Source organism: Lepisosteus platostomus, chromosome 22 (genome assembly GCF_059453375.1).
Source record: "Lepisosteus platostomus isolate fLepPlt1 chromosome 22, fLepPlt1.hap1, whole genome shotgun sequence".
Taxonomy (NCBI): domain Eukaryota; kingdom Metazoa; phylum Chordata; class Actinopteri; order Semionotiformes; family Lepisosteidae; genus Lepisosteus; species Lepisosteus platostomus.
In genome coordinates, this window is record NC_142632.1 from 18,048,695 (window position 1) to 18,168,656 (window position 119,962).

General features: G+C 43.4%; 6 protein-coding genes across 16 annotated transcripts; 2 read left to right on the plus strand and 4 right to left on the minus strand.

Moving 5' to 3' along the window:
• Nucleotides 1–704: 704 nt before the first annotated feature.
• Nucleotides 705–43,312, minus strand: fkbp6 (FKBP prolyl isomerase 6). 3 transcript variants are annotated; one of them, XR_015929117.1, is made up of 11 exons: nt 42,110–43,312; nt 41,195–41,312; nt 39,862–39,951; nt 39,075–39,277; nt 38,672–38,791; nt 37,514–37,711; nt 36,847–36,956; nt 36,671–36,754; nt 33,797–33,932; nt 7,637–7,771; nt 705–6,586 (listed from the first exon to the last, which is right to left on the minus strand). XR_015929117.1 is itself a non-coding variant. In XM_088616571.1 (9 exons), exons 1-8 carry the CDS (start codon nt 42,191–42,193, stop codon nt 36,673–36,675), a joined length of 1,005 nt encoding a protein of 334 aa, XP_088472697.1. In that variant the 5' UTR covers nt 42,194–43,312; the 3' UTR covers nt 31,996–33,932; nt 36,671–36,672. The 3 variants fall into 3 exon arrangements, 1 of the variants encoding a protein (XP_088472697.1); XR_015929118.1 differs by lacking the exons at nt 705–6,586; nt 7,637–7,771 and adding an exon at nt 31,996–33,700; XM_088616571.1 differs by lacking the exons at nt 705–6,586; nt 7,637–7,771 and having other exon boundaries at nt 31,996–33,932.
• Nucleotides 43,313–43,936: 624 nt separating this feature from the next.
• On the plus strand, nt 43,937–50,596 carry LOC148643719 (E3 ubiquitin-protein ligase TRIM50-like). 2 transcript variants are annotated; one of them, XR_015929116.1, is made up of 7 exons: nt 43,937–44,681; nt 45,575–45,670; nt 46,191–46,421; nt 46,818–46,840; nt 47,457–47,587; nt 47,710–50,138; nt 50,196–50,596. XR_015929116.1 is itself a non-coding variant. In XM_088616570.1 (6 exons), the coding sequence occupies exons 1-6, from the start codon at nt 44,277–44,279 to the stop codon at nt 48,267–48,269; spliced, it is 1,446 nt and encodes a 481-aa protein (XP_088472696.1). In that variant the 5' UTR covers nt 43,937–44,276; the 3' UTR covers nt 48,270–50,596. The 2 variants fall into 2 exon arrangements, 1 of the variants encoding a protein (XP_088472696.1); XM_088616570.1 differs by having other exon boundaries at nt 47,710–50,596.
• Nucleotides 50,597–52,654: 2,058 nt separating this feature from the next.
• Nucleotides 52,655–70,829, minus strand: LOC148643720 (E3 ubiquitin-protein ligase rififylin-like). Of its 3 annotated transcripts, none has more exons than XM_088616309.1 (6): nt 70,639–70,829; nt 61,995–62,176; nt 59,480–59,842; nt 59,146–59,223; nt 57,173–57,383; nt 52,655–56,837 (listed from the first exon to the last, which is right to left on the minus strand). In XM_088616309.1, the coding sequence occupies exons 2-6, from the start codon at nt 62,166–62,168 to the stop codon at nt 56,656–56,658; spliced, it is 1,008 nt and encodes a 335-aa protein (XP_088472435.1). In that variant the 5' UTR covers nt 62,169–62,176; nt 70,639–70,829; the 3' UTR covers nt 52,655–56,655. The 3 variants fall into 3 exon arrangements, with proteins under 3 accessions (XP_088472435.1, XP_088472436.1, XP_088472437.1); XM_088616310.1 differs by lacking the exon at nt 70,639–70,829 and adding an exon at nt 70,228–70,551; XM_088616311.1 differs by lacking the exon at nt 70,639–70,829 and adding an exon at nt 69,969–70,171.
• Nucleotides 70,830–71,504: 675 nt separating this feature from the next.
• rfc2 (replication factor C (activator 1) 2) lies at nt 71,505–78,851 on the plus strand. Its single transcript, XM_088616308.1, has 11 exons — nt 71,505–71,695; nt 72,200–72,269; nt 73,117–73,158; nt 73,759–73,865; nt 74,644–74,745; nt 75,133–75,233; nt 75,904–76,061; nt 76,619–76,684; nt 76,943–77,023; nt 77,587–77,700; nt 78,383–78,851. Exons 1-11 carry the CDS (start codon nt 71,583–71,585, stop codon nt 78,491–78,493), a joined length of 1,065 nt encoding a protein of 354 aa, XP_088472434.1. The 5' UTR covers nt 71,505–71,582; the 3' UTR covers nt 78,494–78,851.
• On the minus strand, nt 77,962–101,382 carry LOC148643722 (linker for activation of T-cells family member 2). 3 transcript variants are annotated; one of them, XM_088616318.1, is made up of 14 exons: nt 100,981–101,382; nt 92,905–92,963; nt 91,522–91,580; nt 91,313–91,417; nt 90,020–90,062; nt 89,442–89,479; nt 89,096–89,144; nt 88,483–88,517; nt 87,702–87,743; nt 87,314–87,344; nt 85,910–85,965; nt 83,382–83,447; nt 81,914–82,000; nt 77,962–81,703 (listed from the first exon to the last, which is right to left on the minus strand). In XM_088616318.1, exons 1-14 carry the CDS (start codon nt 101,050–101,052, stop codon nt 81,663–81,665), a joined length of 783 nt encoding a protein of 260 aa, XP_088472444.1. In that variant the 5' UTR covers nt 101,053–101,382; the 3' UTR covers nt 77,962–81,662. The 3 variants fall into 3 exon arrangements, with proteins under 3 accessions (XP_088472444.1, XP_088472443.1, XP_088472445.1); XM_088616317.1 differs by having other exon boundaries at nt 87,702–87,746; XM_088616319.1 differs by lacking the exon at nt 87,702–87,743.
• Nucleotides 101,383–102,926: 1,544 nt separating this feature from the next.
• On the minus strand, nt 102,927–117,451 carry eif4h (eukaryotic translation initiation factor 4h). 4 transcript variants are annotated; one of them, XM_088616315.1, is made up of 8 exons: nt 117,301–117,451; nt 111,395–111,582; nt 110,358–110,422; nt 109,003–109,099; nt 108,009–108,089; nt 107,420–107,566; nt 106,834–106,949; nt 102,927–105,834 (listed from the first exon to the last, which is right to left on the minus strand). In XM_088616315.1, exons 1-8 carry the CDS (start codon nt 117,363–117,365, stop codon nt 105,829–105,831), a joined length of 765 nt encoding a protein of 254 aa, XP_088472441.1. In that variant the 5' UTR covers nt 117,366–117,451; the 3' UTR covers nt 102,927–105,828. The 4 variants fall into 4 exon arrangements, with proteins under 4 accessions (XP_088472441.1, XP_088472440.1, XP_088472442.1 ...); XM_088616314.1 differs by having other exon boundaries at nt 111,395–111,585; XM_088616316.1 differs by lacking the exon at nt 108,009–108,089 and having other exon boundaries at nt 111,395–111,585.
• Nucleotides 117,452–119,962: the final 2,511 nt, after the last annotated feature.

The window sequence follows — 119,962 nt, forward strand, 5'->3', positions numbered from 1 at the left end:
CGGGATAACTCACTACTCTTTTGTATGTTCTGGCTATGTGGTCCAGACACTCTGCTGCAAGAGACACCCACAGCTCTTTGAGTAAAGAAGAGCTTGTCTTGCAAGCAAATTGTGCATCAACACCTGGAGAACTTCATACACAGATTATGACACAGCTCAGCCTTGAACCAGCAGTAATTGGGCTGTTAACTGGTTCAGTCTTGATTGAACTGCAAATAATTGGGCTGTTAATTGGCTTCTTTGCTGGCTGAGCAGCTCAGGAAGAGCAAGAAAGATGTTGTATAGTAAAATGCTTCCAACCAGTGTGGCAGATAAGAAGGTGAGATATAGCCAAGAGTCAGGTAAGGATGGAGTCACCATCTTAAAACAAGAATTAATTTGTACTTTTTAGGAAAGTAATTTTGAATACTTTTACACTATAGTACTACAGACCAAGAGGTCACTCACTTGTTTTTGACTTAATATCAAACCTGGGATTAAATGTGTTGCCTTGTGTGACTGGACAAGGTATGGAAGACCAACAGGTGTCCGAGACTAGTCCTCCACCCTGCTCCTCTCACACACTCCGGCTGCTTTGAGCTGGACTGGCAGATACATGGAAAGGTCACTGCTCACTGAACAGATAACACTCGCACTCTGCGAAGTCACTCCAGTATCACAGCGCCAAGTACAAGCTGATGAAAAAATTAGCGAGAAGCCGGAGATTAAGAGAGACGTGTTTTATTCACGTCCTCACAGATAGTTCTCTCTCACTCTTGCCTCACCAGGTGGGGGCTCACAGGACGGGAGTCTGGCAGCTGGCTTTTTCTTGAGGATCCTCAAACAGAGAGCCAATCCCCCACTCTGTGGAGCAGGGATTAGAGAGTTTTGGAGGGGGGTGGTGGAATTGAGGCTCTCCAGCTCCAGGTCTCGGCAAAAAACTGAATTGTAAAGAGTGGAGCTTTGAGTGAACCACTCGCCCCACATTCCAATAGCAGGAACACAAGAACCCCCTGTACACTCAGTCCAAAACAAACCCGGAACAAAGCCAGTAAGGGGGTGGAGGGATTAAGCCCCCTCCTCTCCTGTGCGAGAGAGAGACTGGACCCCTCGGGGGGGCCACAGACATGAGATCGTTCTGCCTTTTGTTTTCGTCACACCCCTCGCCCGCAGTGCCTTCTCCTTTCAGAACAGCGCTCCTCTCCTCCGGCCCCGTGCTTCCCATCTGAAACGGAGACCGGCGAGAAAGAAAACAAACCCCTGCAAGAGCTCTTCTGCGTGCCCCCCACCCCTCGGGCTGAGCCCCCGTGTCCGGGCGGTCTGGCGTGATTGGCGTGGAAGCGCGGTCACGCCTGCCCTTCGCTGCTCGCACCTCGCACTGCGTTGCCAAGGAAACGCTCCACTCAGGGGAAAACGCTCCAGGCTCCTGCCCGGAGTCCTGCTGTTGAGGGCCTTGACCTGCTCCCCCTAAAAAGAAGCCAAAGAGTCAATTTCCTGGTTAAAGAAGCAACAGGAGTCTTTCTGGCATGTTTTGTGCCCAACCCTGGCAGTCAGCTAGTGCAGAGCACAGCCGCGATGACAACGAATCAAGCTGCCATCACAGAGCCTGGGAATGGTAAAGCTACACGTGGACAGATCTCTGTTAACCATGAGCATCTACAAAGAGCTGACACTGTCCAGGCGGAAAGCTGTGTCCTGCACCAATACTATACTACTAATAATAATTCCTTACACTTATATAGCACTTCGCTGGACACTCCACTCAAAGCGCTTTACAGGTAATGGGGACTCCCCTTCACCACCACCACCAATATGCAGCCTACCTGGATGATGTGACAGCTGCCATAGTGTGCCAGAACGCTCACCACACATCAGCTATCAGCCAATAACTGGCCAATACTATCCATCCATCTTCCAACAACTTCTCCCAGTTCAAAGTCACAGCGGCCCACAGCCTGTCCCAGCAAGCGATGGGGTTGTGGGATGGGATGCTCCTTGAGCAGGACGCCAGTCCACCACAGGGCACAAACACAGACCCACTCACTCATAACAGGGCCAGTTATCCCAGAACAATTCTGAAGAGTCTTCAAATTTGACAAGAAAAGTAGGATGACAGAAAAATTAAGTGTAGATGTTTTTAGTTCAGAACTTTAACAGAAAAACTGGGCCTCTAGGTGACCTCTGAGGAAGAGACCGGTTTGCTGTGAGTGGCTGGTGGAGCAGTAGGTGGCGCTCTTACTTCCATCCCTCAGTTCCTGAAGATGCCATCTCTCAGATCACACATTAAATGTAGGTCCTCACCACCTTGTCATTAAAAGGCACAATTTCAGGTGTGCTTGGGTGCTTCAGTGGTGATGAAGGGAGTCCCCCTCCTGCAGTACATGTGAAGTTCTTTGGGAAACTTTCAGAGGAAAATATGCATACAACAATGAATATTTTTGTTAATTTATATAAAGAACTGGTAGTTTGGAACAGTCAAATATTATCTATGTGAGACATTGCACTGTTCCTTACAAAAGCACCTCTCAAAATCCTTGGACAGATAAATTACCAACAGGACAAGCAAGACAGGCAAAGCTGTGTCTTCCATTCCTCTGTATGCGAACCCCCCCTCCAGCACCAACCCTTTCCCAAGCACCTTTCAGAGCTTCCCCTGGGGCCTGCTGGAATATTGTCTGGGAGACCCTCAGCGGCCTCATGTCAGGCCCCCTAATCTGTGCTCTGATGTTGGGGCTGTGGGGTTTGTCAGTAGGCAGAGCTGGCTTGGCGTTTGAATGGCTTTGAATCTTTAATCCACTCTCACTCCAGCTCCTAATCCTCTTATCCCGCTTGTCAATGATCCTGCGCTCCACAATACAGCACTAGAGCCTGAGAGACACGGTGGTTTGTCACTGTGTGTGAGAGGCAGGACTGTGGCCCCTCCGCCTGACAGCACTTCAACGTTTGCCTGCTGAATTGATCCACCTGGACCTGCTCCTTGGGGATCTAGGATCTTGGCGGCGGCCTGCAGGAAGCGTTCAGACCAGTGTAGCTGACGAACTATGCACAAATGCTAAAATATGAGCAGTTAAAAACTCGACAGCTGAGTCCCAGGAGGCCAGTCCCCAGTGTGTTTTTACTCACATCATTATTTAGATCTTTATGTTACTATTGCAGCAGGAGGCACAGTGATAGACCACTATTATTGCACACAGATAGGGGGCCACTCAACTAATCGTGTGGCTCTTTTCGGTAATTTTGTGCACCTAATTATGTTTTTGCGGCAAATGATTTGGATACTTAAGAAATTATGAATGTGTAATTTTTCTTCCATCATGTTGAATCAATATTATATAATACAGCAATATAAACTGATTTGTAATGAATCAGGAATAATCATGTAGTCATGCAAAGTTAGGAAAACCCGTGTGAAATGCACTAAAGTAACAATATTAATAGTTATGATGATATAAGGGACCTTTCAAACTCGGAGGGAAATAACTATTTTTTTACAGTAGAAAAGACAATGACTTCAGCTTGGTGCAGTGTGGGATGACGTCACCATGCAGAACTTACATCTAATTTGCGCAGAGCTGGAGCCGAGTCGCCACTCGCACTGGGAGGTTACACGTGCTGCAGGGGGAGACCGGCAGAGCCGAGCCGCCGACTCCCCTGCCTCTGCAGGCTCGGCCCAGCCGGTGTTCACTCGGGCTTAGCTGTGCGGTGGAGGGGAAGAGAGCAGCGCATTGTGGGGCCTCCGGTTACGTCATCCAGGACCACTTCAGCGCTCTTTGCACCCTTTGTGTTTTCAACGGCCTGGCTCTGCCTCTCCAGCCCCATTGAAATGTTGTTAACTGGAGCAGGGAGAGGGCTGGCGACTGCAGATCTGCCCAGGTAACCCGAGCTTTTAATTGTCAAGAGCGCACAAAAATACAAAGTCTTCCAGGGCTGTTTAACTGATTCCACGCCTTTTGTCATCATGCCTAAAAGGGAACATTTACTAATACACTCCTCTTGCAGTTTCAGGAATATGGGATCAGGACAGAAATCCAGACCTGTTCTTTTGTACCAAATACCACAAAATCAGAAATGGATTCCTGAGCAGGTGAGCCGGTCTACACTCTGAGCACAGATGAGGGCCTGTAGGCCAGAGATTGCTTTTTCCAGTCCAGGTCTCATTGCTCTGCCATACAACAGCGCCCCTCAGTGGCTGTTTGGGTAGCTGTTAGCTCACAGTGTTATTAGAGAGAACTGCACCAGTCCTCTGTCCTGCTCCTTGAGCTCTGTCTTCTGCCCTGTGGGCTTGCAGTGTGAACAGGAAGCAGAGAATGATGCATGGAAACCATGTGTCTTCCCATGCCTGACAGGAGGAGTTATACACATTGTTGACAGACGTTGGTGCCACTATATCACAGCCTGATTTCTGGCAACTAACCCCCTGCCCCATCAGGTATAGCCTCCACTGCCAGACCCTTGTGCATGAGAACATTTCATGCAACAAAAGCTGTTCTCTTATAAAAAGCTTAAAGGTATAATTAACAGAGGAGAAGGCTGTTTTTTTCTTTGTGAATGAAAGGGGTATGCTTTTGGGGGGGTGACCTACAAAAACACTAATTTCTGAAAGCACTCCAAAGTTGTGCTGAAACCATGTGCGGTTTCGCTGATAGCACTGAAAAGGGTTAGAGAAGGTTCACATTTCTGTGGCTTTGTGTTTGAATTAGTACACTGCACTCTGCCATGCAACAGTGTCTTGTTATCTCTTTCAAAATCAACCACCAGAATGTTTCGTCTTTGTCACAGTCCCCCTTTCTTGAGAAGCTCCAGCACAGCCATCGCTGTATTTTCTTTACATTTCGAGAATCTCCTGTAATTGCAGTTTGAAATGCTTTGTTAGCCAGGCTGACTGTGACCTGGATTCCCAAGGCTCTGAGCCCTGTCAATGGTGAGGCAGATATTAGTGCTTCTTTTTGGTCTTAGCAAAACAGTGACCTCTGAGACTTCATGTGCACCAGTAGCCTTGCAGTTCCATCAGTGTCTTCGGTGCCATCAGTGTTTTCAGTGATATCAGGGACTTCAGTGACGTCAGTTACATCAATGTCTTAAGCATCTTCGGCGAAGTCGGTGAGAATCAGCAGCAGATGCGCCACTCCTCTGGTCAGCGCTTGCAGTGTGTGAAAGGCCAGGTGACTGGAGGAGAGGACGGCCTGGACAAACCTGTCTGCACTTACTGGTTCTCTCTCCCCGTGGCGTCCAGGAGGACGTCCCTGTGCAGATCCCTCCTACCCTTGCAGCAGCTCCCTAGCTCATTCCTCACAGCAGTGAGGGGGGTTTCAGCAGCTCCAACCTCACAGCTGGGCTGCTGTTCCCTCAGCCAGGGGAGTCACGCCAGATACTCTTCACGTGCATCATCCCTCTGTCGCACTCATTCGGACCTAACCGAAGTACTGAAAATAAGAATAGCACTAACAGTACCTTGGATGTTTATAGAGTTTATTACCTAGTATTTTTATAGTTTATATTGCCAAGAACCACAGTGCAGATAAAAGGGGACTCACTTCATTCCATACTAAATTGAAGCCATCATTGGAGCTGGTCACACAGCAAACAGAGGAATTACTGAGCCAGTCAAACTAAACAGTTCACTGGCTCTGACTGTCTGAAAACAGGAAAGCCAGGAATCCAAATTATTTCATCAGGTCAGCATCAGTGAATAAACAAATTTTAGAAAGTTAATTGTTTTTCTAGACTTCAGCAATTCATTAACTTTTCAAAACCCAGTCCTGTCCTCCTGGCTCTTTGGGCAGGAGGAAATCTACTCTGTGAAAGCCATGGTGAGGAAGATACAGGGGTGTAGAAGTGGCTGGTACAGAAAAATACACCAAACCCTGCCTGAAGTTAACATGTACTGTTAACTTCAGAGAGGAGATGTACTGTAGCTCGCTAACTTCTCTTTGCTGCAGGCTTTTGAAGTTGTGCTGACATAACAGCAGTCTCCTGGAGGACACACAGTGACACAGAACGACACTTTACACACACTGACACCCTCTGACACACTGGCTGCAGAGCTCCTGCTTTTGCAGGCCGGGGGGAAGTGGACTCAATGAATAAGAGTTTCATTTGTGAAATGTGTTGAGGCTCAGCCCTGGGTAGCAGACGCACCACTAAGCTATTTAAGAAGCTGCTAATCTCTAGGGAAATTCCCCCCCAACACAACCACAGTCATTTCCATGGCAAAACGGTTAGAGCAGGAGAGTCAGCCCAGCCATGCTGTCGAAACTAATGCTCTCACTTCATTCAGAAACGGCTGGTGAGATTCTCAGATCAATTGTTTTCTAGCAGCCAAATAAGCTGGATAGGCTCCTCTCGTTTGCAGACTTTCTCATGTCTCTAAGAAAGCAAAGAACAAGTAGCAGAACTGTGAAAACCCTGGCATTGTACTTCCATGTGTGCTGCTACAGCTGCTAAAATAACATACTGGTGATCTTTACTTTCATAGTTGGCATGCAGACAGTGATTTACCAGTAGAGGTTTGAAGTCTATCGCCTTCCATTTTCATAGCGTGCCTCTCGCAGTGGGTCTTTGGAATGTGGGTGTGGAAGGCAGCTCAGGCGTGTAGACTGATCGATTTCTTAAAATAGGATTTGAAACAAAACAGAAGAAACTTGTACACTGCCTCCTGGACCCTGGACCCTGTTCACACAGACAGATTGCTCACAATTAATATCTTTTTCAGAGTTATGGTGTGTTTTAAGGGCAGTCACAACAGATTATGGCGATGATCCTTTAACAATCATTTTCACAATCCATATACATATTGTTCATTGCTCTTCGACTGTAATCTGCAAACTGTACCTATTCCTATACCTATCAAAGCTCTGGAGTCTTTCATTTTCTCTTTGGAAATGCTCCATTTGAACTGTATCTGGCAGCAGCTATATCTCAGGATGCTTGTAAATTGTGAGAGGTAGGTTCTGCCAGAGGAAAGTTGTGCCTACTGGATCAGTTGTACTTTAAGTAGTGTGGCTGAAGGGTCCATTGGTGAAAGATTTTATCAAAGTTTAAAAGTGAAATTGAAAGTGCCTGTTTGGGCTGTGAGGCAGGTAGTCTGATCAAACCCACACATGAGGCACACAGATGAGTACACTTTGTCTGCTGGGCTCATTCCAGCTGGGCACTTAATCACCCGGGCTAATTGGTACCTGACTGAGAATGATCTGCTTGCTGGTTTGGACTTTCTCTGCACTCAGTCCTTTGCTTCAGAAATACCCCAGCTAAAGTGCATTATTTCAAACAACATAGAACACATAGAACATTATGCTAATTAAGAATACGCTGCCCTATTTCTGGGTAAACAGCTCTTAACAGTTGATCTAGTGACCAAGATTGGTCACATGTGGTAATTACACTGTATCAGAAAATTCCTGCAGTCAGTGTTTGTCCTTCTGTTAAAGTCCAGTTGGTATTATTTCAACTCACACATGAAATTCACTAATTAGTACGGGGTCATCCATCCATTTTCTAACCACTTCTCCCAGTACGTGGTGGGGGGGAGCTGGAGCCTATCCCAGCAAGCAATGGGCACAAGACAGAATACAAATGGGACGCCAGCCCATCGCAGAGCAGACAGATACAAGCACAGCCCATTTACTTGCACTTTCCCAGAAGCCTTTTCACCTACCTGTAGATCTTTGGACTGTGGGAGGAAATCCAGAGGAAACCCGCACAGACTTGGGGGAACATGCAGACTCCACTCAGACAGCACCCCAGGTGTGGTATCCAACCCAGGTCTCAAGCACTGCGCCACTGTGTCACCCTGCAAGATTCACACACATTACAAATCTCATTCAGTTTTTTCAGAGTGGAGAGTAAATTAAAAAGCGTTAATTACAAAATTGAAAGAAATTCTCCTGAGATTAAGAACTAAACTGGAGTAAAAACTGGAAGATATAGGTTTACCCAGGACTGAGTACCACTGTACTAGGGTAATTTTGAATCCAAGGTCTGACAAAAAGCCTAAACAAGCAAGCAGCAGGAGCAAGCTCCTGACAGCAGCGAGCGCTGGCGATGGAGGGCGCAGCCAGAGGAAAACCCAGCAGACACTGGGGCACTCCAGGGCCAGCACAGAGACGCACTGCAGCCGCCTGGCCAGGGAGAACAATCCTGGCAGCTCTTCTGAAATATGCACCAAATGTGAGAGGCCAAGGAAAGCAAACTCTCTTTTTATTTTAGGAATTTGAAAAATAAATGGAAAATGGTTTCAGTTCTGAGCGCAGGTTCTTCTGAATTCCCCTTCTGTTAAGGTATCAGACTTAAGACCGAGAAAAAAATCTGAACGATGCTGCAGTTTCTGAGTTCTGTACAAACAGTACAATTAATCCCCCATCCTCCTTCCTGCCCCCCCGCTCCCCTCCCATAGCAGTAATAAGCTGACAGTGTTATTACAGCTCAATTTGCAGCGAGTTAGCTTTCCTCCTGTTTATGAAAAGTGAACCTTCTGGGCCAACGTGCACTCACGTTCATCTCCTATGGGACCTAAGTGATGGAAAGCAATACTACTGTACTCAATGGCAGCAGTGTGTGAGCAGGGGGAGGGGTTTGAACGAATGTGGAGTACACACCACATAGCCAAGATGCTTTCCAGTCTTTGGAGACCTCGTATTCTGATCCATTTTTATAGAAAAGAGGGCTCCCACTTACAGCACCCTTTGAACTTGAGAAGAGAAATTCCCAGATTGTATATTCTTGGTAGGGATCCTGTGTTAGCCGACATCAGGCCTACCGTTGCACTGCACTCCCACACGAAAACGATCCCCGAGGATTTTTTCAAAAAGAGTCCTGCAGAACTGTGGATTCCTGCAAATATCCTGGAGTTTTTTTGGTCAGGAATTCCATGTGGTAGATCTGTGCAGAGATTCCTCCACAGGGAAAACAAAAGATATTAGAGGACTTCTGTGACAACAATCTGTGAGATAAGTTTGAGCAATAAATCTTGGATTTTGGCAGCTAGAGGTCAAACAGCAACCGAAAGGCTCTGCGTGTCTCTTGTGTGGAGCGACAGAGAAGAAGCCATGGGAAACATGGCGCTGAATTAAGAACTCCCTTTTTGTCGACAGTAGGGCTAAATAAAGACTGCACCTGTCACATCTCACATAGATACCAGGTTGTCATCAGTTTGTCATCAGTGGCATTTTGTACTAATTTACAAATTAAAAACATTGTTGCCCAAGAAAAAAATAAAAAAAGAGCAACGAGTTGTACGAGGACTCTCATCCAGTAATAGCATAAAGGACCTGAAGCTCTGCAGTCACAAACAGAGCAGATTACAGAAGAATGTGACACAAACGTTGATACATGTGAAAGATACTGGCAGTGTCAACCCAATGGATTACTTTATGCTTGGCAATGAAACAGGAACCCAAGAGCACAAGTCAAATTATGAAGAAGTATATTTAGAACAGAGGACAGGAGGCAGGTCTTCAACCAGACAAAGAGCAACAGAAGAAACACAATGGGCCGTACATTTCGTGTGGTGTGAAGGGGCTCAGGTATGGTCCTGGAGATGGTCTGGGCTGTGAATAACTTAATTAGATCAATAAGTTGCTTAATTAAGAAGATAGAACATACCTTTTAGATATCTGTTCATTAATTATTTTAAGGCTACTTCTAGCCCTGGTCCTGGAGAGCCGCAATCCAGGTATGCTTGTAGGACACTGTTATTATTAATACAAGGAAACTCGTCACATTTATTGACATGTTATGCAAGAAATGTCTGTTTCAAAGTAGGGAACACTGGTCCTAGAGGCTTGAAGGATATTCTCATTTTGTTTCAAATCATCTCCAAATGACTTAATTAATTAAAGCACCTACCTGTTTAATTGATTGTACTCAAATTGTACCAGGGGGTTTCAAGGCTGCCTGCAAACCCTGCAGGAGCAGGGCTGGAGACACTGTGCTGTGAACGGTTACCAGCAGCACGGCACCACCTTTCTTTTTAACTAACAACCCATGCCCAGCTCCCTGGGCAAGCTTTGCTCTGTGATGTGGTTATGAATGTGTCTACTGTTATCTTGCACTATGTGACACTTTTACTGAATTTCCTTTTATTTCAATACTGGACATGACATTTTTTTCTTTAAGCCTGTTGTATGTCTTTGATCTCTGAATTTCTCTGGGTATATTTGTACTTTTTCAGTGAATTTCTGAAAAATGTTATTTAATAAATGTGCTCTGTGTTTGTATAGTAATACTGAGCCAGGAAAGGAAGGAGATTTGAATCTTGTTTTTAAAGACCAGGAATGTGTTTTTTTTCTACCTCAAACGTTTAAACGTTTCCTTTAATTATTTTATCTTTTTATTAAGTGATACCAGTGCACCAGACTAGACATGACCTTGAAGAATGCAAAAAGGGCAAGGATATTCCCATGCCTATTTGATCTTGTGTGACCTTCGACAGTGAAGGGAGAGAAGACTTGATTTGGGCACTATGCCATGTTCTGACAGAGCTCACACACAACCAGAAGATCTTATACCAAGAGCTAACATACAACCAACACAGAATTCCTGTGAAGAATCAATACATTTCATGTAATCTTTCTATATGATGAAACCCATATTTACTTCTGGAAAGCCCCAGTCGACAGGATTTCTAGTTGACCACTAAATCATCAATTTCCCTACGGGATCAATAAAGTCTTATCTATCTAAATTGTAAACAGCTTAAACTGGTGATGCAATAAATTGAACAAACTGCAGATAATTGGAAACAAACACAAACACACTGCTACTGTATGATAAAGTATGTGATCACAGGCTCCAGCTCCCCTGCAACTCTGCACTGCAGAAAGCAGTTAGAAAATAAAGGATGAATCCACTTTGTGTCCGTGAGGAAAACTGCACACAGTCATAGGGCCCAGCCATGTTTTTCGTGACACTTCTTAATCACTCCCAGCTGCTGGCCATAGCTCTGGCAAGTGCATTTAAACAAAGGTCTTCTTTTTATTGAGTAGGAAACCCAGCTAATAGGCTTTGGACTACGCCACACAGGAATATTCACCCGAGCAGCAAGAGTCCATATTTTGTAAGAAATGTTACAGATGACAGGGGTCCATTTGGCATATGTAACTTGTTTGGCTGTTAAGAGTAAATTGATCTGATCTGACTGACATGGCTGGATAGCTAATTCCAGACTCCCACAACCCTTTGAGTAAAAGGTTTACATACACTGCTGTTTAGTTCCCACTTGTGTCCTCTCTCCATCTTTAACTGTGGATTCTCTCAAGATTTCCACTCTGTGTCTGTACCTATGAAGAGTTTGAATATTTGCACCTGGTTGTCTCTAAGGCATCATAAAGAGTTATGATGTTCATCAATCTAGAAAAGGTTACAAAACCATTTTTAAGGATCTGGGGCTCCACCAATCCACTCTCAGAGAGACAGTCTATAAATGGAGAATGTTTATAGAACCAAAATCTCTCCAAGAACAAACCGGAAAACCATGAAGGAGGTTTCAAAAAACCCCCAGAGAAACATCCAAGGAGCTGCAGACCACTCTCGCCCTGGCTAATGTGACTGTTCATGACCCAGCCGTCACAACATGACTGAAGAACAGTGTTCACAGAAGGACAGCAAGAAGACATTCCCTGCCCTCTGACATTCACACAGATGATCCACACTTCTGGAACAATGTTCTCTGGACTAACGAGTCAAAGGCAGAACTTTTTGGAAAAACCAAACACTTCTGTCAAACACAAGAACCTAATCTCAGCTGTCAAACTCTGGTGGGAGAGAGATGGTTTGGGGCTGCTTTGCTGCTTCAGGACCTGGGCAGCCCGCCATTGTCACAAACATGAATCCTGCTTTATACCATGAGCTTCTTGAGGAGAATTTCAGGCCACCTGTCTGACACCTGAAGCTGAACCACACATGCAGCAAGAAAATGATCCTAAACATATAAGCAGAACTACAAAAGAGTATCTGCATATTTCCACTGGCCTAGTCAATGTCCAGAGATGACTTCCATCAAAATGTCATAACGGAACCTGGAGGAAGCTGTCCACACAACACAGCCTTCAAATGTCACAGAGGTGAAACAGTTCTGTAAGGAGGAATCAGTCAAAATTCCTGAACTTCAATGTGAAAGAGTGATCAGTGGTTACAGGAAAAGTGTATAGTCATTGCTGCTCAACAGGAACCTTCCAGTTACTGAATTTTATTTTCCCTACATTAACAAATGAAAATAAAATGTGGTGTCAACTCAAACAGGAGAAGTTTTCTCATATATAGCTTCTTCAAGCTCAGTGCTGGTTGTTTTACACAGAGACTACCCAACTTGTAATGCAAAAATTCAGCCCCATAAAAAGTTGTGGGAGATCCCAGTCTTATTCTGTGGGGTCTCGTGGGCGTAGCGGCCCGTTCATGTGCGTTGTTAGGAATAATGTGTTAGCAGTGTTACCCTTCAGTCATGACTGAGAAGCAAGCCAACACTGGGAATTAAGGTATGTGAAGTTCTGTGTTGCAGTTCTCTTTGCTTGAATTACAGACTTATTGTTAAAGTACTGTAGAGGTCGTCCCTGCTTTCCTTCAGAACTGTATCGGTGAATGGAGAAGCAGAAGCAGGAAAGTGGAACTGCAAGTTCACAGGGTTTTATGTCCTCAATAATTAACAGGTGCAAGCTAATTACTGAAAGAGCGCAAAGCATCTGCAAGGTCCTCCTATGAGAAAGACACGGACCGGCCTTCCGTACGGAGCTGTGTCCCCAGTAACGGGCAGACCGGCTTCCTACCGACCTCAAGCACGTCGGCTCGCGTTCACACCCTGCGACACCTCGAAACAGGTCCACCGGGAGAGCGAGGGAACACGACTCGCCTGCTGTGTCGATTTTAACACAGAATGCGATTCAGCTCGCCACGAACGACTGCTTTACAGACTTCTTCAGAGTGGTGTAGGGGCTAAACTTTTAGGAAGCAAATAAATCAGTGTACTCGGGGAGCAGGTGCGCAGTGAAAATGAGAAACAACGGAAGAGAATTCTTGACTCGGGGTCGTGGGGCGAGACCGGGCTGCAGCCTGAGCCCAACACTGCTGAACACCCACAGAGAAAAGACCAAGTGAAAAGTATTTCAGAGAGAAGGGCAGAACGCTACAGTACTGTACAGTATACTCAAAGACCAATATCCAGATAGTGTAATCGTGTATTATTACAGCAATGTAGGAGCAATGAGAACAGTATCAGCTGTAAGTGTGAATGCATCTCAAGAGGTACCCATATTTATAGTTTTTTGTTCTTGCAACCCTGCACTTGTTTACATCAGCCAGGTGTTTGATGAGTTGTGAGCTTTGTCTGTCTTGTTGAATGTAGCTTTGTCTACAGTTTGATAATCTTTATAATTTTGGTATAATCTCTGAATTTGACTGCACCACTGCTTGCTAGAGTTTGGACTCTGTTAGTAAACAGTTTTAAAATTTATTTCAATGCAGATCACAGCATGATCATGGTTATGATAACTGCAAACTTTGCAAATTACCGTGGTAAAATGTGTGAAATAAATCAATAATGCTGTAAGTTACCTTTAAGATACTGTGACTGTTAATGCCCCAGGTGTACAGTACTATTAGACAGGGCTTTATGGGTGAGTGGTGTGCTGTTGTCTGGAATGGCTGGGCAGTGTACAACAGAGCTGTCTGACTCGGGGCCAGGAACAGTGGGCTCGGAGCCGCTGAGACAACAGGAGCACACGGAGCTGCCGAGTGAGGAGGCCGGCCTGACAGGAGCTATCTTTTACTGGAAGATTAAAATAAATTGTTCCCTGGCTTGAGTTCCTAGCACTTCCAGAGAGCCAAACAAGTCCTATTAATAAAGTGCGGATGGATGGAAGACTCGGGTGGCATGTTTCTGGCCCGCGTTCACAACGTGTTCGCAGCGAGCGAGTGGCGGGAAGCAGGCAGGTGCGTTTCGCTGACGTGGTGCGAAGGGGAGCCTTATCTCACACTCTTAGCCTGAAGCTTGCATCTGTTTGGATCTACAGGTACATCACAGGAATCTGGGAGGCAGGTTTCCCATCGTGTCAAATGAAGTCCCAGATTCAAGCCCTAACTATCCACCTATCAAGTCCCTGCTTCTCTCCTATTTCAAGCCCTCACTGCCTCAGTTCCTCTCCTTCAAGAAACTGAGCTATAGAAATTAGTCTGTTGGGTTTTCCAGAGCAACTGAGCAGATAATCTGATTAACGTGATCTTTTAGCTTACTCAAAAGATGATGATTTCAAGATAAATTGTGTATTCTCACAGTTGTATATGTTCATTGAAATCACCATATGTTTAGAAGCTAAAACAATTTTGGAAAGAATAATTTAGACAATTATTGCTTAACGTGCATTAAGCATGGAATGGATGAAGTGATTACAAAACTGAGAACAGAGCTGAACGCAGGGATGTCCCGACTCATTTTCCTAACCAGACAAGAATCCTAAATCAGCTCATTACTGGTTCAGGTGGACCAAACTGAAACCTCTTCATGTGCAGATTCTTCACAGAGACGTGGAGACACTCCAGCACTCAGGACTTGGATTAGAAAATGTACATATGAGATATGGTACTGAACTACAAGAAAGTAGCATGTAAACTGTTAAATTCACTGCCGCAGTTCAGAATGACAATTGCATTTCATAGTTGCACATATGTATTTTGTGTTTAATTCACTCTCTGGCCATTAAAATAGAGTACTCTGCTGTAATTTGCACAAAATCGGCTAACTTGGTACCCAAGTCATGTAAGCACTACTAATCATTGCTCCTGCAAAAAGGGCGATTCTCTGACCTGGGAGGACCTATGCCGATCAGGCTAATACAGTAATTAACCTTCTAATAAATAAAATACTTGAAAGGAATTTAAATGTCCTCATCTGTTCGATATTCTAGGTAACGTGGTGGTTGGAGATTAGAGTAACTGTTTTACAGCTTTTGGTTCCTTTTGGGGGGGAATTTGCATTTTCTACCTGTGGTCATGTGGGCTTTCTCTGGGTGCTCTGGTTTACAGTAATTAGGTTTATTGGCATCTTTAAATTGTTCCCCATATGGCATCTCAACCATTCTGTATCCTGTCCTGTAAGTATTTTCTGTTGGAGTAGGTTGTATTAGAAAAAGTAGATATTGGAAAATTAACAGGTTATGATGTCTGTTTGCAATTTAGAAAACAAACTTGAAACCAACCTTAAACATTCATGACACTGTAAAGCATAAAAGTTTCATTATAAAGCAATACAAAATTTAGATTACTATACCTTTAAAACTCTGCTCCGTCACAGTCTTGTTAAGGAGTTATGCGGCTTGGAACGGTCAGCGCTAATCAACAGGCCACTTCTCCAGCTGTGCTCCCGAGTCTGTCTCGTCACCCAGCCTCCTTCCCTCTGAGCCCTTGTCCACACCATTCCCCATCAGCTCAGGCCGCGCGGCCAAGCTTTCCTGGCTGGCTTTAGCTGGCCTACCTGAGCTGCAGCTCCAGCGAAACATTTGCTTGAAAGCGTTTGTTTTATTTTCATTATTAATTCTAGGAACCAGAGAAAGGCAGCCGTCAGGACGGCAGAGAATTTATTTAGTGTCTCCTTTCACAAGAACCCTTTCTGTAGAGAAGAAAGGGGCCAGTGTGCCGCTAAACCTCCACTTTACCAGGACCATATGGAGGGATCTGAGGGATCTGGGGCGACGACAGGATTAATGGAGCAGCTTTGAGCACACCGCGTCGGCAGCCCTGGTGCAGGCAGGCTCAGGAGGACACAAACACGCACGAGGAAGCCCCTAGACACACAACTACTAGAAGCGCAGCTCTCTGGGCCGTCTTCCTGGAGCACAGCCGTGCCTAACGCCCTCGGAGAGCCCGCCAAGCACAGTCAGGGACCAGTGACAAACACAGGTGTTTCCAGGCAGCTGGTGGACAGGGGGTACAACTAGAGTCCATACTCACGACAGATCTCGTTTCTGTAGTTATACAGACTGAGAAGACTTGACTCCTCTCGTGGGAGGGTACCAACCCATTACAGAGTTACCTATTAATGTGCTGGGCGGACAGGAGCATTCAGGGAACAGCAGCAGTATCTGGGGATCCTCTGGTTAGAAGCCCAAAGCCTTGACCACTCCTCTGCCCTGGAGGACAGATGGACCACGACGCACTAGCAACGGTAGGTGGAGATATTCCTGCCAGCAGTAGCCACAGCACGTGGCTCTGTGGGCGGTACAAGTGCTCCTAGCAATCCAGTGTAACTGCTGTGTGCACACATCACAGGTGACTGCAAACTCATGACGCCAGCGCACACTGCTAGTGTCGCACTTTGACAGGGGGTGAGAAAAGGAGATGCGAGTTCCATCATCCTCATACACACGCCACAATTGCAACCCCAATTACATCAGTTCAACTGCCTAACATTATAGTTTTTATTATTAGGATGGAAAAATACATTTCTACAGTGTTTTACTATATATAGAGGACACAATCGGGAACTACAAGGAAGTGCATTTCTAACTGAAAATGAGATGGAACAAACCATGCTGCTGCAGCCGATACTCCGGCGTCTTGCAAGAAACATCTAGGTGAAGCTCCCCAGTAACTCGACACTCGTGTGTAGCCTCTCATACATATACGCACGAGCAGAAATACTTTTCACAAGGTCAGACCTGGACTATCGGACTATCGGAGTGCAGATGAACAGCGAACTCCAAGCCCATAGCGCTGCTGTACCCAGCATCCTTTCCCGGGAGGCGAGAGACGGGCCAGCTCCACTTCCCACCCCACAGGCCCTGCTGAAAGACCCCTTTGATTTCTCCCCGGCGCCGCTCTCCTGCTCTCCATGTGTTTTCCTTGGAGCAGGAAGTGCATAAGCAGCTCCAGGTTCTGGACGGACTGTCACTCAAAGAGCCCTTTCTCTGCCCCCCTTCTCCGGCTCAACACTGCCCCGCGCCTCTCCTCCGCTCTCCTTCTCCCTCCGCCGGTGCCGTAACACAAACACAGGGGCCTTCCCCTCGGATAAAGCAGCAATTCTTCTTCTCCGTGTTAAAAAAAAAAGGAAAAGAAAAACATATATGGTAATTTTTGGCAAAGAATGTCAGGGGCAGACAATGTTGTCCCTTGTTCCTTGAAATTGCTAGTTTGCCTTTCTGAGAATATTTTTTTGTGTGAAATAAGGCCCACATTGCCCGCTGTTTCCTTATGAGCTGGAGCGGAATATTATGTTACAGCTCCTCTTTTGTTCACCAAATTGCGCGCCTTTCGAAAAAAGCCCATCCATCATGTGGCGCTCTGCGCGGAAGGCCAGGGCTGGGAAACCCACCTTCAGGCCACCTTGTATTCCTGCAGACGAGTTCACGCTGGGGGCACGCTGCTCAGTTTCAAGGTGGAGGCAGCTACGAGGGTGAGGAAATGCTCACAAGGTACAATACTGCGAAGCCCAGGAACCCAGGAGCATTCGCTTGAATGAATTTAGTTAATTCCGGCAGTGGGATTAGGTTTCATTTTGGAGCATCCTGGAGTGACATCGGGGACAGACCTAGGTTCAGCAAGACAGAAGTGACGGGTTATGTCCATAGAGAGCAGAAAAAGAGTTGACCCAGCAGCACTGAGGGTTAGTGTGGCCACTCACCTGTACATACGGGCCACTGTGGACACTGCTCGCACGGAAGATTAACTCACAACCACGCCAGCGAGCTAAGGACTTGACGGGATGTTGTCACAGTACTATGTGGATGCTGAGTACTGAAGGATGTTATTGTGATGCAACCATACTGCCAGTTACATTGCGTTCAAATATAAAAATTAGTTTTGCTACAAATGAGAAAAGCTTGGTACAATGAGCAGTGTTGCACCAGACCACAGCACTATGCCACTCAGTGGAAGAGGTTTGTTTGCAGCTAATGCGGACGAAAGGTGGGAAGCGATGTGTGACGCAAGCAAAGAAACGATGACCCTCCTCTCACAGCTACTGTGAACAAGAGTTCTGCAGCCACAGATTCCCAAAATCGACCTGCTTTGATTCCTCCCTGAAAACTAACAAGTCTCTGAACACATACTTAGATCTTGAAAGAACTCAGAAAAACGTGTTGTACCATTTACAGTAGACCAGGGGTTTCAAGGTCTTTCAAAGCTGCAGCACCTGAAGATCTGGGAGGAGCAGCTAAATAACAGCACAGGAGCCCACACTCCCGCAGGACCACCTTGGAAACCCACCAGGAATCTTGATCCAGCAGAAAAAGATACGTGTCCACTGGACTGAAGTCTCTCATGATGCTATCTACACCAGTCTAAAGTTGCATGGGTCTGGCTGTCATGGATAAAGCAATCTACTGTCATCGAGCTACCAGATTTGCAGCAAAGAGCCCATTCTTCAAAAAAGTCTGTATTATGAGCCCCTGGAGGGGCCTGATTTTGCAGTTTTCCCAGCTGTCATATTTGTGTTCAATCACCAGTTACCAGGGCATAAGATGATCATCTTGAACATTAATAACTGTGCAAATCAACATTTCCCCATACATAATGAGCTTACCTTGCACTCATTCTTTTGTAGCCTGTGTCCTGGGGCTATATAGCCTGCTTTACTTCACGGCCATGTGACAATGCAAGAGCTACTCTGATCACGTTTTGGCATCTGTAATATTTGTCACCCAGCATGAAGGAAAGACACAAATCACCATGACTTCTTTCAACACACAATTGCTTCCTACTTTCACTAAGCTGTCATCTGGCTGTTTCATCTTGAAATCAGATACTCCCCACTTTTTGTGGGCAGAATAGCAGAATGGATCTTCAAGCCTGTTCTGCCCTTGTACTGCCACCTTTGCATGGCAGCTAACCCATGCAGAGAGGTCTTTCAGCAAGGCGTTTCCTACACAGTCACTCAGTGAAGTGGGAATCGGCGCCAGCCTTTATACTGTATGTCATTTCAAATGCTCGATCTTCCAGCTATAATGACGGTAGCTTTGCCTGGAAACATATGTTCAGCTGCCGCCACCCAGCAAAATAATGAAATCTCACTGTGGCTGGAACAGGTAGGACTGTGGGCCAGACACATGCAGGATGACGCTGGAGATCAGAGTTCAGCGAGTGAAGCGCTCTGCTTTGGCGCCATGAGACAGAACACTTACTGAACACTTGCTGGACAGGTGCTCTTAAGACACTAGAGTAAAACAGCACAAGCAGCTTATAAAAGGCAGTCTAGAAATGAAGCTGTAGCACCAGCCAATTAATTCCAAATGTCAGCATGGACAGAGGTTATAAAATAAATCATGGAAACACGGTTATAAGAGAATATAAGCATTTTGTTTATATTTTCTGCAGAAACAAATAGATCTACCAAATGTCACAGACACACCCTGCAAGACGGCTCTAAGTCAACACAATCCACTTCAGAATCCATAATGACATGAACTAGAGGGCTGAATCTAAGGGGGGTGGGGGTGCACTGAAAACTAAGAACAGGAGACACTTCTTTACATGAAAAATAGTGGGAGCATGAAACTAGCTATCCAGTCATGTTGTCGAGGGTTCTTTCAAGAAATGAGATCATTGGATTAATTAGTCACTAGCAACAATATGAGCCAGATGAGCAAACTGATTCCATCTTGTTTCCAGCCTTTCTTCTACCACGTTCTAATGTTATGCTGTTGTGAACTGCCAGCTTACAGGGCGTTCAATAGAAGAGTGACGTAGTGCTCTACTTGTTCTCAGCTCAGACTCCTGGGAAATCCTGTGGAAGTGAAGGCAGAAGGGGGAGAGTCTTCACCAAAGCTACCAACTGGCCCCAGTTATCTCAAGTCGGTGATGCGAGTCAGTCAAATTTGGTTCTTTGTTAACTAAAGATGGGAGGGCAACTTAAACTGAGACTCAGTGAAAAAGATTAACAACTGACTTAATGGATTGAAGATCAGTTACGTTCTTATCATATCTGCCAACAGGGAGGTCTTGGAGTCAGGGAAGAGTCCGGAGTGAAAAGCTTGAACACAGATGTTGAACACTGTGATCCCTCTCATGAGGGCTGTCTGCCCAGTGTCTGCGCGGATAAGGCTTGTGATTGTGTTCTTCCGTCTAACTGTAACTCTAAGCCTAACCTAAACTGATTAATTGATTGATTTGTCATCATAATACATCACGGATGAGTGGATAGGACGTGTCGACAGTCTTATCTACAGAGTGGGTGGGAGAACAGCCTCTCGATTGCATGCATCAGCTCAAGAAGCTCATGCTAGTGTTTATTACACAGTACAATCACATCTGTCAGCATTCAACTAGCAAAAAAAAAGTGAACTTCTCAGCCTTATACATTTAAGTAACATAATAAGGTAACTGCCTTTTACACCAAAGAGCTTCTGTTGTTTATTTAAAACTATCATTACATTTGAATGCTTGCCAATTTATAAACCTTTTTCCACTTGATGAATGCTAGTAGGACACATTGATTAAGATCCATCTAAAATAAATATATTAAGATGATCAAAGTGCTAGATAATTACCTTTCTTTTGTATAAATGTAGCAGATAAACTACCAAGGCACACCTCTTTCCCAATTAGTTCAGGATTAAAACTAATGCACCGTAGGAAAAATACTGCTGATGAATCCCACCAACCACTTATGGAATATCTTTTAAGCTGCAGGATGCACGCAGCTGTGGGGAGACAACCATTACTATGTTTTCTTACTGTATTTTTCATTCTACCAAAGAATACTTTTTTTCCAGAGAAATATATAAAAGACACTTCAGAATATGGGAGAAAGGCTGCCCATGGCACTGTCCAGAATAAAGGTGATCTCTCAGAATGAAGGAGACTTTCAGTTTGGCCTCGGATAGCACTGGCTAACGAACGCGAGTCTCCTGCTTCCTCACTTTGGACAGCTCAGATGGTGAGCAGGCAGAGCAGACTGCTCTGTCAGTACATGCCCAAGATGTCACCGATAGCTCCTTGCTATCTGATTGCAAAGGAGGGAGCTGCTGTCACACAGATCGCCTTACTGCCTGGTTGGCGCCAGCATCGCAGTGCCACTAAAACCTCTGGAGAGCTTAGAAAGCGAGAAGCAGCAGTCTTGTCAAAAGCCCTGCAGGTAGGAGCAGTAATACGGCACACAGGGTAGACAGGCAGGCTCTACACAGGCATGAAATGGGTGGATGTTTTAATTAAGGGGATTCCAGGCATCTTGTTGAGCCAAATGAAATCAGTGAACAGGTTTCCACTTGATGCTTGAACAAGTTCTTCTGTTTTATTCATATCTTAATATAGTTTGATTAACTGGGCTCAAATTAGCACTGATGCTTAGAAATGTAAAATAGCTGTGCATCACTTACACTCTTGTGTTTCATTACAATGCTAGGACCCTTCCACTTGGCACAGATGCCCAAGTTAATTAACAGAGCCATTCATTATATATGCCAGAAGACAAAGGACGCATTCATAGGCAGCTAACTCAGACAGCGCTCCTGCAATGTTAGTTGAAATGTGTAAAACTGGTGCGTGCCTTTTCTTGTTTTCGCTGTCCCAGACTTCAGACTGAACACAGCACTGCCATGTGGAAGGCTGACAAGAGAGATCATTTTCATTGCAGCTTTGATTAACTCAGCTAAGAATCTTTTAGACTGGAGCTGTAAATAGTTTTCTGTTCTTAACAAAACTAGAGGTTACATGTTAACTTTTAACTAAATTATATGGTTGAAAAATGCAGATGGCACAAGGGGTGTGCATTAGGATGTTCCTAACAATTCTAGGAAACTATACCTGACAAAACGGCATCTCCCAGGAAGTGTACCTGTGAGCTGCTCCCAGCTCTTCCTGAGCCTTTGACACAGGACAGACCTTTGCATTTTCCAAGCTCTAAACTGAAACGAACATTTAAAATGTCAGTCCGCTTCAATTTAAAATAAATGGTTCATTTTCTTTCACCCACCTCCTTGTATATCTGAAAACTAGGTGTCTAATGCTGCAGGAATTAATGCAGTTTCGTACACAAGCACATTCATGAAAAAGGTAAATAAATTAAGACTACAATTTCCAAACCACAAGACTAAAGAAAACCTGTTGAACAGTTCAATTAAGGCAGCACTGGACTGATGTAACATTCTCCACTGCCATTCAGCCATTGATTAAAAAACATCTAGACAACCTACACTTGAGTCAGACTACCGTCCTGGCCAACCATTGAGAACATTTGATTTTGTTGACATCAAGCACTGAATTCCTAAACAGGCATAACTGACTAGACTATAATGATTTTTTAAACACTCAGGCCCTTGATTTGAAGAAAGATAAGGTTCTAAACCATCCATCCATTTTGTAATCTGCTCATAAAGCACAGGGTTGCAGGGGAGCTGGAGCCTAACCTGTCACAAGGTGGGCTACATCCTGGACAGGATGCCATCGCAGGGCACGCAGATAGACACACGCAGACCAGGGCCAATTTACCTCCAACTGTGTCTTTGGACACTGAGAGGAAACCGGACGCCCCAGAGGAAACCCACACAAACTCCGTGCATGTAGCACTGCAGGTCTGGAGTTGAAACCACTGTGCAGCCATATTTTAACCCAACATTTGTAAACAAAACAATAGTATGTTCAATTGAACAGTGAGCGTAAACTGGGACATACAACCAGAATCCCACTGAACCTTTAAAGTACCGAGTGTGAAACTACTGCTTCAGCTAATGATCAGCTAATAATCTAATGAACTGCTCTAGTGTGAATAATTTGCTCAGTGTTTTCAGAAGTCATCGATGGCAGCGTGGCTCTCCAGCGGCCCCATCGACGAAGAGCACACTGGGTTCGGCCGATTCAAACTGGGGTGACGGCGTTGGTCAATCATCACTGGGACCTCATGGGCGGGGGGCATGAATCTGGTCAAGTGAGGGTTGTTTTGCAAGGAGGCAAGATAACAACAAACCAGAGATCCCAAAACTAGAGTAAATAAAGAAGAGACAACAACAGAAAACAGGTCGAAACGTAGGATGTCAAATTTGAAACAAAACGACAATGTAAACAGACCAGGAAGACGGCAGGAAGACACGGGATGGGAAAGATGGTTTCGAGATCGAGCCGCTTGCTCTTGCGTGGCATTTCCTGCTTCTCCCCCCCTTCTCCTTCACCTTCCCTCGCTCCTTTCCACAACAACCTCGGGTGCCAGGACAGTCGCCTGGCACTGAGCACCCAACCACCTCCTTCCAAAATGCCAGTGTTAACAAATCGCAAGAGAAGGGGCGGCATCACTTCTGTCAACAAAGAAAGCTCTGTGCCCTGTGAGGTACCCCCTCCGAACTGCTCTGTTCAGAAACCTGAAAAATTAACAGTCCAAAAAATTAAGAAGTGTCTTGTTTTGGGCAAAACTGCCTAGAAATATTTTAAAAAGAACCTTGGAAAGCCCGTGCTGTTAAATCTGTTAGCAATTATACAGTGGCTCAAAGAACGGGCTTTATGCTTTATATGCAGAGGAAAAAAAAGAAACAAAAACATGCCTGTTTCAACCCCCCCTCCACGCTTCCTTCCCCCAGACGAAAGAGACCCCATCCACTCTCAGAAGCGCGAGGAACTGGATCTCCCAGATAAGGTGATAAGCAATCAACCCTGACAAAGCAGCGGTTGTATTTGGGCATAAATGTCCATCTAGTGCTTCACTTTTTTACAGTCTCTGCTCTATATTTAGATGACTGTTTGAATAAGTGCATTTTAACCAGGTTGTGACAACAGAAATAACAAGAGAGAAAAATGAAAAACCTCTCAAAACAGGAAATCTAATTGGAATCCCAAAGAACCCAGACCCTGCTGAACCGCCGTGAACAGGATATCGATCAATATAGGATATTTGCCACAACCAGAAATGGGGGGGGGCTCTTATTTTCAGGACTGTTCTACTGAATCACAGCAGATGCCATACAGCAGATTTTTTTTATAAACAAGGCCTAATTTTTTCCTTCTCTCCTCTGAGATTTATGATCCATCTTAAATACCAAAAAGTTTCAATTTGTAAAGTGTTGTTTCTCAAGCTTTCTGCCAAACTGATCACATTGGCTTGGAGAGGAGGCAGACTTGCATCTCTCTTCATGCATTAGAGCCTAAATAATTTGATCACAACCTTGGAGCAACTGTGTGCACACACATCAATCAGCAGTATCAGGTGAGTCTGCTAACTAAGCATTTTTTTCTTCTTTCTCTTGACCTAAGCCTATTTTTTCTATAGTTTTCATGCTTAACGAAGCACCAAACTGTTGCAAAAATGACTGTGAAAGTCTCTTTCATTGTCATCAATGGCAAGAAGAGAAATTTGGTCAAAGCAGCTGAAGGCAATCTTCTGGATGGCATTGTCTTCCTGTGACAGATGCGTCTCTAGTTCTGCCCACTCCTCTGCAAACCATGCGATATGTACAGAAGGTACTCAGATCTATGTATCAACTCGGCTAAAGTGTTATTTCATATAGCAAAGGAATGTAGGTTGTGATATGATCAGAAATGCTAAGGTGTGTGAATCCAAAGCTCACCTTTGCATTGCCTATCTGTAGGTTCCATCACTGATTTAATGAACCTGCCCCCCTAGAGTCTCCATCAGACACCATTGTGTTTTTCTTTAGGGCTGGCTTCACGTGCGGGAAAACAGCGGTGTCTGTTCACCCAGCAGAGGAGACCCATTGAAATTGCTATTTTCACATTGAAAGTGCTACAACTGCTATTTAGTTCTGCCTCACATGAACGGGTTGATATACAATCACCCACGCTGCCACCTTCACTGTGTGGACATGAGTGAGTGACGTCAGCAGTTGTTGTTTGCCATGAGCTTTTCCTGTCAAACTTTTCCAGTTTAAAAAAAATCTAAGAGCCAATGTGAACAGAATGTCTAACTTAATTTTATATTTTTTTTACATGTAGTTAGCTTGTTACTTGGGTGTTTTAAACCCTGATGAAGTTAAAAGATCTCTGTTCCACTTTGTACAGCCTGTGTTGATGTGTCCAATCATTTCAATTTAAGGGTTGTGGCTTTTTATAGTGATTAAGTTTGGGGCTATACGTCAGGCAGCAAATAACTAAAACATGAAATTAAAACCTCTAAATTCAACTGAGACAAATTAGTTCAAACCTGATTGTTTTACAGCCTAAAGTCACGAAGATGACACTCTGGTTTTGACAGTTTTTACTCCACAGTTCCTTCAGTATCACACTAAGGACTTCTCTGCAGGAATATGAAAAATAAGCTTCAGGACATGACCATGTAATTAGAAATTGTATTGAAAACTTTTGTTTACTTACAGAAACACCCATGTTTGTTCTGAAGGTACAGCAGGGTCTAGAGGGAGAGCAGAACCAGCCAACCCAGCGTGACTCACTCATCGCCTCTAAACTAGGGCAGAGGTCTTCCAGCCAGGTCCTGGATGGGTGTCAAATGTAATTTTCCAGTAAAGGTCAATTACACTGGGTTATGTAGTACTGCTACTGAGCCATCTCATCTGTCCTGTTGGGGCGGCCCTGTGCTCTTCACTACTGACGGCTCAGACAGCCTGTGCTGCACATCAGCAGCAATCACTGCATGGAGCAGTAATGAAACTCTGTGTCAGCTTAAGCTTTGAACTCTGGGGTTTATTTTTAAAAGGACTGCCTTGTGCAGCTTTCAGTGATGATCTTTCAAAGGCTGGATGAAGTCCTCTGATCAAAGCTTTATTATTAGTCCCAAATGACCTAGACGGACAGACTGGCCTTTTAGTGCTTGTAACCTTATTTTTTCCCAATCTACAATTAATAAGAAGTTACAAAATGCATTTAAACCAGTCCACACTGTCTTTCTGATTAAATCTTTTGTACATGCAATATCTGACATCAGATATCTGGAATGAAAATAAACCTGATGTAGATGTGGTTTAATAGGCTAATAAGTTAAGTTCAGGTTAAAAAGCCTGAAATTTCTCTGATGTACATCCTCTTAGTATGGGTATTTAGCACTCAGCAGGCAATCAAAGGCACAAGGAAGTGTAGAGAAAGCTGATTTACAGCACAATATCCGTTTCACCAGCTATAGGATTTCTTTAGGCCACAGACTAGTAGTTGCAGCCAATAAGAGATCAGTCTGGACCAAACTCTCTGGGAAACACAGGTCCTGTGGGGGAGACCCTGATCCCAATAAATGTCTGCCACATGTGAAAAGCCTGAAATCAAGTTCCTGAAAGGGACTTTAAATCTGTCGTGGCTCATCCACACCGCTGTAAAAAAGGTCTGTTGCTTAATATCCGGAAGCACACAAATTGGGTTTATAGGGGCTTTGTGGCTGGAAAGTGTATCCACTGCAAGCCTCAATCTGTACTCCGCAATTGTGGATATGAGCATGTGCTAAACAGCCAGAATTACACAGCCTCATTTCACATGAATTTGTGAAGATTTAGCTTCCAGTGAAGGCTGCAGACCTGACAGTGGGAAGGAGGTAGGATCACAGAGCAGCCTGCTGAGGCTTCACCAGTCAAGTCTGACTGTGCTGTAGTTTCTGCCCTGGTTTTTTTACCCACTGTGGACAAGCCAGTTTCGATTGGGGTCCCTGAAACAGGCCATTCTGGGAAATACAGTGCTGTCAACAGCTTCCATGTAACATTCACAGACATCACCTAGTTTCAAGACAAGACAACCTGGTATCCACAGGGGGCAAACTGGGCATGCGACGTCATCCTCCTGGGTCACATGGCATTACTGCGAGACCCAGACCTCTCTGCGCCATGATGCAGGCCAACAACCACACAGCCTCAGCACCATGGGGTTTGGCCTGTTTTACTGTAGCTTTAAGTTTTGTGACCAAGGTCTTTTAAATGTTAACTTAGGGAACACAAAATCAGAAAAAAGGTAGATAACACTGTCACCCCCCCCCATCTTCAGTGGTGCTCCTGTCTGACAGCTACAGCAGACTCACTATGTAGTAAGGCCATGACTGTTAAAAGTACTAGAGGAGCCAAGTGGTCTTTAGCAATGAAAGGTTTTGTAGACCTACTGACAATAAACTGGTGGATGTAAAAGAATGTGGTACAGACATGCCATTTGATGCTTTAATTGTCAATAGAACGCAACAGTTATGTTAATCTCCTGAGAAAGCAGTTGTTGCACGAGCTACATGGAGACATGCACTTTTGTCACATCAGGAAGAATTGGGAGTTTCTAGGAAAGCATCAATACAGTACTGTGGAGTGAAGAGTGCCATCCATTACTGCATATGGATGCAGCATCTCCAGGAAGAGCCACATGTGATGGCCTGAGCAGCATGTCTAGTTGCTGTAGAACAAACCAAGATCTCATGCCCAAATGATAACTTTGGAAATGTGATGCTGTTGTAAGTAGGACTACTTTACGATACTCAGTACAGTTCACTACACAGCGAGTGTATTGTAAGATTGTGATGTTGTTATCCCAAACGTGGAATGGGAGCCCTAATCACTACATCAAAACATAACTCAACCTTCTCCAACACCTTCAGCTAAAATCAAGGCTCTGATCTGAGCTGCCAATTTCTTCCTCCAACAAAAGGCCTTTATCATCTGAGCTCATCAGAAGCCCAAACAACACAAGAGCTCCAGGTTGCACGCAAAAATACCCTCTGGAAAATGAAAGCTTTTACCGGTTTGCTGGAAAGAAAATTACAACAGTAATAAAAATGCAAACACAGTCAGCATTTTATCAGATGTAATTATTGCGAAAGACATTTGCTAAAACTAATTTCCAGACTGAAACTAGACAAGCCCTTCCTTCATGTAGCCACAGAAAAACTCTCAGCAGTTGGAAAAGTTAAAGAAAACCTTGTTTCAGTTTCTCCATGTTTTAGGGGTGCTACACACAGCTAATAAAGCCAACATTATACAGCACAGGGCCGTGGCCTTTCAGTGAGAATGCCTACTCAGGCGCCTGCAAACAATCCAAGTATTCTATACACACAAACGCTTGAAAACACCTACTCTGATTTCAAATAATTTGTAAATTCCCAGTTCGACAAACAGATGCAAATATTTTGCCAGAAGGAGAACTTGCTCAGCAGTCAAAACCTAGGCCAAATCCCTTATAATCGCCCAAGTTTCAAGGACAAAACCCACCCTTTTCTGTAACTATTTCAGACTGCAACAGCCCCCTCTGACAGGCTTATACAAAGGCCATGAGTCTGCCAAGCATTGCAAGAACTTGTTGCTCAAAATGTTGAAAAGCTCAAGGGCTAAAATGATTAGAATTTTGCTATCAAACATTAAAAATCCGATAAGCCAAAACGCGTCTTAGGAGGGCAGCCAAAAAAACAAACAGGGAGTTTTTCAGTTTCAGTGTGCATCTTTTGCCTGTCAATGGGCTGTGAAAGTGTAATCAGCCATCATGGATTTCAGAGAGCTATTCACCGGGAATGGATCAGCATTATTGTACCACAGAATGTGAAATACTTGACTCTGTCTGAAGCCTATTTGCTACATTGCGAAAAATGATGTGGAGATCCCAGATGGCGGTTCCAAAAATTACAACAAGGGAGGAAGCCTCACCTGTGGCTTCACACTTCTCATACCCTGAACGCAATGCTTTTTCCTGTTCATCTTTGATCTCATTTTACCAATGTATTAAGAGCAATTACTAGCTGTATCCCATGTTTTGATGATAACTTCATCAACAATGTTAAACGTGTAGCAAGGCAGGTAGACCGTACTGAAATGGAACAGAGTGAAGCATGGGAACTTGCCACATCCCACCCCCAGTCCCAAGGAGAAGCCGAGCTCACAGCTCTGCAAGCTTCAGTCCATCTGGACCCGTCTCCAGCTTGCAGGCTCCTCCCTGTGAGTGCAGAAGGCTTGAAAATAAACCTCTTCCAAGAGCTCAGGGGAGCCTGCATGCAGCCCAGTGCTGCTAGCGTGTGGTTGTGCACCATGCTCGTTTCTCCAGCACCCAGCCAGGAGCAGCTCCATGCTGTCTGTGCGGCGAGGAATGAAATGCAAATCGGACATGCTTCAGGACAAATCCTGCACTGGCTTTCTCTGACCCGCGGAAAACAAGACCCTGACCTGCAAACTTCAGGGTGAAGCTCAAAAGCTGCTACTTGATAAATGTGTTGAGATCTTTAAGGATGACATATTTTAGATTGGAGCATCTCAGGCTTTAATGCGTTAAGGGGCCTCCTTCACAGGAGCTGTGAACCCCCACGCCGACTCCAAAAGCTCTCCTGAAAAACTGGGCATGAAGTGAAGTTTCAAGAACGTAGTTCAAAAACACAATGAGATGCTCAGCTCAATTCCACTGTAAAACACCTCAGAGATCTAGAGTGCTTATTAGTCACTGTATTTACCACACGGTTATAACCACAGGAACCCCAAACATGAAAAGAACATGTTCAGATACCCGTGTGCTGTATAAAAGTAGGCTACCAGTCTTTAATTTTTCATATCACTTACTTTCTCCGCTTGGATAATTTCATTCAATTTATTTCTACTTTTGTTTCTATAAAAAGAAACATTTTATCTGGGTGTCACGTTTACAATTTAAAACTCTTAAATAATAATACTGATGAAAGAGACAAAGGCTATATTAGGAAATGCAGAAAAATAATATTGAAACAAATACGTCACATTACTGTGATGCTGTTGTATTAATCAATCTATGGGGCTAAATACACCTGTATATTTTCATGTGACATTTTACACCTGTAAAGGTTCATGACACAACAGACAGCCTGACCTGAAATGGCAATGGAGAAAAATGCATATACTACTATAAATATTCATTTAACTGATAAACATTAAATGATATTCAATTAGAATGCTATTTATGAATGGAAAAAGGTTCAAGTTGCTCAACAAGGAAAAGTACATACTGGTTTCCAATTTGACAAAAAAAAAAGGTTCCTGAAAAGGGTTAGGAAGAGTGAAGCAGTATTGCAATTTCTTTAAACGCACATTTCCACAAGAACTTTTTCAGTTATCAGTTTGTTTCCACTTTCAAGCTTACTGCTTCTCAGACTTCTGCTTCAGTTCATTCACAGCACCGCACATCAAATCCTTTGACTTTTAAGTTTCAAAGAAACAGCCATACTGGTGGTAGCTTACTATTGTGCAGAACATGATTCATTTTCCCTCCGCTAACCTTCACCACACGACTGTGCAGTCAGTTTAAATATCCCTCTGGAGTGCCAGCGGTGCCAGTGACAGACTGCACATGGGTGCTCTCAGCCTGTACACCAGCAGGAAAGGGCTGCTCGTGCCAAACCAGAAGAGAACTCCTCGTAACCACACAGCTATGGATCACTGGAGGCCACTAACCAAGTACAAAGTTACTTGGCATGAAAAGAACATGAGAAACATTTACGAGAATAGACTCAGGACTCATAATTTTCCCATTCATTTTAAGAGAATTGTTTACATCTCCTACTCTTAAGCAAACACTCTGTAAAGACTTGATCAAAGTTTAGAAAATGCATAATGACTAAGTCAACCAAAACAGTTACTTTAGGCTCAAAACAGAGACAACGGGTTTGTTACACAGGCACAAAAACTTCTTTAAAACGAAAGAATCTCGTCCTCATGAAAAAGCCTTATACTTTTCTAGATTCCGCCATTAATAGAAATAATTGGACAGATGGGCCAGTCTGCTCACATTTGTAACTTATGTTCTTATCACACTCAGCTGCACACAGTTTTGAAAATAGATCACATTTTGAGTTTCCCCTAGCAAGCTGGGAACCATAACTAAAGATCTTGAAATAATTCCTACATCAGACACTGCAGGACCAGAAGAAGAATCCAGAGCAAAAAAAGAGGAAAAAGGAATGGCTGAGTGCTTCTGGCTTACTCTCTGCCAATCACAGAATAAGAATCAAATGAGTCGTTTACCAGTCCTGGGGACTAACTCAGGCTGTTATTAAGATTGTCAAACTGCTACGCTCTGAAATGCATAACCAAAAAAAGCACGTGGATGCCGGTCAAAGACAAAGCCACCTTGTCTGCAGGGAGCTAATTATCTGCCCGCTGGCTGCCAGACACAACAGGTGAAAGCAGTTTGACTCTGTGAGGCTCCATTAATCTTTCAGTGCTGGGCACCAGGGGCCTGGAACTGGCTGGGAGAGGGAAGGCACTGCCAACGCAAACTGCTAGGGGAGGAAGAGACTGCAGTCAAAGGGCTTCTTGTAGAGGTGTCAGATCTGGGGGCTGCGGGATGGAACAGGGGGCACCACTGCAAATCTTAACCACCTTCCCTTCCTCACATTTCACTCCCCGCCTGCCTCGGAGCGGCTCAGCCAGGCCCTGTGGCAGGCAGGCTCCTTCTCTCTATTGTGAAAATCCGTCTGGGGTTTTAGCCGGAGTCTCCAAACGATCATTAAAAAGCTGCTGAAAGCAAACGGTCTGGACCTGCTGAGGTACTCGCCACCGGTTCTGGCTGCTTCCCCCATAAGCAGTGCCTCCCCCTTTCTCCCCAGACTGGGGTTCGTCTCTGCGCTGGGGAGCGGCAGACTGCTGCACTGTGCTCAGCAGACCTCAAAACATCTCTGCATCTCAAAGCGATTAAGCCCAAAAAGGCTGGAGCAGCCTGCAGGCACAGCGCCGGCACACTGTGATGCGTTGTCTATTGTTGCTCTCAGAAGCCTCAGCAAAACTTGTGTACATCTTGCTTAGATCCACACATACTGAAAAACCGCAGATGAACAAGCCAAGATTAATTCCACACTGAAAAACAGAATGAATGTCTTCTTCATGTCTGAGGGAGAGGGAAGTTGACCAGAATATAAAGCACAAGAGAACGAGGCAGAGAATGGGCACACAGGTGAGAAAGTGTCCACAGGAGGGGGGGATTAGTGGAGAGGTGTGAAAAGCTAAAATCTGTAAATGAAATCTAAATTTCTTAATGCACCCAACATTCGTGAACCCAACAGTGAACAGCTGAGACCTCTGTCGTACAGTCTTATCATCCGAGTTTGGTTATGGCGAGCTCTACAACTTTATCAACAGTTTATACTGTGTTTCTGACTACACATTACAGGCACTCATGAAGTAAATGTTTAAATTATATACGCTGCTGTGCAAAAATCAGACTGGAGCCAGTCAGGAGTTGTCAAATATGTATGTTATGAACTTCATTTACTCAAAGCCTCCACTAATGTTTTCTATTATAACTTGAACTTTTACTACTCATACAACTTAGATTGCACGAAAAGAAACCAAACTTAAAATATATCAATACAGAATTAATATTCATTTGAAACTTCACATTCTTTTTAATCAGAGCTCCTGAAAGTAAAATACAGATGAAAAGACAAAGGGAATCACTGTAACAGTTACTCCACAGCATCTTCCCAATAATTCTCACAGAGGGAAAGCTGCATATTCTGCATTGTTCCTGCTCCATATTTTATTGCACAGCAGTACTGTATACACATCTCCGCTCTGCCTTGTACCCTGTGCTATTAAGCTCTGGCTTCAGATAATGCCATCATGGTTTACCGATAAACAGATGCACAGCTGGGCAGTGTGCTGCAGCTCTGGGTGCCCCTGAAACTCTTTGTTTGCAGTTCCAGCAGCCTTTACACCTACTACAAGGCAGCAGTTACACTAGACATTCAGGATCGTTTATGTCAAGAACCACACATCATGGACTATAGCAATATAGGCTCGGAGGAACATTTTGCAGAGGCATATAAGAAATTCTGTTATTTAAAAATCTGCCTAATATTACTTTGAACAAAAACCCTATTATCAATATTCTTTACTAGTCCCGATAAGAATTTTAACTAGCCTCACAAGAGAAGCCTGAAATGACACCAAAAAAAAGAGAAAAGCTTTTTTAAATTATCTGTACAGAAGCAAGAGCAGTCTGTTTTCAGAGGAACATAACATCACTTGAATTCTCAGATATAAAGTACCTTATTGATGACTAGCAAAGACACATTGCAACCAAAAACATTTCATATCCAAACAGATTTAAGGTTTATTCCGAGTAGACTGGGGTAGCCCAATATTTTCCAACTAGAAAAAACAAACACTCCACTAGGGAGCAAGTCCCAGGTCAAACCCCCTTATGCTCCGACTCCAAAAATGTTAACCATTTCCAGAGACGCTCCCCAGCTAGCAGATTCTAGAATACCTCTGTACTGTTGGAGACTAGTTCTACAGAATACAAAATACAATCAATCAATCTGAAGAGCAGTTTATTGGCAGCAACCGAAAAATCTAGAAAAAAAATGAACTAACCCACCAGCTCAAGCTCTGGGATAGTTTTGGAACTGCTGTTCCAAAAGACCTCACTTGGTGCTAGAACAGATTCAAAACCTAATGGAGCAAACATAATCAAAACTAAACCGTAAATCAATAACTCACTCATGGAAAACCATGTCATTCCTGGGGCCCTGGAAAAACCCAGGTTTTGCAGCTTCTATTAAAGACATCTCTCTTTTTACAAATAAATTCTAACTTGCTGCCTAGAGATTTTTTCTTTGACTCCGTGCTTCTGGTAGGGATGAATAGGTTTTTGTGGAAGAGGTCAAAAAACACATTGAGATCAATGTGGCTGGTGTTTTGTTAGCACTAATTGCTAAAACACAGCAATTTGCAGAGACACAGATAGATCCAATTTCCATCCCTCCGCTTGTAGATCTGCAAGAGGAGGCCCATCCCAATGGCCTGGACACGCCCATGGGCTCCGCACACTTGGTTTTCCACTGCAGGCCAAACCCCTGTGCTCATCCAGCAAAACTATCCTGGCGGTTTACCCCAGAGCTGGGAGAACACCTTCATTCTCAACAGAAGCATTCTAACGACTAAGAGAAAAAACGGAACATTTCAATTTAAACAACATATATCCTGTCTAAAAATACTTGGTTAACAAGCAGACCTGTTTATCAATAACATCTTACCGAATCTAGTCAGCTATGTTAACATCTGTATTTTCAAAAAGAGTCCAAATCAAAGAGTCGACTGGAGGTGTTGTCTCTTTTCCGTAACTTTCCAAGTCCCTTGCTCAGAGGCCACAGACTCCACACGCCGCTGAAGCTGTAAAAAAAAAAACAAGAGGCGGCCATTCCGCTCACTATCTTGTTCGTGAATAGCGAAGACGTTCCTTGAAAGGCTCCAGGGTATCAGCTTTGACAACATGGTGTAACAGCTTGTTCCAGACTCCCACACAAGCAGCCCGGACAGAGTGGAGGAACTGGGAAACTGCACAGTTCAGAGCAGCTTGCGGATCCAGCTCTACAACTTCGCTATTGTAGTCCTTCAGTCTGACGGAATAACTGCTAATAGCACTGGATATCATTTTAGAACCAGCCATAAAAATGCAGCCAAATTTAAAATGAAAACAATAATCTGGCTAAAGCAAAAACAAATCCTGGAGCCTCTGTGCCAAAAGAAACTCAGAGCGGGGATGTGCTGGTTGAGCAACAGAGTCAGAGAAGTGTTAAACATCACCAGAGGACTGGTTGTATAAAAACTCCCTCATTATCAAGCGTGTTCAGCCTCTCAGAGGGTTCTCACTGAGAGGTGTTCCGATTCCCAAAGATGGCAGCTTCGCACCATTGGCTCCCCAGCCAAGCACAGACGCCAAGTGTCAGAACCTTTCCTCTTGAACCGAGCTGGGGTTCTACTACAACAACAACACGCCAGCAGGAGGGAAACTAGCCCATGTCACGACGGTCTAAGCCCAGCTCGCATTCCCTGCGAGTCGGTGAACAATCCATCTCTTGGTGAATTCTACTTCACAATGATGAGAAGAGCTGACATTTAACATTTGCGCAGCCTTGAAATCCCTAAAAAACGAACGGGATATTTTAAGATGCTTCTCCTTCGCGATCAGGTCCCGAAGGCCGTGTGGCCTTTGAGCACAAGGGTTGGAAGGCCGCAGGGAGCTGGGAAGAGGCATGCGGAGCTGAGGAACTAACAGGCAGTGTGGCTTGGAGACAGTCTGAGAAGCAGAGGGACTTAGTTTACTGAACTGAGAAGCAGGGTGGTTTGGGTTTAAGGGCTGTTTAACTACCAGTAGATCCCTTTAAATCACACATTTTGGCCCTGCTGACAAAGGAGATTAAAGCAATAAGCTAAAAAGCCCTAACACTAATCCAGTGCCACAGTCAACAGAAGCTGGTGTTTAATAAAAAAAAGCTTCTTTCAACACCACACTCCCCTGCAACCCTGTAGCCATCTCCATACTTTCACAGATAGTCTCTGCCTCCATCGTTTGTCACTCTTATGGTTTTCAAACCTCCTACATAAAATAAACTCCCGTTGATTCTGAAAAGGGAAAAAAAGAAGATGCTTCTGCTGTGCTGGAGTGTGCCAGAGCCCTTTGAAGTGCAGCCAGAGCGTGTCATTAATACGATTCCTAAATTACTTTCTGCAGGCTTTGATCTGCAAACCGCTGTCACTTAAAGGTACCAGAGTGCAGGGGGCATGTGGCAGCGGCAGGGGCTCTGCAGAGCAGCCCCTGGGATGATCAACAAGGAACTGCATTCACAAACCGCAGGGGAGACATGTTGCAGCAAATCGCACTCGACCCCTTCTGTCATCGCGTCCGTTATTGGCGACTCCCTTATCGCGCTACACTGGCTGCACGATGACTATCATGTTGCGTCTTACATTTACACACGAGCACCCTCCCGGCTCATAACAAATTATTGCGAACATTAAGTCTTAAGCCGCATTAAGCTCTTTCACAGCAGTTTAATCACCGGGAACGGGCTCAGTTTCACCTGAGAGCAAGAGAGACAGACCTCTGCATACCCACCTGCACTAGGGGGTGAAGGAAGTTTCAAAATGCTGCCTGTAACTGCGCCAGCACGTCACCCCGGCTCTCTGACACACTACAGCCTCTGCTTACAAGAGCTACAACCGCCCCCTAACTAGCACCTTGTGCAGGAGGAGGTGTTCTTAGCTCATCAAGCTTGCCTTTCAGATTTTCTTAATACTGTGAATAAAAGAAAATTAATGTCTTTCATGTTTTTGTTTGAAAATTTTACCTCTTTTAAAAATAGCAGCCCATTGAATTTCCGATCAGAACTTCAGTGTATGTCAGTCAACGGCACATTCAGAACGAACCCTTTGATCTTCTGAGTACATCATGTTAAATTCCACACGATCTCATTTGGAAATCGCTGCACATGTCTTGGCAAGGTGTTGGAAGCTGGGCCTTGTACTGCTTTCAGTTACCATGATGCACAAATTATGGTGCGTGTAATGCTTTTACAGTCTTTTTAAGTCTTAATTTTCACATAGAAAAGAGTATGCAGAGAAATGAAAATTATTTTTCTCTTCTGCACAGATAGTTTCACTGACATGGCCTTTAAGCTTAAAATGTAAATTACAGAGAACTGTGCATAGATTAAATATTTAAAAATTACCAACTGAAGAAAAAGGTCATTAGAGTATCCGTCATGGCACTGGGAGCTGTACTGAAAGGAACAGCAGGCTACCACTGCAGACAGATCAAGGAACTAAAGTACTGACCAAATACCATTGTGTTATTCTGCAACTTACAACCACAGCACTCAGTAAGATTTCAGAGGTTTTGATTAATGAAATGTTCAAGGATTAATAATACTAACGCTAAAAGAATTACACATTGTCCTGATCTCCAGCCCGATATTTAGTTACGCACTGCCCTCCTGTGGGCTCTTCTGGAAGGACATCCTACAGATCAATACACCTTGCAGAACAACGCGTCACAAGTACACATTAAAAACTGAAATGTGAATGTTCTAGATTACCAATAAGATTAAGCAATAAGAAAAAAAACTCACCTTTATTTCTTTGATGCAGCATTTAAGCTTGCAAACATCCTGGCACACATCTCCTTGCACTCTGCCACATAACCCTTGTGGCAACTACAAAAGAGTTTACAGATATATGAACATCAATCTCTTCTTGATGCGTGTCCATACAAACAAACCCTGAGATAGAAAAAGCAAAAGCCAACCTTTCCAGCTTCTTCAAGAGGTCTTTGATGTCTGTGTCCAAGGGTTTTTTCTCCTGTGCCATCATGAGGCAGTTTCTGGCCTTTCTGTATTCTCCCATCTCCATGTAGGCCTAGATAAACACACACACACAAAAAAAAGATTTGCCACACAAGCCACAACTATCTCAATCTACCACAGCATAATTCCGATGGTTGTGGGATTATCATCAAATATCACCGGAGCCACCGCACCGCCCGGATGGGAGACATATAGGGAAAACCAGGCTGCTGGTGTAAGAATTACTGGTAACCTAATAAATGGTGCTCTTCCCTCTGGACCAGAGTTTTTAAACCAATAGCCCACTTATGGTGAACATAATTCTGACAGATGTTCTGTTTTCTGTTTTGACAGCATTGCTTGCGATATTCGGCCTGATTTTACATTTGGCCAGATGTATTTGCCCCCCCCCACCACCGACACCAACTGGCTGGGGAGCAAGGTTGCTGGTGCAAAAAAGACTATTGCACTTTGCACAATGGGTCAACTGTGCAAAGGATTCTGGTACTCTTAGTGGCGAAGGATGTATCCGGAGGGAGGGGAGGAAAGGGGCTTGTGTGGGCGCAGTACCAGCACCCCCCTGGGGTGGCAGCACTGCTCAGGCAGAGGGGGGTCGGGACGGAGCCTCACCTGCCCGCAGCGGAAGAGAGCCTTGGCGTTGTGGGGGCTGATCTCCAAGGCTTTCTGCCCGTAATCCAGGGCCTTGGCTGGGCGCTCCAGGCGCAGCTGCGTGAGGGACAGGTTGAGGAGGATGGGCAGCTGCAGGGCTTCCATGCTGCGCTTCTCTTCATCGCCCATCGGCTGGCGGTCCCCCAGCACAGCGATCCCCTGGAGGGCACAGGCAGGGCCAGAGAATAAGATCAATGGGCAGCCACACAATCTCATGCAATCAGCTAGAGCTGCATGGCCTGATTTACACTCTCTGGATTTCTGGGAGTTGGAAATTAAAGCAGAAGAACAGCAACTATAAGACATTTATCACACACATCAACCTGTGTTTTAGGGGGGTTCCATATCAAAATGCTAAATGTTTAAAAAAACTAAATTATCACATAACTCTCTGCCTTTCACTGTATATGCTCAACAGCACTGCCCACTCCAGAGGAGCAGACTGAGATTGTTGGACACTGACTGAAGCCTGTGCTCGGTTTCACAAATGTGTCTGGTCTGCCTTCAACAGACCTGTAGACACTTATGGGATGGGGTCAGTTTTTCCAAAATGACATTTTTATTTTAAGGAGCTTCTGAAATTGGAAACGAAACCTTGTAGAAAAAGTCCTGTGTAGCTGAATGAGAAACAGTTACCAAAACGATCGCCGAGGGTGGGAGTTTCCCCAGATAGCATTAAAAATCATATATCCTAATTGCAATCATTCCACAATACATTGGTCACTAATTGAAAAACCAATTGGCTATTTAGCTCACATAATGCATGCATTTTTTATCTTTTCTTCTGAAGTAATCAACTGCGCACACGGGCATGTGTATAAAGTATTGTGTGAAGCTCTTGATTAACACCCAGTAACTACTACTCCCTTCTTCAATTAGGCTTTGAGAGCCTCTCCCTCTGCATCACCATCATGCTGGTCTCACTGTACTTTTGTGAATGCGACTTTCATTTAATCTTATCGAGGGTTTCCTTCATACTTGCACCGCAATGCAACTCGCCCTGGATAAAGGCAGCTGCGATGCAATTAATATAAAGAATCACTAATAAGAGTTTATCAGAAAGCTGGCCTGCCACAAAGATCTCGAGAACTTGCAGACGGCCGCCGAGACGCTCCTTGCCTTTTTGTAGTGCTCCTTGGCCTCCTCGTAGCGGCCTTGCCCGAAGCAGCGGTTGCCGAAGGTGCGCTCCGTGTCAACCACGCCGAGCGCCGTGGACAGCGGGACTGTGCGCTGCTGCTCCTGGGAAGACAAGCAGAACAGCATGATGGGGAAGAGGAAAACTGCTTTGCAGCCAAATCTCACTCCCCGTCAACAGCTCTGCTGCCTCTGGTAATAATAATAAACTATTTTTCATAGCGCTTTTCAAAAGGCAGCATCTCCTCTTAACAAGACCTTTCACTTCAGACATACAGGATCTGACCCAAGTGCGTTATGTTTTCACCCAGTACAAACATGACCACGGTGCCCCCAGGCCACACCCAAGGCAGCGGGAAAACGCACAGCCCTTCTCACAGGCCGTTACCAGAGTCAGGTCGAAAAAGCTGTCGACTTCAGCCGTGTCCAGGAAGTCGAGGAGGTGCACCTCGAACAGGACGGTGGCAGCGGGAGGGATGAGCGGAGGGCAGCCCATCGCCCCGTACGCGTAGTCGGGCAGGAACAGGAAACGCGCAAACTCGCCCTTGCGCATGGTCAGCAAGCCCACCTCCAGGCCCACCAGCGTCACCTCTGGGGAACAGGGAGAAGAAGCCTTAAAGAGCAAGGCAGGGGGAGAGAGAGGCGGTGGTGCAGTTGCTTTTACCAAAATGTATTCAGAGGGCTTGTTGTTGCATTGCCAACTAAATAATTTAAAATCATGTGCAACTTTAACTTGCTGTGGAACTAGACAGAAAGTGATGATGATGATGAATGACCGAAGGGGTGTGCCCTTTACTAACTACTTACTCCTGGGGAGTGGTAACAGGCTGAGCAGGACAGACCACACTTCCCTTTCGAATCCTAATCTCTGCAACAGTCCCCTAGCTCCCCCAGGCCAGCGTGGAGGTATAATCCCCCAGCATGCCCTGGTTCTGCCCCAGGTCTCCTCCAGTGGGCCGTGCCCAGTACACCCCATACACCTCCAGCAGGGGGCACCTCACCAGGTGCCTGAACCACCTCAACCTGGCAACAACTGGACTCCAAGCTCCTCCCAGAGCCAGTACTGTGCAAAAAGATCTACTGCACCCCGTAACCCCATTCTCCTTCATCAATAGTCGCACAAGCCTGTAAGGCCTTCATGACGATGTGTTCCCGACACCTGGCGCAGAACCCACCTCTTCCCAGCCTCATCAGGCGAGGGTGCTTCAAATAGGAGTTGCTTTCAAACGGAGAGTCGGAGTATTCCAGAAAGCCTGCGTAACGAACTGGAAAAATACATCGTCTCAGAAGTGCATACAGTTATCTGCTGTGCAAAATCAAGCCGCTGAATTAAGTGTTTATTCTCAAAAAAAGAATAAAACAAAGCTACATAGAGAGTGTGTCATTCAGGGGGAGATCACCAGAACCCCCGCCTGGCTTCAGTGTCAAGTCAAAGCTCAGTGGCACTGACCACCACACTTGTGTGTGAAACATTGTTATGAAAATATAAAAATTATAAAATGTCTTCAATATATTGTAATGGAAGCAATACATGTTTTTTTTTCTTTACAGATTAATGTAAGGTATGATGTAAAATTGGACACTAAAAACAGACTAAGTTTTTTTTTTACTTTGTCCAACTGCAAAAACACGCTAATTATTTCTTGGTTCTGTAAAGCAGAAAAGCATCCGCTTGCCATTTCACAGGGCCCACCTTCCCTGCACAGCACAGGACGTGGCACTGAGCCGAGATGCAAAGAAACGGCCGGCTGTTCTAGACCGGGCCGTCATAAATAGGCAAATAAAACTTCTGTTTTATCTTGGAGGAGTACCAAGCTAAGCTCGCCACAGCTAATCAGCTCTGAATTCCTCAGAAGGCAGCGGAACCACAAGCTCACTACTTTAAAAAAGGGGACTGGCAGACTGACATTTCTTGGAAATACACTAAAAAAGCCTGAGGTAAATAAAAAGTCATCCCAGACCGTTAAGATAAAGATGTTTGCTAGTGAGACCAAGGAGAACGCGACTGGCTGTGCAAGCTGGGAGTCTGTTGCTGATATTCCACGTGAGGATTTCCATGCTGCCGTTTCTAACCACCAGCACTGGGCTGTAGCCTTCATGCAGCTTTCTCCAATCTGATCTGTGATTTCTCCTTTGTTAAAGGCAATCAAGAAATCAGTATTAAGAATACCCACCCTAAGAAGCAGTCTGTTCTTTATCAAAACAACTGAGGAAGTGCTGTTCAGGATGCTTCTACACTGGATTTTTATTCCCCACCCCACTATCCAATCCTAATGGGACACAACCTTTCCTCACATGAACCGGACCCGAGCGCAGCAGTATTCCCATCAAGCGTCTGATCCTCATGACTCCCAAATACAGTCCGACGCCCACACTGGAGCGCCGGGGAATCAAGCCCGCATCGCTAGTAACACCCCAGCGTCAGGGATCCCCACAGTCCAGCCAGAGCTCCATTTAAAAGCATCAAGACTGGTGCACTCTTGCCCACTCTTTGCTCTCTTCACTTACACGAGACGGACGCGTTCTCTGGGACCAGCTGGCCAACTCCAGGGTGGATCACTTCCTTCAGGATCCCTCCATCACCCACCAGGGCCTGCATGCGCCGCGCCAGGCGCCGATACGGGCTCTGCACACACAGACAGGCTGCATGTCATCAGCAGGGCACACAGGAGCCCAGCCAGGTGTACGGTCACCAGATACACCAGCAAACCCCTCCCAGTGCTTAATCGGACCCGGGGGGGGGTTAGAGCAGGGGTCAGGGGGTCTTCTGGCTGCTATCCCAGTGGAGACCTTAAAAACCACTTGTGGACGTTCTGAAGCCAAGGTACACCAGTGGTCAAATGTGGGACTGCTGAACAGGAGCACAGACAGGAAGCGACAGGTCTCTGCCACACCTGGTCAAGCGCATGCAGCCTGCTGCCCAGCCCAGCCCATGCACACGGGACCTCTACTTATTAGTACCCCCTTGGCCAGGATACTCTTCAATGGTCAGTATCCACATCCATCGGTTTTAATCTGCATGATTATGTAAGCGGTTGGAATAAGACGTCTGGACGGCGATGGCAACACCGCAGTGGCGTGAATACTGTAGTATACTGCCCTCCGAAGAAATGAAATAAAGTATGATCTACGGATTGAATCAAGAAAAGCGCCAGGCCTCAAAGTTTAGCGAAACGAAAACCTCTTGTCAGTTTAGCCAAGGTACATTAAATTGCGACGTATTTCCCCCATTGTGAATCACAATTGCTTCGGTGTTGATAATAATAATACTACAAACTGAACACATCAAGCACAACAGATTCAGTCACGGGCAGGTTAAAGGCAGACTGGGACAAGACTGCATTTCGAAATTAAAAAGCGTTACCAATATACGTAAATACTAACAGAAAGCGGGGTTTGCAGGAAAGTCAATAAAAGACTCACCTGCGACTCCGAATTTCTTTGCTGCTCCTCCGGGTTTAAAAACTGCTGGACTCTGGCTGACAGCCCGTTGGTCGACATATCCATCAAATTAATCACCCCACCGTTAAAAATGCGATTCTAATATTTTATCTTCTTGGGCACTAAAAACCGCCGGTCCGCTCCGCAGCTTCCCGCCCACAGGCCTGAGGCTGAGCCGAGCCGAGAGGAGAGAGGGCCGGCCTCAATAATGACCACAACAACAATCCCAAAGACTGTCAGAATTCAGATTCAGAACATCAATATCATATCATTAATCACGCTTGTTAGATGAGTGCTTTGGGGATACCCTCAGTCCTAAATTAAATGTGCGACTCGGTGTAAAACAAGTATGTACAACCTGCGACTTAAATTATCGGTCACCCTCAATCATCGGATTTCTGAAGACTTTGAAAAAAATTGTTTTGGCCACTGAAGTACGTGATTTGTTCAATTAGGGAGCTGATGGATCATTTGAAATGAAAACACCAACACCTGTCTGGAGCTCGCAGGACACAGCTGGACAGTCCTACCTGACTGACCACGACACCACGATGTGTTCAAGACTTTGCAAATTGCTGATTTAAGGGAGAGCTGCTGGACTGTGCCTGTCCAGGAACATGGTACGAACAGACGCTTTGAAACCTTAGCCTGGGGGCAGGCAGGAGTGTGGCCTTCCGTCCGGATTTGTGTCCAATAGGAAATCTCGAAACAAATGCAAATCCCAAAACGCAACTTCTTTCAAGATATCTAGTTACAATAAAGTATTTAATACCAATCTTTAAAATTTTACGTTAGTGTTTTTTTTTGTCAATTATTTGAGAACACAACTTGCCAGATAATCGAACTTCCAACGCTGCATATTACCGGAGTAATGTGTCCTATACCAGTAAATTACTCTGTGACCTTTACAAACGCAGAGCGTCGCCAGTATATTTACGTTTGGTGTTGTGGTGGGCGAACGGCAAGAAACTCCTTAGTCTTATTGCAAATATGTCCGTTGTTCCCTTTCAAAACGTACTGTAGTATTTTATTTCACTTGAAGCTAGAAAAAAAGCAACATTGCACTTGAGTACTTTAGATAAGTAATTTGCGATATTGCCTTAAGTCTCGTTTTGGTTATGTAATACCAAAAATAAAAAATAAGAAATTCACAGAAATGCGGGCAGGACACACGTGAGTGGTGTAGTCTGCTGGTCACCTGTAGCTGCCCCTACCTGCCTGACCAGGGCTGCTGACCTTTGTACACCAATCTGCCTCTTCCTTTGAAAATCGCTTGACTTATTATTCGCTGATGTAGATGGGTACTTGACAATGTTCAATGTTTAGTAAGCAAAGCCCTTTCAGTTCTGTGTCTTAGGACCTGTATGTGCTGTAAATGTTTTCTGTTTTAGGTTTAGAGCTTATTTGATTCCACCTGTATTGTCTGTGTTTTGCTTCATACATCTGTGAGAGAGCTTGTTTTGTTTCTAGAAGCTACTAGATCTGAGGATCTCTCCCAGCTATTTCTTGAAGGAAATCAGTTTCAGGAACATGACAGGTAGCTTGTTCCACACTCCCGCCACCTGTTGTGTAGTGGAAGTATGGCCTCCCTGTCAATGGACCCCCACAGACGGACTCTCTTTCTGTCCTTCAGACATTATTGTAAAAACAGGTTTAATCAAGACCTCAGTGTTGAAGTGGCATCGTCTGCTTTTTCACAACCTTTTTATTTTTCTTCTCGAACGAGCCCCTGTGTGCAGACCTTGCTATAAAAATAAGGGCGTTTACAAACGATCACAAGGTGCCAGTTCCTGGCACCACTTGAGCAAGAAACCTGATAAAAACTTCTCCTCTGAAGGTCACCCTCGACACCTGGGCCTCAGATACCCTTCTCTCCAGGACAGAGGAGAGATCCAGGCTCATTCCACCTCGCCGCTGTCTTCTGGAACCAACACCGACTGCCTGGGCAGCCCGAAGAAGAGAGACCCCGAAAAAGCAGTCATTTCAGGGAGGCTTTTAGGGACGAATTGACTGCAGGCCTCCTCTCTTCTTTCTCCGCCCCCCGCTCCAGTGTTTAGTGCGTGCTCTCGGGCCGGCGCAGAGCTCTCCTCAGCTCGGTCCAGCAGGGCTGGGTTCCCTGGACTCAAGTCGCCAGCAGCGGGAGCCTGCGATGGCCCGGCGGCCCAGCCTGGAGTCCCTGGAGGACCAGCTCCTGTGCCCGGTGTGCCTGGAGTTGTTCGCCGAGCCCCTGATGCTGCAGTGCGGCCACTCGTACTGCAAGTGCTGCGTGCGCTCCATGGCCATTGACCAGTTCGGCCAGCTGCAGTGCCCAGTGTGCCGCTGCGAGGTGGACGGAGACAGCCCCCCGCCCAATGTCACGCTGGCGAAGATCGTGGACGCGCTGCGGGAGCTGAGCGGCTCACAGCCCGAGGCCGAGGTCTGCCCGCAGCACCACAACCCCCTGAGCCTGTACTGCGAGGAGGACCAGACCGTCATCTGTGGGCTGTGCGGCAGCATCGGGGCCCACCGGGGCCACAGGATCACCCCACTGGGCAGCGTCTACAGCCGCATGAAGGTACCGCTCATCAGGAGAGGGAAGACTCCCAGCAGAAACATTTAGCGAAAGTTTTAGCTCCAGAGAGGAATGTACGTTGTCAGGAAAGTGGATTGCAAACCGAGCAACAAGCAATGGCAGTGTGGAAAAATCCGTTATAAATGACATGAGGGAGGCAGAGTGGTGCAGTGGTACAGTAGGTTAACTGGCGTGAGTGTGCGTGTGCGTGTGCCTGTGGAGAATCCCGCCTTGTGCCCGTTTCTTGCCGTGCAAAAGGCAGCCTGTCTGTGTAGGACCTTCCTATAAACCCTGGGATATATCTGATAGCTCTTCTCTGCATGGGTTCCAGAGCAACAATGTCTTTTTTATAACTCAATCTCATGCAGCCAGTTCGTAAGAAATCCCAGATAATCTGAAACACGAAGCAAAGGCAGTGGAGTAATCCAGTAAATTGGGACTAGCCTTCTTAATTTTTTAAACATCGCCAAGTCTGTCCAGAGGTGAATTGCAAGCTTTCAAATGTCCTTCTCTGAATGAGTGTGGAAACTTCCATGTTACAGATACAGATCATCACCTGGTTTTTACAGGCTGTAATGCTGTTGATTTTTTATGGGCTGTTCTGTTTGCTGTGGCCCTGATAAGCTGTGCTATTAAATGTTAATGTGTGCCCAGCGCTTTTGAAACAGTAGACACTGTGACTCACAGGGCAGCCTTTGAAATGATTTTTTTCCCCTCATGGTGGCCCTTGCAAGCTTTTGATGAGCACAGCTGTAATGGATTCACTCTGGAGGTCTCTGCCCTCCTGGATGAGCTCCACAGCAAGCTCATCTTTCCCAGTCAGATCCTGGCTGAGGCTCCACAAGAGGTAGTCAACAAACGGGAGCGAAGCTGAAGGCCTGTCCTTTCCCCCGCAGGAGGACGTCTCCTGCCTGATGACGGAGCTGCAGACACAGCGGAGGAAGCTGGAGGAGCAGATCTGTAAAATGGCTTACAACAAGTCTCGCATCACTGTGAGTCCCACTGCCCAGATGGGCCATTCTGCTGTCTTGTTCTTTCTTTGATGCCTCCGGACTCTGGAAACACTGTGTGCTAATAACCCATCACTGACTCCCTGACACCCTGGGAAGATTTATGGCAGCTGTTAGAGCTGTTACTGTTCTGTAGTAAGGCAGAGGGTGCACTTGCTTTAAAGGTTCTCTGACAGTGGCTCCCTCTCAGCTGCTGGGGCTTTCTGCCTCTCCCAGGGGGCAGCAGGAGCACACCTCAAACAGGGGAGTGCAGCTCTCAGGTATCAGGATCGTAAGGAGCAGCTGCTGCCTCTTCTCGGACACCTCCACCAGTAAGGGGCCTTTTATCTCTTTGGCTGCTTCCAAGACTAAACCAAGGATCTCATCCAGGCCTCCAGGGTGTCAGCGTGGCAAGCATGACTGGGTAGCTTGTGGGGTGTCAGAAGAGGGCATGAGGTTAATTGTGTTTGGCGAGTGCCCACGTTACAGGGCGTGCTGACTGAGGGTGCTGTCTCCCTGGCAGAACGAGTCGGATGTGTTCAAGTGGGTGATCCGGAAGGAGTTCGGGGAGCTGCGGCGCTACATTGAGCTGGAGGAAGCCGACTTCATGCAGGCGGTGGAGAGCAAGGCGGCCAGCCTCATCGCCTCCATCCAGAGCCAGGTGGACGACATGACCCAGGTCCTGGCTGGGCTCCAGGAGGCAGAGGGCACCCTGGAGAGGCTGAACAACGAGAGCCACCTGGGCTTCATCACGGTCAGTCCAGCTTGGCAGCGGGTAGCCATGGAAAACGGGGATGTTTCCAATAGAGCACCTTCTGAAGGAAGGGCCAGAGACCCGGCCAGTGAGACCACAGAGGAATGAAAGAGTGTTGCTTTGGTTTCACCTACAAGTTTGGGATTGATTGCTGCCGGAGCCGACATGCTCACCCAGCCTGTATGAAGAGAGTGTAAGGTGACGTTCAGAACTGAAGCAGCAGGGAATCACCTCTGGGTGTTGCTCTGGAATGATTAAGGCCTGTCTAGGTGATCACCAGAGCTGGGCTCCACTAAATTAATTGAGGAGAGCTAGGATTTTAAGTTAGACTGTTTAAGTTTAAAGGAATTTCTCACTTAATGATGTGAATTGATGGGGTTTCTATTTATCTTGCAGAAATATGGATCTATTGCCCCTAGGTAAGTATCAGGCTTCACCCCTGATCCTCCTAACTGGCTTATCTGTGACCAGGTGATATATTATTTGTGGTGTTAGAACTGGTCTTGCCCTTTTTTCATCTAATAGGGTTTGTGTTAACTTGCAGATTCAGTCATTTCAGAATATGTACGTGGTCAGTTCACACTCCCTCTGTCTTTAGACCAGTGAACTCCCCACTAATGTGATTACACTGAGTGATGTGATGTGGCTTTCAGTTTAGGATTCATTCAGAGAACAACAAACAGCTAATGGATTAATAGGCAGTTTCCACTTTAGGTAGGGAATGTCCCCGAACTCTGGTCCAACACATACAGCAATAAAAAGGCATTTAATTTCTTTTAAATCAAGCAATCAAATTAAAAAAATTAGAGATTTTATGGTATTTTGTGTGTTACACTATGTGTGTAGTATGTTTAGTGAAATGTTTTTGTTTCATTAGATTTTGCTTGTTAGTCCCATTTCTACTTTAAAACCTGGTGGAGCTGTCTGCCGAGGCCCAGGAGTGAGGGCCTGCTGCCAGTGTCTTTCCGCTCGCACTGGGTGGGGAGGGGTGTGTTGGAGAGAAGCTGTGTGTTTGATAGCCCATGTGTGTCCCAGGCTCAGAGAGTCACAGCAGAAGCAGCAGAGAGGTGAGCGGACGTACAGCGCCATCACCTTCACACCCGGCTTTCATCACAACGACATCAAGATCTCAGTGTGGAAGAGGCTGCACAGGAGAGTCCTGCCAGGTAACTGTGTGTGTGTGTGTGTGTGTGTGTGTGTGTGTGTGTGTGTGTGTGTGTGTGTGTGTGTGTGTGTGTCTTTCCATGACAAGGTGCCTCACTGCAGTGTGTGTGACCGGTTCCCTCAGCCCCGGAGTGTCTGAAGCTGGACCCCCTGACCGCCCACCCCATGCTGCAGCTGCGCTGTGGGGAGACAGTGGTGGAGTGCGGCACGGAGCCCTGTCGCCTGCCCCCCAACCCCGAGCGCTTCTGCTACAGCCACTGCGTGCTGGCCAGCCGGGGCTTCTCCTCGGGGAAGCACTACTGGGAGGTGGTGGTGGAGGACAAGCCCAGGTGGCGCCTGGGGCTCATCAAGGGCACCACCAGCCGCAGGGGCAAGCTGGTCAAGAGCCCGGAGAGCGGCGTCTGGCTCATCGGCCTGCGGGAGGGGCGTCTGTACGAGGCCTTCGCCAACCCCCGCGTGCCCCTGCCCCTGTCCGCCCGGCCCGCCAGGATTGGCATCTTCCTGGACTACGAGAAGGGAGAGCTGACCTTCTACAATGCGGACAGCAACCAGGAGCTGGGCTTCATCTACAGCTTCCAGGCCGAGCTGCAGGGGAAGGTCTACCCGCTGTTTGACGTGTGCTGGCACGAGAGGGGTGCCAACAAGCACCCCCTCATCCTTCCTCAGCCCCCTGCGGGGAAGTAGCCTGGTGCCCGTCCCTGGAGCTTGGGAACTGGCCACCCACCTGTCTCCGAATGCTGGATTCTGCAGTTTTTAATTACCAGCTAAATTCCAAGAGGGTAATTTCGACCTATTAAGCCAATAATAGCTCATTAGTAATTACAGTAATTTAGAGCTGGGGGTGGAATTGAAAGCCTGCAGCTCTGTGGGGGAAAGGGACTGGATTCCGGGCTGAGCTGCTCTGTTTTTGTGTGGCTGGAGGGTCTAGGCCAAGACTCACAGACTAAGAAATTGATTGAAAGAGGCTCAGGATTCCTGGAAGATCACCTGCATTTTTTTTGGTTTAACCTCAAGGTTATATAAGTGTAGATTAGTTTTATTTTCCACTATGACGGCTTTTAAAGAAGAATCCTGTTTCTCTATAAGATCTGAGGTGTATAAAATGAACAGTTTAAGAGGATCATCCATCCTTCCATTTCCTCACCGCTTTAGCCAGCACAAGGGGCCTGGAGAAGCAGAGCTGGAGCTCATCCCAGCAAGGAGGGGTTCACTCTAGACGGGACACCAGTCCACCCCAGCAATCACACAGACAAACACACCAGGGCCAGTTTTCCCAGAAGCCAATTAAACTACCATGGATATCCGCTAGGTGGCGGCATTGTCTTCAGTTACGCAACTAGTGGTTTAATTGGTAATAACGCCTTACTAGTGCACTAAAAAAGCTTGACCTCACGCTTTAATCTGGATCATTAGCTTAATCACTAAGATTAATGAAGATGGTTGTATGAATTGTATTATAGATTTTATTAAATGTAACTGGTTGCAAGAAGAAACATTTCAAGACAAAGGCACCGATTCTTAGTTTTTGGATCATGGTTAGGCAGGACTGGTCAATGTGGAGTCTAGGGACAGTCTCAGGCGGTGTGTGTGGTCCTGCTGGAAGCAACACAGGCTCCTGTTCCTCTTCCAGATCGTGGACAAGGATTCAAACAACAGGGAGTCAGTCATTCTGCCCATCTTGTTCATTTGGAAGTCACACTTAGTTCATCATATTTGTCTAGTTGTTTTGTAAAAGTGCCCAAAGTTTGTGTTTCAACCACCTGATTGGGAAGCCTGTTCCAGATATACACCTCTTTGTGTGAAGACCTTTCCTGCTCTCCATCCTGTTTGAATTCTGTTTCAGTTTGCAGTTGTGACCTGTCCTGATTTCATGACATGTGAAAAGCCCCCAGGGCAGACCTGTCTTCATCTACACCCCTAGTATAACTAATGTATAACCAGCTAGAAATATCCATCTTATCTACTGAAGCTTAAAATACTTTAACTTGTCTGTGTGATACCAAGATCATTCTTTTCATTCATTTTGAATATAACAGTTCAATATTTTGATGGTGTCATGACAAAAACTGAACACGCATAAGTGAGGTTTTACTAGATCTTTGTAAAGCTTAAGCATAACTTTCTGAATTTTAATTCCACTCTTCTTGCTCTATACCCAAGCATTTTGCTTATTTGTTGTTTTACAATATTGTCTTGATGCAGTTGTTTTCTAAGTAGTCTCCTGCTCTAGCACCAAAGATCATTTCCCATAATTCACCTGTTGCAGAAGTCAGACTGATTGATCTTTATAACAATTGTTTTAAAAACATCAATCTGGTCATCCAGGAATAGACTGAGTTTTCTAATCCTTAAAGGACTGCATGGAGACTGGATCTGAGCATCAGAAATCCTGAAAGGCACCACCACTGTTGATTGAAATGGTTTCCATCATGGCCAATTTTTAACATGAGGTTGAAAACTTGGTGCTTGGAAAGTCCACGACCCAGTTTGAGCAGATTCTTCAACAGCTAAACAAGGCTAACCACAAAGCTGCAGTGTCTCTCTCTTCCAGACGTCTCTTGTGCTCTCGGTTTCATATCAGTCCTTGTATATACTGTATATTATGTGCAGAAGCACCCGAGAAGAACTATAAGTAGAACTGGAACCCCTGGATTTAAATATCTCTGTATTTTCCACTTATATGCATTCTACACCAGTACATAGACTATGGCTTCTGTTAATATTTGCGCAGCAGCCTGTGACGTGAATGATTGAAGTGGGTTTAGCACTTGAGAGAACACATCGATCTTTCATTGTTACAGGTTTCCCACCTGCAAAAGGCCAGTACAATTTAAGGGAAAAAACCAGTGGTGAATCTCTAAATATTAAGGGTTGTAAATGTTTTGTACTGTGTGTACTTCCATAAATGTATCTTGCTGTAAATGAAAATGTTTTTATATAACAATGTACCTTTTTACTCAATGAAAGCTTTGCTTGTTTTTCTGTGCTGTAAAAATAAAATTAGAACCAAATACTTTTGAGGTCATGTTTATACTGTATTATAAAAACGTGATGAAAAGGTCTATTCCAATAAATATCAGGTTCCATTATCAATATCAAACTCCTCAACCATGTTTCTTCAAAATGGAGTGCATTTAGTCTAAAAGGGCGTAGTTGCTAGTCATAAACACCACTAAATGTTTGCTTGAATTTTCTTCATACTTTCTTAATCCCAAAATCATCTCAAATGGTCTGTATCAGGTAAACTGCTTTCTCGGGCAGTGTAGGACTTTCCAAACATCCTCTATAAATGTGGAAAACAGGAGAGGTTTTATGTTTATCTGTAAAAGCTGGACTTTATTTCACTTCTTGCCAGAATTAGTGTATTTGGCTGTTTTGATTAATCTCAACAAACCTTTATTTTCTTGCTAGCTGTGCAGAATGAAGTAGTCTATGCATTATGGGTGAAAAAGGAACTGTATTATGTTTAAGATGCTAAGTGCAGGAATTATTTTGTATGAGGTGCTTCTTATCTTCAGTCAGGAGCAGCTGCTCCAATTCATGCAGCATGTACTGAGGACTCAATACATTCAGTCTCAATACAATACATTCAGTTTCAATACATTTCCATAAATACAGAGGAGGAAAAAGGATTGACTCATGTTCCCCAGCTGTGAAAGTAGTTAGCCCTAATTCATAAGGACTGAACAACTGCAACAACTGAACACAAAGACAAATCCACATCTGCCATGGCTCCCTAACGGAACCTTTGGCTTATATTTAGATTAATCTTGTGCCCAGTGTGAAAAGATCTCTCCTTCAGGCTGAATATTGCTTTCTTTCAAATCTGAATGTGTTGATTGCCTGCCTACCATTTTTAGGATGCTCCCTACATTCACATAACTCTGCCAAGACAGAGGCAAGACTCTGCATGAAAGCCAGGAAATTAGGTCAAAACCTCCACTTTAGATGGAGTGAACACCACTAATATCACTAGTAAGATGGCAAGATCATCCTGAAAAGAACAGCAAAGCAATAGCAGAATCTGTGAATAGATTCTGTCAAAACCCTCCTTGGCTGGCCCTCAAAAGCACACAGAGGCTTGTGTGTGGGCTTCCTTCGTCACGTGCCTCATCACACAGCTCTATTCACACCCTGCTGACAGGAGTCGTCACCGAGACTGATCCTCTCGTTCCGCCCGTGCTTGGGCAGCGCACAGTGGCTGGCGAGTGGCCAGGGTCCAAGGCTGGCATCTTGAGGGTACATGAACTGTCTTGTTTATTTCACTCAGAACATCCTAGCCTGGAGGCAAAAGTTGATCTTTCTGCTATTGATTTTCTTTGTGTATCAGGTGGTTATAAGGGTGTCTGCAATGTTTCTGAAGCACTTAAAAGATTATTTCAAGAATCCAGCATTAGCCACAGTTGCAATTTTGAAAAGCCGCATGCAGTGAGAAAGCGGCTGTGTAATTATATTGTCGTGGATCAAATCGAAAGAAACATCATGGCAAGACCGGAGGCTGGAAAGAGCAATGTAACCGGAGGACTCGAGGGAAGAGAAAAGAGGTGTAAGAAAAGACCTCAAGGACCGGAGGAGAACAGCGACCAGAACTCAAACCTGACAAGGACATATGGAATGAGAGTCTTCTCCCCCCCACCAATTTGGACAAATGTTTTTTTAAATGAAATACACTGGTGGCAGGTTAGCAGCCTATGGCATTTAGACAGGTTAATATTGGTTAATCTGGAGCTCAAACTATGAGCTAGGATTTCTTTTATCAGTTTTATTTTCATATATCGGTGCCCATCTGATGCCCATCATCCCACTGCATGACAATTCAAAAACACCAGAAGAATTTATAAACCCGATTACTACCATTTTTATGACAGTTTCTTTTAACAAGACACAGTCAGAATTTTGCCCCAGTTGTGAGTTCAAGCATACAGCCTGATTCAAGATCTATTTTTAGACTTACAGCAAACAATGAAGTAATGAAGGGTCAAAGGTACAAGTCTTATATATTTCCATTTCATACTGAATATACATCTTTAATACCACTGCTTGGCCACAGGATAAATAAAAAAAGACTGTTTAATGGAATTTTTTATTATAAAAAAGTCAACTAAAATATTTGTACAATGAAAAGGCCTGTACAGGAAATACAAAATAAAATATTTTTATTATTTTAACCTGTCCTTTAATTACAAAGACTTTGCCCATGGAATTAAGTTCACAAAGACGTTTTGGAGATTGTGTAATCCACTAAACAGTATTAGGCACACCTGGCGCAACAGTCATTTAAATAATTGTATCTCTATGACAGAATCAGACTCTGGCAGTGACGGATCAAGTGAATCCCCAGAAGAAAAAATAATCAGAATGTACACACAAAACACTAAATAAAAAACATTATACCTACAGTCTAAAATAAATGTGTAGAATAGTTTAAAGCATTTTGATTTTGTTGTGGTTTTCTTAGGAATTTCCCTACAGTAAACCTGAAAAAAAAATGTTATTGCTCCCAGCTCCCTTCCTATCCAGAGGTTATTAAGGTAAAAATTAAACTCATCTGAAGGCTGTGAGAAATTCTGAGAAATACATGAAAACCACATTTAAAGATGTTTACTTTCTTCACGTATTAAGTACCTGAAAACCAAAAGACCAAATTTTTCAATACAACTGACAGTCATGAACCCTTATGAGCTGGACACAGACGATAGTCTGACCCACAGCCAGCTGTTATGTGCTTTAATAAACTTTTAATAAACCTGCTGAAGAGAAGGCTATCAAAGCTAATAACCTCCTGAAGGACAAGGCTGATAACGCAGCGCTTCAGGATCATATGGCCACATTATTTAAAGGGGCACTGAAAAAAAAAAGATGGGACACTCCGAATCTGCCCTCATGTGAAGTTCACATGGACCAAGTGATCAGGGACACTGCAGATTCTTCACTCGGAGAACAAGGGCAGCCTGGGTAACCTTACATAAACAAGCGTGAGACATTGCTGAGGGCTGGGATGGCAATGTAGCCCATCACGTCTTTCTTCACCTATGCCAAGCACTTCGGAACAGAAGTGGATTTAAAAACTGTGTCCATTACTATACATGTTCTGAGCCTTCAAAGTTATATGTTGAGCAGTCAGTTTCCTGTAAACTAAAGGGTGATAAACCCATCGTGCAGCACAGTTGGGCAGTCTAAGGCTTTTACAACACAGGAAATGTGATGTGTTCTTGGTTATTATTCTCATTCAGACACACTGGGGGCTATTCAATAACCTCAACCCTGCCTTTAGCAAAACACACGTAGAAGTACTTTATTGCCTTTTTATATGATTTATTACATACAGTACCTCACTATAGAATATTGATATGCAATTTCTTTCCTGGATGCAGATTAATCTTAACTTTGCTGATAGCTTTAAAGGAGAAAACTTCAATTACATTTGCAGATACAGCCTTATGACATCAGGATTTTGAACACACTTTCCAGAATAAAAAACAATCTCATCAGGTTTGAAACAAACTTGATTTTTGGAGAGCAGCTCAAGAATTACAGCATTGCTACCAAGAGTCCAGCGTGGCCCCTAATGTTTCACAGTTACTTCTGAACAAACAGGTCTGAGCAAAAGATCCATCGGGGGAACGAGACGGACACATTTCTGTATCCAGCACAAATAAACTCTATAAATGGAAAACCTGTGATGCCGTTCCCTTTACGAGTGTAGACACACTCTTTGGAACTGAGCAGTGAAAACAGCACATCAGCACCATCCCATTCATCTGAATGTCATGGGGCAGACATATTTCTGTGGGAGTCTGAGAATCGATGGAATCGATGCTGTAGTGTTGAAGTTGTTAGTGAAGCTGCCGTCATACAGGCCCAATATTAGGGTGTATGCGAGTATTTTGTGGTGTAAGAGCCTGCACTTCGGTCATGAACTGGATCATGTTGCCATGTCGTCTTACATGCTCTGTTTGCATGTTGTATTCCAAGAGCTCCAAACCAGTCGCCTGGAGTCTCAATCCTGAGGATTCCTAAGGATTCTCCTGTCCCTCCTAACGAGGTTAGGATCCTCAATAACTGAAGGCTGTGAAGAAGGGATTAATTAGCCCAATCAATCGCAAATTGAGCAGGTTGTAACATGGGAAAAGGTGGGACACCTGCTGGATTCAGGCCCCTGGGGACACAGGAGTAGGGAGCTCCTGGTATAGAGTTTCAGGTCACTTGCTGAAAAGGCAAAAGGTTGTGAGAAAAGAAAAAAGATCTTGATGGAGAAACCAGCTCAGTGAAAATAAAGGCCTTGGTGCACTTCACTGACTTCAATACATTCTTCATTAAGATGGTTGATTGCAAGCAGCTAGAGCAGAGTCTGACCTGGGCACAGCGTGGCAAGAGGAGAAGAACAGCAGTCTGTCATATCATAGAATATTCCTACATTGTTTTAAACAATGAGAAGCTTGTTAATGTCTTTACAACTGCCAAGAGGGAAATCTGTTTAACAACGTTATTGATAATTGTAGCTTAGGTGGGCTATCATCCTGACTTAATAAAAACCTTCAAATGCAAGGGGGCAGCGCTGTCGTTTGCTCTTGCTAAGATTCTAAAGAAGTCTAGCAGCAGTTACTATTAACAATGATGAGAATTTCTATAGTCCATTTCTTTCTAGACTGTGTTTACTGTCAACTCCTATCAAGTAGAAATAAAGTTAATCTTATCTTACAATTAATTTTTCACACCTTCCTGTTTTTATGTAACATCAGACAGCCAGTTTAAAGGGGAGAGCATCTGCTGGCTGGGATGGTGATTCCAACATATCTTGAAATTAAGGATGTAAAATGTCTAGTTTCCGAGTAAGAAAAAATTACAAAATGCTGAAGTTTTACAAAGAATTTTGGAAAATTACTGTTCCTTCACCAGTTTTGTTGTTACATTTGAAAAATACATCGTCTCTAAAGGACAGCTAGGCATTCAGGCATCACAGTAGGCCTGGACAGTCCAGTCTCAAAGTCAACTAGAGGCACAAACACGTGCTGCCTTTTACTCATAGAAAATAAGCCACTCAGTGGACCTGCAATGCAGCTCTGAAGGACAGGCAGGGTCAACAGGTGCAGATCACTTCACCAGAGCAAGTGAAAGGCCCAGAAGGCCAGTTACACCGAACACCTAAACTGACTCATTCCCTAATTGTCTCCTAAAGTGCAGCACAAATCCATAGAGTGCATTAAAGGTCAAGTATTGTGTCTCCATACCAAAACCTAAGGTACTTCCTGCTGCCAGGCACAGGACCTCTATAGGTTAAGTCAACTCAGCTGATATGTACAGAAAGAGGACAACAGTCAGATTCTGGATCTTTATTAATACCAGACACCACAGGTCAGACTGTCACTATCTCTGGACCTTGGCAATACCACAGCACAAAACCAACAAGGAGGCTGTATATTGTGCAGTGACGTGACCAGCAGCAGCAGATCTCAGTCTTGACTGTTGTTGATACAATGCTCAGTATTGCTGGGTAAAACCACACGGGTGTCCCTTCAGAGAATTTAACTTCCATTTAATTCCATCGGTGTTCAACATCAACAATACTCCCGGAACAATCACCAACTCTGAAAATTCCTTGCATATGGTATTTCCCAGCAAATTTTGAAGTTGAATTGTATTTAGGAAATCAATGATTTCATAATTGCTTAGAAATGTAACTATTTGTCAATATTATTCCAACTTAATTGCCCAGCCTTTGCTTTATTCCTTTGTGGGGAAAATAAAACCCTTTATGTTGCTAGATGCTACAAATAGGAAGATCTGAACTGCTGGAGCCAAAGAAAAATGACAGAATCCAGGATGCAAGAGGATGTTTGCCTGGCAGAATACCTTTAAGTACCTTAAAGCCCTGCTGTTTCAACACACCGGGAGACACCACCTTCTGAATGGAGCAAGGGCCCCCTTGTGTCACCCAATCAGAGAAGGACTCTTCAACACAGCCCACCTGTACTGATCCAACATCCAGAGAGAACCTGCAGATGCACTCTTTGGTCTGGAAGGCTGAGGTTCCCAGAAGGCCACACGTCTGCAGCCGTGCAGTTCCTCCTCAGGATCTGAACACATGCACGGCTCTCACCACGTACTGCCTGCAGATGGGACACTCGCTCATGAGCTTGCCACACTTGGTACAGGTGACCATGTGGCCGCACTCCAGCAGCACGCAGTCAATGGGGGAGTCCATGCAGATCTTACACAGGTTCTCCTCCATGCCCGGTGGGCCAGAAGGATCTGGGAGAAGAACAAGGGAATCACAGGTATTACATCGGCACTGTACAGTCTCATGGGCTTGTATTCGAATCTGCAGAAAAAATCAACTAAAGTTTGTCTGCTAACTTGAGTACACATGAAACATTTTTAAAAAACAAATTGAATTATTCTCCAGTGTGATAATGCAACATGTTGTGAAAATGGTTTATAAGTAGTTTAAGCACATTTGTGATGTTTTATAGAACTACTTTCCCTTTGTCCTGTCTGTGGACAGTATCCACAATCTGATTGACCTATCTAATTAATTTATGATGGAGGAAAGTATTAAATAAGAGAAGACTGATTTCTCAGCTTACCCAGATTCTGCAGCTCTTGCTGATCATGGTAGAGTCGGGTGACTCTCTCCATCAGCTCCCACTTCTCACAACAGCCTTTGTAGTCAACAAAGTTGCGGGCCAGGATCTCCTTCAGCTGCCGGACACTCAAGGCCTCGATGTCTTCAGCGTTGGTCAAGTCGGACAGGGAGGCCCTGCGGCCTGGGGCTGGAGTCTCTTCCGCGTCTGAGGACTGAGGAAAGGGGGCTGCTCAGCACCAAGTACGCAACATGCTAAAGCGGTCATTATGCTCGACACCCAGACATGAACATTGGCTGCAATCAGGAGCCACATGAACCCTCTGCAAGGGCTCCATGCTGATGCTGTGATGTTGTGAATGTTCTGTACCAGACGGGTTACATACCACTGACATGGCCAATTTAAAAGCCTTACTTCAGACTTCAACTACAAAGCAAAATAAGCCTTTCTAAAAGTTTTATTCAGCATTACAAAATATTTGTTTGCAATGGGTGGGTAGAATGTGGGTCTAAATTCTATTTACACAGATCTTTTGTCCATAGGGCTGTGGACTTTTTTCAACCTCCCACATGTACAAGAGGAGCCCCATTATCAGACGCTGACGAGCAATGTGGAACTTGGCTTGGATCTCCCAGAGGGGAACTCACATGCCAAATGAAGCCTATTCAGCTTTCAAGAAGCAGGATTACAACAAAACAGGAGCAGACTTTCCCATCCACAGTTAATTTACTTAACAGAAAGACAGGAGGAATCAGAAACACTTGTCAGTTTAAAACGGTTTGCATTTTTCATGTTATACCCAAGCAAATTAAAAATGTAAATTGTGCTTTTTTATATCTAGGCTTAAGGCAACAGCTCCTGACCTTCAAGGGGTGAGCGACTGGCCAAACGCAGTCCAAGCGGAAGGGATGTCACAGCACCAGGTGGCCTCTGCGGCAAGCGACACGACCCGGAATGTCCAGCCCTAGAGCTCCCCCTGCAGTCAGGGCAAGTGCCTTTACTGCTCGAGCCGCTCAGAAGACCGGAGACGTTTTTATACCGGCCAAGGAAGCCCCGCCTAACTCTGACCTTAGACCAGGGTCCGTCAATGCTAGCCTTACAGATCCTCAGTCTTATCTGGTTTTTATTTAAAGCACTGAATCATTCAACTATATTTGCCCGATAATGTTTTTCGGCACATAGCTCGGTTAGGCTCTGCAACAAAGCATCTAGTTATAAACTGTTTCAATTGCCAGACGTCCCCTGAAAGAACTGAGTAGTTTACATGGATTAGTGACTTCCACCTAAGCACAGTACAGGTTGAAGGAACGCAAACTGATACAGCCTTTTCTCCCTCACAACAGAAGCTTCTGCTGCACAGGGCATGAAGATCTTAAAACAAACCTGTTCCACTTTCCTGCTGGAAAATCCAATTGGACTCACAGATAATATCCAGTAATGTAAGAATATTAAATGTCAAACTTAATCACATTTATTACAGGAGAAGAGTGTAAATGAATGGGGTCAGGAAAACGCTTAACAACTGATTAATGGTCTGTGACACACAGATTATAATGATGCATCCATCTTCTCACTGAAAAGTGATATTTCTCAAAAGGCACAGCACATAGCAGACCTAAAGGAATTCATTTTTAAATGGGTTTGTCAGCCAAAGAAACTTTCTAGAGGTTTGATAGAATTTCAAGATTTAGCAGTTTGCTGCTGTTTCTTGAAATGTGAGCGATGAGCAGCAGGATTGAAACAGACAAGGACGTAGACTTTCACTTACAGCAACACCAATATGAAGCCCAAGAGTTCAGAATTGGCTTTACAACAGATTAACACATTGTACTATAAGAAAGCCCTACAGTGGAGCAAAGAGAAAATTAAGAAGGGTGAGAGGGGGTGTCTCAGTTTTTAGGGGCACTTGTGCTGCCGAGGTGCGAACTCGCAGGCAGCGCGCCAGGTACCCAGCGCTCACTCTGGCCCTGCCGTACCTGTGACTCCTGCTCCTCCTGGGGTGCCGGCTCGGTCTCACTGGCTGGTGTCTCGCCTGGACAGGAAGGCACCGGGATCTGCAGCAAAATTCAACATCTGCATTTAGTTAACTGGCCTTGCTTTCTGTCTCAGAAAGGAAAGGAAAAGCACCTAGCTACCCAGGAAGCTCATGCAGGAGTTCACAGCCTGAAGCAAAACCACCTGATAATAGCGAGAACGTCCACGTGCTCACTTCTCCAGGTCAGATATAAAGATATCCACACGTAGCTGAGCTGCTCCTGTGCTCCTGCGCATGAGCGTTTCTGCGACGGTACACGAGAACACTGGGCCTACCTGCTGGTCGCCGCGCGGGAGGCAGCCAGGAGCTGGACCTTGGGATGTGGAGGGGGAGGCTGGACCGGGAGTGGGGCCGGGCTGGGGTGTGTGGGATTGGGCGTCTCCATGGCTGCTGCTGCTGCTGGGAGTCTGCCGGCCCATGACCAGCTCCACCAGCTCCTCCTTCTCTCGGCACATCTGTGTGGAGACCTCGTGCAGGTGCAGGTAGTCCCGCAGGTCCTTCACCTTCAGCTTCATCAGCTCCGCCCTCTCCGAGAGAATGCCGCGGAAGCGGCGGCACGTGTGACACACCCGCAGGCCGAACTCCGGCTGCTCCGAGCACCTGCTGCAGAAGCTCTTCTTGCAGTCCGTGCACACATGCTGCACACAGAGCAGAAACACGACCGTCAGGGGAGAAAAATTGTGTTTATGTATTCATAACCACCAACAAGTTTCTATTTCGAACGTTTACTTGTTTGAAGCTTATGTGCTAATGGGAAATTATATATTTTTTTAGTTTCTCCTGAGATGGGAGAAAATGCTCATAGGTCAATAATGTTTGGGTCGCTTCATAACGTAAAGTGTTATATCAACAAAAAACACACATAGTGCATTGCTCTGCTCTGCTGTTCAGCATGGTGCTGACCCCAATGTTATATTTCTACTTCTCACAAGCAAGGGCTGGAAAACTTGTCAAGACTGATGGAAAACACAGATGAAGCAAAGAAAAGGCAAATCTTAGAGGAAGGCCCACTTCACACCTAAGACTGGGACAAACACTAATCTCTGGCAGGACATTGACCCAAGCCTACACTGGAGTGTCTTAAGAATAAGGAAGTGAATGTCCTTGAGTGTGCCAGTCACAGTTCTAACTCGAATCTTACTGAGAATCCATGGAAAGACTTGAAAATGACTGTGCATATGCAATTTACCAAAAGGACTTTTCCTGCTATAATCACTGCTAAAGATGCTCCCACCAAATCTTCATAAAAGTTTAATAAATGTGTATATATCATTTTGTAATCTTACAAAATGAGACACCAAAGGAAGGGCTTGAATACTTCCAAACTGCGCCATGAAAATAAGTTTCTATAATCATATAAATGTAATATTGCATAAGTGAAGATGTTTTTATCTTTTAGAAGTTTATAACTAACCAGTATCTGATGAGATGTTACTTAATTAGCATTAAGATCAGCTGAATCAGAGTGACTTAAACTGTGTCATTCAGAGCACTAAAGCTGATCTGTGAATTTTGCAGAGACAGAATGCTTTTTGACACCATGTAATTAGCTATTTTGCAGTTCTTTATGAAAGATTAGATTAGTTAATACACTAAGACCCAAAGATTCATAAGGCTGTTTTTGAGGAAAGGGATAGTTCCATTATCAATATAATCTGTCATCATCAAAACTGCTTATTCCTGTTAAGAGTCACTGCAACACAGAGCCAAGCCTGGAAGCACAGGGTGAAAGGTGGGACTAGGCCTGGGACACGACCACCAGTCCATTGGAGGACATACATAGAAACAGAGGATTTCGAAACAGCGCATCTTCAGCAGGCTAGAGAAAACCCACACAAACTCGGCAGAAAGCTCTCCATTCCAGAGCCCAGCCCTGGGCTGAAGAGCAGTGAGGCAGCGACACAAGCTCCTATTCCACCTGGCTGCAGAACCATCCACTTCTCTTGCAAGAACATTAATTTGAAAAACTGAAGCGGTACACAGGAAACATAACTAATATAACTAAACCGTCTTAAGATCCCTTCACTTGTTGGGTTGAACATTACGTAGAAGTACATTATTCTCAAGAAAAATCTGCTTCCTTCCTCGTGAAATGTGCTAGCAGGGGAACAGCTCAGTGTAACTGTGGTAATATACTGTATGTATGTTAGTACCATTGAATCTTTATCAAAGGTATTATTTCAGATTTTTTTAAACACAGGCTACTGAGCTCTCATGACAGCACAACCCATTGGTGATGTAACGCGTTTAGAAGGGACATTGAAACAAGATGCTGTACTGACACACGAGCTGAAAGATACACCCTTCTCCTCCAGAGCCAGAGCAGTAAGCCATTTCATTAGGAACCTGGTCAGACCGGAAATTCAAGAATGAACTGTCATAAATACAACATCAAAATAAAGAGTGACTCAAGTTAATGAAAGACATTAAAAAAATGATTCGGTCTTTCCCTTAAAGTCGTTTCAGGTATCCGCTATCCTGAGCTCCTGTGCTTCATCTGAGAAACAATATGGATGAGCATGCTGTAAACTGATCCCAGCTCCCTGGGGTTGTGTGTATTTTTTCCAGGGGACAATTAATAGGGGATCGAATATCCCTCAGACACTTTCAGTAAGCCAGTTAAGTGTATTTTAAGACATGCATATTCTTCATAAATTAAGCCTCTCAAAATGCAGACTTAAAAATGGGAATCAATTACATACTGCGGGTTAATGATAAGCACTGGCCTCATGTTTTTATTTTGCAATGTGTTACTGAGCACACTGGAGTGCTGGGGTTCCCCCTCCTTACCTTCCTGGATGAGGTGTCGAAGCGCCCCCCGCAGGCCTTGCAGGTTTGCTCCGGGGCGGGTGGGGAGGGGTAACTGCTGTACCCCGAGTTAGTGTAGGCCTGGCGCCTCGTGCTGCTGGTTTCCTCCACTGTAGTAGTATCCAGACACATCCAGTTACAGCAGGAGGCCCACATGCTCCAGCCTGTCAACACAGAGGGGCTGTCAGAAGACACACGAGAGCAGCACAACGGCTTCAGACAAGGGGAGACCTTGCACCCCACCTTGCTTTCAGGGGGCAACTTCAGAGCTGAAGCAGCCTCCTAAAGGAAAGAGCACTGGTTTCGACACCGTGGCTCGGCAGAATGACCCTGTGTTTAAGAAGGTCTCCCATTTTCACCCTGAACACCTGCTTTTCATTCACACAAGAAGATGCATAAAATATTTTAATACGAACGTGAAGCAGCGTAACAAAATCAGGTGATGATCATCCAGCCGACAGAAGACATTTTACATGAAGTATAACAGATAGACAAGTTGAGTGGCATACCCCTATCAAACGGCTCTCTAAAGTGATAGGAGACTTTGAGCAGTGTAAAGGTCAGAGGATGAATTTCAAATAAGGGAGATGGATATTTCATGATGGCGCTGCTGTCAGAGAAGAGGCCTTTGAAAATGCCAGGGCTCCGCGACCATCAAGTTCCACCTCTGACAGGGAGCAGCCTACTGTATGCTCCAATGCCTGATTAACGGTACCCATTCACCTTCTACCAGCCCGTGCTCAAAGAGCAGGGCACTACAGCCAGCTCAGTCCCAGTAAGCACCAGTCTTTTCCAGATGAACATGTAAACAAGCTAAAAAGCTACTTCAACAGAGGATCTCCATGGACAGGAGAGAACAGGTTGGAAGCCAACACATTTCTTGACATATTTAGTAGCATTCTTATAAAAACAGTCTCTACCTCAGGATGATGAGATTAGCTTTAGAGAAGTTGAAATAATCTGTGGCACACAGCAGATTGACACAGGACTAAATACACAAGCATGAAAAGCATTTATCCTCTATGATAATACTAGGACTCATCATTCAGATTTACACTCGCATTGATCTTAATTTTTCCTCACCTGCTCAAAAGGAAAACTGATTTTTTTTCCTCATTGCAGAGAATAATCAGGAGTATCAAATTATTATTTGAACGAAACACAGCAACTCAAGTGCATTGTCTACAAAACACAAAAGGGAATTCCCTCGTGACAATGGCAGTCCTGAATCACCTCAAGACAGGAAAGACAACAAGTTCATGAACTTCCACACCAGAGGGATAGTTCAGGCGTTCAAGACAGGTAACCACAGCTATTTTGTCCTGAAGCAGTCAGCTTTATTTAAAAAAGAAATATATGCTAAACGGAAGCTAAGCACGACTGGTAAGGAATCTTAAGGATGTTTGGCAGACAAAAGCTAGCATTTTACATCATTGCTGCGGCTATTATTATATAAGAATTTACATGGAGCTACCATCAGCCAATTAAGCTTAGCAGTGAATGTGGCACAGGCACAGTCAGATCTTTAATACACAAGTATGTTTCTAAAAGGAAAACGACCTTGCGACCAGATTATACTGCCACCCGGTACAATGTCTGACCTGGACTGTACATCTCTTAATAATGACCAGCACTGTAAGCTGCTTAAAGATGCCTCAATGCATCTCATCTTGAATACAACTTCCAAACACTTTCACCACTGGGACACTGGGTGTACAGACAGGAGTATTCCAGGATTCATCTTTATTACACCTGATGCTAGAAGAAACACTACCAGGACAGCAGAGCAGCTAGAGAGTAGGAAGCAGAAACTTTTCTGTGATGTTTGTGTACTGCTACTTGAGGTAGTGCAGTCTTTTAAAACAGGAAGAGATCAAATTTAATTTAAACTCTCACAACTGTCAAGACCCTGCTGTACAGGATTATTAGAAGACGGATGAATATGCACTTCCTTCCAAAAGGGACTCGGAATAAAGCAGTTATTTTCAACCAATTCATTCTACAACATTAATTTATTTTAATTGGGATGAAACTGCCGTGTCTGGGATCAGGAACCTTCCTTATTTTCTTGTACAAGTAGCACTTAGTCATTTAATATTAAGCATTTAAACTCATTTCTTAATGTTTAAATATTAACTTTCATTCTTGAATACAGCCCATCTGCTGTTGGGTTAACAGAATAATAAAGGCCTTTTACACCGCAGGACCCCATGTATGGCGTACATAATACTGCACTACAAAGATAAGACTAATACACAGTTGACATCTATGCCCTCCAGGGGATTACATGCTACAATCCCATTTAGGTGTCAAGTTAATAAACCTAGACAACTCATCACAATCCTACAGTATGCCACTGAACACAAGATGCAGAATCTATGCACTCTCTGCGAGACAATGAGGTGACACCCTGTGCAGAAAGTAGGTCCCATTTGCGAGAATCATGTCTACCCCATGTCAGGTGAGAGTACTAACTATACAAACGGAAAATGGGGCTATTTAGAAATAGAATGAGGGGTTTACATTCATACTTTTAAAAGTGAGGCCCCAATGAAGAGCAATGGACTCTTTTTAAAAATGTCAAAATACACTAGGACATGGACTACATAATACTTGCAGCACAGGAAAAACCAGTTCAAAAGGAATCTGCTGAACCAGGCCACGGGAAAAAACACGCATGTTGACTGAATCTTAGTGGCGTCTGTGCATAATCCTCTGTGCAAAGTCCACAACAACAGTGAGGCTGGCTCTTGTGTCAGAGCTCAGAGTCAGGCCCCCATTGTAACTCATGCAGATCAGGAGAAATCACACAGCTGGGTGCCATCGACCGCTTCCTGTCCCCAGAGACAGGAGAGACTCGCACTGGGAGCCACACAAGACCAGTACCACCCGAGAGGCAAAACGTCCAGATTCTGTCTAAAGTCCCTCCTAATAATTATGTACAAGAGGCCACACTGAAGCAGTAGCTACTTCCACCAGCACAGTGTTCAGGGCTTTTCATCTGTTTAGATGAAAGTGGTTTAGAAAACAATACTATACTGGATATAAAATGATTTTTCAAAGCATTGTGTGATTACTTAAGAAAAAAAGTACACAAGTCAAAATATGATCAAGACATTATAATTTCAAGTTTGGCTAAATTACCAATTCAGCAGATGTACATAGAAGAAAAAACATCAGCAACAGTTTCGGATAGATTAGCAGTAGTACAATACGAAGATGTTTATTTCTTCAGAGACCCTGAAGGGTCTGGTTGAGTACTGCACATCCTGATGATTCTGAAGAGAACCTTAAGGTATAAAAGTTAATTGTTACTCCAGATAATTGCGACTAACAAATCATAAGTCAACTAAAGAGTAAATTTACTATTAATTCATTACGTTAAAATAATTGAAAGGTGAAATGACATTCAAATCATTTTGGAAATATGTAAGTGTTTGAAACCATCATAATTAGATAGTCCACAAATCCAGTGCTCAAGAACCAGAATTCAGCAGGTTCTCTTCATTCAAGTTAAAAGCTGGAGACCTTAGAAAAGTGGAAAACTGGTGCAGTTATCGGATGACCAGCCTGTTCTGGGCTGTGTCCTGGGCCCACTGGGTCATTAAGAGAAGAGGTTGAGTGCAACCTTGCAGACTCTGCGGCCACCAGAGGAGGTTTGGATCCATTAATGATCCACAAGGAAAAACTGGAAATGAAGATGTGCGATGGCCAAGCATTCTACAACAGTGATCAATGTTTGCAGGAGCTCTTGCCTTCATTGGTAGATTGAAAAGACCTTCCAGAAGCATTACGGTGTGTGCCTGACCCCTGAGGTCACTGCACTGCTGTGCTGTGAAAAGCAGGACTGGAAACAATGGGGAAAACTGCAGGAGCAGTAACTCTGGGGCCCAGCTCCAAGAGACTCCGCCAGGACTTTACACAAACTGGTTTGCGTTCTCTACAGGGATAACAGTAAGTGCTTCATTTTACTGCTTTATCTTCATCCGGATTAGATTCAAAGTATTAAATGATAGCACATATTGAATATCCAATTCCTACAGTGCTCTTTTAAACAATATTTAATCTCTTTCTAACCTTCAAACAGTTATTTTTTTTCCAGGTTTTATTGCATTAGTTTCCAGCTCTTCAGTTACCCACTAAGATAAATCCTGGATCTTTTGAGTCGTTTTATTTTTTATAAGACTTCTATAAACTTGGCACCAACACTTGTTTAAATTAGTACAATATACACCATGCACAAGTCTTCATGAAAAAAAGAGAAATTGAAGCTAATTGCAATTGCTGCATATAACATTCCTTGACATTTACTGAGGAGCCACAAACACCGTTTCAGAACGTTTTCAATGTTTTGGGGTCAATGGTACAGTATATTAAGGTGGACTAGAATTTTGGTCATGGATTAAACCATGCTCTCAAAGGAGACAATGAGTTTAAACTCAATTAATCAGGTTTAATTGTCTTATGAAGCCAGTCTATGAAACACATACTGTATAAGATTTGTGAAAATTAAAATTAATAGAACGGGTCACTGTAACGTGGAGGTGGCAAACAGGGAGCAGGGGGCCTTTTTAAATTAACATTCCGGGACCTGGACACTCACTACCACCCACTCTGACATGGGATGGCTAAACCCCACTGGACTGCCATTCCAACCTACTACTTTTACTCATTCTGAAGCTGATAAATTTAGCACCAAAATTCAGCAGCGTCACGTCAGCACGAATCACCGCAGACAGGAGCCCGTCAGCTGACTGGACTTTCACGCCCAACACTGACCCGGCGCCCGCGGTGAGTAACTGGCACTGCGAATCGTCACACTGCCCCGCGATACAAAGCCTGTTTTTGCTAGGGAGGCCTGCTGTTCAAAGAGCTTCAGTCTGCTCACAAAACAGCTTTACAATTAATAATAGGTATGAATGAGCGCCAGATATTTCGAGAAGATGCTTGTGAACAAAGGCACAATAATACATTGCTGTGCACCTCCAGCTCATTATAAGCTGTTTTATTAATTAAACCTTTTGGAATAAGCACTATGATACAAAACAGATGCAGCTCTTCAGGTAGTAAAAAAAAAGTTAGTTGATTAAATTCCTGGTTTGAAGGAAATGTCAGGGAGGTTAAGGACACTGAGAGGGTTATATAAGAACTTAGTACAGATATTTAAAATCTTGAAAGGCAAATTGCCAACTACTACCAAATTCTTCTCAGTGGTACTCTTATCATTATCAACAACTGTGTCACCCCCACACATTAACCATAAATACAGTGCTTTTCCAAACATCATAATTATTCTTAAAAAAAACAACTTTACAGAGTAAATTACATTCAGAAACAAATATGGACAGGGATAAACAAACTCCAGATATGAAGGGAAGGACAGACACCAACCAAAAAGACACAGATTTACACCTTGGACAATCCACAGACATTCAGTCACAGGAAATCTATCAAATCTTAAGGCACCTCAATTTATTTAAGGTTCGATACACACACATGACGTCTGCTGACACCTTTATTCAACGTGACTTACACACACTGCCCTTTTATACTGCTGGGCAGTTTCCCAGAGCAAACAGCGCACTTAAAAGTAGAAGAGCAGCACCTCATTGAGGATTTGAGCCCACAACCTTTATCAGCTACATGTACAGAGGCCCAAGGACTACTAAAGACAGCTACCCCAGAAAGACTGTGATCGAACTATATTTGAATATATCCCAAATGGGAAACGCAATAAGTGCAAAGCAAAGAAGGGACTCTACAACTAAAATGTGGCAAAGGTGAATACTATTACTTATGTCTTTCAACTCAGTTATAAGAACGGCTTAAACATTTGTGACCAAGGGAGACTGGGCTGCTCAGCTTCAGTCTCATCTAGTAACTGTGAACAGGCCAGGTTTGTGTTACAGCCTGAATGTTCAGTTTGTAAAACAATGGCATCATTAATGTGAATCAGAGCAACAACCACGGAGAAAGAGGCGCTTCAATGCTGCATTTCATGGCCTGTTCTAGAAACTAACCGAGCTGTTACAATGTATTGTTCATCTTGGACCGCCTTGTAAACTTAAAATGTAGACTCCAGAAACCAGGGGCTTCGATGAAGGATTCTCCTCTCACTTTTGAATGGCAAATTTTCCAGAATTTTTTTTTTGCCAAAATACAAAACTTGATTTTGTGCCCTTTCAGAGCAACTTGGTGAACACAGACAGCTTGCAGCGTCATTAACAAAACAGGCCAAATGTTCTCAGGACTCCATTAAAGGAAATTCAGAGAAAACTAATTTCTAGTATAAACGACAGGAGCAGGATATAAATGAAGACTGTGTGCGCTCACTTTTTTTGCAGAGTGTACGGAAAGAATGTAGTTTGCCTGGCGGAGACCAAAACTATGTGAAACACGCACTCATCAAGACGCTCAGCTGCAAAGAGAAAAACGGGTCAAGAAGAGGAGTGAAAAAATCCAGCCTCGTTATCAAAAGATGTTAAACCATTAATATATCACATCTTCTGAAGCACCACTATGAGCAAATAAGAACACAAATCAAAAGAACAAAAGAACTTTAAATGCAAAAGGGGCCTTACTGGTCTAACAGAGGCTAACAGGGGTGAATGCTTCTGCTTATGAGTCACCCACGTACCAAAATGCTCATTGGAAAGTGTGCCCTAAAAATATTAAAGAATGCATTTTTAAAATGAACAAAAATAGCTGAATGGTGCTGTGCAGTCCATTTCTGCATGCCCTGTCCCTTCTAACTGATTCACATGCTTGAGTCTTTAGCAATGCAAAGGCAGGACACTCCATGGCAATACTGAACATGTGCAAGTGAGCAATACTGCCAGTCACTCCACTCAGCTCACCACAAGAAATAATTTTTACTTTTAGGATGTCAGTGCCAAAATGCCCAAAACAGCTAGAGAAAACAGAAATGAAAGCCACTTTCTTCCTACAAAAACCAATTGTATCCTGTCAATATTGTACAAATTTGTTAAGAATAAATTGAAAGCTGGAGTTGTTGATCCTGTACCTGCAGGCAGGGCCTGGCCCATGAGGAGAGGTCAGCCTGTTCTCTCATGAGGGTGCCTGTATATAAGAATCATGCAGAAGCTTTTCAGCCCTTACTAAACTTTTAACTAATAGTAGGGAACCCATTTCATTCAGAACTGAAGAGTCCTGCGACACTGCAAGTCAGGGCAGAAGAGCAAGAATTTGCTCCATCAAGTGAATTAAAAGGGAATTTAAAACAGATTAAGCAAATCTGATGTAGAATTTAGTTTTACTTACTTTTACGAATACCATCACATTATCTTTAAAAATCAAGCAAACAGTCGAGACAACACAGTTAATGTTGCGCATGAAGGACAGCACTTCAACACTGTTTCCTGTCAGCAAACTAGGGCCACTGGCTCAGAAACTCCACCCAGAGGGAAGAGCACCACCTGCTGGTCCACCAGTGCCAGTCTCAGCAGCTGGTTCTGCTGGCTGGGCCTCTGGGACCTGACAGGATCAGACCGCAGGGTAGCTCAACTCAGGCCTTCCCAGACTGAACGCCAAGAGACCAAACCTCAACAAAACAAAACTCACAAAACCACCTCTTGTAAAAGCTGACAGTCAAAGACAAATAGTTTGTTGAAACAATTAAGTGTCCTCTTGAATTAGTCTTGCACTTTTTCTGCCTAGCTGCGGGCCTCTGCTTTGATTAATACAAAACCTTTTTCTGCTGCCGACTGCAAGTGAAAAAACACTAGGTGCATATCATAGCAATAATAAAAACGATGCCCCCCCAAATCGGTATTAAATAGTTAAGTAGAAAAGAAGTCCAGCAATGACACGCGGATTACATCGAAATACTCAGAGTGCAAATAGAATAGCCATGGTTGAGAAACCGACAGCCCAAACAAAATCACACACCCCCCGCTCGGGCTACAGTTTGTGGGAGATAATTACAAGCCTACGTACCCAGAGCACCTCTCTCGCTGCCTGGCAGGTCTTTCTCGCCGGTTCGTGTGCGGGTCAGCTACACGAGAGGGAGAGAGAGACAGCGCGGGTGTGGAAACACCTGAAACTAACAGGGAGCCGGTGGACCAGCGCGACCAGCGGCTGCTCTCCCGCACTGGCGTCCGTGACCACGCACAGCGTGCAGGCTGAAGCAGGACACCCGCTGAAGATGAGCTCCCGGAGCCCAGCTGAATTCATCACGCACGACGCTCCCACTCACCTGTCCCACCTGCGCGGCGGCGCGTCACGTCACGCACCAACAGGCAACTTCGAAACACAGGCAACACCCGCAAATATCTCGCAACATCCCGTGGGGCCGTTTCACGCTTGGAGCGGATAACCCAGCTGCACACCGACCGCGGGGAAGGGGGAACGACTTCTCCTTTGTTGTACAAGGCGAATACTTCAGGATATAACAAGTTCGTTGTTGGTAAAAATAAAAGTTACAAACTTCACAGAAGCATGACCATTCCAAGTTGGTCTCCCAGCCCGGCCAAAGTTCAGATACTTTAACTGCAGCCAGGCTTTATTAATCACCTTAACGGAAACTCCCAGCAACAGCCAACAGTTGATACCAACAAACCCACTTGAACAACAACACAAGTTTGACAGTCGCCCGTACAACTCGTACCTTCGGCTCCGCAGACTGGCTCCCCACACGCACGATCTGGGGTCTGAACGGGGTATCAGAGGGGCTGAGACGGAGTCATACGAGAACCCGGAGCTCTGCTGAAGTTAAACCGAAACCCAGGAAGAAAATGACAGCGACACTCTCCCCCGGCACCGCCGCCTCCCCCCGCTGGGCACGGGAGCGCGCACGCACGGCCGATCCACAGGAGGCGGGGGCGCGCACGCGCTACGACCGACTGCATTTACGGTTCACCGGCAACTCTCATCATCCCTCACTGCTACATGAATATGTACCATCCTGAACGCTTGATACGATTAATTGTAGGGCCCAGAAGTAAACTCGCCGACGATCTGTGCTGTGGGGATTGCATACGTGCCTGGATCCTGACCGGCTTTGGCAGTTGTTTTCGTGCAGTTTCGGTTACCACGGAAACAAAGGGAAAACTACGTTTTATTCAGTATTTCTTTAATGTTTCGTACCCTGGTCGAAAAAAAGTGGAAATACTGTAAAAACGCGAAGAGAAGCGTAGCGGGTGCCCCTGTGGTAGGAGACAGTTGTCTTTTTAATAATAAAAACATTTTCTTCTAATTATCTTACTTTGTCTTGGGTTTCTGAACGAATTTGCAGTTGGTATCTGTCGGTTTAACGCTTGGAATTTTCTCGGTTTTGGAATTATTTTTGGCAGGATATCACTTGTATTACCCGGGCGAATCTAATTTGCTTTGCACCCATTTATTGAAACAACCGTAGAATCGTACAGCGCGTTTCTTACGTCTGCTACGATCTGTTTAAATGACCGGAAGCGAAGCGCCGCAGTTTTCAAACAGCGCGCGCGCCACGCTCGTCCCCGCCCCCGCGCCCCGTGACGTCACCGCCGCCGCGCGCTGCTTGGCTCCTGTCAGTGGCGGGAAGGTCCGGGTCCGGGTTGGCGTCGGTTTGCTGCAATGGAGGTGGATATGACGGCGACTGGAGCCGAGCGGATCGGCACGGAGGATACGCAGTCGAAGAGGGACCCGGCTGCGGGGAGAGGGTCGGGCATCGCGTACGAGCTGCCGTGGTAGGACAGCCGAGCGGTGATGTCGGGTCCTGTGCCCTGGGTGGGGGTTAGTGTAAGGCTACAGAGCAGGGCTCCGCGGACCTGTCCCTCAGCCTGTAGCACAGATCCGTTATTTTAGAGAAGCACGTTTTCTCCCGGAGTCGTTTCAGACCTGTGATTCCCAAACCTCTCCAGATTCGTTTTTTGTGTGGAGGTTTTTGAGCAGCTTGTCGTCAAAAGGTATACAGGAAGGTGGGAGCGTGTGGGCCGGTGGCGCTGTTGTGCTGCAGACAGGCTCTGGGGATGTCGGCTGCTGCTCATGAACTGGTCACCCTGTAGTGGGAGCTGAGGGAAGTCGAGTCACACAGTTCTCTGAGCACAACAGAATGACAAAGCCGGCTGTGTAATGGGGTGTGGGGGCTGTGATGTCTGTTACTTTGTGTGCCTGCCCAGGGTGAATCGTGCAGACTGCTTGCTGTGACCTGAACTGCAGTGAATTTTAAAAATGTGATTGTGTTTCCACAGGGTGGAGAAGTACCGGCCTCTGAAACTGAATGAAATAGTGGGGAATGAAGAGACTGTGAGCCGACTGGAGGTGCGTGTGGAGCAGCGCTCGTGGCCTCTATGGCAGAGCGACTCGCTGCATTTCTACAGTCTCACCCCAGACCGAAAGTGCATGACCCCCAGGTGCAGCCCCACTGCACAGCAGATCAGGGGAGAAGGGGGGCGTTAAGGAGGCTGTGTGAGCCCAGAGTGGACCTTCGTTTGACCTTTCTGATCTCTTTGGTCAAAATAGCTAGTTGATCTAGGGATCTAATTTGGACATTTTTGGAAGTAGTGGAGCTTAATAGCATTGCTGGGAAGTTTGATCCACACTCCCAAAAGCCTTTGAGTAAAGAAGTCCATCCTGAAAGTGAAGTTTCAAATTCACTTCACTTTCGGTCTTAAGCTGTGATCTTACAAACAGAGCTGTGAGATCTGTAATGACCAAGGAGTCAGGACCTCAGCGTACCGTCTCGTATCTGATGGCTGACCTCCCACAGCATATTATCCCTGGTCACCATACTGTTGATTTGCAAATTCTAGTCCAGAATAGCACCCACTGGTCCAAAAACCTAGTCTAAAGTCTTGCTTAGCTTCTGAGATCTGGCTGCAAGCTTTTAGTGCTGCTGTCACAGTTTCAAAGCTTAGTTATCTTCACAAGTAAATAAATTACAGTTAGAGGTGCCAGATGATGTTTTGTTTGAATGCGTGATCTTTTGGAATGCACAATTTTGAAAATAGCACTTAAGCTTAGTCCAGAAGAATCAGTGTCTAGCCATTAAAAGTGCAAGAGATGCATGCAAGGAAGGATAAATAATTTCAATACACCTGCATTTGCATGCTGAGATGTTGTTGACGATTTCAGAAACTGACCCAAAACTGAATCTTTTATTTTCTAGGTATTCGCGAGAGAAGGGAATGTGCCCAACATCATCATTGCAGTAAGCATGTGCTGGACAGTCAGACAATTTCAGCAGCTCATGGATTAGACTTGATGTTTTTTAAAGATATTGAAATTAAATTTGCATAGTAAAGTTTACTTGAGACAGTTTTATATGAGACCTCGGTGTCCATTTTGCAAAGCCCTGGAAAACAACAGAATTTTTCAGGACAAGTGGCTTGAAAGGCCAGACAGAGTGTGCAGGCTGTAGCTCTGTTTATATGTGGTGAATAATGCAATCATGGGTTTCTAACAGCCTGTATTTGAGCAGGAATTCCATTTAAGCAGTCTAACACTTTTATAAGTGTAACTTTTAAATAAGTGCAACAGCTTCTTTAACCCACATGACTTGTGCTGTTTTCCTATAAAGGAAAACTAAAAAAGTTAGCTTTGCTTTATAAGATAGTTATAATAGTATAAATATTTCTAATTAATCAAATAAGTGGTCATTTAGACCTGAGTGAAGCAACCCCAGGTTGGTACAGTGTCCAACAGTCACACCTCTGATGGGCTGGGATCCTGTCCTGGAAGCAGTCCCCCACGTTTCCAGGACAGGCTCTTCCCGGGAATCAGGGAGGGTGACGCCCCTATCTGCTCTCAGGGTCCCCCGGGAACCGGGAAGACCACCAGTATCCTGTGCCTGGCGCGAGCGCTGCTGGGGCCGGCCATGAAGGATGCAGTGCTGGAGCTCAACGCTTCCAACGACAGGTGAAGAGACACAGCTGCAGAGTCATCCAGACCGGGGCGAGGTTATAATTATTGAGATTTATTCAACAAATATATTAACCTTTGGCAACTCCTTAAACAGATCGGTTTATGACTTGATTTCAAATATGTCTGAAACTAAGCAATTTGTAGAGAAACATAGCAGAGCAAAGGATTTGTTGTAATACACTCACCTAAGAAATAAAGAGCAATCACAGTTCTCATATGTACTTCATAATTGCAGTTACTGGAGTCTCGAATTTGCATTTTAACTTAGGTTGATAGTCAAAATAAGAAGAGGCCATTTGGCCTATTTAGCCAAATTAGTACAGTAGTTGATTGATCCAAGATCTCATCCAGCTCTTTTTTAAAGAAGCCAAGGTATTGGCTTCAGTAACATACCTGGGCATCTTATTCCAGACTGCTACAACCCTTTGTGTAATCGTGAGCCTCCTGGTCATATTTACAAATGCTCCTCCTCGCAGTTTCCACTTATGTCCTGAGGTTCATGGTTCGGTTCGTGGTTCATTGACAATTTTGTTAACAGTAAATAAAGCACAGAAGTGTGAAAAGGTAAATGCAACAGCTGTCAAGCATTCTGTACTTTCTACAGATTTGGTACAGTTTAAAAACTGATAAATTTCCAAGCACCAGTAAAGGGACAAATGTATAAATCACTAAGGTGGTAGACCTATTCTGTAGATATAAAACAATATTATACTTGTTTTCCTCCTTAGAACTGAGTAAATGAAAACATTGTTGGCTAAATGTTTATCCACAGAGGCATTGATGTCGTACGGAATAAGATCAAGTTGTTTGCCCAGCAGAAGGTGACTCTCCCAAAAGGGCGACACAAGATCATCATCTTGGATGAAGCTGACAGGTAATGGAGCAGCACTGTCGCACCTGGATTTGAACCTGCAACTTTTTGATGAGGAGCTCAGAGCCCAAACCCCTGGTGGGCTGTGTAGTCTAATGGGAGGTACTTTTTCAGCTGTAATCCTTTTTGGCTCATGTTAGTCATCGTGAGATGGCCTGAGTGTCTCCAGAAGAGAAAGAAGAAGGTTTGTGTTTGTTTGCTGTGTATGGGCAGCCTGTCCACATACAGAAAAAGGAGGAATCCCACAGAAGCTACTAGATCTTCAAGCCTTGTACTAGGACTTCAGATTAATTTTTATCCTTTTAATTTGAAAAAAATCAGTTGCAGTTGCGCTTAATGTTTTTCATTTTCACATGACAAGAGTGAGAGAAGACTTTGTGTGTCTCCCAGCATGACAGACGGAGCCCAGCAGGCCTTGAGGCGGACCATGGAGATCTACTCCAAAACCACACGTTTCGCTTTAGCCTGTAACGCGTCTGACAAGATCATCGGTGAGAACCTGAGAGCAGCACCTGGCCTCTGCAGAAAAAACTAAAAGAAGACTCACCCTGCTGAACATGGGACACTTCTAAGGGCCGAGTAATCGCCAGTAAAAACACTTTCTAGGAGTGCAGGTTCAGTTTGGTGACGCTGCAGTTTTTCTATTTTATCAAGTACAGTTGACATTGGGAGAAGTGGTTACTGTAAATAACAGGTGTGAGTGATCAGCTGAATGAGAAAGGTGAGCTTAAATGTGATATAATTAGTCAGCTTTTGTGTTTTACATTTCAATGACTATGGCATATAATTTACAACATAGTCTCTTTGGGGTGATATGAGTCGGCTCCAAAGCCGTGTTTCAGTGTCAGCTGTGCAGGCACTTCTGACCTCCCATATAGACTCACTGGGGGCCAAAGTGGTTCAGACTTTGACAGTCAGCAGCGCGTGAAAGGTGCCCAATGCGTACACTGGGACAGCTTCTCCCAATGCAAATACAGAAGCAAAATCAATCAAAATCAAAGGCTGAGGATTTGGGGAATTGGCTGAGGATGGAATTATCTGATTGATCTGGGGTTCGCCAGCCTGCACTGAGCTCTCCTGCCCGCCCCTAATTCCTCTGCACTGTTAGTCCCATGTGTGATGGGCTGAGGGAGATGTGTTTCCTGTTCCTGTGCGCCCCAGAGCCCATCCAGTCCCGCTGCGCTGTGCTGCGCTACACCAAGCTGAGGGACGAGCAGATCATGATGCGGCTGATGGAGGTGGTGGAGCAGGAGGGGGTCCAGACCACTAACGACGGCCTGGAGGCCATTATCTTCACCGCGCAGGGCGACATGAGACAGGTGCCGTTCTGTGCTCCCAGCCAAACACAATGCAGTTGCGTTTTTGAGTTTTGTCTGAGTTTATTTTATTCAATTTCTATTACATTATTATCTATTATTTTGTAACCTTAATTTTGTGATTTTAATTCCCCCCCCCCCCCGAATTTCATTGCCAGCAACTACTGCTGCATGCTGTATTGTTGCATTTGATTGATTGATTGTGATTGATTGATGCAGGGGGCTTGAGTTCCTGCCATTTCAGGCCTGACCTCATATTGTCACATTGTTTTTTTATATTTATCAATGGACAAAGAAAATGAGTCTCATTCTGGGTGATGTTACATCATAAATTTAAATAAATATTGGGTTAAAATTAAAATATTTTCTCATGAACACCTAAATTCCGATTGACACGAGTTAAGAGATTCTCCAGCACTTTTTTTAAAGACGCTTCACCTTGAAGATGAACTCTGTCTTGTTCCCTAATCTTGTTTGTTTGCCGTGTTGCAGCAGCATCAAAAATGTCTGTGAGTACATGGTGTTATAAACACTGTTGCTCTTCTTTATTTTCTTAACAGGCGCTGAACAACTTGCAGTCTACAAATTCAGGGTTTGGGTTTGTCAACAGCGAAAATGTTTTTAAGGTAATTTAATTTGTTTTGGCCTCAGTTTTTTTATGCTGTTTTATGCTCCTCTTCCTTTCGCATACAGCATAAACCAAGATACCTGTAGAATGTCTTTCACCCTCTTTATTTTATAACTCCTCAGGATCTTTTTCAGTATTGCAGGGCTGTAGCTGTGTCAGAGAACCGTGTGTGAAGTGAGATGTGCAGGGATCGATGCTGTGCATGCAGTAACCCTTTGTCTTAAATTTACTGCTGTTCTGTTTCTGCTTCTTGAAGGTGTGTGATGAGCCCCACCCTCTCCTGGTGAAAGCCATGCTTGAGCACTGTGTTAATGCCAAAATTGATGAAGCCTACAAGGTACATCAGAGTAGTTGTTCTCACACTTTCCCTGCTGCTTTTTAGCATGAGGTGGCCGTATGTGTGGAATTGTGAGGAGTGGTTTAACTCATCTTGTTTCTCCTTAAAACTCCTGTACAACTTAGGTAGTAATGGGTTTAGCTCAGGGCACGTGCTGATCTGTGGCCCAGGTGTTTCTGGGTTGAGCATAGTCTGTGCATTAGCCCACTGTGGCAGCTGGAAGTGGGTGTGCCAGCCAGCCAGTCAGACAGGTCTTTGCTGCGGCGGGCATGCCTGGGACCTGATGTCCATGAGAGATGCTGGTCTTCCACTCGGTGCTGTGGGACAAGCAGCATGTTGACTGATGCATGGCTCTGGCGGGCGGGCATGTCAGAGGCACTTGTACCACACGGCGAGAATGAGGACCTGTGTACCAGTTTTGTAATTGCAGATAACAGACTGGGTGGATATTGCTACCTGAAAGCTGTCTCAAGAATGTCCACTGCTTATTAAAAAATATCAGCTGTATTCAGAAAAGTCATGCTTTTGTTGTGACTTTGAAAAGTCGTGTGTTCCGCCAATAGATTGTTGAGCAGCTGTGGGCGCTGGGCTACTCCCCTGAAGACATCATTGGAAACATATTCCGAGTCTGTAAAACCTTCCAGATGCCAGAGTATCTCAAGCTGGAGTTCATCAAGGTGAGCAGTTGCAATGGCCACCGTGTGACCAGCTGTCATGTTCTTCTAGGACTTAGTTCTACATTAGAACTTGGCTCACGTAGGTGAGGGATAGTCAAGACCTGTCAAAGCCTGACCGTGGAGTCTGTGGGTTCTAGTGCATCTGTAGGCTGATGTGTTAGTAAGAGATAACAAGCCCAGCTTGAGCTGCAGAATTCTTCAAAATCCTGCTCAAGCCTGGAAGAGATGCCTTTGAAGTGACAATAATAAGTGCTAACCAACTCTTTCTTTCCTTTATTCACACAGCTTATAAGTGAATAACAAAAATACCTCAGTGTACATTTATTCAAACCAATGCTCACTTCCACTGCTCACAGAAGTTATAGGTTCCTCTGTATTCAGGCATAAGAAGAGAACAAAGTATGAACTGACAGACCTAACTATACATTTGTTTTAAAGAGACAGTTTAATTAAAAGAAACGGGTAAAAAAGATACTAGTAAATATAACTTGTCACAGGCGGTCAGTGCTTCTGAACAGTTTAGGATAAAGCATCTTAGAACAGTACTGCTTGTTATTACCACCCTTTTGTTAGCAGAGACCGAAATCACCAGCTCCTCTGTTTTTGGAGTTAATTTGGAAAAGGCAGATGGAAATGACGCAGGTGTATGTAGGAAACTACAATGTCCCATCTTCTCGTCCAGGAGATCGGCTACACCCACATGAAGGTGGCCGAAGGAGTCAACTCTCTGCTTCAGTTGGCTGGGCTCTTGGGCCGACTGTGTGCCAAGACTGCTGCCCCCGATGTCAGCTGAGCCCACCCCTGCCCTTCCTGGAACAGGAATGGTTTCCCAGGTCACTAACAGGTCACCAGCAAGACCTGGTGTCTCTCGCTGGGCTCTCCCTTTGCTCTTGACCAGACACATTGACCGTGATAATCAGACTGCTTCTCATACACTCTGCCTGCAGAAAAAGACCGTCATAGCAATGGCCATATGTAGTTAACTCCCTTAGCTCTTTTTGAAGCTATAAATATTTCTGGATACATTTTTTTAGGACTTGAGATTTTGTATATATTCCATTGTTTTTCCATCATCCTTGTTTTGTAATAAATGTCTTATTAATGCATTTTGTTACATTAAAAAAAGCCATATGAAAGCAGTTGGAAATTGACCACCTGTGTTCCAGAGCAGTGTTAAAGTGAGTTTGTATGAAGACTGAGCATCTGACATCATGGGGGAGTGCAGTCTGCGTCTGCTGGACCTTTTCCCTGTGACTAAAAAGGAAATGACTACAAAGGGCGGGCTCAATTAAAATGTGTGCAATGTATTCTTTAAAAAAACAGGTCGCTCTGACCCATTTCAGAGCTTATTGTTTTAAAAGACATAAATCCCTGTTATATGAGAAGTTTTATGTAGCCTGATACCCCATTGTGAAAATTGCTGGGGAACAGAATGGAGCAACTGTAAGATACTGTTGAGATAAAAAATTAAGCCTTAATCAGATAAGTGATTCCGAGCTGCTATGATATAAAAATATACTATGTCTGCTAGTTGAAAGTTTGTCACACATTATTTGCTGAAAGAGCATGTAATGTTTTTTTAAACATAAAAAAACTCTAATATTAAATAACATTTACATCGTTCATACAATGCATGCATATTAGTAAAAACGTTATTACATGGGAAACAATGAGCTTAAAAAAGCTACATAGAGTCAGTTTGGTGTTGATATTGATACTTCAGTTTCAATGTGAGTGAGCAATATAGCATGGAAACGTAATAATGGAGTTGGAAGTATACAGACATTTTTTAACTTTAAGGAATACCCTGTTCTGACAGGCCAAAAGATGCAGGCCTTTCTCATTTTGAACAGAGGATACAGGAGAGCCAGATTCAAATATCCCAAATCCTCAAAGGCACGGCCAGTCAGGCCAGTGGATTTCTTCAGAATCAACAGTCAAGTGCAAACCAGATGGACAAGAGGAGATTGTGGAAGTGCATCTAAAACTTTGAACAGGAGGCACTTCTTTAGGTTACAGGGGGGAGGTTATCCAGTCCATCTAGCCTGTTTGGTCGAGAGTGGCTAATTGATCTTAGGATCTCATCCCCTTGTTTCTTGAAAGAAGTCAAGAGCATTGGCTTCAACCACATGGCTGGGGAGTTCCAGACTCCTACAGCCTTTTGCACAAAGAAGTACCTGCTGTTCCTGGTTTTAAATGCACTTCCTCATAGTTTCCACTTATGTCCACTGGTTTGTGTTTCACTGTTCATACTTAAAACAGCCACAAGGTTGCCTTTATAGGACCTTTGAGGTTTTTAGATCTCGGGTCCCACCATACTCTTCTCTATTGAAAACTGAAAATGTTCCTTCAGCCTGCTGGTATGAGGCTTGTGGGAGTCTGAAAAAAGCTGCACAAGCATGTTGTCAAAGCTGATAATGGGAGCAGATTTAAGAAAAGTCCAGATGAGACTATAAGATCTTTGCTGCTAGCAACCAAGTGATCTAGAGGGTATCTATCCTTTGTAATTTACTTTTAAGAAAGTAAAATTCAATGTTCTTAATGCTGATTGATACTTCCCAGAGTAAACACATTTTATTTACATTTTGTAAATTTCAGCCTTTTTAATGGAATGGAATGGCTTGGTTTAGGTGGTGTTTTTTTAACTATCATTTATTAAATATTATGTATATATTGACTATTAAATTGTAAGAATTATAATTGTTGCTAGTGGTACTGATTACATCACACTGGCGGCTTCAGATGTTCACATGGCAGTAGCTGTATATTTCAGTAAGAACGAGCTCCTGGTCCCTATCGGTGCTCTTCACCCACATCCACACACTCATTTCTATAGATCCCAGTGAATTACTTTAAAAATGTTCAGGAAGTAAAAAGAATTGAAGAGAAATATGAGGAACAGATGTTTAATTTTTAAAAAAAGTCCCAGATTTTGTTAAAAAAATGTTCTCATACTGCACTGGAAGCCCAGTGGTGTGGTAACTTAGTTCCATTTCCTCGTCCTGCATGTGATTCTGGTCACTGGTGTCTGTGACGTTTGCATTGCCTCCCCAATTTCTGTGCGTTCCAGTTACCTCTCCTCTTGCAAGGGCATCCTGGGGAGGATGGATTGGCTGTTCTGTTCCCCATGGCCCATGCTGTCTAGTGGGAGAGCAGCTATGTGCTCTCGGTCCTCCCTTGCGCCCCCTGCTGTTCAGTAGCCACTTGCTGTGGCCGACACCAGAATAAGCAGCTCAGGCCAAGGGTGGATCTTCTCAGTCTTCAGTATACAGTAGATGCTGTCTTGAGTTTTACAGAGCAGCACTGAAGTCACTCCCTTGCGTATTCAACACAGAGATGTGCAACACACTGATTGGTACAGCATGAGCACAGTGCAGTAGGTAAGTTAGGAATCAAGGGATTTTTTTTTTACGAGGATGGGCTGTGGTTCACTCTTCTCAATATATTAATATATTAGGGCTATTCCTCTCACTGGTACTGAAAAGGGCTTGAATGATTAACAGGTTTGCAGTGATTCTCAGTTTTGTCTATTTAAAAAAAATCCAAGCAAAAATATAAATTAAGCAGCATGGAAAATAAGATTAATTCAAAAGCACTAAATAACAGGACAAGTATTGGTTGATCAATATTGAACTGTGCTTCAGGGAGGCCCTTGTATTTACAGGTCTATGCCACTAGGGGTCTACACATGGCATAAAGACAAGCTGCCTGTTTTCACTAGCAAGTTATAGCTCCTTAGCTGGATAGTTATTGGTTTTTAATTTAGGGCCTCCATATCTCCTTGTATGTTACTATGCAAGTCTATAAGTAACACAATCCCCATCCCCTTCACATTTCAGTTTAGTTACATGGTGAGCTCCGTGTGGACCGGTGCTTGTCCGTTCTCCGAGTCCTTCCCTGTTTCCATGAACTTAGGATCCCTGTGCGGCTTCCGTGGTGTCAGAACTCGGGCTGCTTGTCCTTCAGGGTTTTACTACTAGGGCATTGACATAGTCGGGTTCATCTGTGGTGCACGAAGAGGTACACAGAACGGCAAATCAGTTTTTGCACATGGTTCTTAAACACCTTGTGGTGCCATAGGAGTTTGTGTCTATTAGTCCACAGTTAATGATGAAAGATCAATGATATATAGATTGTATATAATATATATGGTACTAGCTCTGTAAAACATTCAGTGAAAGAGCTGGGCAAAGCTATAAGGAAAACAGCCTACCTCCTTCTTCATCAGCGCTGGGTGCTGCTGAACACCTTCTCCTTTTTACAGTTTGCAGGAATGTGCTGTTTTCGTAGTCTGAGCCATCTGAGATTGAAAAGAATGCCATGTTTGAAATCCCCAAAGCTGACACTTTGTGAGTAACTGCAGATGTGTATTTGTAAGAAGGCTCGATCTTAGTAACTCCCTGTTTCGCTTGTCCTTGAAACAAGACTCAGCACGTAACATACTATACGTGCAACTAAAAATACATTATTGTCCCGCCACCTTTTTTCCAGAAATTGCTAAATCAGCTTTAAAAAAACACAAACGTTTTAATTTTAAGAACCCTTAAACATGCGGAAATCCTTAAAAACAGCCTTTGCAATTTCAAGACAAGTATGTGCAAAGTTACAAATGTTTCTGATTCATTGTGAGCACCAGAGACACAAGAAGACACAATTTGAAAAAGAGTTCAGCTGAAGTGTAAAATGAGTATTTTGGTTTGCATTGTGATGGTTACTGCAGGGGTGGAGGTAGGATACAGGAGATGTTTGTGAGGAAGACAAGGTGATCATGTACAGTATTACTAATGTTGTAGGTGAGAAAGTGACGTCAACAGTGACTGCAAATTACTGTCAGGAGAGTCTGATTGAACTTGCCTGTTGTCATCCCCCTGAACTTTTGTTATAAACTTCATTTGGTTTCATTTTTTACAGGTAACATAGTGAACTTCTACTATAGACATGCATGTCTGGTGAACTGCAACTACTGATTTAGAATAATCTGATCCCTGCAGGGTCTGATGTATGTTCAGCTGTTACATCTTGTATCAATGCATGAGAAAGAGCCTTTTAATAGTTTCAGAGAGGGACAAATCTCACTGCAGCGGCAGGATTCTTTAGGTTCTTTGCCTTCTGTATGAAATCAATATGTTTGTGGTTTTCTTAAATGTAAGTGTGAAAGATAGTCTTGCTGTACAGTTTTCCTCCGCAAGTATTTGCTGTTTTTTTCCTGTTAGTTAGGTGGTCTGTGGTTGTAAAAACATTCATCCATCCATCTTCTAACCTCCAAGAGGATAACATTTTCCGATTAATACAAATTTAAGGAAAATGCTTTTAATAAGTAGCTAACAGAGTAACTATAGAGTAACATGGATATACTGTATATCACAGCTGATGTTTGTTAAAACTATTTTTTTAAACCAATATTCCCTTACACACGTAACTTGTAACTGCAATAGATCACTTGAAGTTACTCAAAGGAACATTCTTCAGCACTGGCAAGGACACTGGTGCTTATTTTATTCTGCCAGGGCAGAATATGTTTATATGTGAATATGTCTATGTTTTCCAGTACTTATTGGTGCTTCTCCAAGGTTAGGTGCAATTCAGACAGGTTCAAGAACAGGCCGGTTCTCCCTGCTGCTGTCTTCTCTGTGTGTATAACCCCAGCCCCAGAGAAGGAAACTTTAATGGAAGTAACTCACCTGAGTCCTGACTGGTGGTTTTCTCTGTGGTGGGAAACACGTTTTCATATGAATTGCTATCAGCATCTGCAAGGAAAATAACCAAAAATAAACCGGAGACGAAGGTGGACTTTAAGATCCCAAGCTGTAAAACAACCCTGTTGGATTTGAGTTGGCATTTTTAGCAATATTAGAAAAATATTTTCATGTATAGCTTGATGTCAAGGCAGAACACTGGCAGATATCAAGAATTGTAATCCCATATCAAGGTGGCCAAACTGTCTTTCAACACTCTTTCTCTCACAGGGAACACATAGACACACACTCACACCAGGGCCAGTTTTCCCAGAAGCCAGTTAACTTACCAGCATGTCTTTGGACTGTGGGAGGAGACCCATGTGATCATGGGTAGAACATACAGGCTCCACACAGACAGCACCCCAGGTCCAGAACTGAACCCAGGGCTCAGCGCTGTGAGGCAGCTTTGCTGAATATTGTGCCACCACACTACCCACAGCTATATACAGTCTTGTTTTAAGACATAGCTGCTGCTGCTGATAAAATATTTTTCCTTGTCATGTTCTGTGCTTTTCATATGGATCCTAAACACTGGGTCAATTTGACCAAATCTTCACATATTCTTTTGGCTTCAGTTGAATTCAGTGACAAAGGAGCTGATCAACGCTGCTTGTCTGTGGACACGCGTCCGTGTGCACGCTGTGTACTGTATGTGCATATTAAAGAGAAATGACATTAAGCAAAACTGTACCATTAAATACGTTAAGAGTTTCACACCCTACCAGTCCGATCTCTTTTTTTGTGATGTCAAAAAAATCAGAAAGACCAAACTGCTGTTTAGCGATGTGCAGTGTGTGTAGCTTTCATGTGGGTTTTCAGTGCTGAGCTGCAGCTCAGGCTCATAGCCTTTCTGCCACTTTCATTATCACCTGTGGCTTTTGGAGAGTTAGAGCTCTGGTCTGGGGGAGTGATATTTCTCACCTTTGCCTGGACTGAAGAAACCAAAAGGATGTCATCTGATCTGTCCTAATTGTTTTCTTGAGCATTAGGTTGCAATGTTAGACAAGATGAGGAGGTAGGGAGGCTTATACTCAGTATAGGCAAGCAGAATTATACAAATCAGCCTCTGCAAACAGGAATCTTAAAGAATTTGTTGTAAATTAAACTTTTTATTCAAAATTAATTTGACTTGTGCAACAGTCCAGAACGGCGTGCACTCTATTGCATTTCTCCAGATGTTTTCTTTGTTGCAGCTGGGTGGTAGGGCATGCTATTTGCATGGGACGTGCGGTCAGGCACGGCCTTGACCACGGTTTGCAGTTCTGAGGGCTCTTCAGAGCCCTGGGTCACAGGGTTCCCTCTGGAAGGTGCAGGAAAACCCCCTTTTAGAAAACGTGGATCACTAATTATTTCTTGTTCTGCTCTCCTTTGAGATTGTCATATGGAAAACCCTGTAGAAGAAGGCACTGGTCTGAGTAATTAGCACTGAGAATGAAGTTCCATGTGGAGCCTATCCCGATGCCCCTTTCCCTCCTCTCCCTCTGAGTGGTAATGACTCAGTCAGAGCAGGAGTGTCTCATACAGATCCATTTCCATTAGCAGGTGGTTCACTGCCTCCCACCAGCCAGTGTGGAGTCCCCAGTGCTGGTTCTCTTGAGTTGGCTCAGATACATACTCACACAGGTGAGAAAGAGGCAATGCAGGCGGCTCCCCTGACCTGCCTATCGTCTATTAACACGTCACAGGCCGCTCAGACACTGCGTGCCAGCACCCTGCAGGGGGCGCTGTGTCCGAGAGCCAAGAGAGCCCTGACCCACTTAATCTCACCCCTCCCCTCGGCGGCACTCCGCCAACCGCGAGCTCCCGCTGGGGGAATCACATGACCCAGACTTGAACTCACAACACACGGCCACAGATCACCTTTACCAGCTGAGCCACTGGAGAGGCCCCAAGAAAATGATTCTGGAAGTATTTCAAGCAAATCAGTAAATACACAGATGACTCTTGATGACAGGACAAATGTCTTATCCTATCCAGTGTCCTTTTCATACCCTCCCTGCTGTGTTTGTGTATGTACACCATTATTAGTTACTAAGCACTACTCAGAATATTTCAGAATGTCATAGAAGCAAAGAACATTACAGCTGTCAGTTTAGCTGAATTTGGCTTTGGAAAAGTGCCAGTGATTTGATTTGGACTTAGGCATTGGAGTGTTTTAATGGAATATTTTTTTGTCTTTGTGAAATATCTCTGGATACATTTTCTGTCTTTTTTTATTTATATCAGATCTATTTTACTTTTAGACTGTTTCTAAGAAAAATGACTTTGATACAGCTATGAATCCATTAGACCGAAGGCATCCATCCAGTCAGTTATACAAGAACATTCATCGGTTAGTGGTACAGTGGATGTATCGATGAAGCCATACATTTGTTATGCTGAATGATATCGCATCACTCTGAATGTTTCATTCTCAGAAGAATCACAGAATTCTGGGGAAGTTCAGTTTGTCTCATCCAAGTGTTACTTACCTTTCTCCGAGGTCTTTAGTATGCAGTTTTGATATGGTGATCCTGCAATTGGATCCCTGTAAAACAGCATTAAAGTATTACACTTAACTAAGTAGCAAGAGTCACATAGTGGTGAGGTGATTAATTCTGCTGCCCTGCCTTTCTTGGGTCCAGGGTTTGAGTCTAGACTGTGCCTCTGTCTGTGTGGTGTTTGCGTGTTCTCCCCAGGCTTTCTCCCTCCTCCCAAAGACATGCTGGCAGCCTGACTGGTGTCTCTAAATTGTTTGTATGTGTGTCCTCTGAGTGGCTGGTGTCCCACTTAGGGTGCAGTCCTGCCTTCTGGTGGCTGAACAATAGTTTATACACCAGATTGTGGTCAATGCTCTTGGCTTTGATACAACATCAAATTCAGTTGTTTGGTCATATTCTAGTAACGATGAAATGAGAAGATAAATATAAAAGTAGTGCATATCTAACTACTTTAACTTTAACTCGCCTGGCTGAGGAAGTGACAGCTCTGGCCAAAGACCAGTGCTGCCACAACCTCCCCTCACCCCTGAGGAATGAACTAGGGAGGCAGCTGCAGGGATGAAGTTGGGGTGGAAGGTGGATTTCTAGAAGAGATGTTCACATAGTTCTGTGCAGCCAGGGACCATTTATACATTGAAGAGTGAAATCAGAATTTGACCTCCCTTTGAACTTTTAAATAAACACCTTTTAATCAACCTGTCTTATAATATGGGTGTTTCAATGAAATCTTCATAGAAATCATAATGCATGTTCCTGAAGTACCTTTATAAAATACCTCACTGTCAGTTAGCATTAAGAGATTACAGAGTATATTTAAGATGGTGTAATAACTGCAAAAATCTCCATAGCAAAATGTTGCAGGGTGTAACTTCCACCCTGCATTTATCCTTGCGAATTCCAGACTTTAGGTGCACAAAGGGTCAGTTAGGTTTTTGCTTTAATCAGTTGAGGCATATTCTTATGTGACAGTGGAAATATCATTGCATAGCCATTCACGGTGCAGTGCATTAGCCTCTACAACAGCCATGCATGGAGCGGAGATAAGGTAAATCTGAACATGACTCAATAGCAGGTATTGCAAACGCGAGCAGAGCATGAGGCGTGACTACGCCCTAAATGTCATCTCAATCTGCTTTCTCTCTAAAGGGCAAATAGCTCAGCCTACGCATTTCCGCCCCTTCAACAGGTCTCCGTCTTGTCAAACATTTTGGACTTCAGCTCTCTTATTGCAATTCTGAAAATCAGGCATTGGAGCCAGCGTCAGAGTGAGCTGAAGTCCAGTGTCCCAGGGCACTTCTGTACAGCACACTAAACCAGCTCGGGTCCTCAGGGCAGGACTCTGCAAGCTGTTGGCAAGGTGAAAGGGGTTTTATCAAGAAAACCTGAAATACTTACACATACATTGGTTCACAGCCCTCTTTTGCCACTGAAAGTAAAGTAAAAACAGAGTTTTTTAGTGTTTGATCTAGGTTTAGGCTATGCCTTGTCACATGTGAGTCCCCAGGAGATTCTCCATTCCCAAACCCACACGGTGACAACGCAAGCTGTAACAAAGACATGATTGTGGAGTGACTGCTGTTCCTGTTTGGTGTGGACATCAGATACTTCGCACAAGAGGATCTTGTACAGAAGCAAAGTTCGTTTGCTCCCAAAATGAAAAAGGAGCACTGAAACAATCAGAATTCTAAAAAAACAAACATAAGCTCAAAGAAGCTACATGTTTGTGTCCTATGCTTATTTTCAACCTGTCTTATGTTTGCCAACATAAGAAAATTTGACTTACAGATGGGGACATTTTGATATTTTGAGTGTTCTCCATTGACTACTGCTGAAATAAAGAAGATCAAAATTACATAAGTAAGAAAGGAAATTACATTAAAACTGAAAGGGCTGAACAAGTCTCATGGGCAGGAGTCTCAAACTTCCTGAAGCACTGAGTTCAGTCGTAGATCGAAACGGCAAAGTTTCTATTTAAATTGCTTGTGCTCGTTTCAGAATGAACTCGTTAAGAAACATTTGGCCTTCTATTGAAAGGCTTAATGAATATTACAACAGGGATTGTCAACAGTTTTATGAAAGCCTTTTTAATGATGGTTTATGCATAAAAAGAAAACAAAAACATATATACAGTATATAATGCAAAATGCATAATAGATCCCCAGTCTAAATATTAAATAACCCATTAGACACTTGAACAGACGTGAATACAAACCTTGCGTAATAAGCCTACTTAAGCGTGTAATAAGTAGTGCATAATCCAGATTTTGTTATGCTCTATTGATGTTATCAATCAGACAGAATGTGCATTTATTCATAAAGAGAAAAACAGTTTTTCTTATTAATAATAGGTTCCATTTACATTTTCTAAATATATGTTTGTACATACAGTATACTTTACTGGAACAGCAGAGATGCATCTTTGGCCCCTAATTTGAGAATTTGAAAAAACTTTATTTGAGAAAATGTATAAAACATCTGCAATTGTTTAATGGCAGTTTTAAATAAGGCAGATTTCAAGCATGTCATTTCACAGTGAATGTTTTAGACAGGTCAGCAGTGCTTACCTTGGGCATCCTGCTCAATCTCCAGTTGAGATTCCCTACAAAAACAAATATCATGTTTTACACACAAAGCATATATACTATACCTATACAAAGTCTACACACCCTTGTTGTAAAGAAACACATTTTGTGGCCTAACATCCTGAAATCAAGACACATTACATCAGAATGTATTTCACCTTTATTTACACATTGTAACACACCTCCTCCAAGTGGAAAATAAAAGCTCAAACATTCTGAAAAGTAATTACATTGGAAAACCTAGAAAAATGGGTTAGATACATGTACTGTAACAGCAATTGTAAATTAGCTCTGGTGTAACAAACAAATCAGACATCAAGCTTATTAGCCTCCACGTGTGTCCACCCTGTAGTGATTCTGATGTTTCAGAATAAAATCAGCTGTTCTGTAGGTCTGGATCTCAACTATGGGCAATAAGGAAAGGACACAAGTACTGTTGCCACCTAAAAGACTCAGGTGGTTTATTCAGTAAGCAGATATTGTTTTAGCATTTTAAATCGTTTTTAAATGGTACAGAATGTTATACAGTTTACTATACTGTGAGTCAGCAAGAACAAACTCCAAAACTCACTTTTGGACACAGATCTGTACTTACTCTGGGGGTAAAGGGGGCGGCGCTCTGACAATCTGATTGGGCCGTGTCACTGGAGAGAGAACAAACAAGTAAGGAAACCTCATCAGCACAAGGCTGCTCCTGTTTGAAAAGCTGCTACTGCATCTCAAATACCTTTAGCATCATTGTAAGGGTTTGGCCCAGTATTACAAAGAAATAGGAGAACTGAGTTGAACAATAAGAAAAAAAGAATCCTGACTGTTAAATCCTTCTTGCGCATTTTATATGAAACAATGAAATATCAGGCTATGCTCAGCTGCTGTTGGTGTTAGCTCAGTTATTTGTCATCACAGTACAAATTAAAGTGGGCCAAAATAAAACCACTCACCTGTTTTAGAGCGAATGACAGTGAATCCCCTATCTTCACTGTAGTTAGAAGAGAAAGTAAAATTAAGAAGTTGGAATATTAGGGTATTTATTAAATAACATGTTGCACAAGAGATAAGATCATCATTGTGGTCAAGTGAGGTGACTGCTCAACCGGAGGTGTTGCAATCCAAGAGTTTAATCTCTGTCTCATGCTGTGTAAAGAAAGGGTTACAGCAATCACATCTTCCTGACCTGATGTGGAAACAGGATCATCTTAGTAAAGACATACATCCACCCATTTTCAACTGCTTATCCAGCATAGGGTCACAGGGAGCCAGAGCCTTTCCTGGCCAGCAATATGCTCAAAGTGGGATGTACCCTGGACAGGATGCCAGTCCATCACAGGGCACACACAGACACACACACTCACACACTTGCACCAGGGCCAATTTTCCCAAAAGCCAATTAATCTATCATTATGTCTTTGGACTGTGGAAATAAACTGGAGCTTTCATTGTGCCTGTGTGCCTTTGCTGTTTCCAGAGTTTGTCCCACACACGAACCTGTTAGCTTTATTTTAAATTCTGCTTTACTTACAATAGCTGTGGGTCGTAAATTTGGTTTTCTTCTCGTATTTTCACTGCGAAACAAAAGAACATAAAAATGCATTTGATTTAGTGGAGGTTTTGGATAACATGTCTGCTCATCAGATTCAGTATGCCATAGAACACATAATTCCCACTTTAATGTGTGGCCTCATTCACATTAAACAGACATCCATCTATTTTTTAACTGCTTCATCGAGCAGCTCTGGGAGCTGGAGTTCATCCTAGCAAGCAACAGGCACAAGGCAGGTTCACCCTGAATCAGACGCCAGTCCAACACACACTCCTTCAGAGTAAAATCTGTTACAGAGGTTCGAAGCTGAGAATACAAATTCAGAATTAGGGCACCTGAGCAGGATTTTACATAGAGATTAAAATATGCTAACTGAGCAAAACAGTAGCATGAACTCCTGCAACCTGCTGCTTTCTGACATAGTCAGCTGCTGATGAGGACAGATTGTGTCATCAGAAAAAGGATTTTTAAAGGATTTTATAATACTTGTATTTAGACTCGCAGTCGTCTATGTTCTAAACTAACATGGTTCAGTTTCTTCAGCTTGTCAATGCATCTGGTTGCTCTTCTTGATGGATTCCCTAACAAGAATAATTTAAACTCTAAGCTTTTAACTGTACACCTTAGCATTTTGTTTGCCTTTCTATTGCTTTCCCCACATTCTCTACAAGGTGTACAAATGTAAGTATAAACACTTGAACCTTTTCCCCAAGTACTCCCTCCCATCTCAGTGTTTCCCATTTTGTATTTAGATGTTTTAAAACATGTTTTACTACATTGCAGCATATGTTTTTACTACACTACAAAAAACTTGTCTACTTCAAGTATCATCTGCTGTGTGTCTGCTCAGTCTTGAATTGCATCTACATATGTCTGAATTTTATTTGGTACTTCTAGAGAATTTGATTAAACTCCTGATGTTTTATCATCTCCAGCGGTGACTAGTTTACAAATTTCAGACTGCAGCTCCACAGGGTGAGTGTTACTCTGAGGGAATTCAGCTGAATTAACTGTCGGTTGTGAAGAATCCAGTGGCAGGTTATTACCAACACCCCACCCCAACATAGTCTAGAAAAGTGCAATTAAGACTTTTGGGGGTTCTGATACCTCCGAAACATTAACAAACTTCAGAACCAGGATTTTAGATGCTCAATTTTAGAAGAGTTGTGGGCCATCAGACGTTTTCAATGTTGGCCAAAGTGGTGCTTAGAGATGTAGCCTGTGGCACCTCTTTGCCTACAGGCTCTGGAGAGTGGGCGCTGGGCTACTTACTGGATCTCCTGTGACAGCGCAGACACATCAGCAGGATGACCAGGAGTGGGGCGGCAGACAGAAGGGCCAGCACTGCCCCGTGGGGGTTAAATTCTGCACTCATCCCTGTAAGACAAAAAGAATGGCTGAGTGCTTTAAGAGGATCACAAATCCATATTCTTTCCTAAAAATGAAAACAGGCAAACTATCTAAAGAGATCCTGTTCTGACCTTTTGTGTTACTGCAGCTGGCCATGAGTTTTCCCCAGCAATCCTCAAGGAGCCTTTTACTGTAAGAGAGTATTCAGCTATGAAAAAAGATACAGTACCCCTCATAACGAAAAGCAGTGGCCGTGGTGACTAAGGTGAAGGGCTGGTGGCTGAGTTCTCTATGAGAAAGAGGTAAAACAGTAAGACATCAGAGACCCTGGCTGGACTCTATGAGGCTTCAAGCTTTCCTGCAATCGACCAGCAAGCCACAGGATGTGTGTGGTCAGTGCACAGAGCTTTAGCAGTCAGACATGAACGGCTCAGCTCACTTGTGCCTGAGATATCTAAACACACCAGCACTTTACAAATGGTGATTATGCATATTTCACCACTGCATTAAATCTCCATGGAAACTCCTTTCCAATCTGCATAGTGCAGATTAGTGCTGGTGTTACACTTTTACCAGGTTTGGTGAGGGAGGGGTACTTTCAAAGATACAACATCATTTCATTCTTCAGAGTCTCGGCACACTCTCAAGGAGGAAACCTGTGGTTGAAAGGTTTCTTTTTCAACAGAATGACTCATAGCAGCTCAGCAGCCAGACTAGTCTAAACACAAACAATGTGAAACTCAAGACAATTTTGTAGCAAAGTTTTGATAATGTTTTCCGTTACATTTTATTAGGAAAAAAAATGTCCATAAGAATTCAGTGTTCGCAGTAAGGGCATTGAATTGGGAAGGATCACCTGACAAAGATGCTCGTTTGAGTGCAGGTTGGGTTCTATGATCACGGGTTCGAGCCTTGGTCATGTGATCAGGGGAATCTTGAAAACACTGTTACAATTTGCCATGAAACTGCTGAGTGTCACCCATGCCATTGCTGGGAATTCGTTGTGATTGCGACATGCTGTTTACTTTCTGTTCTATTCCTTATGGGTACAGTACTGTCACGGGGGAAGTAGTTTACTGTTCATGACACCCAGGGGTGTTTGTGGTTCAGGAAAGGCTTTAAAAGATTGTTGCAGATCTGCTGGCCAGTTCACAGGACTAGCAGGTCACATTATATGTTGTACAACCAAAGTGTGCACTGTGGTTTTCAGTCTTGACAGGTTATTGATTACTGTAAATCTTTCTCTCGTGTGGACTGCAGGCAGAGCTGCTATTTGAAGATCTTTTTCTTGGCACGAGTGTCAGATTTCAAGTACAGTAGTTAGCAGTAATTTTCTGATTTATTTCACCAACATAATATATACTGATTACAAAAAAGTCTCAGTCTGGAGTACTAGTAGTCTGAATGCATTTGTGACTCAATGTGGAATATTATAAATATATTTTGCCACACAATCCACGCTGATGGAGGACAGTGAAGGATATATATATATAGTAGGATCTCTGTTCTCTTACCACGGAGACTCTGCTGCCTGATAATGAATGGATGGAAGTCCAACACTATCAATGAATATCTGTGAAAGCAGCACAATCACAATCATTATCATTGTCTTAATAATATAACACATCTTAATAATGAGCACCTTAATAACAACATGTCCAGGGGAGGTAAAACATATAGTTATTTATCATCTGACAATGAATCTAACAGGGAAGTTTAAAAGGTCAGTTTTCTACTCAGTTTTAACCAACCATGTTGTTTATTTCATACTTAGTGCTTCAACTTTTTGTACGGAAGCTTTCATCTGTCCTATCTACAGGTGATCTCTGGGTTATCAAGCACACTCTGACCCCTGGTGAGGTTCCAGTCCATATTCACAGTACCAATAATTACAGGCAAGTTAGTCATTGCAGAACTGAAACTTGCCAATGGAGAAATAGATGGAAACATTTTTTAAAATCTGTTTTCTTGTTGAAATGCTACTTGATTCAGACTACATTGTCTGCTTTAAATGCCTTTTTGATTTTTGCACAGTTATTACAGAACAAATTTGCTTGTTAATTAAAATCAACTTTGTTCTGCTTTTCTAGAAGTTCTTAATCAATGTGAATTTCAGAACTTTTCCTTCTCAAAAAACTATTGCTTTGATCTCATGATCATCATATGTCTTTCTACATTTAGTTTTATTATTTCAGTTTGGTATATAATTGCAACTGTGCGCTTCTTCTGGCTGCAAGAAGAAAATGGAGAACGGAGGTGGGCAGCTGTGTTGTTCTGGAAAGAGAGCTGCTGACAGGCAACACAATGAACACTTACAGTAAGTGAACTCACTACAGTACTTGAGTTCTCTCTGTGTTAATGAGACAGAATCATCTCAGTTGGTGGAAAATGACTTGTACACACATGGCTGGGCTCATGACTCAGGGGTGATTTGTTAGATGAAGGAATCACAAGAAATACTGGCTGTTCTGCCAGCGTGGTGCTATTTGACCTATATTCACTGTTGAAACTCATATTTCACTGATTTCTTCATATTTTACTTCATGAAGTCTCTGTTTTATTCCAATAAAAGTAACAGGGTATTCCGTCATGGAATCACTAGAGCATTTTTAACTGCAATTTAATTTCAGTACAGTACTTTTAGAAACGGCTGTTAATGTGTCCGTAAAACTCCATTAAGGAATGTTCTTTCACTCCCTTCAGTGATGCTTTTACTGGTACACATTGAGTGGACCTGTTTCATTTCAATTCAATTCAAAACCCTTTACTACTTCTATAACACAACCTTCAACACAAAACAAACAGCAAAACAATTGTTACCAGCCAAACATTATAATGTTTAGAATGACGCTATGAGTCATAGCTACTTGTCTTATGTGTAGCATAAGACAAAAAAGGAGACACAAGTGTTTCAGAAAAAATTCCACTCATCTGCTATGACTAAGACTGGCTGTCCAGCACAGAAGCATCTGACATTTTCACATTATTTTTTCCAAGCGCACGTATTTCCATGAATGTGATAATGTACCACCAATTCGCTCACTTGTCTGTTGTCTGTTTTGTTTAATACGACTTTTTAAAGAAATCCAAGTTGGCAACAAAACATTTTTGACAATTTTAGTTTTAAGTCTTTACTTATTTAATAATGGATATGAATTATTCAACATGCAAATTTGTGTCTCTTTCTTATAACCCAAACATAAATGTCTTTACCAGGTAGCACTTTGTTTCGTTAATCAACAGCATCGCACAAGCTCTGCAGTAGTAACAAGAGGTGGAAAAGTCTGTCTCTGTTATACCTGTCTCAAAACGTTATTTTAACATGCTGTTAATAATAGAAACATTCTAAAACTTATCTTAGGGTTAAGATTCTTCAGGCTGTGCTGCGGATTGAGTTTTTTTTTACTAGCATCTAATTACTCTATGATAAAAATGTCTGTCACTCCATTATTTCTTTAGATATATACTTCATTTACCTATTCTTCAATGTCTTAGAGGAAACTCTCCAGAAACTCTCTGCATATAGTAACTGATGATTTCTGTAACTTGACTTATTCACATTCAACATCTCTTTTGATTCTGAGCCCTCTAACAGCTACAGTTACTCCGTTACTTCGAGCATCTTAAGTGGATGTCTTTTTGAAATCCCTTCGCCGCTCTGTTTTGTATAGTTCCTGATGGAGCCACTGAGAAGCAGGCAATCACACTTTTTCTTGGTTAGCTCATTATCCAATGGGAAACCTGTAGCCCTATTATCTCCCCAGTAACAGGTCAAGGAAGTCATACCAGAGCTGTGATTTAAAAAGGTTAAGTAGACTTTACTAGTTGCACAGTTTAAAAGGGTCAGTACAGAAATTCAGTTTGGTCCGGCTATCCACTCTGCTATATATTAACAGCCTCTCTCTCCTGAACTTTCAGAACAGTTAATTTGTCTGTTTTCTGTATTCATATTTTAGATTTTACAATATGCTGTATTTCTTCCCAAAACGAATAACTTCTTGAAAGTAGATGTTAGTTAATTAATCACTTTCTTTTATCTATCAAAGTATGTTGCACGTTGTGTTTTTTGTAGATACAGGGTAACTCTCTGCCTCTTACAAAAATATTTTGCAACTCGTAAGTGCAAAGCATTCCTTTCACAAGACACCAACAACCTGCAGGGTTCATGTATGACCTAAACCTTTTTATTAAATTTTATTAAACTGGCCACTCACTTTAAAACGCGTGTTCTTGATGTTGCTAGTGGAGCATTACAAATACAGGACACTGACTCTTCACTTTCAAATCTAATTCCCAAGGAGCTGCTCAGTCATCTGGATTTCTATCATTCCCCTCAGCATTATGCTAGTCTGACTTTTGCCTATTTACAAATGAAACCAGGTGATACAGACTAGGCTTCAGGGAAACACGTGAGCCTGTTAAAAATCGATTTATTCAGTCTCTCTTCTTGTCACCACTGTGGAACACCCAGACCACGCTGTGTACATCAGCGCTCACAACTTCCTGAACAATGTGAAGCACAGTTTCCTTTTATTTAACAGTCTCTCAATGACTCAAGAGTTTCAATTTGGAGAAGTGCCTTCTGCTTTTCCAAACTCCTTTTCTCCCCATCCCTTTGCATCACCTCATCATTACCTCCCTTCTGTCTGGGTTTGTATAGTTTATCCCACTCCTAATCATGAAAAGGAAGTTATGTGCTGTAGAATAGGAGACATTGCTTTACCAAAAGGGTTGTGTGAGAGTGGAACAGGCCATGTTGTTGAAGCCGTTATCCTTGCTTTTTTGAAGATACAGCTGCATAGAATCCAGGGAGTCATTAACTACTAACTTCGTAACCATTCTTACATTTTTAAAATGCAGTGATTTAATGTAGTGAAGAAGAGCTTACTTATGTCTCACCTTTCTCTGCATGCAGAGTGATTTGTGGGTGCTGTTGTGCTCTCCTATTATTATTTGTGACAAGGTTACCTGCACAGCTCTTTGACTGAGTCAGCCAAATCTATTTGTATGCAATTGTTCAGAGCAATCGTGGTAGAGTGCTGGTGTATTGAAGAGAGACTAACACTGACACCCTCACCTGCTTGGTTCCCCCACTCCCATGAGGAATCTGTGCGTCTTTTGGAGTGGTTAATGAGAATACTTTGTATAATCTGTTATACTCTGAAATAACAATTCAATAAAAAGAGCGTAAAAGAACAGCCAAAAACCTTTAAGAAAGCAGGTAATAAGAATACATGTAGACTATATCAAGAGAAGTTCAGAAAATGTCCTAAAATAATTATTTTATTCATTTTAGTCAAGGGAATCAATAAAAGCATAGGTATATTTTATATATTAGGTATATTGAGTGCCTGGCCAGAAATAAATAAACCAAACCCATGGCCGTAAAGTGTTCATTTACTAAAATAATCAATTTCCCAAACATTGTAGACAACAAGAAACTGTGAATTATTTGCTTAAAAATCTGATATATTTGCCCTATGCACCCTGACTCAACTGTAATAAATATTTCTCTGCAGATTTTTCTTATTATGGTTTGATGCTAATTTCAAGATATATTTAAAAATATTTTACAAGCATAGGATACTCCTATTTAAGCAAACGATAGCTCTGGGTATAGTAATCTAGCTATTCAGCTCACTGTTTAACAAAACCAGGTGGAAATAATCATCTGCCTAAAACAAGTAGAGCCAGTGCAGTAACAAACTGACACAATACACACCACTTGCAGAGAAGACGTCCCTGAGATTTGTGACAGAGAACAAGGGATTCAGGGACGTAAGACACTTCAGGTGTCTTGACAGAGCAAGTACTACTGGCATACTACAAAACTAATCACTCATCAGCCAGCGAGTGTGGTCCTCTTTATTATACAGTACCATACCTTTGTAACTAATATCACTTCCCCGAATACCTGTAGCTTTCCATCAGATATGTTGTATTTTACTGTGTAAATTCAGAGACAGTTACAATATATGTTATGAGCTTAAGTAATTGTCTCTCAAACCTCCTCTAGAGGATTCTGCTAATTTCACTGTTGGTAATTATGAAATGTTAATTGATTTCAATTATTCCCTGAATTCTGACGAGGTGCCAGAGGCTTTTGAAACAGCTTCAGTTATTTCCTTGCCTGAAAAATAATGTTTTTCGATTACCTGGATATTTTTATTTTTCTGACTTGATCTTTATTGCAAAGATATTCAAATGTGCTGTTGAAGTTCAACTCCTCAACGTCGAAAAGATATTTCTCAAACCCTTTCAATCTGGCTTTAGATAATTACAGAGCAGTGAAGTTGCTCTTGTCAAAGTTGCTGATGATAATTCTCCTTACGGCAGCTGATTTGGGTGTAGTACTAATCTTCAGTTCTCTTAAATCTCAGTGCTGTGATCATGAGACACTGAGTAGTTTGGCATCTCTTGTACTGCTCTTCTCCGGTTTAAATGTAACCTTGATAAGAATCAAGTTTGATTTTTTTGGTGGTTTAAGGTCTGTCTTAAGACTGCTTACATATAAAATTCAACAGGGATCAATGCTACTATTCCATATTTAAACTTACTCTCAGTCAGATATTACAAATACATGATCTGAATTAGCTTTTTCACAGATAATACTCAAATCTCTCTTCTCTAAACCTTATACTGAATTAGTTGTTTCACTGCTGTCTGATTGTATTTCTGATAAAAAAGCTAGGATTACACAACGTTTTGTTATTTAATTGTAATAATTCAACAGTGTCCTTTGTAATGAAGAATCTAGTGGTGATCTTTAGTCCTGAGGTCTGAATTGGAGAAATATTGCCAGCCACTGTCCTGTGCCATCTGTTTCTGTAGCTGGAAAACTGACTAATGCATTTGTTTTTTCAAGGATTAATTGTTGTAAGGCTCTACTTGCAGGCGTATTAAGCTAAACTTAATGAATAATGAATAAGCTCAGAATGTGTCAGCTGGAATCCTGAACAGGTACATACAGGTGATCTCGTCACCCATCTCCCCCGTATCTAGCTTGTATGTTATATGTTCACTCCCCTCTTTGTGACCTCTCTAAAGTGTGGCCTCCATTCAGTATAAAAGTATTTTTTCCTGCAGCGCTTGAGTATGCTGTAGCTCAATAGGCTAAACCACTGCGATTGAAGCTGACAAGAGCACCGGCCTGACTCTTGCGTCTGATTCTGGTTTACTGTGTCCCCCTGTAGAGGTGACAGGACCTCAGGGTCCTGAGCTCTGGTTGCCATCCCAAAAGAAATCAGACATTAAATCAAATCGGGGATATCTGGTTATTTTCCGCAAGATTTAACTTTCTGTATCTACTTTGTTTCTTTTTTACTTTTTCATTTTATTTCATTTTTTTAGTGCACAATATGCTATTTATGTACTGCAAAGCACTTTAAAATGCTGCTTTTACAGACAGTATATAAAATAAGGAAATTAAGTATAATAATAGTATGGGGAAGCAGACCAAACTTGTCATTTATCAATCCTTAATTCTCATTGATCGGAATTGACCACGACCCTGACTAGGGCAAGTGGACTGATGATCAGGACCTTCAAAAACCTGAACACAATTCACGTCAACTGTGCATGGACAGCCACCATCAGTCCTGCACTTTCACCACTCCAACCTCACTGACTCACGCCCCGGCAATCTTCAACACAAGAATAATCCCTTCCACTCTACACAGCCATACAACTAAAATGTCACTTTTTTACTGTAAACTACAGATCTTTTGGGAGAAACTGTTTAGAAAACAGCTAAAATTTCAGAACATTGAATAAATAAAAACTATGGAGCGAAAAGAGCCAAACAAAGCAAAATGTCTGACAGCTGCAGCGCATGTAGAGAGGAAACAGCATCACGTCCTCAAGATGGAGAGAAGTTCATCTCTGTCAGACTCCATGAGGACTTTCAGATTATTTTTCAAGTACCTTTACTCCACGATACGTTAAAGACAGCAACAGGTGTGCTGAACACATTCTTAAAAAAAGCTTTTTTTAAAAAGGCTCAAAGGCGGCACAACGGAGGTCGGTGCCTTCATCATTGGACTCATCATGACAGCTGGGAACGTTTGTTCTTTCCTAACTGGAGAAAACAATTTAGACAATAAGATGTAAAAAACATTGGGGAGTTTCTAAGGTTTTAAAAATTAAGTTTGCGGCTGTCCAGATTATTTTTGTTTTCCTTGAAATTATGACATAGCTTCTTTCCAACAGAAGAAATGGTCACCAAATTGAGAGTCGTCAGTTGTTCCCACTCAGCTTCAATACAATGAGGTAAAGTTGGAGGAGAGAAAATTACTTTTTTAATGACGTACGTCAAGTGCGGGCTATATCTGTGTCTCCAATACCCTGGGTAAAAGGTAACAGGGCGGAAGCTGAGTTAATAGCTGATTTATTTACAGAGAACAGGTAAGTTCCTACTCAATGGAGATATGCATTGGATGGCATCTGTAGGGAACTAAAGACTATATAAGTGGCCAGTGTAACTAAGTCACAGCGCCTGTCATGGTGTATGTACATGTTGAAACAATACAGTATAATTTAACCATTTCAAAGTGAATAAATTGGGTGAGGCTGGACTATGTTTCAGATTAGCCATGCATAAGGACTGTAAGTGCTCATCTTTTTAGATACATTTATATGTAAACTTAGTTTTAACAAGCCAAAACATCTCTTCATTCAAAATTATTCAAACACAATCAACATGCTATAGGTGAACGTTCTCACTGATGAGTTTCATTTATGTTTATTCAAGGCGAAAGTGCACCTTAAATTAATTTACCCTTTTCACTGTATCCCAGTCTTCATCCACAAAGCATTTTTATTTTCTTTAGATTGTATTATGGCATCATTTATTTGGAATGCAACAAGTTCTCGAATCTGCAGATTATCGTCACAGACTGAGGCTGCGTGGTGGTCTTCCCAACTTTCAACTTCGTTACTGGGCCGCCATCAATAAAACAATTACAAAATTCGAATTGTTCATTTGAATGTATAATGCAATGGAAAAGGTAATTCTTAAGTCTTAACATTTGAGAAAATGTGGTTGTTTGAGAAAAAACAAACCAGACAGTAAACTTTCACAGCTTCTAAATAGCTAATTTTTGGGGTAAGAAAGTAATGGTGGAGACGCTGGTGCTTCTAAGACTCGACTTCAAAGACAGGTTTCAGGTTCACTACACACATATCAGGTGGTGAGCTGTGTGGCAACTTCTCTAAAATATGTTTCCAAAACTTCCTCATCTGCACACAGCTTTAAATGTTTTCTCACTTGTACTTTAAAAAAGATTTCAAAGTTCAAAGTAAAATGATACTAAAGGTCATACAGCAAGTGTTAACAAATATTTTTAATGAAAAGATAGTTGGAAGCCAAGAAAATAATAGATGAAGCCCAATCCACCCCAAGATTCATCCTAGTCATCTAGAAACCTGGTCAAGCAGGTTCTTTCTGTAATATTAAAGCTGTATGAAGGGATCATCAGAACGTAAGGTCCTTCGGATTTATTCATTTTGAAAAGTCCTTTAAAAACTTCCTTTCAATAGAGCAGATAACACAAAATCCATTAACAAAAACAGAAAACTGATGAAAAGCTCACCTTGAGTGAGTGACCAGCACGCCGTGGTCCAAGATCCTCCAGACGCGATTTCCACGAGAAACTGAACCCCATCTACTAAACTAGTTACGGGTAGAAACAGTCAAAGCTAACAGAACCATTACTATGGCTACTCATCAGTCCCAGGGAGATGTATTAGATAAGCTTAATAAAAGCATCTGTTCTGCATGTGAAGATTTCCTGTTTCAAACCGCTCAGCCCCACCACATCCGTGTTTTAGCTGGACATCAGGGAGGACCATCGCAAGTGCACTGCCCCACATTTCATCTGTGCACATCACTCTCACTCCTGAGGGCAGCAGCACTGTTCTTGGTCCCTGAACGATGCTCTGCAGCCTTGCAGCTCCCCTGCCCCTGCCCTACACATGCACACACAGACCCCGCCCCCTGCCCCCACACATGTACGCTCAGACTCTGCTCCCTGCTTCACACTCACACAAACCCCACCCCCTGCTCTACACTCACACATAGGCACCACCCCCTTTTCCACACTCACACACAGACCCCACATTCACATTTGCATTAAAGCATTAAAGCGTTAAGCACCAGTGAGCTCCTCAAACTGTAAAGCTGGCAAGCAATAAGGTCTTTTTTAGAGATGCTCATTTTAGAGACCGCTTTTGAGAAACCTACATGGGCAATACTAAATTCCGCCCACAGTAGCTCATCAGGCTGTAGATCAGGTTAGGAGTTGACAAGACTGAAAAAAGTAGCCCCCAGATTAAAAAATACAAAGACTTGACATTCCATGATACTCAAAAGTACAACAGGAAGTGGTCGCACAGATGCACAGCACAGATGATCACAGAGCACTAGTTTAAGAAGACTGGTGGTTACCCATATCAGCAGGCAGTGCACCTTCATTTACATTAATGTAGGTCTTGGTTCTTTAATGGTGGGGAAGATACCCCACAGCTGCTCAGCAAGACTGACTGCAGGGAAACACGGCCGAGAACAACAGCCCCTGCGTGGGGCCATATAGGTTTCCCATGAGTGAGGAAGTGGTCTGTACCTCAAAATGTTCTCTTTGAATGGGTCATGCAGAATGTCAGATGCGAGAACAGAGATAAACCTTCTCTTCACCAGGGCTGCCAGGAAATGATATTAGGACAGCAATATTGATATCTGGAAGAAGAAAAGTGGTTTACAGTCGCCCCCCTGTGTCTTTTAATGGAACATCAGGGACAGTTTTAAAGATAAAGATAACAAACATGAGAAGCTGTTTGACAGCCTACAAACACACTTATGGGTGGAGGACATGTGTGGAAAATGACATCTTCCAAGACTCCAGAGACATTAACAGCTTGACTGGAAAGTCTGGTCCAGATACCAAAAAACACAAAGGAAGTGCCTCCAATTTTCAGTCTTAACAGTACCTGTGCTTCATTTTCACTGTAAGCCTTGTTTTCACAACTCTTCAGATTGACTTTGTTGATACCACTGAAGATTACAAAGTTTTAAAAAAACGTAGATCCACATTCTTGAACCTGTCAGACATGCATCTCAGACCAGGAAATAGTCTGGTCATTGTTTGCTGAAACTTGTTCCAGGTGGCCAGTCAGTGAATGCACAGAGGTCTCACCAATGCAGCATATTCTTTTAAGATTGAAGAAGATGAATGTAAGGAAGAGTAGGGGTCCAGATAATGTGTGGGGCAGTTTTGCAATCTTGTGCAGATCAAACATGTGTGTGTCTTTACACAAAGAGTTCTGGGAGTATAAAACAAGCTGACTAGCTTTTCCATAGTGGGCATGATGGTCTGTCATTTGCAACTATGTTCTTTTATTAATATTACTTCATTTAAATACTCGAACACCAGTGTATAAACTATCATATTTAACCTTTTGTTTCTAGGTGATCAAGAGACTAAGTAAGACATACAACAAGCACTTTTGCTTGGAACAACAGCAACACAATCACACAGGAAGGTTACTTAACTTTTCTTTTATTTAAAAGATCATTCACAAAATACCAAATCCTTAAATTCACTGTTTTTTGTCTTTTTCATATTTATTTTTTCCTTACGAAGCAGAATGTGTGAAGTGTTGGGAGTTTACTTTGTTACATTTAAAAGTCAACTCAGTTGACTGAAGAGTGAAACAATCATTAACATTGGATGGTTTAATTAAAAAAAATAAAAATATAAATCTGCCTCCCCTCCCCCCTCCCCACACATTCAAGACTTAGTTTCAGTCTGACATCAGAATAATCCACACTGAAGATAAACCAAACAATGCATGTCTTGCCAGTTTGAAGAAGTGTTACACAAATGGTTCTTATTTTTGAAATGACAGCTTAAAATGCACAAGTTGCATGAAAGCGAAGCTCTGTTGGTTGCTAGGGTTACTACAGGGAGGTGGCAAGTTTACAGCAGATGCCAAATCCAAGAAGTCACGGAAACCAAGCCTGCCTCCAATGTGCCGAGGGAGTCAAACACCCACACCTTCATGACAGCGCCTCACTTACGCTGAGCACAAGAGCCTTTACTTTTGAGATTTCTTTCCCGAGACTGAAGTGCGTCTCTCTCATCAGGGTTGCAGTGAATGTCCAATGTGCAGGCTGATGGCAGGACAAGTCCAGACCAGTAATGTGTGAACTAACCAGATCTGTAGACCCAGCTGTCTGGGAAAAGACCAGTGAGGGCCAGCGCCAGTTCAAACTGAACAAGGGACAACACAGCCGTCTACAGCCCAGACGTTTCCAGCCACTGATCTTGAGTACACAAGCTTACACTAGCTCAGTTTAAGGACTCCTACATTGTATCATAACCACTTCATTTCCATAGTTGTATTAATATTCTGTGTTGCTTTCTTTTCTACGGCCCTAAGCAAACAATTTAATTTTAATTTCACTAAAATTTTCTTAAAAAAAAAAAAGACTACCCAAAATTTGACGAGGCAAACAAGCAGAACAGAATATTAATTTTAAAATATAATGTGCTCAGGGGTACTTCAAGATTATCTAGAACCATTTTGAATAGAAACTAAAATCCATTGAGACTTGAGATTCTTGGCATTCATTAACCTGCACGTTTTAACCTACTCAACTCAATTCAGTCAGAATGATGGCTTTTAAAACCAAGAGAACTCTTGCCTGAAACTTCAGACCCCTTTCAAGGTTACCCATTTGCTCAAACAGAGGGCCCACATAATACTCCAAGTATTTGAGGAAAAATAAATATATATATAAATCACTTGGGAAACCTGCCAGTTATTGGCTGAAACTGCATGAGTGATATAGGACTGTCAATTTTAGAAGTTCTCCTAAATTCTGTCATTAATCTGGTAACAATTCCTAAACAATTCTGGGTGTGCTACACTTTAAATTGTTAGCAAAGCACAGCCAATAAAAAAAACATATTTCCTGACAAGAGAAACACTTCAAAGCTCTGGAGAGAAATTCTTTAAAAAAAAGGCAAGTGCCTGTTCTGACTTCTTACCGTTTACTGAATATTGTGAAAGCTGCAACACCACCCCCTTAAGGAAGCACTCTGCACTGAGGGCAATGGAAGCAAACTTGGATTCCCCTTACAAGTGAAATCAAAGATCCCCCCTCCCCCATCACCGGTGAGTAAAGAGGCTTCAAGACCAGCATGTGAAGGGAGGACTATACCAAGAAGCCTTCAGATTCCAACTGTCCTCTAGCAGCACCAGCAGGTTTACTGGCAGCTAACATTGCTGAGGACAAAGGAGACCTGTGAGCCAGAGAGGGAAACAGCTCTCCTGGACACATCAGCAGCATCAGCTCCGAAACACCCAGCCGCTGGGACTTCCAGCAAACCGCCTAGGAACAGATTCTTATCCGATACTTCAACACATTAAGAGTGTCTGTAAGATGAGATATGTTTTATTGCCATAAACAGTGAAGAAAAAAAGTTAGACTACTGACTTTTCTACAGTAAGAATATTCATCACTATATCACGTCTTATCTAGGGCTTAAAAGAGATGTGAACAAAACTGGCCACAACACAGATTCCCAAGCTTTGCATGTTTGATCAGTTTTTTTTTTTTTAATTTTGGCGCTATCTGGAATGGAGATACAAGGAAATGGTTTGCTTTTCTTCAATAAGCACCCTGTGGTTTGCTTTTGAATCAAGAGAATTTCTTATTGGTGCTATTGCTAGCTGTGGAAGATAAATACATATCGGCGCGACTAGGACTGTAGCGTTTTTCACCATTTTCCATTTCTAACTACTGTGTGTTCATGCTGCTCTTCTACAGCAGTTGGGTTTCTGTATTGCTTCATTACTGCCGAAAGCAACTCTACTACTCTGCGCTGCACTGCGATCAAAAATCTTTCAAATACAAAGAATAACAGTATGCAAAAGTAAAACATTAAGACAAAAAAGGTGAGTGTGGTTCTGTTGTGGTATCATCATTTAATGTATAGGACAGTGGAACTTTGATTCACTGAATTAAGTATTTTAGAAACTCAAAAAAAGACAACGCATATCAGCCTTGTCTGTTGTGTCTATTTCATCAGTATGCAACATAAAAGATGCCTTTGGAAGGGGAAAAGAAAAGGTAAATGTCATGACGTCCTTACCCAAAGGCAACAGAATCAAACTGAAGCCACTGTCTGAGCTGCTTGCCTTTGGTGTCGGTACACCAAAGAGTTGACACATGCCAGGGTCGTACCCACCGCCCAAGACTCCACTGGCACTGTACCAGCTGGACGAGGGCACACCCTGTGCACCTGCAGAAGGGATGAGAACCCAGTGCCTTAAACACACTGGGCTTTCTTTGGGAGAAGTCTTTGAAAGATTTTTGGTCAACAAAGCCAGTCGCGATCCAGTTTAGCCTTCCGGAATAATGCAGCCACATGGATTTATTAATTCTTTAAAAACAAAAGAAAACAAAATTAGATGCAAAGTGGCAAAAAACAACAAAAAGAAAATATATAGCTATAACCCAGAGATCCAACAGATACACACTAGTCTGTGCCTGCTATAAGTTCCAAATATGAAGATGAAGATTTGTGAATTTAAAACTATACACCTTGCGAACTATAAGATAATATTTTTTTTAAATGTATACTGTTTCCCCCGGGACTTAAAATCATCTTATTTTTGGCCGATCCTGTGCATCAAAGACGCCTAGAAAGCTTTGATAATCGGCTGAGTGGGGTCACAATACCTCCAGCTCTTTCTTCATCTGCCTTCCGAGGGCATCACTCAAGGTCAGGCCCTGCATCTACAGGCGTGCCAAATTCTAGTCAGGAAAATTGGCAGACCCTTGCTCAAATCCCCTTTCTACCCAAAACAAATCCAGGTCAGCTGTACACTTCTGACGAACAGAAAGCCACACTCCTGTTCAGAATGGGTCCTTGACAGAGGAAGCCAAAGAAAGCAAAGCTCACCTGTAGCCACCTCTGCATTAAAACACAGGCTCTAAACATACAGCGGTCATTCGTTTTTCTTTAGTCCCGTGAGAATAGGATGAGATTTTTTTTCTATTGAGAGCAGCTAACTTCTTTTGCCTTTTTCAAGTCAACATGAACCAAACATCCACCCCCCCACCCCCACCAAAGTAACTACAGTACAAAGCAGGCGCTAAATACAGGGAAGCAGAGGTGTACGTAAAAACCACTTGTTAACAGCTGACATGCATTCACGAGCTGCTTTTTTGTGTATTGTGTGTTTTAATAATATTGTTTGTTTTCTCAAACTGAGCTCAGAAGAGGAGGAGGGTCAAAGCTCATCTAACGGTAGGAATGATAAACGCAGTGTCAAAGTTGCCCACTGGCGCGATCTGTTTCTACAGTTCCGTGCCCTCCTCCGTGTTCTGGCGAGCTGCGGCTGTCCGCCGTGTCTTAGTCTTTCTCTTTGGGAATTACCTCCTCCCTGGGCTTGGCCCCGCCGAATATGGCCGAGTTGGGGTTGGCGACTTGGTTAAGAGGAGCGTCGACTGTGCGAGGCTTCAGCTGTAGTCTTGGTCTCTGTGCTCTTTCCTCTGGAAAAAGCACACGAGCGACATCAGACACAAAAGAACATCTGCATTTTACTCCATGATCCTGAATGTATGACAGACTAAAGAACATATCACTACCCATGAAAGACCTGCCTTCTCTCTCCCTGCCTCCCAGCGAACCCACCTGGGATTGCCATAACCCTCACCATGTTCCTGGCAAGGGCACGGTATGCCAGTCCACCTCGGGGCCAATTTCAAATAGCCAAGCAAACCTGGACCTTACTGGTCTTCAGCACACACGAGGAAACCACAGCACCTGTTGAAATCCCATACAAACACCCTACGGACAAATGCTGAAGGCCGAGGACCTCAAACACCCCCTTCCCCTGCTCTCAGACACAAACTGTACTTGTGCCGCGCCTTATGCCAGCAGAAGAAGGAAGTGGATTTGGGTTCTTAAGGAGTGTGGTTTGTGCTCTGTGGTGGAGCAGAGAGACAGAGGTGGGCCGTACCTTCGGAGGGCTCTCTGAAGTCCATGGAGCCGCCACGTGGGGGTCCCTCCCTGTAACGACCAATCCCACCAGCACTCGCCCCCCTCCTGTCGCCTGGGCGCCCACCCCCTCGACTCCTCCCACCCAGGAAGTCATCATCTCTAAAGCCTGTTAAGAGATGAACAGGGAGGAGAAAAAAAAAAGTTGACAGCTTCCATCCATTTTCAGCTGGAACGTCAAACATGGAGAAAAATGATAATGTGCATGAAATGCAGGCACTGTAGATTAATGGAATTTTAAATCAAATCTGGAATACACGTTTCAAAAATGAAAGAAAAGGCTCTGTATTTTCACTTGGAAAGATCAAAATCTGTGAATTTTGAATTCACTACCCTGAAGCACAGACAAGTTGCTATAAAAGTTGTCAGGGACTTGAATGCACTTTCAGCAACATACTGGCTGCAGTGCTGAACAGGATGACCGTTGTGCTTTAGTGACGCATTGAGGTCCTACACGTGCCAAAACAGCAACGGCGGGACTGTAGGTGTTCAGTGCCAATGCACGGAAAATTGGGGATTTGGAAGTAAACGAAGGGTGAAACATTGCGCACCTCCTCCAGATTGGCTGAAGTCCTCTCTGGAATCTCTGGGGTCCCTTCCCCCTCCTCTGGGACCTCTGGGGGCACCCCTCCCTGCAATGGACAGGGGCCCTTGTTAAAGATGGGGTACAGCCTGCAGAAGGGGTAGCAGGCCTCTGCTCCAGGCACACTGTGACGAAGAGCTCGCCAGCCACTGATTGCTCATTGTGGGTTAGTAGGGTGGAGAGAGAAGTCCCTAAATCCCTATTTTAGGCAAAGCTGGGAAAGAGCAGGATAGTCTGAAATATGCTGTGGAGCTCATCACAGATTGACTGTGGCACTTCAATTACACTGGCATCAGTAAGAAGTGTGTGAGGTGGACAGCCGGATTACTGGAGAGTAGAAAGTGACAGTTCACAGCAGTGTTAGCACTGCTGGCTTACTGACTGGGAAAACTGTATAGTGACTAAGAAAGGAAAACTGAAGGATGGAGGTGCAGATGGATGAGGAATGAAGAATGAAAGCATGATGAAAAGTCCATAAAAAAACCTTGTTGTATTGTTATCTCCGTTAACTATCAGACACACTACAAAAATGTTTGTTAAAACAGACAGATGCATATTGGTGAAAGCCAACATCCTTTTATTATGCCAAATCAAAATATTAAAAGTGTCACTCAGGCGCAGATTTAAGTTCAGAACACAATACTTAAAACTGCATCAATGCTGTAAACCCATTATTAATTTCTTAATTGATTTCTAAGAAATTAAACATTCCAATTACTGTACTTTGAAAAATTAAAAATGACAATTAATTTAATGCTCTCTGGTATAAACCTTTTTTAAAAGTTCAAATGGCATGGGTTCTAGCCTGTGTTCTATATGAGACCATATTATAAAAGAAGTATATGAAGTAAAAACAAACCACAATTACTGCTCTGGAGCTACTGACTGGGGTACAAGCAGCTACTTGTACCCTCAAGCTGCCCCAGCAGTTCTGATAGTGCCAAGGAAAAGCAAGCAGGTACCTCTCTCATCCGTTTTTCGGAAACCGAACCCTCCTCCACCTTTTTCTTGCCGGCGGCCCTCTGCTATGTCCACTCGCAGTGACCGATCTCCTAGGAGCTGAGGACAGTGGGAGAAGAAGTGAGGCACTTCAGATCACATCTGACTGGCTAACTTCAGGCCTTGGCTTGTGTGGGACTTACAGAGCCGGCTGCACTTGGCATTTATTGTGGCTCATTCACTAACCCAGGGGGATTAGTAATCCAGGTAACCACATTTTTTGGTCGTTGCAAGAATGTGGGTTTACCTTCCTCAAAGAAAAGTCAAAACCGGCACTTCAAGTTACAACAATCACGAACAGGAACCGTGCAGGGGACACGACCTTGTGAAAACCTCAACACCGCGGACTTGTTGCCGTGCTCACTGGTGTATTCACACAGACATGGCTTCTGAAGCACTACGCCAGATGCTCTGTTAGGAACAGCCAATACTGAAAATAATGCAAAGCTTCAAGATGACTTATTTTGTCTTTCCTACTTGAAATGAATGCTGAAAGCATTGCAGTTACACTACATCGGCCTCTGAAAGAGATTGCCTTTCCACTCATGGTGGAGGGTGTCGCAACCCTGGAACTGGCGCGGTTCTGCAAGCGGACGTGCCCGGCTCCTCCTCCAGCTCCAGACCGCACACCTCCCTCACATGCCAGCGGCTCTGCGCCCAGCTGGGCGTCCAGACGCACGCGTTCGTCACAGGAGCAAGCTCACAGGACCACACTGTTTTCAAGAATGCACTTTTTAAATCAACTGAGTTGTAAGAATTTAATTACAATATCTTAATTTAATTTGTTAAATTAATAAATTACAGCCATTAATGTGGCAGCAAGAAGCTAACCCCTTATTTCCCACTGGCTGCTTCGCAAAACATGGAGGTTTTAGGAACTTAACCCCTGTAAAGGGTGAGTTAGTATTTCACACAATACCTACATTCTGTCTGGTTGACAGCTGGTCTACTGTTAAAAAAATCAAATTAGATTTTAATGGTTCAAGTAGAATGAACCAAACTGCTCATCCCGTGTGAAGAAATTCACTTGGGTCTTGCAGAGTTTCAAACTAAAAACACTGATAGGTAAGGGATTAATTAGAAATAAATGTTAAAGTCCTAATGACAGCAAATGACCAATCAAAATGTATCTTTACATTTAAATGCTTTCCCATTCAAGGTCCAGAAATCAACTACCATCTAACTAGGATTTTGGAGAATTTAGTCAATGCATGTGAGCAATAAGTCAACACCTGCTACAATCAAAACAGCTCTGCAAGCTTTGCTTGGTCAGCGTTGCTGCCCAGGTCCAATTACAGCAAGCAAGCGAACTACTTACAGCCCCGTCGTATGTCAAGGCTTCCTTTAGGGATTCCAAGTCATCAAACTCTACGTAACAAAACCCTGGAAGAAAGGGGTAGAAAGGTTACTGTGCTGAGTGCTCCACGGGTCCCTGCCCCACCCCTGTCAAACAGGACCTGTAAGCCACATGCAGCTCACAGGAAGGGGTGCAAAACCACCTCGACCGTTTGGAAGGAAAGATTTCCCAGCAGCCCTGCATGTTCAAGGGTCAGGGGGCTTCAGCCAGCAAAGCTTCTCTCCGCTTTTAATACGGTGCAACATCGGGACACCAGCAGTCGTGCTCTTCTTCTGCCCGTGTGCCGACCTGTAAACACCTGACAACACCAACCTGGGAAGTCAACCAGACCCCGAATTCCCTATTTTTGTTTAAAAACCTTTTAATAACTTCAGCATGCCATCAAGATGAATCTAATCCTGAGTATGAATGAAATTTAAACGTTGCTGCCTACACATAAAGCTCATGCAAATCTGGGGGGGGGGGCTCCTTGTGCAGAGTTTGGGGTGTCACTTTATATTTGGAGATCATGAGTGGCTATGACATGGGGAAACATTCTTTTTCCACATTTTCTACAAATAAGAGAAGCAAAGCCAGCTGTATCCAACGTGACAAAGTACACATCCATGGACAACCCACAGGGGCACAAAATGGGTGGGGAGTTCAAGCAATTTCCTCTAAAAGCACAGAAGACTGCGTATAGAAAGGAGCTTGTGATTGGGGTGTGTGTGGTCTGCTTTTATCTAACCTTTCTGCCATGAGCCCTCTCCTTCAAAATTAAGAATTGATAACAGACCCTTATTATCGAAGCCTACTTCATTTCACAGAGGCTTAAATTACTTTAAACCATAATTATGTTCAATCTACAACAGCATTAGAATGCAATCAAAACTAGAGCTGTAGGACTGGTCTGCGCTTGGATGCCACACTTCAGAATAAGCAGAGCCAGCTCCAGCAGCCCAGCCCTGGCTACTCCGTTATCAGAAAAACAAACCCAGCCCAGGAATGGAGGTCCTCACCTTTGAACTTGTCCGTTTCTTTGTCTCTGACTAGTCGGACGCTCCGGACACTGAGATCCTTGAAAATGGCGTCTATGTCTCCTTGCACCGTGTTGAAGGGCAGATTTCCTACATAGGCTGTGTAGGGAGGCTCTGCGGGCAGCTCCTTCTGTTTGCGGGGTCCTCCTGAGCCGCTACCTCCTCGGGATCTTCTGTTCAGAAAAACCCCGTTAGCAACAGATGAAAGGGTGAACAGCGGCGGCCCTTCTACACCAGGACCTGCGGCCCCGGGTCCCTCTGCACTCACACACTGGTGCAGACACAGCAAGGCCAGAGCTCATGTGGGGAAAATAAGAAACTTCAAGCCACATGGGCAATCTGTGGCAACTGCTTTAAAAAGGAAGAGCAGACATTTGTTTACCCTTTGTTTCAAGGAAATGAAAAGGCTTAATTTTGTGGACAGAAGATCGGATGCCAAGACACATGCCTCAAAGCACTGCCACTCATCTAATAAGGTATGTGCTATTAAATAATACAAGTATTCTATTATTGCTTAATAATTTTTAATTTTCAGTTAAAGGTTTTTAATAATGCACAATAATATCATACTCTATTATATATAATATGTATTATAATACATAGTAAGTACAATACAATAATACAAAAATAAAGTAGTATATACAATGTACAGTAATAAAGTTAACTTTACTTGAACTGAGCCTTCAGTACAACTAGTAGACAACAGGTAAAATGCCTACACAATGTTATTTCCGCTGAACAATGGAGAAACAAAATATAGACTGAACCTTTATTGTGGTGTTACACAGTATCAACTACCTATAAAATGCAACATTTAATTATACGTTTATTTTGTTGTAGATATTTTTATTGAATAATACTGTAACTTTGAGTACAGTATAAACACACAATCATTTCTCCAATACCTAGGTTTACCATAGAAGCTAGGCTCACTATGCATTGAAAATCCCGTATGTATAATGCACTGCAAAAATCTGACATTTGTCAAATTCAGGTTAGGTAGTAGGTGCAGGAAGAAGCTGATAATAAATAATAAATAATAGTTTGCATTACATCTTGCTTCTGTTGCAATGTCCTTTTCCCATCTTCCTTTTAGCAATTCTAACATTTTTAGCTGTGCCTGCAACTCTGTACACTTCACCATCTTTGAATCCTGGGCTCTTTTTCTGCTGTCTAGAGAGAAATCTCTTCACTTATTTAAAGTACAATCATTCACTTTCAATAGACTTTAAATTAATATTCATCCATTCCCAGTTCAAAGCTTGTGAGCTCTGTCTCATTCTTAAGTCTACTTTTCTAAATTTATAAAAGCTAATTGTAGAGCTCAGCTTCAGAGAGTTAAAAGTCATATGATAACACAAGGTCACAACTTCCCACCTTACAGTGTATATATTGCATATGTTGTGTATATTGTGTCCACACTGCCCTCACAATAAGAGAGTGGAATATTCCATGGGAATAAGCGAGTACATGGGTCCTCCCAGAACTGAAAAGCAGTAGCAGAGTTGACCTTTTCTTCAGCATGCTATGCCAGTGTCTACTGAGTCTGCAGGTTTTAATTTCAACAGAGCTCCACCTTCTCAGTCCTAGCTGATGCCTTTAATTTGCTTTGCTTATTTGTTTAGATTTCTGGTTTACTCGCTTTCTGTTTCATAATTATTCAACTTCAAACATAATGCTTGCTGTAAATAAAACTTGCTGACCCTTGTTTCTGACTAAACGGCAGCCAGTGCTGAAGTTAAATGTACTTGCATTTAAAAACAAACTGCAGCCAATTACATTTTATTTTATAAGTGAACTTCAAGCACTTGCTTTTAAAATCAACTTCATAAATATTGCAAATGCATTATGAATACTGTTCAACAATTAGAAAAGGTTGCATCCACCTCTGTATAAGAGATCGACAGTTCACATCTTGATCAACTGGCAAGCTCTCAGGTGCGTGCGAGTCACCAGCTCAATACCTCAGCCAGTGTAGTGAGAAAGAAGGTGACAGTTTGTATAAACTCAAGTTCAATAAACTAACTGCCATTAATTGGATGCTTAATTATTTTAATTAAGCACCAGTTGTGAGAACTAAAGACTATACCCTAAAATGTTCTGCACAGAGTAGAAACTATAGAAATTAAACTCAACTGAATATTGTGGTACCAATATATAACTTGCTACTTCTATTGGTACATATATAGCAATCAATAAAGTGCATATAATTAGTGTTTATAGTATAAACTGTACACCTTGTACCTCAGATTAAGGTACACCACCTGCCAAATTAATGACAAAACAAATTGCATCAATGTTTGCACAGAAAACATTTACAAGTCCAAAACCATTAAGCATTAAATCATGCAGTATATACATCCAGATGGCCTGAAAGACATCTAAAACAGACTGGAATCCCTTACAATGAATTTCTTAAAGGCCTACAGAGCCCCCTGAATTTTCAATCCAACTCTGCACTTAGTAAACTAATTTTACTAATTAGTAGCTTAATTGATCCACTTTAACTGCTTTTCAGCCTTAAAAAATTCTGCCTTTACAAGACTTGCATTGTGCACCTGCAGGCAGGGGACAAAACAGTCGAAACTGCAATGTAAAACTACTTAACAGTGTTGGGTCACCACATACAGCCCATAAGCACAGTGGCACAGTCCATCAGTGCCTAGCATTCTGCAGGAGGGAGGCGGCGGCACCACTCTTCCACAAGAAAGTCAGTCAACTCACACCTGTTTGACGGAGGTGGAAAATGCTGTCTCGGGCATCACACCACAATATCCCATAAATGCTATACCAGGTTCAAACCTGGTGAGCGAGAAGGCCGTGACATAAGGATTACATCAGTGTCCTGCTCATCAATCCACTGGGCTCTGTGGATCTGTGCACTTCCGCCTACTGTTGCCTGTGCTGATGAATTCCAGTATTCATCAGCCTGTGAAACTCTGAATTCCAGTATTTTTATGACCTAAGTAGGGTTTATGTGCTTATTAACACATGATCGACACCTGTGTGGAAGCCAATGCTTTCAGTATAATTGGCATTATATTATTATAATCTTAATATAATGCCATAATATTATATCTTATTTACTTACATGCTTCCACTATTTTGTCAATGATCTACATATTCAACTGTGATATTTATCAAAAAAAGATCAGTTCCAATCCCATGTGTTCTATCATACCTTACCAGCCAGCCACTCACATATACAATAGTAACACCTTCAAACAGAAGTAGAAATCTTTAACAACTACATTATTCAACTCATGCAGCTCAAAGGAAGGTGTACTTAAATCTGCACAGCATGATCACAGCAAGAAAAGACAGCTCATCTTCCAGAGCTAGAGATTTAAAACACACTACCCACTGTCTCCTTTGTGCTTTTCTCAAGGGGACACATCTTGCACAGCAGAGATGCACTGAGGAAACCACCCTAACAGTACTTCAGAACCACTGCACACCACATAGTCTACACAACACTCAAACAAGCTAGCTAGTGTTTGCAGCTGCCCTGCATGGAGCTAGTCAGTCTGTGAGGGGTGTCAAAAGCCTATTGTGAGCTCCAGACCCCTTATTTATCAATTCTTCCACAATTAAGTCTCTTCACTGGTCTCTGGTACAGCCCCTGTTAGCCCTACAAAGAAACCATCTCAATGCGATATACTGACTTTGAACTGGGTTTAAACGAACATTTGGAAAGGATGAAAACAGCCAAGTTCACCGAGCCTCATCTTACGGTAATTTGTAATCAATCATGACATCATTTCTTCCCTTAAGCATTATAAATACTGTATGTATTCATACTCCTTCTCTCCCTTGCATCCGTCTCCTGTATCCCTCATCTCCACCTCTGCCCCTTGGTCACTCCTCACTCTGCAGGGGGTCCCGGCCTCCTCGTCCTGTGGCCAGCCCTCCACACAGTGGGTTAAGACAAATTACTGTAACCTTAAACAATCAAATCTTTTAATATGTCTAATTCCTGACTGTTGTTATTCCCAGTGAAATTTAAAATAGAGATTTTCAATAGCCTTGCTAAACATGTGCAGAAGTAAAATCAACTTTTCAGGATTAACTTCTACTTGTTCCTTTGCAACTTGCTTACTGACGCAGCTTCCTGCACAAACCTTCCCAGAAAATAAAGAAGTCTCAGGTAAAGATGGGCTGAATAAAACCGAAGGGATCTTAAGTCTTGAAAAAAAAACTACAGTAAAAGTGCCAATAATGGGAAAGCATGGCAGCCTACACACCATTGTGCTGGCCAAGCCATGTGACATTGACGCAGTGTAGTGCAGACGGATGGCTGAAGATCAGACAGTGTGCCAAGATCAGAAAGAACTGTGACCAGAGATTTCAAATCTCACCTTGCCTCTCTCCTGCTCCATCCCACTCTACCTGATTTAAATCCTGGGCTGAATCGGAGATTCCCAGTGTGAAACTATTGTGATCCGATTCCCACCCTCCACTTGCAAGTCTAACTGAAAGTGAAGAGGTGGTTAGTAAATGTGCCAAGCTCAGGCCCGAACCATCCGAATGGCAATGACGAGTGCAAGCCTCCTGGTCTCTGGCATCATTCCTGCGCCCCTGAGTCATCAGCAGCTAATAAAACCCCTCGTCCAAAGAAAGTCAGATTTCAGGTGAAAGACTGCTCATCTACAAATGAAGCTACCCACCACATTTTAGTACATTTAGCAAACCCCACCAAACACCTTGTAAAAAGCAAGAAACATTGTGTCAATGAACAATTATAAATAATTATTTATGAGTACTTAAGCAATTTCTTTCACAAAAGATATTCCTATGAAGTTACCACCAAAACTCCTAATGCAATTTCACTTAATATTTCTGATCATAACTAAGAATTCTAAGATCTGGTTAAAAATGTAAATTTACAAAAGTGTACTGCAATATGCTTGCAAGAAGAGTATAAAAACACTTTTCACACACAATACGAATGACAACGAGTTAATTTAAATTCCATCTCAGTTACAACCTCGTTCTACTAATGGAAACTCAGGACTTCCACAAACCACTCTATTGCTAACCAGCCTCGTTTCTGCGAAATTGCTTTTACCAGCTACTTTATGTTAGTATTTCCTGAGGGACACTACTGGTTTATATAACAAAATGAATAATCGCATGGTAATATTTGTTTAGGTATTGTGGAAACAGGGCCGCCCACGGAACAGGAACCCCCTTTGTGTAAGGGCAGTTTTCTAGATTTAAAGTAAAAAAAAATCTGATTTATTTAGCATCGGACGAAAAAGGGGGGGATATTTAGTGTTCAGACACCTCATGTTGCAGAAGAATCATTTCATATTTGTTAAAACGTATCCGTCTAGCAACATGGACAGCACAGAATGTAACGGATACTGATTTTTGGGTGGAGAAACGGGACATCTAGCCGAGTTTGTATAGCTCCGGAGAGAGCAGCGGGCTGCGCGCAAGGGCGAGTCTCCTTCACTCCGGGGTGCACCGCGCCCCCCAGCCCCGGCACCCACATGTGGCGCTGCTCTCCCGGGCTCCCTGGCGCCAACTGCCCCGCTGGCACCACGCTACAGCCCGGCTCACCAGCCGCACAGCTGCACGCCGCCGATCCAGCTGTAAAATCGCTACTACTCCGAAGTTAAAAGTCAGGAGCACATTATCGCGCTTCCATAATTTACAGTTGGGGGTCTCGGATGCATCACAAATCCCAGCGATTTCCTAATCCACCACACCGGCTCCCCATTCATCCCAGCACGTCTCCCACACCGTCCCCCGTCTCCCCCTGACAGGCCTACTCAAGTTGGACCCCGAAACCCATCGGGGCATCTCGCCCCCACACAGCACCACTTTCCTGGTGCTGGCGCTGGCACTAAATAAACATCCTGTTCCCATGGCTGTTTTCTTACCCCCTTCCACCTCCGAAGCTGCCGTAAGCCCGATCCCGGTCATCGTAGTTATCGTAATCCGCCATTGCAGTCTGTGCAGGAGAAAGCAGGCAGGAGCGTGAGGACCCGCAATATAGAGCAGGGCAGGGCTGTCCTGGCCGCGCCTGGCCAAAAAGCGACACCGCGACTGGGGCAGGAGTCCACAACTCAGTCCTGAACATTAAAAAGCAAGAAATACAACACATCCCAATATTTTAAAAGCAGCGATTCAAATGTTTATTTGGTTATTGATTTGTTCTAACGGCACACGTGCCAAATGTATATCAGGGAAAAAAAACATTCAATGCACTAAGAAAACTCGAAATGGTATTCCCAATGAGATTTTGTCTATTGTCGGTCATCTTTCTGGACTCAAGGTTTAACGTGTCCGGTTTCTTAAAATAAGCTTCCTGTCACAAATAATAATATTATTATTATAATAACGGATTCTTATTTATCTGTTCTCATTGTCCTAACAATTTTAACCTGAAAAACAAACATCTCACAGCCAAAACCAAGACGAGAAAACTGTTTACATTTCTCATTAATAGAAGGTATTTCTAATAATAATGTGATTTTTTTCTTATCAGTAACAATCGATTCTGCATTCCAGGACAAATGCATCCAAAATTGGTAGACAAATTAATCCTGTGAAGGAACAAGTAGTTTGGTACCATTGGAAAGAAGACATTCAGCTTTGCAGCCAGCCTACACTGATGCAAATCCTTAATTGAAATGAATTAAACATGTGTAAGTAAAAAGGAATGAAGAGCAGTTGGATAGGAAGCTTTTTTAAAAATTCAGGAGATTTCCTGCTTGCTTACTGGAAAAGAAACTGAAAGTCTTGATGGTAAAGGGCCTGCTATTACCTTCTATTTATGATAGTTTCATTTTAAGAAAGATAGATGGATAGATACTTTATTGATCCCGTGAGGGAAATTGCAGAACTGTACAGTACAAAATGAAGCGTGAATTCTTCAAGTAAACCTGACAAACACATAACAGGTCTGAGGTCCTGTCCACCCAGTATACTTAAAACCCAGGGGTAGTCTACAGCCCTGTAAACATGGAACAGGTTTATTCCATGCTGAAAAGAGAAGAAAGAAAACACAACATTTCAGCTGTGGAGCCTTCTTCGGGTGTATTTTAAGTACTGGTTTAAAGATTGGTTATGTAGCGGAGGCATTGCCTGTATCTGGAAAAAATGCATCTTTAGATTGCTGCTATGTTTGGCTTTAATTTTTAAAATATTTCCAGATATAATAGAGCCAGGTAATTAATTGTATTGCTAGTGGCAACCCAGTTATTGTTTAACTGTATATGGGTTTAGCTTTGGACTCCATTTTGCACCTCTCTGCCCACGGCCTGGCAGATTCCTCTGCAGACACTTCTCGTGCAGAGGCCTCCTGTCCAGAGTGTTGGCTCAGCAGATGGTCTCTCCAGCCAAGGGGACACCTGCTCCTGGTTTCAAATCGCAGGCACAAGGGGACAGCCAAAGGCAAATGATTAAAAATCCACCCTTGCAAGTACAGTGAAGTTTTATCCGAGTCCCCATCCAGTCTGGTTAAACAAGGTAGTAATATAATAATGGTGACATGAAATATTGTTAAGGTGTAACTCAAGGGCATTAAAGAAATTCAGCCATGAAACACAAAATGACAGATATTTATGATAATAATTTCAACACAATGTTATAGTTAGCTTTTAAATATCATGATTACAGTCAGACACTTCAAATAATCCAAATAGTTTTATAATAAAACTGTTAATGCCATGCAAATTATGCAGTGAGTTATTTTAAAATGTCACTTTTTTTAGACTGCTTTTCAAATAAGTTCTAAAATTGCTGAGTCAGGGCCCTTTATTAATAGATTTCAAATGCCTTATATCCATATCTCCTTATGTTTAATCACTCTGATTTAACAAAAAAATAAAAGATAAATTCAAGAACCCTAACAGAGGGTCTGGTGTGTCAGAAAATGGTGCACGATTTGTTAATTTGTTTCGGTATTTAACTGTAAAAAAGTACCAATAATGTGCACTCGATTTTTAACATCTACCCATTTTCTGATCACTTCTTCCAATTAAGGGTTGCATTGGAGACGGAGACTATCCCAGGAAGCAAAGGCGCAAGGCAGGATAACCCTGGATGGGACACAAGTCCATGGCGGTGCAGACAGACACACACATACATACTGTACATGCACTCGCACCATGGTCAATTTTCCCTGAAGCTAATTAACCTACCAGCACATCTTCAGACTATGGAAAGAAACCAAAAGCACCTGGATAAAACCCATGCAAATATGGGGAGAACATACAAACTCCACACAGACAGCACTCCAGGTCTGGAATTGAACCCAGAGCCCCAGCAGAGTGAGGCAATATTGCTAAACCCTACGCTATCATGTTGTCCTTAATTTATTATATTAAAAAGATAACAGCTCTGGAATTACTACAGAACAGCACTTAGATATATTCTGTGACTTTACCTTACTCAACATCCTACATTGAGTGACATGAGGGAACTTCAACTTGAGAACTGAACCTTTTTGTCTTGAACAGAGGGGACCTCATCTAAATATTCAAAGTCATCAAAGGCACAGACAAGGCCATCCCAGAGGCAGTGAAACAAAAAGAGAGC

Excerpts from the sequence above, each read along its gene's own strand:
- fkbp6 (XM_088616571.1), bottom strand. The coding sequence starts at position 42,193 with ATGGATATGTCGACCAACGGGCTGTCAGCCAGAGTCCAGCAGTTTTTA. Across the intron at positions 39,952-41,194 it reads AGAGAACGCGTCCGTCTCGT|TTCGTTACGCAGGCTTTCTG; the intron begins GTAAGTGAAGAG and ends GTATTTTTCCAG. Across the intron at positions 39,278-39,861 it reads CCTGATGAGGCTGGGAAGAG|AGGTGACGCTGGTGGGCCTG; the intron begins GTGGGTTCTGCG and ends CCTGTTCCCCAG.
- LOC148643719 (XM_088616570.1), top strand. The coding sequence starts at position 44,277 with ATGGCCCGGCGGCCCAGCCTGGAGTCCCTGGAGGACCAGCTCCTGTGC. Across the intron at positions 44,682-45,574 it reads GCGTCTACAGCCGCATGAAG|GAGGACGTCTCCTGCCTGAT; the intron begins GTACCGCTCATC and ends TTTCCCCCGCAG. Across the intron at positions 45,671-46,190 it reads ACAACAAGTCTCGCATCACT|AACGAGTCGGATGTGTTCAA; the intron begins GTGAGTCCCACT and ends TCTCCCTGGCAG.
- LOC148643720 (XM_088616309.1), bottom strand. The coding sequence starts at position 62,168 with ATGTGGGCCTCCTGCTGTAACTGGATGTGTCTGGATACTACTACAGTG. Across the intron at positions 59,843-61,994 it reads TCGACACCTCATCCAGGAAG|CATGTGTGCACGGACTGCAA; the intron begins GTAAGGAGGGGG and ends CTCTGTGTGCAG. Across the intron at positions 59,224-59,479 it reads TCCCGCGCGGCGACCAGCAG|ATCCCGGTGCCTTCCTGTCC; the intron begins GTAGGCCCAGTG and ends ATTTTGCTGCAG.
- rfc2 (XM_088616308.1), top strand. The coding sequence starts at position 71,583 with ATGGAGGTGGATATGACGGCGACTGGAGCCGAGCGGATCGGCACGGAG. Across the intron at positions 71,696-72,199 it reads ATCGCGTACGAGCTGCCGTG|GGTGGAGAAGTACCGGCCTC; the intron begins GTAGGACAGCCG and ends GTGTTTCCACAG. Across the intron at positions 73,866-74,643 it reads CTCAACGCTTCCAACGACAG|AGGCATTGATGTCGTACGGA; the intron begins GTGAAGAGACAC and ends GTTTATCCACAG.
- LOC148643722 (XM_088616317.1), bottom strand. The coding sequence starts at position 101,052 with ATGGGGTTCAGTTTCTCGTGGAAATCGCGTCTGGAGGATCTTGGACCA. Across the intron at positions 89,480-90,019 it reads ATTTACGACCCACAGCTATT|TGAAGATAGGGGATTCACTG; the intron begins GTAAGTAAAGCA and ends TTCTAACTACAG. Across the intron at positions 85,966-87,313 it reads GGCTGTGAACCAATGTATGT|GGATCCAATTGCAGGATCAC; the intron begins GTAAGTATTTCA and ends GCTGTTTTACAG.
- eif4h (XM_088616313.1), bottom strand. The coding sequence starts at position 117,365 with ATGGCGGATTACGATAACTACGATGACCGGGATCGGGCTTACGGCAGC. Across the intron at positions 108,090-109,002 it reads CCGAAAAACGGATGAGAGAG|GGAGGGGTGCCCCCAGAGGT; the intron begins GTACCTGCTTGC and ends TGTCCATTGCAG. Across the intron at positions 106,950-107,419 it reads CTTCAGAGAGCCCTCCGAAG|AGGAAAGAGCACAGAGACCA; the intron begins GTACGGCCCACC and ends TGCTTTTTCCAG.